General features: G+C 58.8%; 9 protein-coding genes across 28 annotated transcripts; 5 read left to right on the top strand and 4 right to left on the bottom strand.

Moving 5' to 3' along the window:
* Nucleotides 1–4,874: 4,874 nt before the first annotated feature.
* Nucleotides 4,875–22,577, top strand: SAPCD2 (suppressor APC domain containing 2). Its single transcript, XM_054084427.1, has 6 exons — nt 4,875–5,280; nt 12,734–12,867; nt 17,045–17,191; nt 17,299–17,400; nt 17,915–18,028; nt 18,428–22,577. The coding sequence occupies exons 1-6, from the start codon at nt 4,920–4,922 to the stop codon at nt 18,554–18,556; spliced, it is 987 nt and encodes a 328-aa protein (XP_053940402.1). The 5' UTR covers nt 4,875–4,919; the 3' UTR covers nt 18,557–22,577.
* An 18,958-nt stretch (nt 22,578–41,535) lies between these two features.
* Nucleotides 41,536–51,509, top strand: ENTPD2 (ectonucleoside triphosphate diphosphohydrolase 2). Its single transcript, XM_054084380.1, has 9 exons — nt 41,536–41,731; nt 46,309–46,426; nt 47,116–47,266; nt 47,917–48,076; nt 48,177–48,404; nt 48,809–49,075; nt 49,302–49,421; nt 49,693–49,827; nt 50,363–51,509. Exons 1-9 carry the CDS (start codon nt 41,621–41,623, stop codon nt 50,561–50,563), a joined length of 1,491 nt encoding a protein of 496 aa, XP_053940355.1. The 5' UTR covers nt 41,536–41,620; the 3' UTR covers nt 50,564–51,509.
* TMEM141 (transmembrane protein 141) lies at nt 49,837–55,347 on the bottom strand. 5 transcript variants are annotated; one of them, XM_054084389.1, is made up of 5 exons: nt 55,274–55,338; nt 53,833–53,899; nt 53,669–53,752; nt 53,363–53,494; nt 49,837–50,156 (listed from the first exon to the last, which is right to left on the bottom strand). In XM_054084389.1, exons 1-5 carry the CDS (start codon nt 55,325–55,327, stop codon nt 50,116–50,118), a joined length of 378 nt encoding a protein of 125 aa, XP_053940364.1. In that variant the 5' UTR covers nt 55,328–55,338; the 3' UTR covers nt 49,837–50,115. The 5 variants fall into 5 exon arrangements, with proteins under 5 accessions (XP_053940364.1, XP_053940362.1, XP_053940360.1 ...); XM_054084387.1 differs by lacking the exon at nt 49,837–50,156 and adding an exon at nt 52,671–52,799; XM_054084385.1 differs by lacking the exon at nt 49,837–50,156 and adding an exon at nt 52,809–53,079.
* PAXX (PAXX non-homologous end joining factor) lies at nt 55,291–59,471 on the top strand. 4 transcript variants are annotated; one of them, XM_054084383.1, is made up of 7 exons: nt 55,291–55,426; nt 55,528–55,585; nt 56,912–56,946; nt 57,017–57,207; nt 58,265–58,339; nt 58,779–58,872; nt 58,987–59,471. In XM_054084383.1, the coding sequence occupies exons 1-7, from the start codon at nt 55,326–55,328 to the stop codon at nt 59,024–59,026; spliced, it is 594 nt and encodes a 197-aa protein (XP_053940358.1). In that variant the 5' UTR covers nt 55,291–55,325; the 3' UTR covers nt 59,027–59,471. The 4 variants fall into 4 exon arrangements, with proteins under 4 accessions (XP_053940358.1, XP_053940359.1, XP_053940357.1 ...); XM_054084384.1 differs by having other exon boundaries at nt 58,268–58,339; nt 58,987–59,459; XM_054084382.1 differs by lacking the exons at nt 58,779–58,872; nt 58,987–59,471 and having other exon boundaries at nt 58,268–58,738.
* Nucleotides 59,472–60,268: 797 nt separating this feature from the next.
* On the bottom strand, nt 60,269–61,695 carry LOC128854127 (cryptochrome-1-like). The gene is given in 5 exon segments (XM_054084569.1): nt 60,269–60,914; nt 60,996–61,133; nt 61,209–61,371; nt 61,479–61,568; nt 61,655–61,695. Coding segments are annotated over 5 exon segments (537 nt in total). The 3' UTR covers nt 60,269–60,809.
* Nucleotides 61,696–62,935: 1,240 nt separating this feature from the next.
* TIRAP (TIR domain containing adaptor protein) lies at nt 62,936–66,237 on the top strand. 8 transcript variants are annotated; one of them, XM_054084164.1, is made up of 8 exons: nt 62,936–63,014; nt 63,093–63,155; nt 63,687–63,830; nt 64,303–64,421; nt 64,664–64,718; nt 65,014–65,158; nt 65,252–65,619; nt 65,776–66,237. In XM_054084164.1, the coding sequence occupies exons 5-8, from the start codon at nt 64,712–64,714 to the stop codon at nt 65,817–65,819; spliced, it is 564 nt and encodes a 187-aa protein (XP_053940139.1). In that variant the 5' UTR covers nt 62,936–63,014; nt 63,093–63,155; nt 63,687–63,830; nt 64,303–64,421; nt 64,664–64,711; the 3' UTR covers nt 65,820–66,237. The 8 variants fall into 8 exon arrangements, with proteins under 8 accessions (XP_053940139.1, XP_053940137.1, XP_053940131.1 ...); XM_054084162.1 differs by having other exon boundaries at nt 64,303–64,370; nt 65,014–65,619; XM_054084156.1 differs by having other exon boundaries at nt 65,014–65,619.
* A 12,549-nt stretch (nt 66,238–78,786) lies between these two features.
* CLIC3 (chloride intracellular channel 3) lies at nt 78,787–85,850 on the bottom strand. The gene is made up of 6 exons (XM_054083974.1): nt 85,669–85,850; nt 84,932–85,041; nt 84,428–84,553; nt 84,221–84,327; nt 83,744–83,919; nt 78,787–83,010 (listed from the first exon to the last, which is right to left on the bottom strand). The coding sequence occupies exons 1-6, from the start codon at nt 85,780–85,782 to the stop codon at nt 82,849–82,851; spliced, it is 795 nt and encodes a 264-aa protein (XP_053939949.1). The 5' UTR covers nt 85,783–85,850; the 3' UTR covers nt 78,787–82,848.
* Nucleotides 85,851–86,066: 216 nt separating this feature from the next.
* On the bottom strand, nt 86,067–126,567 carry ABCA2 (ATP binding cassette subfamily A member 2). 5 transcript variants are annotated; one of them, XM_054083968.1, is made up of 49 exons: nt 126,413–126,567; nt 116,461–116,554; nt 114,216–114,327; nt 113,647–113,813; nt 113,319–113,446; nt 112,383–112,487; nt 111,771–111,956; nt 111,442–111,660; nt 110,245–110,576; nt 109,822–109,981; nt 109,431–109,559; nt 108,172–108,339; nt 107,809–107,905; nt 107,293–107,466; nt 107,104–107,206; nt 106,356–106,470; nt 105,829–106,019; nt 105,447–105,597; nt 104,948–105,152; nt 103,941–104,105; nt 103,495–103,675; nt 102,990–103,202; nt 102,496–102,692; nt 102,230–102,412; nt 101,615–101,799; nt 101,400–101,520; nt 100,843–101,133; nt 99,578–99,790; nt 99,311–99,413; nt 98,598–98,926; nt 97,856–98,069; nt 97,604–97,709; nt 97,405–97,516; nt 96,960–97,020; nt 96,535–96,709; nt 96,343–96,458; nt 95,966–96,113; nt 95,605–95,728; nt 94,543–94,675; nt 94,232–94,349; nt 93,920–94,098; nt 93,467–93,608; nt 92,986–93,120; nt 92,608–92,711; nt 92,276–92,368; nt 90,420–90,522; nt 90,144–90,281; nt 89,715–89,921; nt 86,067–88,477 (listed from the first exon to the last, which is right to left on the bottom strand). In XM_054083968.1, exons 1-49 carry the CDS (start codon nt 126,476–126,478, stop codon nt 88,442–88,444), a joined length of 7,527 nt encoding a protein of 2,508 aa, XP_053939943.1. In that variant the 5' UTR covers nt 126,479–126,567; the 3' UTR covers nt 86,067–88,441. The 5 variants fall into 5 exon arrangements, with proteins under 5 accessions (XP_053939943.1, XP_053939945.1, XP_053939944.1 ...); XM_054083970.1 differs by having other exon boundaries at nt 100,924–101,133; XM_054083969.1 differs by having other exon boundaries at nt 111,771–111,953.
* Nucleotides 126,568–131,065: 4,498 nt separating this feature from the next.
* FUT7 (fucosyltransferase 7) lies at nt 131,066–134,508 on the top strand. 2 transcript variants are annotated; one of them, XM_054084190.1, is made up of 2 exons: nt 131,066–131,424; nt 133,118–134,508. In XM_054084190.1, exons 1-2 carry the CDS (start codon nt 131,188–131,190, stop codon nt 134,258–134,260), a joined length of 1,380 nt encoding a protein of 459 aa, XP_053940165.1. In that variant the 5' UTR covers nt 131,066–131,187; the 3' UTR covers nt 134,261–134,508. The 2 variants fall into 2 exon arrangements, with proteins under 2 accessions (XP_053940165.1, XP_009558990.2); XM_009560695.2 differs by having other exon boundaries at nt 131,322–131,424; nt 133,173–134,508.
* Nucleotides 134,509–134,789: the final 281 nt, after the last annotated feature.

Here is a 134,789-nt window from a genome sequence, read left to right as displayed (position 1 = left end):
GAAATTTTCTTCTGTAAAGCAATGAAAACACCTGAATCAGATATACCAGAAAGGACAACCCAAGAGAGCAGGAAGGAAGCACAAAGGCAACACAGACATGAAGGTGGGATGGGAAAACTTTCATTAAAATAGGCGCTAGCACCCCAAAGCAGACGGAAAATGCTGCTCCATCATTTGGTATGTAACCAGGAGGGAGAAAACTGATTATTTTTAGGGCCTGGCTTCAGTCTGCAGCTTCCTCGGAAGGGGAGGAGAAGAAGCCGGTGCTCTCTGGACCCTAGGGAATGTCAGGATGATGCACCGGGGGGGGGGGGGGGTGTTAGGTTGGACATTAGGAGAAGGTTCTTCCCCCAGAAGGTAGTGGAGAGCTGGAACAGATCCCAGGGAAGCAGTCATGGCACCAAGCCTGACAATATTCCAGCAGCATTTGGCCAAGGCACTCAGCCCCATGGTGTGAATGTTGGGGTGTCCTGTGCAGGGACAGGAGTTGGACTGGATCCTTGTGAGTGCCTTTCAACCCAGGACACTTTACAACTCTATGATACAAGTACGCACCAATGTGTTCCCCAAAGAAATGCTGCTTTACAGTCATTCCCAGAAAAATAGGGAAAGCTGGGTAGTTTGTGGCTGTGGCAGGACTGTTCTGCCTGCTGCCAGTAGCTGCTCCTGCTCTCACTGCAGTGACACCTGGCTCTGGGAACAGATCAGAGCAGCGGCCTGATGGATTCTGACCAGAGGCCTCGCAGCATCCATCACACTTTCAGTGAGGCCCCAGACCACTCTCTATATTTAAACTCCTTGTGCTGAGACCCCATCAGCCGGAGGGGTGACTGGACACCATGGGCAGCTGATTCCTACCAGCACGAATTCCCAGTCTGTATGCTGACGGACGGCACAGAGTGAGCAAGCAAAAGCACCACCACCCCAGAACCCACCCCCTGCCCCTTCTCCCAGCCTGTGGACTGCCAGGCTTCCTGCTCATCGGCCTTCCAAGGGCAAAAACAGTCTGGATGAAAGAAAAGGGACTTTGTGGGAAGCGCCCAGCCGCCTCCAAAGCAAACAGAGCGTGTCCTCAAGAAGCCTCCTCAAGAGGCCCTGTCAGCAGCAAGAAGGAAAACACGATGGCGTCTCAGAACTGGGAAGATCAGACAAAAGAGCCCTGCGCTGAAGAAAAATCTGCTGTATCTCTCCACCACACTCCCTCTTTACCCCCCGGATTCCTGGGATGGATGGATTTCTGGATGTACATGTTGGCACCCTGATCAAAGCGATTCTCTGTACCTGCTCAGCTTTGGGGCTGAAAGAAGGGATTAACACCAGTTGCACTGAGCCCACAGACGTGTGGCTGGATTCCCACCAAACCTTGCTCTCCTGCAGGAGAACACAGCAGCAGAGGCTCACAGAATCTGCTTGGACATGGTCATCAGGAGACAACTTCGTGGCTGCAGCCACTCTGTCCTCCGCAGAGTCAAGCTTCACAGCTACGTGCTGCTGAGGTCTGAGGATGGACAGTGCCACGGAGGAAAGTGCCCCAGCCCCCTCCACCAGCACCCTTTTCCCCTAGGGGTCTGCTGGGCTTGGGTGCAGCTGCTGAGGCCTCTACTCCCAAGGATGGCCACACTAGGTGGTGGGACATGCTGGGTGATAGGACATGCTGGGTGGTAGGACAAATTGGGTAGTGGGAGATGCTGGATCGTGGGACATACTGCCTTCCTGTGTCTCACTGCCTTCCACCAGCCTTCCAGGGGACACTCCATGCCCTCCCCAGAGAGGGGTACTGGAGCCTCAGGTGCTACCAGACCAGGACTGTGACGTCCCTGCCAGTGCCTGCAGGCCGGCAGTGAGGGAGGGCTGGGCTGGGTTTGAACAGCAGAGGTGAGTTATTAGGGTGTTTATACTAAAAAAAACAGGAGATGGCTCTGTCAGAGGAGCTTGGGCTGGCCCCAATATAACAAAACTGAAATGATCTGAGGGCTGGAACACCTCCCATAGGAGGACAGGCTGAGAGAGTTGGGGTTCTTCAGCAAGGAGAAGAGAAGGCTCTGGGGAGACCTTAGAGCAGCTTCCAGTACTGAAAGGGGCTCCAGGAAAGCTGAGGAGGGTCTCTTGATCAGGAAGTGCAGGGACAGGGAGAATGAGAAGATTGAGATGAGATCTTGGGGAGAAATGTTTTGCTGTGAGAGTGGGGAGGCCCTGGCCCAGGCTGCCCAGAGCAGTGGTGGCTGCCCCATCCCTGGAGGGGTTCCAGGACAGGTTGGATGGGGCTTGGAGCAACCTGATCCAGTGGGTGGAACTGGGTGGACCATGAAGTCCCTTCCAATCCAAGCCATTCCATGATTCTATGATCCTATGAGTAGACCCCCGGCACCTGTCTGCTCCTGCCCGGCTCTTCCCTAGGCTGGAGCCAGCTCTGCTGGTGGAGCTGGAGCCAAGCTTTTGTCTGTGAGGTGGCTTTCGCAGGGTGCATGCATGAGGCTGGTCACGGCCTCTCCAACAGCCCTGGATGGGGCTTTGACAACCTGATCAAGTTAAAGATGTCCTGGTTCCTGCAGGGGGTTGGACTGGATGACCTGTAAAGGTCCCTGCTGACGGGAACCATTCTGTGATTCTATGATAAATAATTCAGTGAGAAGAAAAACAAAACCAAACTAAATGCGAAAAAGACTTTTCCAAGTATTTCCAAAATCTCCCTGACCTCATCTACCTGGACACATCAAGGATGCGACCATCAGCCTGGCTGACACAGCCTCTTGAGGGCACTTTGGTACAGAAGGCACAGAGAGAGCAGAGCCACTCTGAGCAGTTGCATCCCAGCTCCCTGTGGCCAGAGCAGAAAGTTCCACATGGAGGAGGGAGAGTATTTTCGCTGGAACACTAGACACTGTCTTTGCCAGGAACTGTTTCTGGTATCTCCACATTGCTTTCTTGGTGTGATAGACCTGCCAGGCAGGGAAATTGGCCAAGAGACATCAAGGTCATCTTGAATTCCCCGTTATTCTTGGCTGTTCCAGCAATCCCAGATATGTGGTCGTAACCTAGGCAGTAACTCGTTTTCCTGCAGATTCAGCCTTTGCTGAGCAGAACAGGCCATGTGCTAATGCTATAAGAGCTGAGCAGTAAGTTTATGAGGTATATAATCCAAATCCCGTTTTCCTCACTTTTGTCAATACTCATGTATTTTTTTCTGTTTTCTTTGTGTCTGTGGTTCCTTTGGGCCCTGCTGCCCAGTGGCCACTGGTGCCACACCAGTCACAGCACCGGGATGCCCAGGTTCAAATCCTGCTGTAAGCACTCGCTTTACCCACAGCACCAGACAAGTCAAGCACAGAGGACCTCTCTGTGGCAATGCAAAAGAGTCATACATCCCACTCTTGTGGGGATGCAGCTGAGATAAGAAGCTGGACTGATGCTTCTTGGCTGCTATTGCAAAGGTGGCAACGAGAACAAACACCACATTTGGGGTTTTTTTTTGGTTCCTGTTCACTAAGAGGTCCTATCACCACAAGCCTTTATGAATAGCCCCTCTACAGATTTCTTGCAGGCCCCCTTCAGGTACTGGAATCATAGAATCATAGAATCACCAGGTTGGAAAGGACCCACTGGATCATCGAGTCCAACCATTCCTAACACTCCCTTAAACCATGTCCCTAAGCACTTCATCAACCCATTCCTTAAACACCTCCAGGGAGGTCGCTATAAGATCTCCTTGGAGCCTTCTCTTCTCCAGGCTGAACAAGCCCAACTCTCTCAGCCTGTCCTTGTAGGGAAGGTGCTCCAGCCCTCTGATTATCTTTGTAGCCTCCTCTGGACCTGTTCTAACAGTTTCATCTCCTTCTTATGTTGAGGATTCCAGAACTGGACACACTATTCCAGATGAGGTCTCACAAGAGAGGAATAGAGGGGCAGAATCACATCCTTTGACCTGCTGGCCACGCTGCTTTTGATGCAGCCCAGGACACGGTTGGCCCTCTGGGCTGCAAGTGCACATTGCCAGCTCATGTCGAGCTTCTCACCCCAGCACCCCAAATTCCTCCTCTGCAGGGCTGCTCTTAATCACACCATCTCCCATCCTGCATTGAAACCATGGATTGCCCTGACCCAGGTGTAGGACCTCGCACTTGGCCTTGTTGAACCTCATGAGGCTCTCCCAGTCCCACTTCTCCAGTCTGTCCAGGGCCCTCTGGATGACATCCCATTCCTCTGATTTGCGCTGGGGGATCATTGCAGAATGCCCTGAGCTGGAAGGGACCCACAAGGATCATCGAGTCCAACTCCTGTCTCTGCACAGGACACCCCAACACTCACACCATGGGGCTGAGCGCCTTGGCCAAATGCTGCTGGAATACTGTCAGGCTTAGTGCCGTGACTGCTGCCCTGGGAGCTGCTCCAGTGCTCCACCGCCCTCTGGGAGAAGAACTTCTCTAAACAGCAGGGATGCGAGGGATGGAGGGTGGTGCGATGAAGCAGGAGATCTCTCCGGGATGGGGCGGGGGTGGTTCTGTGGCTCAACACGACCCCCGATCCACTCGGTCCCGTCCCACCTTCCTCCATCCCCCGCATCCCGGGCCCCGCCGGCAACTCAAACTGGCGTCTCCCTGCTCTGCCATTGGCCAGCAGCCCTGCGCACCGCCAGCCAATGGGAGCGCGGTCCCCGCCACCAGCCAATGGGAGCGCGCGGGACCCCCAGATTCTACCTAATAGGAGCCCTCGGGCTGCGCGCTGACAGCCAATGCGCGCGCGAGGGCTCCCTGCCAGCAACCAATGGGATCGCGCAGGCTCCTCGCCGGCAGCCAATGGGATCGCGCAGACTGCCCAAGCAGCCAATGGGCTCGCGCAGGCTCCCCCGTCGGCAGCCAATGGGATCGCGGGGCCGGCGCGGGCAGCAGCGCTCGGGAGCGGCGCCGGCCCCGCTGTGCGCGATGGCCCCGGAGCGCGGGGAGCGGGCGCTGCCCGCCGGCACCGAGGGGCTGCCCCGCGCGTTCCTGCAGAGCCTGCGCACGCTGTTCGACATCCTGGATGACCGGCAGCGGGGCTACGTGCACTTGCGGGAGATCGAGTCGCGCTGGCGCGGCGCGGAGGCGCGGGAGCTGCCTGCAGGGGTGATGGCGGGGTTGCGGCGGGCGGCGCCGCCCAGCGGGTTCCTCACCTTCGAGCGCTTCGTGCTGGGGCTGCGCGCGGCCCTGCCCGAGGCCCCCGCCGACAGCGCCCGCCGCGGCGCCGAGCGGCCCCCGAGCCCCCGCGGGGCCGGGCAGAGGGGACCGGGGCAGCCCCGCGGCGGAGGTGAGCGGAGGGGGGTAGTTCGCGGGGTTCTTGGGGATGCGGGGGTCCCGGGGATACAGGGATCCCGGGATGCGGGGGTACCCGGGGATGCGGGGATCCCGAGATGCGGGGGTCCTTGGTTGCAGGGATCCCTGGGAATGATGCGGGGATCCCGGAATGCGAGGGTCCCCGGGTTTGCGGGGGTCCCAGGATGCGGGGGTCCCCGGGGATGATGCAGAGTCCTTGGATGCAGGGATCCCCGGGAACACGGGGATCCCGGGATACGGGGATCCCGAAGGGTGGGCGGTCCCCGGGGATGCGGGGCTCCTAGGATGTGGGGATCCCGGCATGCGGGGGTCCTTGGGGATGCGGAGATCCCCGGGTTGCAGGCAGTCCCTGGGATGCGGCGATCCCGGATGGTGGGCGGTCCCGGGAGGCGGGGGTCCATGGATGCAGGGATCCCGGGATGCAGGGGTTCCCAGGGGGGCGGGGATCCCAGGATGCGGAGCTCCCGGAGGGTGGGGGGTCCCAGGATGCGGAAATCCCGGGGATGTGGGGGCCCCAGGGTGCGGGGATGCCGGCAGTCCCCGGAGTTGCAGAGGTCCTAGGATGCAGGGATGCCGGGTTGCCGGCGGTTGCCGGTGATGTGGGGATCCCAACATGCAGGGATCCTGGGGATGTGGGGGTCCCAGGATGCAGGGATCCCTGGGGATGCGGGTGGCTCGGTGGCTGAAGGCTGGGGTGCAGCAGGGCGGTGGGGGACCCTGCGGTCGCTCGTCTCCCCCATTCTCTGCCCCGGGCCGGAGCCAGCAGCGAGCTCCTCTCGCAAGGCTGGTGGGAAACTCTTTAAAAGCAACTGCTGGTTTGGTTGTGGCTTTGGGGGGCAAAACTGGGGCAAACTGGGATGGCAGCCGGGTATGTGCTCCCCTTCGCATCCCTGCTGGTGTGCGAGCGGGTCTGTTTATAGCCGTGACAGAAGGAATTAAGGGCTTTGCTGTGACATGTCCAGGAGTGTCACTGGTGGAGGTGACCTTCCCCGGGGTGGGTGATGCTGCTGCTCCGCTTGGGAGTTACCAGGTCCTGGGGTCTCCCAAGAGCCTCATGGCTTCCCTGGAGCGAGCGCCGCAGTCCCAGAGCAGCCCTGCACTTGGGTGGCTCCATGCGGAGAGGCCTCTCAGAAACGCTTGGGTCACGATTTAATCCATGTTTCGGGAAAAAAAAAAATCAGCAAAAACCAATCCAACTTTTTTAGTTGGATAATTCCAACATTACAAATGGTATTTACAATAATAAGTGATTAAGCGAAAACAAAATGGGAGGGAGGCATCAGGGAGCTGCACTTTGCTGTCACCAAGCACTGTTACAGTGGTGGGACCAGGGCTCTGCCGAGCTCTCCGATGGGTCCCTAGTGACTCTGCCCTCCCTCGGTACCAGGGGTCCCGCTGCAGGCTCTGTGGGGCCCTGCTCCTGTGGCTTGCTGCTCTTCATAGAATCACCAGGTTGGGATTCTATCACCAGGTTGGGAAGGGATCCACTGGGTCATCAAGTCCAACCATTCCCAACACTCCCTAAACCATGCCCCTCAGCACCTCGTCCACCCGTCCATTAAACACCTCTAAGGGAAGGTGATTCAACCCCCTCCCTGGGCAGCCTCTGCCAGTGCCCAATGACCCTTTCCGTGAAAAATTTTTTCCTGATGTCCAGCCTGAACCTCCCCTGACGGAGCTTCAGGCCATTCCCCCTTGTCCTGTCCCCTGTCACTTGGGAGAAGAGCCCAGCTCCCTCCTCTCCACAACCTCCTTTCAGGTAGTTGTAGAGAGCAATAAGGTCTCCCCTCAGCCTCCTCTTCTCCAGGCTAAACAACCCCAGCTCTCTCAGGCGCTTCTCATAAGACTTGTTCTCCAGCCCCCTCACCAGCTTCGTTGCTCTTCTCTGGACACACTCCAGAGCCTCAACATCCTTCTTGTGGTGAGGGGCCCAGAACTGAACACAGTACTCGAGGTGCAGCTTCACCAGTGCCGAGTACAGAGGGAGAATAACCTCCCTAGACCTGCTGGTCACACCGTTTCTGATACAAGCCAAGATGCCATTGGCCTTCTTGGCCACCTGGGCACACTGCTGGCTCATGTTCAGTCGGCTGTCGACCATTACCCCCAGGCCCTTCTCCTCCGTGCAGCTCTCCAGCCACTCTTCCCCCAGTCTGTAGCACTGCATAGGGTTGTTGTGCCCCAAGTGCAGGACCCGGCATTTGGCCTTGTTAAACCTCATGCCATTGGCCTCAGCCCAGCGGTCCAGCCTGTTCAGATCCCTTTGCAGAGCCTCCCTAACCTTGATCAGATCCATGCTTCCACCCAGCTTAGTGTCATCTGCAAACTTGCTAAGGGTGCACTCAATGCCTTCATCCAGGTCATTGATAAAGACATTGAACAGGCCTGGACCCAGTACCGAGCCCTGGGAACCCCACTTGTAACTGGCCTTCTCTTGGGAAGGGAGAGGCTGTTTCATAGAATCGTAGAATGGTTTGAGTTGAAAGGGACCTTAGAGATCATCTAATTCCAACCCCCTGCCATGGGCAGAGACACCTCCCACTGCATCAGGCTGCTCAAGGCTCCATCCGACCTGGCCTTGAACACCTCCAGGGATGGGGCAGCCACCACTGCTCTGGGCAACTTGTTCCAGGGCCTCACCACCCTCCCTGTAAAGAAATACCTCCTTATGTCTAGTCTAAATCTGCCCCTTCCCAATTTATAGCCATTGGCATCTTTTATTCATTGCTAGTCAGCAGGAGATATTACAAGGGAACCAGGCTTCTGGACTTAATCTGGTGTAGGTAATAATTCTTTGTCTGGGTTTGTGAAGTGCTTGGCTATCAGAGCTGGTGTTTGCTCTTGCAATGTTTGAGCGTGCTGACTTCCTCTGCCTTGGGAAAGTTGCCTGGGCTGGTTTCCCTTCCCACCCGCTCCCTCTCAGTCCCTTCTGCTGGGTGGAGAAGGAACTTTAACCGTGGCTGAAGTTCCCTGCTTTCCATTTCGCCTCCAGACTCCTCACTATAGCCTCATCCAGGGGACTATCACTGAGCAGGCTGGTTCTTCTAGCACCAAGAGTGTAAATCTGGAAAAACCTGAAAAAAATCTTGCTTGGTAAATAAACAACGACTTGAAAGCTCTGCCCTGGAAAGGAACAAGCAGAGACTACAGCAGCTTTCTGGTTGTTAAGAATCTTTTAATTATAGGCTGATGTTACATTGGTTGTTCAGCCTTGAGAGGAGAAAGCTGCGGGGAGACCTTAGAGCAGCTTCCAGTGCTGAAAGGGGTCCAGGAAAGCTGGGGAGGAGCTTTTTAACAAGGCCTGTTGTGACAGAACAAGGAGTAATGGTTTTAAACTAAGAGAGGAGAGATTTAGACTGGATTTAAGGAAGAAATTTTTTACAACGAGGGTGGGGAGGCTCTGGCCCAGGTTGCCCAGAGCAGTGGTGGCTGCCCCATCCCTGGAGGTGTTCGAGGCCAGGTTGGATGTGGCTCTGAGGAACCTGATCTGGTTAAAGATGTCCCTGCTCCTGCAGGGGCGTTGGACTGGATGACCTGTAAAGGTCCCTTCCAACCCAAGGCGTTCTCTGATGCCCTTAGCCTACGGGCAGGGTTAGTGCCACAGCCCTCACTGCTGGCTTCCTGCTGTGCAGGGCCCCATTCTGGCAAGGGGCCTGGATTTCAGGTTGATTCAGCAGCTTAATGAACGTTATAACTCAAAGTTCTTGCATCTCTTTTAGCTCCAGATCCTGCACAGCTGCCCTGTGCCTCATTTTTACCATGGAGGTTTTCCTGGGATGAGCTTGAAAGGGTGGATGTTCTGCTCAAGTGGCCAGGAGGGAAGTGGACATCACTGGGGTGGAATGCAGCTCTTCCTTGCTGCAGAGAAATTTTGCTGGGTGCTGAGAACTGCCCATGGATCCAGGAAGCCATCTCCACTAATATTGTATTGTTTGGGCTCAAGGCTGCTCTGAGCCTCCAGCTGCACGAGGCAGCTTCTGTAAGAACCTGACCAGGTGTAGTGAGATGGTCTATTGGTGCTCATCAACCCCAAAGAGTCTGAGTCTCCCTGTCTGGATTCTGGGGGAAGGGGTTGCTCATAGGAGGCCACCGTGTTGAGAAGAGCAATGAAGCTGGTGAAGGGGCTGGAGAACAAGTCCTATGAGGAGTGGCTGAGGGAACTGGGGTTGTTTAGGCTGAGAAGAGGAGGCTGTCACTGTCTACAACTGCCTGAAAGGAGGTTGTAGAGAGGTGGGTGTTGGTCTCTTCTCCCAAGTGACAGGAGATAGGATGAGAGGGTGTGGCCTCAAGTTGCACTAGGGCAGGTTCAAATTGGACTTCAGGAAAAAATCCTTCACCGAAGGGTTCTGGGGCACTGGCAGAGGCTGCCCAGGGAGGTGGTGGAGTCCCTGTCCCTGGAAGTATTTAAAAGGCAGGCAGATGAGGTGCTTAGGGATCTGATTTAGTAGTGGACTGGTACAGTTGGACTTGATGGTCTCAAAGGTCCTTTTCAGGCTAGTGATTCTATCATTCTACGACTGATTCTATGCTCTCTGGTCCAGATGGCCTCTGCACATGTCAGAGGCGATTTGGATGGGAATCTTGCCACAATGGCAGAAGTTGAGGCCAGATGATCCTCCTGGCACATACAGGGGTGGAGTGAGTCAGTTAGATGGCGATTCTGCCCCTTCTTCCCTGCTAACCGCATTAGCATATGGGCAGAGGTGCTTCTGAAGAAGTCAGCTTCCAGCTTCTTGGAAGATCTCGGCAGCCCAGCAATGCTGGGCAGCCCGGGAGCTGCTGCTGGGTGCCAGGCACAGCATCTGCCAGGCACAAGGATTGTGAGGCTGATACTGGAGAGGTCACTGGGCAGGGAAGTCACCATGAAGGCTTCCCTACCACTGGCGACTTGCAGGGCCTGAGTATCTCGCTGGTGAGGACTTTACCCTTGGGTTTCTCCTGTGAGCTGGGACCTTCAGCTGGGACCTGAAGAAGTTAAAACACAGAGCAGAAAGTGCCTTCCGCAGGAGGTCTTTGGGTGTCCTGGGCACTGCCTTCTGTCCAGCATAGTGCTACCTTGGCTGCTGGAGCTGCTTGGCTCTAGCAGCTGCCTGGAGGGCTGGTGGCCCTGGCCAGGAGGAGGGATGGCTTTCTAGGTAGCTGTTGTTGTTGGGAACATTGCCAAGGACAGGTACATAAATGTGTAAAAAGGCCATGAGGTGTCCGCTCCATTCTGAGTGCTTGCTTGGTCTGCTGGACCCTTGCCCTCCAGGGACAGAGGGACTCTGGGAAGGAGAAGTCATGGCAGGGAGCTGTTCCACAACTTCCCAAGCAAGATGTGCTCCCAGTCTACTCGGAGAACATATGGATAATTGCACTGATCTTGCTGTGTTCCTCACAGATAGGTGTGAGTGTCTGAAAGCAAAGGCAGCTGACAGAATGGATGGACAGGTGATATCAAAGACTAGGTGTTTATTGATGTGCTGAAAGCCTGCCTGCACTGCAGCCACTGCTGGTAGGAGAAGCAGGATGCCATAATGGATAAGAAGGAAGATTTTCCCATGCCATGGTGACCTCTTTCCCTAATGACACGAAGTGACAGGCTCAAGGAGGGGCTTGTGCAGTGTTGCCCGCTGCCCCCAGAGCCTGCTCCCAGCTCCCGTCGCTGAACCCGGTGCAAACGTGGCAGCACAGGCAGCCCCAGTGTGGTGCCGCTATCCCAGATCTTGTTGCCGTCAAGATGAAGGGTGTCTCCTGTGGCCTCAGCTCCCCTCTCCTGCCCCGTATCCATTCCATATCTCTTGCATTGTGTCTGTGTGCTTGGCTGAGGAGACTTGTGGAGCAGTAGGCAGTGATGTGCTGGCCCGGGTGATGCTATGCCCTGCCTGCTCAGCAGGGAATGTGCCAGACCTGTGCCAGCCACCTGGGACATACATGGAGAGTGGTGTCAAGGAAAAGTTTTCCCCAGCTGCCTCTCTGTCTGCCTTTTCTGTGTACTTCTGCGCTGCTTCTCTTTGAAAGCCACGTTGGGAAAGCAAGTCTGGAGGAGAGCTGTAGAGGGCAGGGTGATCTGCAGCCGTGAGGAGAGCACAGGACAGGATCTGCTGGGGACTCAGCGGGAGACTGGGGCAGGAAAGGAGGTGTGGTAGGAGGGCTGCCCGGGCACGTCGGGGAGGGTGCTGGCTGCAACCCTGGCTGCCCCAACACTGCGTTCGGGGTGGCAGGGAGGTGCTCTGCCAGCTTGGCCGTGGCCGCAGGGCTACATTTCTGGCAAGTTTGCTGAGCACTTCGTGCTGCCTTTATTGCAGGTGCCCAGTCAATACCTGCTCTGCCGTACAGGCAGCCCAGGTGGGAGGTGTCTGAGCCAGCCTCAAACCTGCCAGAATGAACTCAGTCTGCAAAAATAGGTTGGGCATGGATTTGCACCGGCGTTGTGTTTGTAGTAGATCTGTCCTTTGCAAAATAGGATAGAATCATGGAATCGTTTGGATTAGAAAGAACCTCAAAGCCCATCCAGTTCCATCCCCCTGCCATGGGCAGGGACACCTCCCACTGGATCTGGTTGCTCAAAGCCCCATCCAACCTGGCCTTGAACACCTCCAGGGATGGGGCAGCCACCACTGCTATGGGCAACCTGGGCCAGGGCCTCCTCACCCTCTCAGGAAAACATTTCTTCCCAAGATCTCATCTCAATCTCCCCTCTTTCAGCTGAAAATCATTCTCCCTCATGCTATCCCTGCACTCCCTGATCAAGAACACCCCCCGCCCAGCTTTCCTGGAGCCCCTTTCAGCACTGGAAGCTGCTCTAAGTTCTCCCCAGAGCCTTCTCTTCTCCAGGCTGAAGAACCCCAACTCTCTCAGCCTTGTACAGGAGGTGTTCCAGCCCTCGCATCGTCTCTGTGGCCCCCTCTGGACTCGCTCCAACAGCTCCATGTCCTACCTGTTCTGATGTTGGGATTTTAATAAAATTGTGGACAACTTACAGCCTGATGAGCAATGTCGTCAGACCACAGAGGGATCTGGGGGACATACGTGTCTGCTTGCAAGTCTGTCACCAAGCAGGACCTGTCTTGGGAAGGAGTAAAAATCCTGGCAAAGCCTGTGTCACCTGGGTAGAAGCCAGAGGTCCCTTGAGGACAGGATGAGCGTTTAATTAATTGATGGTTTAATTGCCTGTGCCAGGACTGAAACAGCATTGCCTGGAAGCTGCCTGCTTTTTGTAGAAGGTGACACTAAGGTCTGTTCCCAGCCTGGTGTATCCAAGGAAGTGGTTGCTGAAGTCTGCCCTGTCCTACGGAGATGTGAGCAGGCACGTGGGCTGGGGCTTTGCTCTGCTGCTCCCTGCCATGTCTCTTTGCAAGACCACGCTGCAGAGAGTCCAACAGCAATGGTCTTGGGGAGGTTTTTGTTGCAAGCACCTGTTGGCCCAATGCTTTCCTGTGTTCCAGGTGGTGATGCTAAGGCTGCTGGCCAATCCCAGGGAGATGGTAGCCACCCAGGGGCTGGGGACACTCGAAGGCATCAGAGGGGACGTGCGGAACACCGGAGGCACACCATCACCAATGGCGTGGACTTCAGTGTGGTAAGGGGCTCCAGCAAAGGGGCCTGTGGTCTCTGGGGGAGGGGGAATTCCAGGAGTCCCTCACTGCTGCCTCCAGGTCTTTCTGGGCTGTGGCTCCCCACTGCCCACCCTGCAGCTGTGGGGTGTTTGGCAGATCCTGATGTTTTGGATATAAAGCTCTGTTGGTGTATGCAGAGGTCCTGCCGTTACTTCTGAGGCACTTTCTGTCCCAAAATGGTGCTGGACAGGGAGGAAGCATGTGTTCCCCTGCCTGCCCATGGACTGGGCTCAGCCTGCAGAGCCTGTGTGTGACTGCATGGCTGCCTTCCTCATGGGCAAGACCTTGGGCAGGGAAAGGCAAACATGTAGGTGCAGGAACAGGTGGCTGTCTGGACCTTTCAAGCACAGGTCAGGTCAAGTCCAGTCTGCACTGGTGAGCAGTAGCGCTGGGCTGTGTCCCTTGCCAGATGTTCTCTGTAGCTCGAGGCTCAGACATGTTGGTCCTTCTGGCTCCTGAGACACTTTCTGCCAGTAATACGGAGAAATCAGCATTGGATTTGGCCGAGCACCCCACGATGGAGGGAACAGCTCCCCTCTCCATCCCTGAGTAGAGAGACTTAGATCAGATTGCCGGGATGTAGGGATCTCTGCTGCTCCCAAGTGGGATGGAGGAGCTGCCTGGGCATGTTGCCCACAAGCTTAAGTTGTATTTTCCTGGGAAGAGAGCCAGGACTCGGCCTGCAGGAAGAGCGATTGGTGGGCTGAGCTCCAGATGGTGTCAGAGGTGCTGCCGAGACTGCAACTGTCACCTCTGCACTTCCGCTCCTCACACCCTGTCACCTGGCTTCCCAAGCCCAGCTGGGCTGACCAGTGGCTCGGGCAGCATCGATTGCAGCCTAGCGCTGGCCTCGGAGGACATAGTCATAGAATCATAGAATGGTTCAAGTTGGAAGCAACCTCAAAGCTCATCTTGTTCCACCCCCCTGCCATGGGCAGGGACACCTCCCACTGGACCTGGTTGCTCCAAGCCCTGTCCAACCTGGCCTTGAACACCTCCAGGGATGGGGCAGCCACCACTGCTCTGGGCAACCAGGGCCAGAGCCTCCCCACCCTCATAGTAACAAATTTCTTCCTAAAATGTAATCTCAATCTCCCCTTTTTGTCTTAACATAACATGCTTTGACACCTGGCCTGGGGTGGGAGAGTTGTGCTCACCTGGTTTGCTGGGCTTGCAGCCATGCAGGGGGTTGGAGTGCTTCAGGACTGAGGTGGGCCCTGCTGAGCAGTGCTGGCAAGGAGGATGGGGAGGGTCTCTGGTTCTCAGGGTTTTGGTGTCTGTGGGTTGCTGGTTGGGAAGATCCCTCCTTTCCCGGTGGGGCTTTTCGCTGTGCTTGCAGGCCAGGCTGGAGCCCAGCACTGCTGTGAGCGCAAAGTATTCCTGGTACTGGCAAGGATGGGCTGGTGACCAGGGTGCCTTGCCAAGAGCTGGGGTTGTGTTGCCCTTGCCTCTCTTTCCCCAAGCTGTTGTGGTGGCAGTGGGAGGGAGCTACGCTGCCTTTCTTCCCCCCTCCCTTGGTACCTGAGTGCTGCACTGCCTTTTGTGAGCCCCTTCCTCCAGAGCAGGGCTGTCTGTCCCTGTCCTGCAGGTGAGAAGCCTCCCCTGGCACCCCAGCAGGAGCCTTTGGGCACTAATCCCACTTCTGAGCCTAAAGAGAGAGTTGGAGAAGGTTTGAGTCCAGCAAGGGCCAAATCCCTGTGCAGGATGGAGCTGTTGCCTCCCCTGTAAGGCGCAGAGACCAGGCACTTGCTGTGATTGGGCTGATTTGCTAAAGCCCAGGGGGTGGAGGTCTGATATCCATCCTGCACCCCAGGGTGTGCTAGGATGGGTTCATCCTGGGCAGCGAAACAGAGGTGAGGGGACTGCAGCACAGCTCCAGGACCTTTCGTGCCACCAGAGCTGAAGTCCCCTCAGCTGGTGTTTTTCAGCCAGTCCATCATCGATCGCCCTGATTTCCCCGTGGCCACAGGGCGTAGTTGGGATGAGATCTTCTGGGAGAGGCTCAGTGCTTTCATTTGCATGCAGCCCAGGGCACGGCACTGTCCCGTCCCTTTCTATCCTGGGTAGTGCAGACTTCTGTCCTTCTCCTGCCCCAGAAGCTCTCTCTAACCTAGAGCTTCCTGTCCTTAGCGAGATGTCGCCTGTCCCCACACCCAGCAGAGACAGTAATGTCTCACTCCTCTGTGGGATGCTACCTCTTCCTCCTGTCACCGTGCTGGCCAGCAAGGCTGGTGAGAGCAGGGCAAGCCAGACGGTCGCGGGGTGCAGTCCGAGCTGGGTGGGGGTCTTTGCCACCTACAACACCTTCTTCATCCCCCTCAGCAACAGCCTGCATAGCACCAAGGCTCTGCGCTTCTTCCTCTGGGTATGTCCTCTTCGGTCTGTCTGTATGTGCATGGAGGTGGGGGGTTCTTGTGTTGCAAACAGTGTTTCCAGGAGCAGTGGGAGCAAGAGCAGCCCTGGTGTAAAGGGGGGGATGGCTGGAAGGCATTGGGGCTGGTAGTGGGGATGGGGAAGTGCTGGTGGCCTTAAGTGTATGGTGTATGGTCTCTTGGTGTATGGTCTCGCTTGTCCCCAGGGATGAAGATCTGTTCAAGGTCACTTCTGAGATTAATCCTCCCTGTCCAGATGCTCTCCAAAGCAGCGGGAGAGGTTCTGGAGAATCCAGCAGCTTCTGAGTGATCAAGTCTGGGTGATCTGAGGGCTGGAGCATCTCTGCTCTAAGGACAGTCTGAGAGAGTTGGGGTTGTTCTTCCTGGAGAAGAGAAGGCTGCAGGGAGACCTCAGAGCAGCTTCCAGTGCTGAAAGGGGCTCCAGGAAAGCCGGAGAGGGGCTCTTGATCAGGGAGTGCAGGGACAGGATGAGGGTGAACTGTTTTAAATTGGAAGGGAGAAGATGTAGATTAGATGTTAGGGAGAAATTCTTCACAATGAGGGTGGGGAGGCTCTGGCCCAGGTTGCCCAGAGCAGTGGTGGCTGCCCCATCCCTGGAGGTGTTCAAGGCCAGGTTGGATGGGGCTTGGAGCAACCGGATTCAGTGGGAGGTGTTCCTGCCTGTGGCAGGGGGTGAAACTGGATGGGCTTTGAGGTCCCTTCCAACCCAAACCATTCTGTGATTTTATGGAAGTGCCGCTGGTGCCTGGAGGTGTCTCTCTTGGAGCGCAGGCGGTTTTGTGGCAGAGAAGGTAGAGGCAGTGAGGCAGGCAGCTCCATGTGCTCTTGGTGTGGAGATGGGGCAGGAGCTTGGGGGAGCTGATGACATGGCTCTGGAGAAGAGAAGCAGGAGCTCTGGGCTCGCTGGGTGAGGGCTGATGAAAGAGTCGCTGCACTGGTCACTATATTCCCCAGGGTTGTCCCCTCTTCTCTCACCACCTCTGTGGTCACTCATGGCAGTGCAGTGCCGAGGGGCTGCAGGAGAAGGTGGCAGCCAGGTAGGGGTCCCCATGTCCCCTGGGTCACCAACTGCTGCTCCAGCCCCGCGCACACTGGAGGGGCCAAGCTGCCTGCCCTGCCGCAGCTGAGCCACAGCCCGGGGTCCCACTCTCCTGGTCACAGGGGGGCAGGAGCCCTGGGCACCCTTGTAGCTGTGCTTCAGGCGCATAAATGTCCCCAGCTCCCTCTCCAGGTGCTCGAGTCTAAAAGATTGGCAGAAACACTCAGCAGAAAGGTACACTGTGCTCTGCTCGGCTTGGGGTGCCTTGGGGATAAAATAGTGTGGGAAGCAGCAGGCAGGTTTTCCCTTGGCTTCCACTTGCCTGTTCAGCTTGGCTGCTTGCTGAAAGCTGTGTGTGTTTGTGCTGCTGGCTGGCACTAGCAGCCTTGGGGGACTCGGGGGGTAGCTGCAGGCCCTGTTCTTGCTGCATTCCTGGGCAAATATAAGGCAGATAAACCCCCTTCTGGAGTGGGGAGCAGGAGGGTGGAGGTGGCTGGACTGTTTTTCACCAGCTTTGATTCTTCTCCCAAGCTGGAGAACTCTTCCCCCAAAGCAGCAACAGGCAGCAACCATCATCCCACTCATGCAAAGATGGGCCGAGAGCCCTGCCCATATCCCTATCCCTCTGTGTCTTGTGAAGAAACCACAAGGGGCTTGACCAGGCTTTGGTGGGATGGGCATGGCATCTTTGCACGTTCTGTCCTGCAGCTGAAGCACATGAAGGAGCTGGAACAGGAGAAGGATTTCCTGCTGCAGGGTCTGGAGCTGGTAGAGCGCGCCCGGGAGTGGTACCACCAGCACATCCAGCTCATGCAGGAACGCCAGAGGCTTCTAGGGAAGAACAAAACCAGTGCTGTGAGTTTGAGGCTTGTTCTTGGGGTGCCCATCTGCTTGGTAGGGTCTGGGGGTGCACTGGGGCTTTGGAGCCAGCCCCAGCGCCTCTTCTTCCTCTCCAATCACAGGAGTTCCTTCCTGAGGGCAGCCAGAGCCACCTGGGGTGCCTGGTCCCCAAGCTGCAGGAGGTGAACCGCTCCCTGGGTGACCTCCTTTCCACTGTCGGCAAGGTAAGAGTGGCAGATGAGCTGCTTGTAGTTGTTTGCGTGAGCTTTGGACGCACACTGTTCCCCACCTTGTGCTGCTGGCTGGGCTGACATCGGAGCTGCCAGAGTTTCCTTAGGCTCTAGGAAGATGACTTAGCCCCGTGGGCAAGATTGGGGATGGCCAAGAGGACAGCACAGCTGGTCCCCAGCTGGTCTGAAGGATGCTCAAATGTTTGGGGGACTAAAGGAGCTCTCCAAAAAGGTGTAGCTGTTGTCATCCTGCTGAGGTGCCGAGTCAGCCCTCTCAGAGCTGGCTGTCCTGGGCACACTGGCAGGATCTGGGCACACGGGTGGGCCTATTTCCCACCTCTGCCTGCCTTGCTGAATGCCCTACTGTGTGCTGGGACTTAATCCTGTACTGGGCTTCTCTGAGTTGCCCGTGTACCACGGAAACAGCTTCTGGCCTTGGAGAATTGCTGGGGAGGGCCACCAGGAAGGATGCTCTCCATGTCATGCCTTCCCTTCATCTTCTCTGCAGCCAGCAAACCCCTCCTCAGCTCTGAGCAGGCCGGTCGCCACGACGTCCCCAGCCTCATCAGGCTCCCAACAAGCCATCAACATGCTGAAGGAGCAAAACCGGCTCCTCACCAAGGTGAGTGAGGGTATGGGGGAAGGAGATGCACCTGGGGGGGGGGGATTGGGCCAGGGAAGGAATACGAGGCAGTGGAGAGTGTTCCTTCCACTTGGCCATCCTTGGCCATCCCAGAGAAGGATGTGTGGGCTGTGCCTGGAGACCCTCTGTCATTCAGCTGTGTCTAGCTGTTTGCTGGGTAAGGGTCCGTGGGCAGGGATAAGAAATTCCTGCCAGAGGGAGGAGACTGTGGCGAATGCAGATAATGGGAGGGTGCAGACACTGCGGCTGGGCTCTGCGAGCTGGGCTGCTGGGAGAGGGGCACCCACCCTGCCAGGGCTGGGCTCGCTGCTGGGGTTCACATCCCAGCACCTGCAGCACAGCAATTGTGTCGGCGTTTCCCTCCTCTGTCCTGTGCAGGAGGTGAGCGACAAGAGTGAACGCATCACCCAGCTGGAGCAGGAGAAATCTGCTCTAATCAAGCAGCTCTTTGAGGCTCGTGCCCGCAATAACCATGAAACAAGCCAGCTGGACTCCACTTTCATCTAGCACTCTGCTCTACATCGTTGAGCTTCCCGGGGCTCTAATGGGACTCTTGCCCAGAACCCACCGCACCCATTGCTCCAGATGTTGTATCTTGAGGTCTGGAGCTGCCAGTGGCATCACTGCAGGAGGAAGCTGGGAAGGTGTTTCGCTGACCCTACCTGGGGAGCACCCTTGCACTGCTCTCTGCTGGGCTTTCCAGCCGTGCTGCTCTCAAGCTGCTCTTTTTCTATTTCAAAAGACTGCAGGGATTAAAGCCCCAGTCCCCATGATCCCTGGTGTGCCGGGGAAGCAGCTGCTGCCCCTACTGCTCGGGCAGAGGGAGCTGCCGTGCCCATGGGCCTGACTTAGGCTGAAGTTTGGCTGCTCTTGGAAAAAGTAATGCATCTTCAACGCTCTGGGCAAGCCTCGCCTTTGCATGGTGGCTTGGCCCCTGCTTGTCCTGCTGTTGGAAGACAAGATTGAAAATCCAGTGGGATATGTCTGGCCCCGCTCTGCTGCCTGAGTTCTGCCTGATGATGAGGCTATACTGGGCCAGCACAGTGCCCAAGCTGGTGCTCCTCCTGGCGTAATCCCTCCTCCCAGTCTGCGGTAGAGATGCCATAGTCACTGTTTACATGTCTGCAGGCTCCAGTAGTTAATGAGCCATAGACCCAGACGAGGTCGCCCGTACTTCTGAGCTGCTCTTTCAGGCTGTGTGCGGATGGAGGCAGACACTTCTGGTTTATATTTTTTGGTGACAGGTTTATATTTTTTTAACAATGACTTTAAAAGCAGAGGTGCTGTCTTACAGCGCAAGAACGCTGGCACAAGCCTGGTTTCACAGAGGGGCTTTAGGACAAGGGTTTGTATTTACTGCACGTGGGTGACTGAGCAGAGGCTAATGGGCTTTTTCATTTGCACATCTCCAAGTGGAGAACTGGCAGCTTTGCCTGTCCTGGTGGTGGGTGCTGTCTTCCAGGCGTGACAGCCTGAGTGTGAGCTGTACCCCTCTCCTGGTCTCCTGGGGTGGTGGTCCAAATGTGAGTCACGTTAGATCGGTGCATCTCCGGATACCTCCTGCCCACCCAGCTCGGTGATGCCACCTGAGCTGACCAAAGTCTTCCCCTGTGGCTTAGTACTAGGGATTTATGGTACTTTTAGAGGAGATCTTTGCGACACTCCCCCACCCCGCCATGTAGCAGAGGCCTGGCCCTCCATATATCCAAGACCAGGACCTTTCTCTCCAGCATTGATTCAAGCTCTGACTTCCCTGACGCAATGCTATGGCACAAAGCACTGAGCTGGGCAGAAGGTGCATGGTCTGCCCTGCCCTGGGCACCATGCAGACGAGTTCCTTTCTCACTACTGTTCTAATCTGTCCCATCCAGCTCCTCTCTGAGATGGATCTTGACCTGAATCTCACTGAAAGGCATGAATCCTTGTGCCTGCCCTCATGTCTGCTGCGCTGTGGGTGTCAGCAGGGTGCCAGGGTGGGAGAGGAGGAGCGAGGCCATGGCTAGCCCTGTCCCCTGTCTGCAGGAGTAAGGTGTTAGTTGTCCTCTGGGCATTGGTGCCCACCGCTGGTGTCCAGTGCCTGTTTTGCCTGAGGTTTAATTCAAAGTGACCGTCTTTATGAGGAGGGTCTGTAGGGGTAATAAAGTGGGGTGAACTATTTATCCTTGTGTCTCTCTGCCTAAATCTGCCCGTCTACTGCTGTGAGCTTTGGAGTGCCTGTCTGTCCTCTCCCATGGCGTGTGGTGGGAGCTGAGGCTGCACATTGACGGCTTAAGCACAAGGAGCCCAGGGCATCTGCTCCGGGCTGTGTTCCCATGCCCTTTCCTGTCCCTCCTGGGCTTCCCTGTGCTCTGTGCTGGGGACCTCCAATCTCTCCTGGCTGCTGTGGGAAGGGGTCATGAAGCCACCAGCACCCGTTGTAGTGCTTGTAGCTTCATCTGGCAGCTCCTCCAGAAGCTGTGCTGGGGACTCCTACTCCTCAGGCCATGCTGGTGCCGTTCACAACTTCTTATTTCTTTCCAAGCTCCCTCTCTCGGAGCTGGCCCCGAGGAGGCCGTTGGGAATCTGATGCTCTGCAGTCGCTCCTTGCTGGAGGGGACCTGGCTGGCCCAGTACCTGCGGCACATCCTGCTGTGGCACATCTTGCTGTGACACCTGCTCGGGGTGAGCCCAGGGCTCCACGGCAGCCAGAGGCACCTTCCTTGGGCCCCCAGTGCCCTGCAGAGCCCACCAGGGCTGAGCTGCCCGTGCCACCCCTGCCAGGACAGGGACTGCAGCCAAGTCCCCCGCAGCTGGGAGAGAGATCTTTGCTGCGGCCTCTTTTAAGTGGTGTGAGAGCAACCACGCGTCCCGGACAGGGCCAGGGGGGAGCAGCCGATAATTGCCCTCAGTTCCCATTTCATGTCTTTGCTTGGATGCAAAGCCTGTGAGAGCTTTCAAAGGACAGAGAGGATCATTGTCCCTGCTCTGTGCAGAGCCAGGGCAGCTCTCCTCGTGGTCCAGGGCACTGTCCTGGCCGTGGGCTGGCAGGGCTGGCCCTGGGCTCCCTTCCCGTGGGGCTGCTGGCCTTGTCCTGGCTGCACTGCTTCTGGGTCCCACTCGTGCCTGACCGTCTTTGGTCTGGGCTGTGTCCACTCAGGCACCATGAACACTGGGGCTGTCACCTCTGTAGTGATGCTCCGGGAGCCACCAGACCTGGAATGGTAGCCACTGAAATGATGTGCTGGGTGACATGGGTGGATATCTTCCCTTCTCTTCAGCCTCTGCACCTGCTAGAGCTGGGTTTGCACAGATCTGTGAACCTGCTGCTGGGGCTCTGGTCACATCTGGAAACTGTTGCATGAAGTCTGCAGTGGGAATAACTGGAGATGCTCCTTCCAACGCACCTCAGAGCAGCACCTCCACGCTCAAGGTGTTAAACCCAGGTGCAGCACCATGTAGTCCGCACTCATCTCACCAGGCATTGACTGCAGTGCCAGGAAGAGAGCATGTGGGAGTCCCTGCTGCTGGAGCCTTGTGATGGAGGGACTGGTACTGGGAGCAGAGCGTGTTTGGCCCTCGTCTGAGCTCAGCACTGAGACGTGCCCTGCCCTCAAGCTGCCGCAGGGGATGCAGGATCTCATCCTCTGTGTCCTCAGCCATGTGGTTTGGGAAAGATCCAGTCAGCCAGGTCTATTTGTAGTTTCCCTCTCTTCTCCTGCCCAGCTCCATGCCCTTCTCACGCCCTTGGAAGCTGGGCTGCGTGCCCAGCTACCCCCTGACAGAAGGGCCACTCTCCCGGCAGAGCAATTATCCCAAATGCCAGCAGGAACAGATGCATCTTGGGGCCCAGCCTGTACGTTTTGTGCTTTTTTATTTTCTTCCCTGCCACACGGTCAGAATCTGCTCTGGCCACTGCAGGTCCGTGCTGCCCCGAGCAGTTTGCAGCAGCTCCAGCACCCAGCACACTGTCAGCAAACACGCTCTGCACCCACTTGCTTGCTCTTGCCCGTGCAAATCCAGGGGAGAAGAACTGAGGATCTGAAGACCTGGAGAAGCCCCCAGGGCCTGAAGCTGAGCCTCACCAGGACAGGGAGCTGGGCCATGCAGGGATGTCTTGGCTAAGGAGGTGCTTTGCCCATCCCAGAACTGAGAGCTGGTACTGGGCACCTCTTGCTCATCCCCTGGTGCGCTCATCAGGTGGTCTCCTGCCCCAGTCCATCCCCCCACCTTGTGGTCGCAGCCCTGCCTGTAACCCAGGCTCCAGCTCACCAGTGCTTTTCTCCTCTTGCCAGAGATAAAACTGGCTGTGCCTTAGCAGCATTACCTGGCGCGTGCTCCATGCTCTCCGTTCCTCCTCCCTGGCAGCGGCCACAGGAGAGTTTTGGTTCCCACTGACACTTGAGGCACAGTGAAGCACATATGTGCACCCAAGTGGCAGCGGACAGGGTCTGTCCTACCCTCTGCAGCCCTGGGTGAGCCTCTGCTGCAGCATCCCAGCTCATTCCCAGGCGGACACCAGGGCCGCAGCTGTGCCAGGGGCCCCCAACATCTCCATCATGGATGGAATCGAGCACGGCATCCTGGCTCAGCTCCGGTGTCCTGCCAGGGCCCTGCTAGGGCTGTTGTCACCCTGCGGCCGTGACCCTAGCCTGGCGTGGGTGCTCCCTGCTGCCGGCACAGCCAATGGAGCGTCTTCCAAGGCAGGACTGATTGGAGCCAGATGCTCCCTTGCGGGGAGACCTGGTGTGATGGGAAGGGGTGGGGCTCCCAAAATTCCTGATTTGCTCTGCAGCTGCACGCCTTGGGGACTGGGACTTTCCTCCCTCTGACCTAAGGAGGCAGCTGTGCGTGGCGGATCTCCACTGTGTTCCCGCGCTCTCGGAGCAGAGCAGGGGCTGGGCTTTGTTGCTGTGAGGGTGGTGTGAGGTTGCCCAGAGCGGTGGTGGCTGCCCCATCCCTGGAGGTGTTCAAGGCCAGGTTGGATAGGGCTTGGAGCCCCTGATCCAGTGGGAGGTGTCCCTGGCCATGGCAGGAGTATGAAACTGGATGGGCTTTGAGGTCCCTTCCAACCTGAACTATTCCATGATTCTGTGATAAAGGCACTGGGCAGCTCTCAAAACACAACAGCTTTTCCACCCCTTCTGAAGATGAACGGCTCCCATCCAGAGCTGGCCAAACTGTGAAAGAAAGGATTTTTGTCCTATTGGCTAAATAAAGAAACCCGGACATTGCCTCAGCCCCCAAGGTTTTGTTTACCCCAAAATAAAAGTAGTTTGTGTTGTTTTAGGTTCAGTTCAGGCTGTTTTAGCACACTGGCCTTTTTCCTTCTGCTGTCTTTACGGCCAGTTGCAAGGGAAAAGCCGGGTCTAAGTTGCACGTGGGGAGGTGTTACTCCTGGCATGAGCTCTGCCATGCAGAAAGCATCCACTTCCTTGAGATCCTTCAAAAATCTTCATTAGATCTTAAAATCATAGAGTCACCAGGTTGGAAAGGACCCACTGGATCATCGAGTCCAACCATTCCTAACACTCCCTTAAACCATGTCCCTAAGCACTTCATCCACCCATTCCTTAAACACCTCCGGGAAGGTGACTCGACCCCCTCCCTGGGCAGCTGTTCCAGTGCCCGATGACTCTTTCTGTGAAGAATTTTTTTCCTGATGTCCAGCCTGAACCTCCCCTGGCGGAGCTTCAGGCTATTCCCTCTTGTCCTGTCCCCTGTCACTTGGGAGAAGAGGCCAGCTCCCTCCTCTCCACAACCTCCTTTCAGGCAGTTGTAGAGAGTAATAAGGTCTCCCCTCAGCCTCCTCTTCTCCAGGCTAAACAACCCCAGCTCTCTCAGCCGCTCCTCATAAGACTTGTTCTCCAGCCCCCTCACCAGCTTCGTTGCTCTTCTCTGGACACGCTCCAGAGCCTCAACATCCTTCTTGTGGTGAGGGGCCCAGAACTGAACACAGGATTCAAGGTGTGGTCTCACCAGTGCTGAGTACAGAGGGAGAATAACCTCTCAGGACCTGCTGGTCACACCGTTTCTGATACAAGCCAAGATGCCATTGGACTTCCAAAATTCTTCCAAATGCTCCGTTAGTCTCCAGGCTGAAACTCTGCAGAGGAGGCATGGAATGTCCCCCTGTGCCAGGCCCAGAGCTGTGCCAGGGCCTGCATTCAGCATCCCGACCCCTGTGAAGGACGAGCCCTGGGTAGCTTGGAGAGAGCTCTGCTCTACGCGCTAGGGAGAGAATAACCACATAGTAGAACGACTTCAGCGTTGCACATTTGGTGTGGATGGCTTAGGAAGAGAACAAATTGGGCCTTTGAGAGGCACTCTTGGGGCCAGAGAGACCTTGCAGGGGGATCGGGACCAACTGGAGAGCTGGGCAACCATCAGCTGCATGGGGCTGAACAGGGGCAAGTGCCAGGTTTTGCTCTTGGGGTGTGGCACCCCTGGATTCACCCAGCCTGGGCAGTGCGAGGCTGGAGAGCAGCTCTGCAGGAAGGGATGGGGGTTCCGTTTGACCACAAGTTAACCATGAGCCAGCAGGTGCCAGGCAGCCAAGAGGGCAACCGCATCCTGGGGTGCATCCAGCACTGCATCGCCAGCTGGGGAAGGGAGGGGATTGTCCCTCTCTGCTCTGCACTGGGGCGGCCCCACCTTGAGCACAGGGGGCAGTTCTAGGGCCACAGGATAAACAGGGTCTCAAGCTCCTGGAGAGCTTCCAGAGGAGGGCACGGAGCTGGTGAAGGGTCTAGAGCAGAAGCGTGTGAGGAGCAGCTGAAGTCCTTTGATCTCTTCAGCCTGGAGGAGACTGAGGAGAGACCTCATCGTGCTCTGCAGCTTCCTCACAAGGAGGAGGAGCAGGTGCTGAGCTCCTCTCTCTAATGACCAATGACAGGACCCCAGGGAATGGCAGGAAGATGCACCAGGGGAGAGTTAGGTTGGACATTTGGAGAAGGTTCTTCTCCAAGAAGGTGATGGAGCACTGGAGCAGCTCCCAGGGCAGCAGTCACGGCACCAAGCCTGACGATATTCCAGCAGCATTTGGCTAAGGTGCTCAGCCCCATGGTGTGAGTGTTGGGGTGTCCTGTGCAGGGACAGGAGTTGGGCTGGATCATCCTTGTGGGTCCCTTCCAACTCAGGCCATTCTGGGATTCTGTGACATCCTGGTGCCAACGTTCCTGCACAGACACCAGGGCATTCTCCCCAGTGGCCCCAAGGCTGTCAGTGCTGGGGCCGTTGCCCCACTCCAGGCTGCCTGGCTTGTACCACAGGGGGAGGTGAGCGCAGCACCCCAGCTTCATCCGTAGCATCCCTGTGACCGGGATTGCTGTCTGGTAGGGTTCTTTATGGGTGCTGCAGGGGCAGCTGCACCCTCGCAGCGTTCCATGGGCACCTGGATGTGTCAGCTTTCATTTTGCTTTTCTAATCAAAATCCTCAGGGGAGTTTCCAGCCCAGTCACTCTTCACATTTCCCTCGAATGAGTAAGTTGTTGCGCTGCTGCCATCTCCTAGAAAGTCATAAATCTCCCCGGTCCTTCTAAAATCCGGAAATTAGGGAGAAAAGAAAGAAAGAAACAAACAAAACCCAACAAAACCAGCTGTTGTCAGCATTCCTTTTAGGAAAAGATGATTATTGCTTTCAGGGTCCTCAGCCTCCATTCCATAGCTGTGAAAACCTCAATATTGCAAAACCTTATGTGGTTAAGGAGAAAAGCGAAACCGTTGGGGCCGTTATGGCTGTGAGGCTGGGAGCGACTCACCCAGTGAGAGCTGACGCTGGGAGGAATGCTCCGGCTGCTTCCAGTCCCCGGAGACGGCTGTGCCTGTGGAGTCTGAGTGGGGATACAACTCTCACCACGGCTGCTCCATGTCCTGGGGACAGAGGGAACACCAAGCCCATGCTGCTCTGCATCCCATCTCCGTTTCTTGTGGCTTTTCCAGGGATTCCCACGATTTCCCTGGAGCCATGAGTCACTTTTCCTCCCCTGCCCCCCAGCGGGATCTGGGGCTCCCCCTGCTCACAGGGCATTTGCATGGCACGTGTTTGGGATGTGGGGCTGCAGGACAGGATCTGTTCTCCGAGGTGCCCTGCCTGGGTCTCCAACCCCCTGGGCCCCTCCTGCCCTCCGGCAAACCCTGCTGGCGTCCAGGTCCCGCTGCTGTGTCTGAGACGCCCAGAGGTGCTCACTGCCACGGTGATGCCATCGCCCCAGCGGCAGGGCTGGCAGGTGGCTTTCCCTGTCCCCTCGTGTGTGATGTCGAACTGTGACACTGCTGCAACTCCAGAGCTACACGGACACTCCGGTGCAACCCAGGAGTGTGCTGAGGACCCCCAGGGCAGCCGGGGAGCTGCCAGAGGCTGATGCCAAGACCAGCATGCATGGCACTGCTTGAGTGGGTGCCCAGGCACCGCTGGGAACCCCCTGCCATGGGCACACACACGGGCACAGCAACACCTGTGTGTGTATATGCTCGTGCTGAGCCAGACTGTCCTGGGGTGATGTACACCGTGTCCCTGCTCACGTCATGTCCCTGCTCATACCATGTCTATGCTCACGCCATGTCAAAGCTCATACCGTGTCCGTGCTCACACCGTGTCTGTGCTCACACCGTGTCCGTGCTCACACCGTGTCTGTGCTCACACCGTGTCCGTGCTCACACCGTGTCTGTGCTCACACCGTGTCCCCGCTCACGCCATGTCCGTGCTCACACTGTGTCCCTGCTCACACCATGTTCCTGCTCACACCATGTCCGTGCTCACACCATGTTCCTGCTCACACCATGTCCGTGCTCACACCGTGTCCCTGCTCATGCCGTGTCCCTGCTCACACTGTATCCATGCTCACACCATGTCCCTGCTCACACCATGTCAAAGCTCACACCGTGTCTGTGCTCACACTGTGTCCGTGCTCACGTGTTCGTGCTCACACTGTGTCTGCTCACACTGTGTCTGTGCACACCGTGTCTGTGCCTACACCGTATCCCTGCTCACACCGTCCCTGCTCACGCTATGTCCCTGCTCACACCATGTCTGCTCACACTGTGTGTCTGCTCACACCATGTCCATGCTCACACTTGTTCATGCTCACACTGTCTGCTCACACCGTGTCTGTGCTCACACCATGTCCATGCTCAAGCCATATCCCTGCTCACACCGTGTCCATGCTCTCACCGTGTCCCTGCTCACACCATGTCTGTGCTCACAGTGTCAATGTTCACACCATATCCATGCTCACACCATGTCCCTGCTCATGCCATGTCCGTGCTCACACCGTGTCCCTGCTCACACCATGTCCGTGCTCACACTGTATCCATGCTCACACTGTGCCCCTGCTCACACTGTGTCCCTGCTCACGCCATCTCCCTGCTCACACTGTATCCATGCTCACACCATGTCCCTGCTCACATCATGTCCCTGCTCACACCATGCCTGCTCTCACACCATGTCCGTGCTCACACGGTGTCTGCTCACACCGTCCCTGCTCACACCACGCCAATCTGTACTCCTGGCACTGCTCGCTGAGCTGCCTGCTCCCCCCACCCCTCTCCTGGCTCCCCAGCCAGGTGAAGAGGAAGGAGCCCCTCGGCTCACCTCTGCTGGGGCTCACCATCCTCCACTGCAGCCCTGCCAGGCACCCCACTTCCACCCACGTACCCCGCAAGCGCCCAGGCACCCGTTCAAGTGTCAAAGCACCCAGCTGCATGAGCACTGTCCATGCCATGCGTTGAACACGCGCTGCGAGGCTGCTGCAGGCATCTTGTCCTTCAGGAGCCTGGGAAAACCAGACTGGGTATAAAATTAGCTGGAGCTTTTATTGCCGAGGTTTTATTTTTAAATGCAATGGAAAATACATCGCTGGAGTGAGAATCCGAGAGGACCGGGCCAGCCTGCGGGATGATGGTGGACCTGTGTCTCATGGTAAATGTCCCAATCGCCTCCAGGTGGGATGTAAGGTGGGAGCTGGCTGTGAGGTGCACTCAGTGGGGCAGCAAGGAGAACACAGGGCTGATCCTGCTCCCATGAGGCAGCCAGGATCCACTGTGAGGAGCAGGGGAGGACGAGGGGCAGCAGCAGTGAAGGAGCCCTACCTGACGGCATCACAGTGACCACACATTCCCTGAGAAACTGGTGGGAAGAGACCTCTCTGTCTGAGCAGAATGGGACCCTATGGCCAGAGAATGTAGACGTGGGGATCTGGAGATTCAGGATTTTCCTGGAGAGGCTGAAGAGGGGCAGAGCCACCAGCTCTTCCAGTGCACGAGGGTGGTAAAGGAGGTGAGAGCCAGGTTCAACCCAGCCTGGAACAGGCAGCTCCCCATCTGCGGTGGAGGACTGAATTGTTGAGGGGTGGCGCTGGTGCTGGAAGTTTGCTTGCACCCGAAGAAAGATTTTTTTTTTTGACAAATTCAAGATCTACCAAAGGGTGTAAATTCAGAGAAACCAGGAAATCACATCTGGCACAGGAAATCCCCTGAGCTGAAAATAGCAGAAGACTGGGAGAGGCCTCAAGGGAAGCATCATATGTGCTTACTGTCATCTCTCTCATCCCTGAACACCACTGGATGGCAAGAGGGGATGATGAGGACACCACAGCCGTGTCACTGCTGCCTGCTCCCAGGCTGATTTGCTCGGAGCGGTGTGTGGGAGCCATAGATGCAGCTGGACCTTGGAATGTTTGGGTTTTTTAAATGGGTGAAGCTTGCATGTGTAAAGATCTCACTTGAGAGCTCAAACCCACTGCCAAGGGCCTAAGCGAGTGCTTGAGTCTTCACCACGAGCTGCCTGGTGACTCCCAGGGGACCCAAGTCTTTCCAGACGCTGGAAACGTGGCCCCTTGCATGGCCACCCACTGTCAGCCACAGAACCCGGTGTTCATCATAGAATCATAACGTAGAATGATATCAGTCAGAAGAGACCTTAAAGCCCATCCAGTTCCACACTCCTGCAACCTCCCACTGGATCAGGGGCTTCATGCCCCATCCAGCCTGGCCTGGAACCCCTCCAGGGATGGGGCAGCCACCACTGCTCTGGGCAACCTGGGCCAGGGCCTCCCCACCCTCACAGGAAAGCATTTCTGCCTAAGATGTCATCTCAGTCTCTCCTCTTTCAGCTGAAAACCATTCCCCTCATCCTACCCCTCCATTCCCTGATCCAGAGCCCCTCCCCAGCTTTCCTGGAGCCCCTTTCAGTACTGGAAGCTGCTCTAAGGTCTCCCCACAGCCTTCTCTTCTCCAGGCTGAACAACCCCAACTCTCAGCCTCTCCTCATACAGGAGGTTCTCCAGCCCTTGGATCATCTTCGTGGCCTCCTCTGGACATGCTCCAACAGTTCCAAATCCTCCTTGTACTGGGGATTCCAGAACTGGACGCAGGGCTCCAGGTAGGTTCTCTTCCCACTCTGAGCCACCCTCCCGCTCCTGCAGGTGCAGCAGCCCTGGCAGGGTGACAAAAAAAACCTGCGTTGCATCTGCAGCCTGGGACAGGGCTCAGGGTCCGCATGGTGGACTCGTGTGCCCCTGGCTGGCACCGGCCAGGACGCGGCAGCTGCTCGGCAGCTCTGCTCGGCCCTGGGTTGTGGGAGTCCTGCTGTGGTCGGGTACCCATGTCACCACGGGAGAACTGAAAGTGCCGATCCTGGGGCTCACTTCCCAGGAGAGGCACATGTGGGATGTCAGAAAGGGAAGCTGAATCATTTAGCAAGGCGCAGACGAATCTCCCTACATGTCAAGGTGGGGACAGGACGCGGGTAGGCTTCCTGGCAGCAGTATGGCTCTCAGATCAGCGCTCAGAGGCCAGGCAGGCTCCGGCTGTGGGACAGCAGAGCTGAGGGCTGGGAGTGGATCTCTGCTCCACCGTGGACCTCCACGAGCTGGAGGGGGATCTCTGCTCCACCATGGCCCTCCGTGGGCTGCAGGAGGACAGCATGGGCTGCACCACAGCTGCAGGGGAATCTGCTGCAGCGTGCGGAGGGCCTCTTGCTGCTCCTTCTTTGCTGACCTGGGGGTATCCAGGGCTGTTTCTATCACATATTGTCACTCCTCTTTCCTAGCTGCTTTGCGGTGGTTTTTTATCCTTTATTTCATGCTTTATCACAGAGGAACCACCCATCTTTGCTGATGGGCCCAGCTTCCAGGAACGCTGGATCCATCTTATAGCTAGCTGGGTCCAGTGTGGGGGCAGCTCCTGGTGTCTTCATACAGAAGCCATCCCTGCAGCCCCCAGTTGCCAAAACCTTGACAAAAGCAGTCCCAAGGACACAAAATCTCTCTGGCAGGAAGAGGACCAGGCTGGAGCAGAACAGGGATATGCTGAGAGTGTCGCTTATTCACACCCAGCAGCTTCTCCCACTCCTGAACTGGTTTGAGCTCTGCTGAAGATTCACCAACCCAGGCAGCATCTGCGGCACCTGGCACAGGGCGTGTCTTGGGAGCTGGACCTCGCTGGCTGCTCCTTGGAAAAGAGACACGGACTGCTGGCGGCTGCTTGCATCTCTGCCAGTCTTCACATTCACGCAAAATGTTATTTTTCTGCACAGAGAGTTTCATTTCAGCCCTGCCCAGGGACTTCAGGCTTAAAAAATCCTTCCAGCACAGAAAGATTTCCCTCCCAGCAGGACAGCAACTGCCTGCAGCCCCCGCCAGCAGCACGGGAAGCGGTGATTGCTCTTCCAAGCCATAAGATAACAAAATGCAGCTGGAGCTGGAAAATGGCACTCCGTGATTTCATCCAAGTCACCTGCTGAAACCTGAGAGCAGAAATGAACTTGGAGGGGGGGCAAGCATTCTTCCCATGCTCTTTCTGGGCACAGCCCCATGGGAACAGAGGAGCACCTGGAGGTTGCATTGTCAGCTTCCCTCCCATGAACCTGGGTGGGTATTGCTTTTGCCTTTGTCCCAGTTACACAGCACAAACCGTCTTCAAAGGACAGGGTGGTGGCTTTGAGTGAAGCATCAGCAGCCCTGAAGGCCTCAGAGATCATCCCAGGACGAGCTGTTCTCCATCTCCCTTCTCCTGCTGGTGACTCCATCACCTCCACAAACTGCTTCAGCCTCAGGGATAGAGGCTGAGCTGGTGCCACCCCAGGTGTGGGTCCTGCTTGCTCCCAGCCTGCAGCACGTAACCGCCTTGGCAGAACTTCATTTCTTCAAAAGGCTTTGAAGACGGGACCCCACACTGAGGCTGAGCCCCCGCTGCTGGCCGGGATGCTCGCAGAGCCAAGCGAGATGCTGCACCGTGGAGTCAGTGCTTAGGATGTGGGACGGTCCCTGAGTGCTTCCTGCTGAAGCAACTCGATTTTCATCACTTAGAGGTTTGCTCTGAGCCAGCCGACCTTCCTGAAGTGGCCAAAGAAGACCCATACAGATGTCTTGGTTTGGGGCAGGAACCCTGCGGTGCATTTGAAGGTGTCCGTCTGCATCTCAAGAGACCCCTGTGCATCCTCAGGAGTATCCAGCTGCTTGTAAATCCTGTAGTTTTACAGCATTCGGAGGAAGTGAATGAGGCTCTTAAGGGGTTTTTAAGAGCTTCACAGAACATGATTTTATTTTGGGGGTTTTCAAGCCTGGAGAAGAGAAGGCTCTGGGGACACCTTAGGACAGCTTCCAGTATTCAATTTTTCCAGGAAAGCTAGGGAGGAGCTTTTGGTCGGAGATTGTAGCTGGTGGCACCCCACGGTGAGCACAGAAGTTCCAGTTCTCCCTGAAAGAGGCACAAAAGTTGAGTTTTGCAGTTATGTTTGAAAACTAACAATTGTAGCTGCGAAAATCTCTGTGGCTCACAAATCTTATTGTTTTTAATTTCAGGATTTTGGATTGTCTGACTCTCGTTTTTCAGTCACTTGAGAAAAAACCCTAAAGAGAGATGAGAGAGTGGGGGGCAACCCAGAGTTCAGCAGGAAGGCTCCCATGAAAGGCCCCAGTGTGGGTAATGGTAGTGAAGCAGAAGGGTTAAATATGGGAAAAGTAGATTTAATAAAGTGATTAAAACTGGTTGATTCCCTGGCCTGGGTATGGATGGGTCCAACAGCCTGAGCTCAGGAACCGGTGACTTCGTGGTGGCTCTGCAAAGCTCATCCCTGCTCCCTGGGCGGCACTGGTTTTGCCTGAAGGAGAGGAGCTCAGCTGCTGGAAGGCTGCGGAGAGGCAGATGCTGAGCGAGCATCCCCAGGAAAGCAAACTCCAGCAGGATTTGCCCAAAGTGGGAGCTGCCCACAGCTGGGAGAGACCTTCTACCCAGTGCCCAGGTGTCCGTGGGTTTGAGATGGGACCCTGCAGGGCCTGGGCAGCAGGGGCAGGTGGGGCTGGAGGCAGCCACCAGGGGCTGGGGAGGGTTGTGGGAGAGGACTGGCTCACTTGGCTGAGCCTTGGCCAAAGGGTCACAGCCCCCACTCTCCTGCCAGTGTGCTGCAGCCGTCCCTTTGCTGCCATCCCTGCAAACAGGTCCTTGCAGCCAGCCAGGTGCCACCTCGTGCTGCCCTCTCTGCTGTGCTGGTGGGGAAGAAAGGCTGTCCTGTGTGTGCCATCATCTGTCCTGCCTGTGCCATCATCTGCCTGTGCCATCATCTGCCTGTGCCATCATCTGCCTGTGCCACCGCTTGTCCTGCCTGTGCCGTGATGCTGGCATTGCTCTGCTGGAGACAAGGGGTCCCACTTCTCGGATCAGGGGCAGTTTGAGGCAGGAATAAGGGCAGCCCATAATCTCCCCCTTTAGAAAGGATCCACGATCCTCTGTCCGCTGCCAAGGACTCGGAGCCCTGGGAGGGTGTCCAGAATGGTTTGCCAAAGGCACTCGGAGCTGGGCCTCGGTGCCACTGTGCAGTGCAGCACGTTTTTGGCTAAGTCAACAGTTTGACAGTGGGAAAGCCTTATCCTAGAAAAAAAAGGTGGTCTCCCAGTCTCAGGACCAGCACAGGTGCCTTTGAGTCATCTTCTGCTTTTAGGGGCTGCGTGCTGGAAGCCCACCAGGCAGGGAAGGACCTGGCTGCCCAGGCACCGGGTTGGTGGAGAGAGGATGGGAAAAAGCCATTTAGACTAAGGCTGGGAAGAGAAAGTGCATCACGCCAGAGTGCGCCCGGGTGCTCAGGCAGAGGAAAGAGCTCTCCAGAGATTTCTTGTTGCACTTTGGGATGAGGAAAGGGCTGGAAACATGTCCGCAGGGGCAGGAGGCTGTAACCATCGACCAAAAGAAACTGTGTTATTGGGGTGAGGAGCAGCATTACTGATACTGTGCGAACCTCACAGAGTTCAACAAGGCCAAGGGCAAGGTCCTGCACCTGGGTGGAGGCAGTCCCAAACACAAACACAAGCTGGGCGGAGAATGGGTTGGAAGCAGCCCTGAGGAGAAGGACTTGAGATGCTGGAGGAAGAGAAGCTCAACGTGAACTCACAGCGCAGATACCAGCTGTGTCCTGGGCTGCATCCAAAGCAGTGGGACCAACAGGGTCAGGGAGGGGATTCTGATCCTCTGCTCTGCTCTGGGCAGACCCCACCTGAAGCCCTGTGTTCAGTTCTGGAGTCCTCAGCACAGGGAGGACATGGAGCTGTTGGAGCGAGTCCAGAGGAGGCCACGGAGATGATCTGAGGGCTGGAGCATCTTCTGTATAAGGACAGGCTGAGAGAGTTGGGGTTGTTCAGCCTGGAGAAGAGAAGACTGTGGGGAGACCTTAGAGCAGCTTCCAGTACTGAAAGGGGCTGCAGGAAAGCTGGGGAGGGGCTCTGGGTCAGGGAGTGCAGGGAGAGGGTGAGGGGCAACAGTTTTAAGATGAGAAGGGAGATGAGATCTTAGGAAGAAATGTTTTGCTGTGAGGGTGGGGAGGCCCTGGCCCAGGTTGCCCAGAGCAGTGGTGGCTGCCCCATCCCTGGAGGGGTTCAAGGCCAGGTTGGATGGAGGTTTGAGCAACCTGATCCAGTGGGAGGTGTCCCTGCCCATGGCAGGGGGGTGGAACTGGATGGGATTTGAGGTCCGTTCCAACCCAAACCATTCCATGATTCTATGGTTCTATGATTCTATGATCATTTCATGCTCCTTAGTCTTTGCCAGGCATTGTCCGTCTGGGGTGGCCAGGACAGGTGCCTGCTCTTCCCCAGGACATGGCTGAATTCCTGGTGAGCAGCCAGAGCTGCCTGCACAGTGTGGGCAGTGGTCATCCATGACTTCTCCGGACAAGAAAGGAGAAACAGTTCCTATTTGGACCTTCAAAGGGTGAAATCCCTCACGCAACCACATTGAGTGTAGATAATTGGGGAATAAGAGACCACTTGAGGTCAGAAAGTGGTGTTGGTTTTGGAAGAAAGCGTATTTTAGTGCTTGCCACTGCCCTGGGTGGAGGCAGCATGGCCACAGGTACCTCGTGCTCTCCCCTCTCACCCTGCTGTATGTCCTGCTGCTCATGGGGGGACATTCATAGTGGCCTCATTGTCCTGCTCCCCTCCAGACCTCAGAAAATGGAGCAGCAGCCCTGGAAACGAATTGTCCACAACAGCATTGTTCCCATCCCCTCAGGTGCTCTGGGGGACACAGCAGGGATGGCCTGAGGGTTTTGGCATCCCAGAGAGAGTCCGTCCTTGCTGCAGCTCCATGTGAGGGTGTGGTGGTTGCCAGGGGTCTCCTGGCACATGAGTGTCCTGCTCCAAGAGCCAGGGCACAGTCAGACTCTGCATCACCGTGGGGCTGGTGATCGTGGTGGTGGTGAGCCAAGATAGTTCAAAATATGGTTGGAGGCTTCGGATACCATTGGACAGTTTTAAGACAATGGACAATTGGTTGCCCGCTTTATTCCAGCCGAAAACAATTTCCTCCTCAGTCCTGGTGGCTCTGTCCCACTGCCACCAGTCCCTTCCCTCCTGCTGGGGATGGGGATCAGCCCAATGGGCACCGCCACCCGTGTGAGTCTGTGCGTGGTGCTCCCCTTCCTTCCTGACGTGTTTCTCTCCTGCCTGCAGACCCCATTCCACAGCTTTAGGGAAAGGTCAGCCCATGGAAGCTGCCTGGAGCCAGTGGGATGCGATCCCAGTGCCAGGGCTCCCCATGCCAGCGCACCCTTGCCCCAGGGCCATGGAGCGGGGGGAGGACACTCTGCCAGCAGTTCCCGTATCCCACATGGGGATCTGCAGCCTTGGGGAAGCCCTGCAGGCAGGGAAGGACAAGTTTGGTGGGGAGCAGAGCTGCTGGGATGGGATGCTGCTGGCCCACAGTGGCTCCTCACTGCAGTGCCTGCCCTGTGCCCAGATACCTCCCTGGCACCTGCTCTGGTGTGAGAGGACTCCGGGAAAAGCTGCTGGGAGAAACCTGGCGGTGGTTCCAGAAAAGCTGCCTATTTCCTGGCTGCTTTGGTGCTGGGGCAGGAGGGAGCAGATCCCTGCCTGTGGGAACCCCTGGGCTGGCATCGCAGAGAAGGTGCCCTGGGAAACAGGAAAGGTTTTAGAAATACGGCAAGAATGGAGACTTATGCTTGGTTTGATCTTCCTTCCAGGCAAGCATCTTTGTCAGGAGAGGGATTATAGCCTTGGATACCCTGGGGTCCTTCAGTGCCCGTAGGAGGACAAGCTCTGGGCTTGAAGCCAAGGCTCAAGCGCATCAAGGAGCTCCCACCCGCCGGGTGCAGAGCAGAGCCACTGGCCCCGCAGGAGCTGCCCGCAGTCACGCTCGGGGTTCTCGCACCCCCTTATTTTTCCCCTCTACCAACAGAAACACCGGCTGGATTTGCAGCCTCGTTGCCCCCAGGCTCAAAAGCCCCAGATGCCTGCAGGCCCGTGCTGTGGGCTCGCTCGGTGCTGGGGTCAGTGTGGGCACCCCGAGCTGTTCCCAACAAGCACCCTCTCCCCTGCCAGCCCTGCCCGGCTCTCGCCGTGGCCGTGACATCGTGCAGGTGGGGACGTGGGTGAGCACAGCCTGGGCAGAACCATCGTTCTGGCTTCAGCTGCACAAACTGCTGGGCTGAGGGATGCACCCCCAGGCTGCCGGGAGGGTTTTCCCGTACCCCATGCAATTCTGAGACTCCTCTGTGCAAGGCAACAAGACACTGAGCCAAGGATCAGCCCCAGCGGTGTGGGAAACACGAAAGGCCAAGTGCTTTTGTCGGTGCAGGACTCAGCCTGCCTGGAGGCTCCTGAAGAAGGGGGCTCTGGGCTTGTGGGGTGGCCGTCCTGCACTGTGCCCTCTGACAAACACACCCGATTTCTCAGCCGAGTCCCCAGGGCTGGGTCAGTCCAGGTCCTGACTCCAGGGAGAGCCGCAGAGCTCATCCAGGCTGTGCGTGGCCCCAGGGACTGGGAGCAGTTATAGCCCCTCTCCCCGGCTGTGGGTCTGGTGCTGCTCCCAGGCAGGACTGAGATCGGGATTGGGGTTAGGATTGGGATTGAGAGCTGGGCTGGTGCATTGCGCCTCCCATGGATGTGGCCCTGTGAGCAGTCGCAGCCCAGTCCGTGACCCAGGACCAAATCCCTGCCCTCCTCCCATGTGGTACTTGAGAGGTGCCCATGAGGAAGAATGGGGCTGTGCTCCTGCTGCGGACGCCTTCACAGCCTCACACCACCTTGAATGTACTGCTGGTTGCCACAAGGACTGTGCTGTTCTCCAACCAGCTCCTCTGCCTGCCTGCTGTTCCTTGCCCTGAGCGTCTCTGAAGAGTAACCACGGCACCCACTGCCCTCCTGCACTACCTCGGGGGCAGATCAGGACCACCTTGCGTTCCCACCAGGGCTGCAATCAGTGTTTTACTCCAGCAGCTCTTGAGTGCATTGTGGGACAGCTTGTGCATTGCTCATGGTTGGCTCATGCTGGTGGCTCATCCTAATTCTGGGATTATGAAATGCTCCTGGAGGCATCTCCTCTGCACTTGCTGTTGGACAAGGCGCTTGCAGATGGGAGCAGAAAACACTATCCCTAATCCCTCCCTTTGGATCTCAGCCCATTGCGGAGACTCCAGGCTCGTTCTGTTCTTCCTGTTAATTCCCAAGCACGTATGGAGCTGCGGCGCCGCCCGCCACTGTTCCCAGATGTGCCGCCCACCAGATGTGCTTCATGTTTTAATGAAGACATTGAGAAGCGCTAAACCCCACCATCGGCAACCCCCGCCCTCCATCCCGATCCCCCTCTCCCAGCACCGGCCAGTGAGCCCCTTCTCTTGCCCAAGTTTCTCCACTAACCCCTCGCCCAGGTGCCCCCACGTCAGACACTTGTGTTGGCAGACATGGATTAGAAAAACCTCTCTCCTCCCTCTGGCAGAGCAGACGTCCTGCACTGCTGGGTGATGAATGCACTCCCCACCTTCTCACCTTTGTTCCCCACCTGCCACTTTGTCCCCAGTGAATAGTTCACCCGTGAGTCCCCGGGGTGGGGACAGGCTTTGTGTCTGGATTGCCACCAGGACCTGTCTTCCCTGGGAAGCCTGTGCCCACGCCTCTCCTCGGAGGGGGGAGGAGAGCCTTGGCTCCTCCGCACTGTTGAGCTGAAATCAGAGTCCATGCCAGCTGCAGGTGATGTAGAAATACACGCCAGGAGACGCGGACGCCCCAGGAGCTGCTGCCACCTCCTCCCACAGCTCTACCTGGGGCCACGCACTCAGTGCTTGATCGGGTATAGAGTAACTGCACCAGAGTGGGGGGAGTTGGGGTTCCGAATGGGGACCCCTATGCCTGTGCCACCCGCCCCCTCCTCTGGGCCCCTCACCGTGCCACACCTCACAGGTACGGCTGCTCCTTCGCTGCCTCAGCCCTGGAACAGTACTGGAACAGCTGCCCAGGGAGGTGGTCGAGTCCCCTTCCCTGGAGGTGTTTAAGGAACGGGTGGATGAAGTGCTTAGGGACATGGTTTAGGGACTGTTGGGAATGGTTGGACTCGATGATCCAATGGGTCCTTTCCAACCTTGTGATTCTGTGATTCTGTGAATGGAGGTGACACCCCATGCCCAGGCTCCAAGTGTGCAAAATTGGCATTAAACCATGAGGAACTTCTTGCTGCCTCCCGGCACCCTCTGGCCCAGTGTCTGGTTGACGCTGTGGTTATTTCAGGTAATTTCTCACGCAGAAGGTCTCTGTCCCTCCTGCTACCAAAGCAACCTCCCTAAATTTCACCCTGTGCCGCTATCCTTGGGGATGCTCGAAGCAGGATGAAGGGATAGTGCGCAGCCCTGCAGAGAACGACTTGGGGACACCCGTGGAGGAAAAATTGGACAGGAGCTGGTAATCAGTGGACGTGGCACTGGGGCCATGAGGATAGTGGGATGTCCCCAGTGGGACAGCCTTCCTGGCAGCTGGAGCGCATGGCCCTGAAACCTGGCATTGTTCTTCCTCCAACCTTGCCTATCTGTACAACACGGAGACAACGAGGAGCGTGAGGGTGTAGGGAGGCAGCAGAGTGTCAGGGTGGAAGGGCGGCAGGACAACCAGGCTGGACTGGGCTGACTCCCTGCTCAGCTACTTGTGCGTTGAACCTTCTTGTTCATGCAGATCCTGTGCTTCACGACCTAGAGTTCTGCAAAGGTGACCTCTGTGCCAGCCTTGCTTTGCTGGTGTCCGAAATCCACATGTCCCTGGTTTCCTCAGACAAACAAGACTGCGCTTACTTTCTCATGGCATTAGGGGATTCCCTTCGTCTTCTGTCATGGAGAAAGCCCTTCCTGCCCCTTGCTTCCCTTTCCCCACTGAATTCATTTGTGCCTGGAGGTGTCCGAGGCCAGGTTGGATGGGGCCTGGAGCAACCTGATCCAGCAGGAGGTGTCCCTGCTCATGGCAGGGTGTTGGAACTGGATGGGCTTTAAGGTCTCTTCCAATCCAAACCATTCCATGATTCTATGATTCTATGATAATTTCATACTCCTCAGTTCTTGTCAGGCATTGCCCAGCTGGGTCGGCCAGGACAGGTGCATGCTCCACCCTGGGATGTGTTTGGGTTCCTGGTGAGCAGCTAGAGCTGCCTGCACAGTGTGGGCAGTGGTGCTGCCACCTTTCCCTGCCCTGTTCTCCTCACTGGTGGTACCTCCTGCAAAGAGGACACAAGAAGAAAGGGCAGCTTGCAGGAGGCTCCCCTTGCTGGGGCCGCAGCGGCCAGCACGTGACCCTGGCCAGGCTGAGCTCAGGACAGCAGGGTCAGTGTGTGACCCTGAACACACCACCGCTGAGGGACTTCTCTGGCCATACGTGGGTTAGTAGGGCAGTTGTTTCTCCTTGCGTTGCTGGGAGCATTTCCAGCCTAGTGTGCCCCAGTTCTTGGTGCCCCCCTGTTAGCACTGGATGTTGGCTCTCCTGGGACACCAGTGAACAGCCAGGGCAGAGCACAGGCTCCCTTGGACCTCCGCTCAATGCCACCTCCCCCTTGGGGTCAGGCTGAGGGTGGCAAACGCAACTCCATGAAGAGAAGGAGGAACAGCAGATCCTCTTAGGGGGAAGTGATGCAACCCCCTGCTCCGTGGTGGAGGGGGATGGATGCTCCATGACACATACGGGCAACCTGGGAACAAGGTGGCCAAGTCTGTGTGAGACCAAGGTATGGAAGATACATCTCCACTCAGATCCCAGGAGGATCCCACCACACCAAAATTGCCTGCCAGAAAGGGACTTGTTCCAAATCCCCAAAACCCAAAAGAAGGATGAGGAGCAAAGGGCTACTCCTGCCCCACCAGGGCTATTCCGGCCCCATCTCTGCTCACTACCATTCAGAAAAGAGATTTTTGGTTCCTTTTTTTTGTCTCTGAAGACCTCTTCTCATTGCTTGTACAGGCTAAAAGAGAAACAAGAGGCTTGGCAACTATTAAGAAAGGAATTAATTGCAATCCAGAAGAAATCTTTCTGCTTATGTGTTAATCCCTGATGTGGTTGCACCTGAGAGGATTGCAGATGTGTGCTCAGAAATACTGGATGGGGGAGGAGGCAGCAAGAAGAGTCAGGAATAGGCAGGCATTTCCCCATGGAAACTTCAGAAGAACCTTGAAGTCAGCAGTGATGCAGGAAGGCAGTGAAAGTGATGCTCTGAAAAGTCTCAGAGACCAGACTCTGGTCTGCTGTGGGATCAGCAGCAGCCGCAAAGGGAATGTTTTTTTCACATCAATCAATATATGAATGTCTTGGAGATGGTTGGCACAGGTTTTCCAGAGGTGAAACTAACTGAGGCAAGGAGGTGGATACACCTGCAAACCCTCACAGCCTGAAGAGAGCAAAGAAGCGCTTCTCCGCTGCGCTGGGCTCCGGCCAAATAAGCTTCATGCTGTGCCTCTCTTTAGCCGTTTTCTTCCCCAGTCACTGCTTTGGGGGACAAAATTGGAGCTCATTCCAGAAGCCCTGAGCTGGGCCCTGCTGCATGCAGGGCAGTGGGCAGCAGCAGGACAAGGGGCTTGCTTGCTTGCTCCTTATTCTAAACCCTTCAGCAGTGGGGGAGGCTTCAAGAAGTCGAGGTGTGACCCCACAGCCTTCAACGCAGCCGGGCTGGGAGCTGCAGCCTCCGGCAGCCTCCTCTCCTTGGTGATATCTCCTTGTTTATTATTGTGTTCGCTGTTTTATCCCAACTGTGTAAGTAAGATCACAATGTCCTTCTGAGAGCCAGGGCCGGAACTTCCTTGGCTCGCTGCTCCATATAGAAACACACCACATTAATCACTTGTGACCATATTAAACCAATCCAATAAACAGCTGGCCTCCTCAGGGCTGTCACAAACCCCTTGTGATGATTAAAAGCAGTCCTACACTCGTAGTTGTTAATCATGGTGAGGCATGTTCTCATTCTTGGAGCTTTTCTGTTGCTTCAGGGTTCTCAGCTCCCACCAAAACCATCTCTGGACTGAGCCCCGGGACAAGGGCTATGTCTGGGGGGGTTGAGTTCTGGATCAAGGATAAAGCTTGGTGCGGGTAGAAGACGGGACTGATCCCAGGCACAGAGGCTGTGCCCAGGGAGGAGGAACAAGGTGGAGCTGAGCTCTGAGGCCATGTGCAGGGTGCAAGGCAGGACAAGGCTGATCCCAGGGTAGATGTGATGCCTGGGTGGGAGATGGGGCTGATCCTGGGAGAGGGGTGATACTCGGGGCAGGAGAGGGGGTGATCCTGGGACAGGGGCGATGCCTGGGCGGGAGATGGGGCTGATCCCGGGAGATGCTCAGGGTGGGAGATGGGTCTGATCCCGGGAGAGGGGCGATGCTCGGGGTGGGAGATGAGGCTGATCCCAGGATGGGTGATGCTCAGGGTGGGAGATGGGGCTGATCCCGGGATGGGTGATGCTCGGGGTGGGAGATGGGGCTGATCCCGGGATGGATGATGCTCGAGGTGGGAGATGGGGCTGATCCCGGGATGGATGATGCTCGAGGTGGGAGATGGGGCTGATCCCGGGATGGATGATGCTCGGGGTGGGAGATGGGGCTGATCCCGGGAGAGGGGCGATGCTCGGGGTGGGAGATGGGGCTGATCCTGGGATGGGCGATGCTCGGGGTGGGAGATGGGGCTGATCCCGGGACAGGGGCCAGGGCAGCCCCGGTGTCCCGCCCGGGTGGGCCGGGGCGGCGGTGACTCAGCCGGGAGAGGCGGGCGAGGAGGAGGAGGAGGAGGAGGCGGGGGAGGAGGAGCAGCAGCCGCAGGAGCCGCCGCCGCCGCGGAGCCGCTCACCTGCCCCGCCATGGCCCGCCGGGTGGCCGCGGTGCTGCTGCTGCTCGCCCTCGGCTGCCTCCTGGGCATCCTCCTGCTCGGGCTCGGCTCCGGGGACGCTCGGGGCCCGCCCGGCTTCAAGGTGAGCGGGGGACGGGACGGCAGCACCGGGAGGGCGATGGGGAGATGCCGGGGATGCTGCCCTGGCCGGGAGCGGCTCTGGCATCCCGGGGATCCTCGGTGGCACCGGCGGCTGCGGGGGATCCTCAACCCGAGGAACCCTCTGCGCCCCCCGAAGAACCGCGGTGCCGTGCCCGGGGCCCCCCGGCAGCTCAGAAATGCGCTTCCCTAGGGAAACGAGCTGCTTTTTTTCCCTTTTTCATTGTAAATTCAGATGCTGAAAGAATTTCCCGACCGATTTCTCATTGGCCAAGTCCCCCAGCTGACTCCTTTGCAGCCCGAGTCTTTTGTTTTAAAGAAGGCTTAACGTTTTTGGTAACAGGCAGAGCTATTCCAAGCGGAGCGGAGTATTCCGAGTTCCCGCAAATGGTTCGTCCAAACCCCCTCCCCCTTTTTTTCACCCCAAGCAATGTCCTTGGAAACTTTCTGAGCCAGCCTGGCTGCCAGATGTGCTGCCTTCTCTCCTAGTTTAGCAGATGTAAAGAAGAAGAGGTTGAGAAACGAGGTCTCTCAGCCAAGACGACACTCGCTGCTGTTAATGCAACTAGCAATGATTAAGTCCTTCCCTGTTACACCTTTCTTTGCCATGTGCTGGGGCATCTCGAGCACTGCCCGTAGCTGATTTAAAAACAGATTTTGTCTCTTTTGACATAGGGGATTTAGATGCATCCATGCTGAGAGCCCCATATGCACCACTTGGCTCAGCCTGGGAAGCAGGCAGTCTGCAGTTTGGGGCTGAGCATCCCCAAACACTGCCACGGGTCCTGGCCCTGCTCCAAGAGAGGCTGTAATGCCCAGACTGTGGATCTTGCACCATTCCAGGATGTGCCAAGTGCATACGAGGTCTGGCACAGTGTGTGCGGTGAGGGGCTGCCCACCGGAGCTCGGCACTGGGGTCACAGCAGAGCCTGTTCCTGTGGGGCTGGTGCCAGGCGGGCACCAAGGGGTTTGCTTTTGCACAAAGCTCAGGGGTCATTTGGGGATGCAAAGCTTGTTCTTAGTGTAACTCAGCCCAGAATGTGCAGACATGACTTAGCAAAGGTCAGTCCTGCTGTGGGGACCCGGGTCATGCTCTACCCACACTCCTGGGCAAGACACGGTTCTTGCCGGCCCAGTCCAGCTCAGCAGCTGGGTGATGGCACTGCTCACCACTGCGGTCTGGCTCCACGTCTTCCCTTTCCAGCTCCTTTGTTTGGAATACGACCCTAAAAATACCCCACATCAGTTCTCTTGCTGCCAGAGGGACTGGCACCCAGGAACGGGGTGTTCCCCTTCCCTCACAGGTCTGCAGCAGGGCTTACGGCACCACTGCCTGATGTCTTTGAGCTGTTGCCTTCTTTTGAGAACCCTTTTTTTCCCTTCTTTTGGCACATCTCCTTGCTGGCCGTTACAGAGCCTGCTGGGCTCTTCCCCTGCCAGCCATCCCGGGGTGCAACGGGAAGGAAACCCATCAGAACCCACCATGCACATAGAGGCCCCTCAGGTCTTGCCACCCTCGAGGGAGGTGGGATGTTGTGGGGCTGGGCTGAGCACCCCTGTGCCGTGGGGCTGCCCGGAGAGCCTGGAGCCCCAGGCACACTCACGGGGCACGGTGGGGGCTGCAGCAAGCTGGGCAGTTCTGTGTGCCCCTCTGCCTCATCCCCTGGGCTGTGGGGAGAGCCATGCACTCATCAGGAGAGTTGAGCCCTGCTCCTCTGTCTTCGTTGCCCTCTGGCCTTTGGGGACCTCCCTGTCCTCTGCAGGGACTTCAGGACGGAGCAGCCTTGGCGCAGCTGGGCTGAGCGATGCTGCGTCGGAGGAGTCCGGGGCCACGGGTGACCTGGGAGGCAGTGGGGCTGGGGATGGCATGGGGACACTGTCCTGGTGTGGGGCCACGCCGCGGAACCCTCTGTCCCCCAGACCTGTGGCATCACCAGGGTCTGCACAGGGGGTCCCATGGTTAGAAAATTCTATCATCCTTGTGCCACCAGGAGATTCTGGGAGTGGGAATCTTGCAATGGGCTGGAGCTGGGGCCACACGCGAGCGAGGCCCTGCCAAGCCCTGGGGTGCCGGCAGCCAAGCATGCCAGGGGGGATGAGAGGGATGATGGGAGCCAGGCACTGGCATGGGAGTGTGCCAGGGCATCCTTGTGTCCCTGCAGCTTTCCTTTAGAGCCCAGTCCTTGGCAGGCACAGTGCACCTTGGCTGGAACAGCCGAGGGCAGTGCGGATGCTGCAAAGCACTGATGAGACGGGCTTTTGGCCGTGTTTCTGTCTCCCAGAGCTGCCTGGCTGCAGCGCCCCTGCAGAGGACCTGCCTCTGCCCCCCATGCAGCTGCACTCCCGCAGCGCGGTGCCGGCCTCAGCACGCATGGCAGCTCGCTCTGGGGGGCACACAGTGGCTCTGATGCCCGGGCACAGGGGCTGGGACAGGAGATGGGACAGGAGATAGAGCAGAGGCTGAGACAGAGCCGGCACCATCACAGCACCGCTGTGGGTGACCCAACCTCCAATCCCTATGTGGGTGCTGGAGATGTGTGTGCACCCCCAGGAGGAGGGAATGGGACCTCTCCTTCATCCCTGGGGACTTTCTTGGCCATCCAGGTCTGCCTCAGCCCCTTCATGCTTGTGCCTGTGCACTTGGCTTCCACCCTGCTCGCTGCCACCAGTGCCATGGGAAGGACGGCTTCTCCGCAGTGACAGGCTGGGGTGCAAAACTCTGTGCCCCTCAGGAGAGAGGCAGAAGGGGCTGTCATGGGGCTGTGGAGGCTCCTCTCATGCGAGGCAGCCAGGGAGCAAGCCATGGCATTAGCGGCTGGCTGGGTGCCGGGCACTCCCTGCAGCGGCAGCAGCCTCCGCTCTGCAGTGGTTCATGTTGCCGCATGTCATTACCTCGGCCAGCCCGAGCTGCTGCCTTCGCTGCTGGGGCCAGGCCACAGCTGGGCAGGGCATCCCATGGACTGTTCCTTGCCCCCAGGTCTTGGAGCTGCTGCCCATCTTTGCCACCCCACACCCGAGAGCGATGGGCATCTGGGTCTGAGACGAGAGACGCCCACCCTGACCCACAGGAACCGGCAGCAAAGGGCACTGCGATGTGCCTGCAGCCCTGCCACAGCGCTGTCACTGTCACCCCAGACATGACACCTCCCAATGGAGCTCACACTGGGTGCAGGGTTGCTGCTGCCTCGGTTTCCCTGGGCTTGAGCCAGCGGCGTGGCTGCCACAGGTTTACACCCCCACATGGGTGCACGCTTGCGCGCATGCCCATGCACACCTGCCGAAATGCACACCTGCACAGACACACGCAACGTTGGTGACACAACTGTGCACATCTACACCCACCCCTGCACACCATGTGCACCCCCCACCTAAAGCACACATGGATGTCCGTGCACAAACCCCTCCTCGTGCACACCTGCAGCCACACACCCCACGTGCACTGAGGGACGAGAAGCTCACCGTGAGCTGGCAATGTGCACTCGCAGCCCAGAAACCAACCGTGCCCTGGGCTGCATCCAGAGCAGTGGGACCAGCAGGGAGGGAGGGGATTCTGCCCCTCTGCTCCTCTCTCATGAGACCTGAAGCTCTGCATTCAGTTCTGGAGTCCTCAGCACAGCAAGAACATGGAGCTGTTCAAGCGAGTCCAGAGGAGGCCATGGAGATGATCCGTGGGCTGGAGCACCTCCCGTACGAGGACAGGCTGAGAGAGTTGGGGTTGTTCAGCCTGGAGAAGCGTGTGGGGAGACCTTAGAGCAGCTTCCAGTGCTGAAAGGGGCTCCAGGGAATCTGGGGAGGGGCTCTTGGGACTGGATGAGCTTAGAGGTCTTTTCCAGCCTCAATGATTCCATGAGTCTTAAGTGGTTTCACCTCAGAGATGCTTGGCTCTTTTCTCCCCCAGGAGTCACTCTCCTCTCTGGCAGCAAAGCAGTGGCACAGAGGGGCCCAGTGTGGGCAGCCCGAGGGGGGGGCAGAAGGGTCCGACCCGGGGGGGACACAAACAGCATGGAATGGCCCCTCCCTGGGAGCAGGGGAACCTTGGCTGGCAGGAGGGAGCGGGGTTATTTATAGCCAGAGAATGGCCAAGCCATACAAGGGCAGGAGGGACGAGGTGCCTGGCTGCCCTTCTTTGGCGAGCTGCATCCCAAGGGGCTGCTCGCAGGTACCCCCCCGGCCCCAGGGACCCCAGCACAGATGGGAGCAAGCAGGGTAGGGGGCAGGGAGAGCCTCCTGGTCTGTCTTCAAGGAGACAAAGGGGTCCCCATGTCCCAAAAGCCAGAGTCCCTGGGCTGTGCCAAGCAGTGCCCAGTGTCCCTGGCTGGGGATGGCACCAGCTCCCCGTTGCTTCCTGGGCTCAGCTCCACACAGGAGGAGATGTAAGCGAGCCCATGTCCACACTGGGCTGAACCGCGCTCGCCTCTGCCAGATGAAGCTCCTGAGGGCACTGGCAGGGCCAGGATGAGACCGGCTGAGGGTCTTTGAGCCTCAGTGCCTTCCCTCAGGATGGGCTGGGGCACGTACGGGGTCTCCTGCTTCACCCTGACCCGCTGCCTCCCCTCACAGTACGGCATCGTGCTGGACGCCGGGTCCTCCCACACAGCCATGTTTGTCTACAAGTGGCCAGCGGACAAGGAGAACGACACCGGAGTGGTCAGCGAGAACAGCATGTGTGATGTGGAGGGTAAGGGCCGGTGGCAGGGTCTGTCTCATCTCCCGCGGGCAGGGCACTGCGATGGTTCAAACAGCCGTGCTGCACTCAGCTGTCTCCCTGGGCAGCGAGGGGTTACAAAGGGTCTGCCTCTGCTCCCCAAGCTCCCCCATCTCCTCCCAAGGGCTGCAGCCATGTGTGCTCATGGTTTATCTTTTCCTGGCATGCATTGAAACACCCGAACAATTAAGCTCCCTGCTATTCCCTGCTATAGAATTTCTTCACCTTGAGAGTGGTGAGGCCCTGGCCCAGGTTGCCCAGGGAAGCTGTGGCTGCCCCATCCCTGGAGGTGTCCAAGGCCAGGTTGGATGGGGCCTTGGGCAGCCTGAGCCAGTGGGATGTCCCTGCCTACAGCAGGGGGGTTGGAACTGGATGATCTTTAAGGTCCCTTCCAACCGAAACTATTCTATGATTCTATCCCAGTGAGGAGCAAGGGATGGGTTTTCACTCTTTGTTTAAACAACCTTTCCCTGGCAATCAGCTGGCGGGGGATGCAGCGTGGGTAGGGAGATGTGGCTGGGCTCTGGATGGCTCCATGCCCACAGAAACCCGCAGCACCTACCTTAGGAACAGCCTGGGAGGGGCAAAGCTGCCCACTGAGCATCTTTTCACCAAGCATCTTCCCATCGCCTGCAGGGAGAAATGCTGTTTCCTCTCCACAGGTCCTGGCATCTCCAGCTACAGCTCCAACCCTCCGGCTGCCGGGATGAGCTTGGTGCACTGCCTGGACCAGGCTCTGAAGGATGTGCCCAAGGAGAAGCACATGGGCACCCCACTCTACCTGGGCGCCACGGCTGGCATGCGCCTGCTCAAGTGAGTGCTTGCTCTGGCCACGCCAGCTGCCTGGCCTCAAACGGTACCCGGGGGACCCTGCTGTGACACCCTGCCATCTTGCCACCCATGCCAGGGGTGGAGATGGTGAAGGACATCTGCAATGTCCCTCCTTTGCCAGGTGAAGCTCTTAACCCTCCCAGCTGCCTAGCTCCAGAGGTGCTGCTGCTTTCCAGAGCCGGCGATGCTCTGCACGGCACAGCCAGCACTTCTCTGGCTGAACAGGGGCTGGTGTGGGGCCAGCACCGGGGTAACCCACTCAGCCCTTTTGGCTAGCCAGAAAGAAAGCCTCCCTGCACCCATTGCCAGCTTGATGAGCTGCAGTGAGAATGATTCTCCCCTGAACACCACACAGAGGAGGGAGCTGTGACCCCCCTTGCCAGCCAGCCATGGAGCACAGCTCAGGAGGAGGGAGAACATCTTCATCCCTGCCACCCGCCTCCTTCTTTAGCAGAGACAAGGAGAATTAGCTGCAGAATTTTGGGGGACAGCCCTACAAGTACCCAGGCGAGGACCCTCCCGCCCCATGTGCTGCCCTGGGGCCGGGCCCCACAGGCTCTGCAGGCAGCAGGGGCTCTGTTTGTGGCACCCTGGAGCAGCCCTGCCACTCTGCCCTCTTGCCTGGCCCACAGCATCACCAACCCGCAGGCTTCGGACGCCGTCCTCAGCGCCGTGGCGGCCACGCTGAAGTCATACCCCTTTGATTTCCGGGGGGCAAAGATCCTGTCAGGGGAAGAGGAAGGGGTCTTCGGCTGGGTCACTGCAAACTACCTCATGGAGAACTTCATCAAGGTGGGCAGAGGACTGCGGCACCGGCCAGGGATGGCTGTGATGGCCAGGCTGTCCCACAGCTCATCACAGCCTTACATCTGCTCTTGTCTTCCTTGCTCAGCGTGGGTGGCTCGGGGAATGGATCCAGCCCCAGAGGAAGACCCTGGGGGCCATGGACTTTGGGGGCGCTTCCACACAGATCACCTTTGAAACCAGGGACATCATCGAAGACCCCAGAAATGAGGTGATGCTGAAGCTGTACGGCCAGGCGTACAAAGTGTACACCCACAGCTTCCTCTGCTATGGAAGGGACCAGGTTCTCAAGAGGCTGCTCTCGAAGCTCCTCCAGGTAACCAGCTCGACAGGGATGCTGGCTGTTGTTGCCCCACGGTTGCTCCCTCCCCTTAGTGTTTACACAGGTGGGTGTCCCAGCCCTGGCTCCAGGACCCGCGGCCGCACACCTTTCCCAGCCACTCCCTGGGTCTTGTCCCCAGCCCTCTCCCACGGTCCTGGAGCTCACCGCCATCCCCTCTGTGAGGTGTTGCACGCCTCGCCCGGAGCAAAGACATCCCAAGTAACTTCAAGACACTCGTGGCAACTTATAGCTGTGGTTCCCACTGCCCCAGCCCCTCCGCGTCTCCTCAGCAGGGAAGGGGAGGCAGGCAGGCAGCGGTGCTGGCGCTGCCATGTAGCACCAGGACAGCCAGAGCCACAGCGTGGCTCATGCATCCCATGATCATGCATCTCTGGCAGGCTGAGAACTACCAAGCCACTGTCGCCAATCCCTGCTGGCCCACGGGCTACCGCAAGAGCCTGTCACTGAGCAGCGTCTACGACAGCCCCTGCACAGAGGAGGAGAGGCCCAGCCTTGCTCTCGACACCACCATCACCGTGACCGGCACCGGGAACGGGACCCTCTGTGCTCTGCTTGTCAGCAAGCTCTTCAACTTCACCACCTGCTCCTTCTCCCGCTGCTCCTTTGGTGGTGTTTTCCAGCCAGAGGTTTCAGGAAACTTCATTGTAAGTCCTGGCATGAAGCAGGGTGGTGGCCTGGCTGCTGGGGGGGCACACGTCCCCGGCCCCCCGGCATCACACAGTGGCAAAGCCAGACCTATGGCTCTGCAGGGGCCATCACTTGTGCCCAACACTCTGGGCAGAGGGGCTGTTTGTGATGAGAGGGTGGCAGAAAGATGTCCTTCCAGCTGCCTTCCAGCCCGTCCCACAGCTGCCTCCTTGCCTCCACTAGGCCTTCTCTGCCTTCTTCTACACGGTTGACTTCATCCGGACAGTGATGGGGAGACCCGTGCACTTGCCCAGTGACCTGATGGATGCTGCCAAGACCATCTGTGCCACCAGCTGGAATGAGGTGGGCTCCTCGGGCGTGGTGGAGAGGAGAGGGCTGCTTCATGTGGGGCATCACCTGGGTGCTGAGAGCTCAGGGGGTTGGGTGTCCTGGTACTCATGAAGTAGGGGGATGGTGGGTGATGGTCCCCATGTCAGACCAGGAGAGGCTCAGGTGGGTATGACCAGCACCTTGGCCAGCCAGATGCAACCACCCAGAACTTCAGGCCACAGAAACAAAGCATGGACCTTTTGGCTTGACCTATTTTCTTCATCCCTCCATGCATCCCACCCAGTTGCTCCAGAAAGCCCCTAAGCTGGAGAAGAGACTGCCGGATTACTGCCCAGTCAGCATGTTTGTTTATTTGCTCACCACTAAAGGCTACAACTTCAACAACTATTCCTTCCCGAACATCGCTTTCCAGAAGAAGGTAGGTTAAAATCAGAGCACATACTCATGCCATGGTATCTGTTTGGGCCCTGCAGGAGAGAGGAACCCACACCCAAGAACGAGCCATGCAATGTGAGGGAAGATCTCAGGGAAAAGGGGCAGAATGGGACTCCAAGTTTTTGGGTGGATCTTCTGGGAGATAGGGAAAAAAAAAAAATGAGCTGAGCTGCCTGTAGGGTTTGGTCACGGAGACAGGTCCTCCAGACATTCCTTGGCCCTCAAGACACCAGCCATCTCAAACAACTCTTGGCCCAGGTTTGTTGGGAAGTTATCTCAGGGCAGGATCCCACCTTTGCCAAGCGTGCTCACCTGCACAAGCCATGGGATTGGCAGTGAGCTCGGGACTGGCACGAGCAGCCAAAATCGTGCTCCCATCAGATAAGCCCAGCTCAGAACATGGTGGTCACTGCTTTGAACCTGGACTGGCTGGACCCGTGGGCCACTGAGGGCTCAGGGTGCTGTGGACTCCTCCATTGGGTTGACATAGAGGTGGCCATCCCGTGCTGTTTCCACAGGCAGGAGAAACCTCCATCGGCTGGGCCCTAGGTTACATGCTGAACCTCACCAACATGATCCCGGCAGAGAAGCCCTCTTCCCACAAGAGCATCGTGTATAACTACTGGGTCATCCTCCTCCTGCTCTTTGTGCTCACCACCCTAACATCTCTGGTGACTGCCGTCTGCCTGCTCCGGCGCAGCAAGTCCAGCGCAATCTAACAGCAGGGACAGGGTGGGCCTTGCCTGCAGGACTCAGCACCACCCTTCCTGCTGGAGTCAAACACTTGGGATGCGGCAAGTGCTCAGACGTCCTCCTCCAGTACCTGGCACTGCCTGTCCCACAGGGAAAGCTGTGCCTTTTTGCCCTCCCTTTGCTTTCAAGCTGCAGACAGTGGGGGACAGAAGAGGACAGCTGGCCTTGCAGGAGAACGCTGAAGGGTTTCCCAGTACTACTCAGGGATGGACGCTCAAACAGGCTTGGGATTTGGACTGGGACATCTTTCTGCAACCAGGCTGGGGCTGGACGGGCCAGTAAGTCCAGACAACAGCAGGATTTATTCTCACATGCATGGAGGGCTGGGTAGTACTACTTATGCCAGTCCTTACAGCTGACCTCTCTAGCCTGTCCCTGGAACATCAGCCCTGCTCCTCGGGGAGCTCTGGGCATCACCCGGAGCCCAAGCTGCCTTTTTTTCCAACACAGAAACACCACTGACCTTCCTGAGGGCCAGATCTTGGCCTGGGCTTTCACCAGCCTCAGCACAGGGTCTCTGGGTAGGGGCTTAGCAACAACCAGACATGGGGAGCAGGCAGCTTCCCGGGTCCCGCTTCAGCCACCAGGCATAGTGCCTTCCCCATTCCTGTGGTTCCTAAGCCAGACTCGCCTTTGCCACAGCCAGAGCCTCCTCCATCCCCTGGTGGTGGCACAAAAAGCCCGTGTGGCTCCCTGGCACGTAGCTGTGCCAGTGCAGAGGTGATGGGCTCGCTCCGGGAGCGGGGCTTTGTGCTGCTTTAGGATTTGAGCCCTGCATCGCCCCACGCCAGGCAGCCAGGAGGATGCGCCTTCATTTCCAACTGAGTAAGAACAGGGACACGCAAACATGCAGAAGGTTTGGGTTTGTCTGGTTGGGTTTTTTTATAATCAGAAATAAATCTTTGTAACCACTCCTGTGGCTCTTTGGCTTTTGATCAGCACCGGGCTGATCAACTGTTGCTGTAAAGCCACCTATAGGGTCTGCTCAGACACAGCGTGGGTCAGGCTCTGCCTGAAGGTCTCAATCCCTTGCAGTCTGCTGAGACACTATCATGGCTTCAAATGCTCTACTAGCCTGAAGAACTCTCCAGGATGGACCAAGGTGGGCTCGAAACCTCACTCCAGACTCAGGCCCACCTGGAGGTGGAAGAGTTTCAACCAGCCACGGTTGCAAAGTTGCGGTTTCCCAAGCGGTAGAGGTCCAGTCACCACAAAGGCGCGAGCAGGCAGTGCTCACACTGAATGCCCGGGGCATTCACTGCTGCGCCCACAGCCACAGTCTCCACAAAAGGCAAACACGTAGGGAGCCTCTGCTCCCAGAGGACTGGGAGTGGTACCCAAGCAGAGCAGGAGAGCAGCCCGCAGGGCTGGCTGTTTGTTCATGCAGTCGCTGCCACCTCACAGCCACCACAGCAGCTGCCCCGGGCCAGTCCCGACTCATCAAGCCTTGCCCCTGCAGCCACTTTGCTTTTAGCTGTTCCATTGGCAGCTCCAAATTATTCCGGTTCAGATGACATTCTGAGCCCCCAGACCCAGTTTCTTCCCTGGGCCTCTCATCTCCTCCCTCCTGTGATGAGGCTCAGGGACTGTCCCCACGGAAGGAGGCATTCCTGGCCTCTCAAACTGAAACACCGCTGCTCTGCTCTAAGAAAGCAGCTCGCTTCCAGACCTGGGCTGGGTTTCCCCTTCTAAGAAACTCAGCTGCAGGTGAAGCAGAGCTGGGTATCCACCAAGAGCAGCCAGTTTGTCCATGAGTCCCAGTGCTGCGTCCTCAGGGGACCAGAGCTCCCTCCTACACCATCTACCGCAGGGGCTGCCTGAGGGTGACACACACCATCCACACCCCAGCTCTGCCTGTCCCACCGCCCGCCTTTGCTTCATCCACAACAAGCGCTTTCAGCTCTCGGCTTTTATTGTGCCCCACACATGTGATGCTCAGAGGCCACCCAGGAGTCAGCAGCCCCTATGGTGCCTTCATCAGGCTCAATGTGGGATCAACTCCTCCGAGCTCCCTGGCAGCACTCCAGAGCCCAGCCGGCTCGCGGGCAGCACTGGCACAGGCAGGCAGGGCAGGCAGGAGGGGTGAAGCAGGACATGGGCACGGGGCGCTATGCTCTGCTGGCTACTCCACCACATCCCCATACTTGTTCCTCCGCACCGGCTGTGCCTCGCTCGCTCTCTCCTCCAGGCTGGGCAGATTCTCTGCAGCGGAAAGAACAAGCTCCCTGGATATCCGACTATCCTGGTGCATTTGCCAAGGGCAGCCAGAGAACCGCAGAGCCCTGCTGAAGTGTTTAAAGCCCTCCAGCCAGGCTCAGCTTTGGGAACTCACGGTGCCTGGGAAGCACCCAGCAGTGCTGTCCTAGTGCCCACCCAGAGCAGCTGTGGTGGGGAGGGATTGACCGCCTCCCTCCATCTTCCACCCTTTTCCTCCTCTTCCAGCAAACAAGCCCTTTATGCCGGCTCTCATGAATCCACAAGGCTGGCAGGGCAACAGGCAGAAGTTGCGTCCTCATCCTGTTTTGTCAGCCCTGCTCCAGTCCCTGCAGTGCAGGAGATGGGCCTGGAGCACACAGGGACGTGGGAGCCATGAATCCGGCTACCCGAGCACTGCTGCCACCCCATCATAAGGGCTGCCAGTGCCAGACTTGCACAAGGGCTTTGGAAATGACACAGTCACCAGCTTAATGAGTAGACAGGAACAGCAAATTTTTGCAGCAGGGAAGAACCTGGCAGGAGAAGCCCAGGGAGAGATGTGAACGTACCTGTGGGCTTAGACATGCTCTCAGCCACAGCAAGGTCCTGTGGGGACTTGCCTGTCTCCAGGTAAATCCAGAAGTCAGAGCATTTCTGTGTCTCAGCTCTAGTTACTACATAGCTGGCGAGGGACCCTGCAGCTGAAGAGACAGAGATGCTCCAGAGAGCGCCGGCAGCAAGGGCATCGCTAAGGGCAGTGGCAGGTAAAGCACCTGCCAGCTTCTGAGCTACTACCATTGGGGTGCAGGGATGTGCCAGGGGCCAGAGGAGAATCCCCTGGCTAGGGACACGCGGCCGCTCTGCCTGGCACTCACCGGCGGCCAGCAGCAGGCTCCACTGCGGGCTGGCAGGCAGCCGCCTCCTCACCAGCTGCACCGCGGCAAAGGCGGCTCCACTGCCTGCTCCAACATGGGGTGGGCACTGTTACTGGCCTGGGCCCCCCGCTGCCCCGAGAGAGCCGGGGAGCCCCACGACCAACCTGCCAGGAAGGCGCCGATGCCCTTCATGAAGGCGTGGGACTGGCAGGCTGCGTACTGCTGCAGCGCCTGCGGGACTCGCTCAGTGTGGGGTCCTGGGCCCAGCCTCATCTCCAGCCCCAAACCCCAGCCCTGGCCCCCGATCCCAGCTCCTGCCCCAGCCCCAATCCCAGCTCCAGTCCAGCCCCCAAGCCAAGCCAAGCCAAGCCAAGGCCCTGCTCCTGCCCCTGCCCCAGACTAAAGGCTCAGCTCCTGTCTCTGCCGCAGCCCACAGCACTCAGCCCCTGCCCCTTTGCCCCAGCCCCTGCCCCAGTTCTGCCCTGAGATCCTGCCTCTGCCCCAGCTCCAGCCCGGACCCCAACCCAACCCAAGCCCCTGCCCTTGCTTCTGCCCCTGTCCCCTGCCCTTGTTCCAGCCCCTGCCCCTGTTCCTGTCCCTGTCTCCTGTCCTGCTGCAGCTCCTTGTCCCAGCCCCTGCCCCTGTCCCAGCCCGTCCCTGTCCCAGCTCCAGTCCCGACCCCTCCCCAGTCCAATCCAACACAGCCCCATCCCCTGTCCCCTGCCCCCAAGCCCCTGTCCCTGTCCCCAGCCCCCTCTCTCTGCCCCCTAATCCTGTTCCCTTTTCCAGCCCCGACCCCAGTCCAATCCAACACAGCCCCTGTCCCAGTCCCAGCCCCTGTCCCAGCCCCTTGTCCCAGATCCTGTCCCAGCCCGTCCCAGTCCCAGTCCCAGTCCCGACCCCTTCCCACTCCAATCCAACACAGTCCCTGCCCCTGTTCTCTGTCCCCCGTCCCAGCCCCGACTCCTTCCCCAGTTCAATCCAACACAGCCCCTGTCCCCAGCCCCAGCACCCTGTCCCTTGTCCTTGTCCCAGCCCCTGTCCAGACCCCTGCCCCCGTCCCCTGTCCCAGCCCGTCCCTGTCCCAGCTCCAGTCCCGAGCCCTCCCCAGTCCAATCCAACACAGCCCCTGCCCCATCCCCTGTCCCCCATCCCCTGTCTCCAGCCCCCTCCCCCTGCCCCCTATCCCTGTCCCCTTTTCCAGCCCCTGTCCCAGTCCCAGCCCCGACCCCTTCCCACTCCAATCCAACACAGCCCCTGTCCCAGTCCCAGCCCCCTGCCCCGTCCCCGTCCCTTGTCACAGCCCATCCCTGTCCCAAACCGTCCCTGTCCCAGTCCCGACCCCTCCCCACTCCAACACAGTCCCTGTTCCCCGTCCCAGCCCCTGTCCCTGTCCCCTATCCCTGTCCCCTTTTCCAGCCCCTGTCCCAGCCCCGACCCCTCCCCCCGTCCAATCCAACACACCCCCCTGTCCCTATCCCAGCCCCCTGTCCCACCCCCCTGGCCCTGTCCCATCCCCCTGTCGCACCCCCTGTCCCTGTCCCACCCCCCTTGTCCCAGCCCCGTTGCCCCCGCCCCGTCCCGGTCCCGGTGCCCCGGGCGCACGGGGTGTTTGGCGGCCACACTCTCCTCCACGCGCCGCAGCCCCAGGTTCACCATGGCCGCTCCGCCCGCCCCGCCCGTTCCGGGGCCGTTCCGAGTGCTGCGGGCCGGGCCGGGCCGGTTCCTGTGCTACGGCCGAGCCGGGGGCGCCGTGCGGTGAGGGGAGGGGGAGCGGAGAGTGGTGGGTGCAGGGGGGATGCGGGGTGCGGGGTGCGGGGGGTGCGGGGTCGCTCCCGCCCTGACCGCTGCCCCCGCAGCGTCACCGACGGCAGCGACGTCTGGAGCGGCGGCCCCGAGAATAGCGCCTCCGCCTGCGTGAGCACCGGGACCGGGGCGGACGGGGGTGTTGGGGATGCTGGGATAACGGGGTGCTGGGGGACAAGGGGGGCAGGAGGTGCTGGGGGACGGGGTGCTGGGAGGATTGAGGGGCAGGGGGTGCTGGGAGACGGGGGATGTTGGGGGCAGGAGGGGAGAGTGTTGGGAATCAGGGACTGCTGTGGGTATTGGGGGGGCAGGAACTGCTGGGGGACTGAGAGAGGCCGGGGGTGCTGAGGGCCAGGGGATGCGGGAAAGGGGGTGCTGGATGTGCTGGAGGACGGGGAGTGTTGGGGGTCAGGGGGTGCTGGAGGTGCTGGGGGACGGGGAGTGTTGGGAATCAGGGGGTGCTGGGGGACAGGGAGTGTTGGGAATCAGGGGGTGCTGGAGGTGCTGGGGGACGGGGAGTGTTGGGGGTCAGGGGGTGCTGGAGGTGCTGGAGGACGGGGAGTGTTGGGGGTCAGGGGGTGCTGGGGGACGGGAGTGTTGGGGGTCAGGGGGTGCTGGAGGTGCTGGGGGACGGGGAGTGTTGGGAATCAGGGGGTGCTGGAGGTGCTGGGGGACGGGGAGTGTTGGGGGTCAGGGGGTGCTGGAGGTGCTGGGGGACGGGGAGTGTTGGGGGTCAGGGGGTGCTGGAGGTGCTGGAGGACGGGGAGTGTTGGGGCTCAGGGGGTGCTGGAGGTGCTGGGGGATGGGGAGTGTTTGGGGTCAGGGGGTGCTGGAGGTGCTGGGGGACTGGGGGTGTTGGGGCTCAGGGGGTGCTGGAGGTGCTGGAGGATGAGGGGTGTTGGGGGTTGGGGGTGCTGGAGGTGCTGGGGGACTGGGGGTGTTGGGGCTCAGGGGGTGCTGGAGGTGCTGGAGGATGAGGGGTGTTGGGGGTCAGGGGGTGCTGGAGGTGCTGGAGGACGAGGGGTGTTGGGGGTCAGGGGGTGCTGGAGGTGCTGGAGGACGGGGAGTGTTGGGGGTCAGGGGGTGCTGGGGGACGGGGAGTGTTGGGGCTCAGGGGTTGCTGGAGGTGCTGGAGGTGCTGGAGGACGAGGGGTGTTGGGGGTCAGGAGGTGCTGGAGGTGCTGGAGGACGGGGAGTGTTGGGGGTCAGGGGGTGCTGGAGGTGCTGAGGATGGCGGGGCTGGGGGGCTCGGGTGCTCGAGGTAAGGGGGGCAGCGACGTTGGGGGAGGGCAGGGAGCTGGAGTGGTGGGGCAGGGACAGGGAGCAGGGGCATTGGGGCAGGGGCATTGGGGCAGGGGCATTGGGGCAGGGGCCAGGGCGGTGGTGCTCGGGCACGGGCCGGGTCTTACCGTCCCATCCGTGCCACTCTCCCCACAGCGGTGCCCGCCAGAGGAGCACAGTGCGAAGCTGAGGTGGGTGCGGTGGCAGCGGGGAGCCAACCCTTCTGCCCAGGACGCTGCTCAGCCCTGGCTCCCCACGCAGGGAGGCGTTGGGCTGCGGGGCCGTCTCACTGAGCCTGGACGAGGGGTCCATCACGCTGCGGCTGCTGGAGGAGGCCTCTTGCGTGTCCCTGAATCTTCTGAAGCTGCCCGCTGCCGAGGCGAGGAGCCAGCTCCAGGAGCTGTTTTTCGACATGGCAGGATGTATCGAGAGCCTGGAGAGACGCATGGAAGGTCTGTATGGGATTTGGAAGTGGGGAAGGGCAGGCAGCTCCCTGCCAGCTTCATGGCATCGTCTCCTCCACCCCAGAGGTGGGGAGAAGGTTAAGGGATGGATTGTCCAGCTCTGCTCTGCACTGGAGCGGCCCCACCTGGAGCACAGGGGGCAGTTCTAGGGCCACAGGATAAAAAACATCTCAAGCTCCTGGAAAGCATCCAGAGGAGGGCATGGAGTTGGTGAAAAGTTTAGAGGGGAAGCGTGTGAGGGGTGGCTGAAGTCCCTTCTTCTCTTCAGCCTGAAGAAGAGGAGACTAGGGGAGACCTCATTGTGCTCTGCAGCCTCCTCACAAGGGGAGGAGGAGGAACAGGCACTGAGGTCTTCTCTTTGGACCCAAGGGAGTGGCAGGAAGATGCACCAGGGAAGGGTTAGGTTAGGTTGGACGTTAGGAGAAAGTTCTTCCCCAGAGGGTGTTGGAGCACTAGAGCAGCTCCCAGGGCAGCAGTGACGGCACCAAGCCTGACAGTTTTCCAGCAGCATTTGGCCAAGGCCCTCAGCCTCACAAGTGTGAATGTTGGGGTGTCCTGTGCAGGGACAGGAGTTGGACTCAATGATCTTTGTGGGTCCCTTCCTACTCAGGACATTCTAGTATTCTATGAAGCCTGTGTGTACCTTGCCCCAGGTGGTTTCCCCTCACTGATCCCAGGTGGACTGGCCAGGAGGGCTGGGCAGCAGAGTTCCTGCCTTCTTTTTCCTCTCTGGGCTGTCCAGTTCCCAAAGCTGGCCAGGGTCTGCACGTGACCACCTCTGGCAGAAGAGACCCTGCAGTGTTGTGTCTCTGTGCAGGAACACAGCCTTGTCCTCATGGCCAGATGTGTGGGAGTCACCTTACTGAGGTCTCTGTTTTGGGGGTTTAGGAGGATCTCGGGGCAGCAGCAGCCTGGTTGGGAGTGCTAGGAGGAGAACATGGCTTGGTTTGGCTGGGGAGGGAACAGAGCTTGCTGGGGAGGTGTGGGGTGGTGGTAATGCCTTGGAGTGTGCTGTCACAAACTCTGGCTCTGGTTCCTGTCCCAGCAGTGCTGCAGACCGCAGTGTCTCCCTGCAGCCCTGAGAAGAACGGGGCCTGGAGCCAGCAGCTTTTCCTGCCAGGTAAGCAACTGCCGGGGGCACTTCCCGGGCTCCCGCTGTTGATTTGCTTTCTCTTTTCTAGGAGGCTGCTGGTCTTGTGTCCGTATGCTCTCCGGGGCACTCGGAGTCCCCTTGGCTGTGGCTGCTGTCAGCCGCCTCACTGTTGCGGTGCCCTTCCCAGTGCAGAAGGGGCCAGGGCTGAGCGCAGTGGCTCTCGGGGTGTCTGGGATGCGCTGTGCTCAGGTTGGGTGCCGGGCATCGCCAGGCAGGTTGCTCGCTAGCCTCCAGGAGGTCAGGCTCTCTGCTCCTATGGGAGAGGAGACCAGGCTGGGCTTCTCCTCACCCATCATGGGTGCTGGGCTACTGGAGGCTCACCCTGGACACGGTGGGGCTTGCAGAGCTGCCAGAGCCACTGCTGACCTTTTGCTATCCCCACCCTGCCCGTCCCTGCCTGAGGCAGACCCCAGCCCCAGGAAGAGCAAGGGGGCTGGCTCAGCTTTGCCAGCCAAGAGGAAGATCCCGGGGGAGTCTCTCATTAACCCTGGCTTCAAGAGGTAAGTGCTGCTCCCAGGGCTGGGGCATGGCTGTGCAAAGATCCAGTGAACTCTGCTCTGGAGCTGCGTGGCAGCAGCACTTTGAGCTGTGATGCTCCCTCTGTCTCCTTCTAGCAAGAAGGCACCGTCTGGAGTAGACTTTGAGGACTCCTGACCTCTGCTGTCCCGTCCTGGAGCTTTGTCACCACCTGTGTGGCTGCTGGAGGAGGTTTCATTGTGCCCTGGGGCTGCGAAGCCCCTCTCACCCACAGAGGTGGATGTGGCGAGCGAGACCAGAGAGCAGAGCCAGCGTCTGGCAGGCCTGAGCGGGCAGCAGATCCTCCGCTAACACGGTGGCAGCACCTTTGGAGGGGACAGAAGGGGCAGCGGTGACAGAAGTGGTGGCTTTTTTTCCTTGCATCTCTTCCTTCCTGGCAGAGGCCACCTCTCTACCTCACATGCCATGAATTGGTGGGGTTTTTAAAGAACTTTTATATCGCTATGTTATGAAAAGATGGGCTGCGCTTAACTTATTGCTAATAAAGCTGGTTTAAGCCAGCTGGTCTCTGGGGACCGGGACAGTACGGATTTCTGGATCCATTCTGCCTTTTCCTTGCTTAGGAACCCTGTGGCCCATTTCAACTGAACCTGGAGGCTTGGGAGCTCAGAAGAGTTTAGTTCCCTGCCAGCTTTGTGCCAGTGGGCTTTCCCTTGGGAAAAAGGGAAAAATCCGCCGTTCCCCTGTGACTGCTGAGCAGCTGTGGCCATAAAACTGAGCTGTGTTCACACCGCAGGGGAAGGGAGAGGTCGTGCAGCGTTGTACCTGGTTAGGGCTGCGTGGAAGGAGATGCCTGGCGCCGAGGGGCCAGCACAGAGCTGTGCGCAGCGGGAGAGATGAAAGAAAACTGGAAACAGTGCAAATGTGACTTTCTCTGCCATTTTCTGGGCTTGGCATGTTCATGCACAGAATCACAGAATCGTTAGGGTTGGAAAAGACCTCATCCGGTCCAACCATCAGCCCAACCCCATCGTGCTGACTGAACACTGTCCCCAAGTGCCACAGCCACACGATTTTTGAAACCCTCCAGGGATGGACACCCCGCCACTGCCCTGGGCAGCCTCTGCCAGACCTCCACCGCTCTTGCAGTAGAGACATTTCTCCTGATATCCAATCTAAATCTCCCCTGTTGTTTCCTCTCGTCCTATCACTTATTCCTTGGGAGAAGAGACCAGCACCCCCCTCTCTACAGTTAATTACCTATTAATTACCCTACTCTCTCTAATAATATGATAGCTGAGGCCAGGGTGGAGGTCAGTCCATGGGTGTTGGGACTCAGGTGTGTGGTGCAGTGTTTGCCTCTGGGCCTGGTCTGGGAGCTCCAAGGGTTTCCAGGTGGGGCTGACTCACACGGGCAGTGACTTGCCATCCTTTGGGGCATGTCTTTGGTGGGGAGTTGGGTGTTGGGGTGGCAACAAGCAGCAAAGTCATCAATCCCAGGGCAGGAGAGTGGAAGGGATTTATTAATAGGTCAGAATGGGAGAAGCAATGTTTGGGTGTCTCCATGGGGCTCAGCACTGCTCAGTATTGGGCTTTTCCCTTCATGACCTTCCTGCCTGGTGCCTGGAGGAGAGGAAGGCAGCCAGAAGGGAGCTGGGCTGCTGGGGGCGCTGGGTGCCCCTCGGAGGATTCAGTACCTCTGGGCATGGGCTGACTTCATGCGCCCCAGGTTCCTCACTGCCCTGTGCTCCACAAAGGACTGGGGACAGTGAGTGTCCATCGGGCAGCCTGCCCGCTCCTCCATGGCCCATGGCACCTTGGGGCTCGTAGGTATACTCAGTGGGGAAATCCTTCAGAACTGGAAGGTATTTCCTTTGGGGAGGGGTCAAAACCACCTCCCCATCCCACGTGGCTCTGGGTTCTATACCTACTGAATGCACACCCTGTCCTGGTCTCTCTTCTAGCCAAAGGCGATGGGTGAGTTGATGTGGGAATCCTGACAGCCACAGCCGGTTGCTGGTTGGTTGAGAGACCAGTCCATGTCCAGCAGGAGCTCCTCAAAAACCTGCAGGGCACCACAGTGGCATGGGGATGGGATCCCCAAGAACACGATAGGTGCCAGTGGATGTTGGGGGTATCTCCCAACCTTCAGCCCTTCCTCCCGGGAGATGCAGAGGTCCCTGCAGGTGAGGAAGCAAGTGATGGTGTGCCAAGCAAGGTGGATCCAGCCCTCGGCATGCAGCTGGGTCAGGATGGCGTTCATGAAGGCATAGTCTGTCCAGCCCTGGTGCAGGGTGCTGGGGTTAGGGGGTGTTATTGGGGGGTCAAAGCACTCGGGGCTTTTCCCTGAGGGAAATACCTATCTCTAGGCGCAGCGGTGCTGGGGGTTGTCCCAGCCCACCTGCAGGCAGATGGGATTGCTGGCCATCTGACCAAAACTGCGGGTGCTGGCAGCAGCAGTGTAGAAAAACTCCCTCCAGACGAGCTGCCTGTAGGGAGATGGGGGTCCAGGAGTGCTCCCACTGCTGGCAAAGGCTGTATCAGCCACTCTGGCTGTGTTGGCTGCATCTCCAGCCTTTCTGCCAGGTCCCTCTGGCTCTCCCTCTGCCCCACCCCCAAAAAAAGCCACCTCACCCCCTGGTAGACCTCATCCAGCCACCACCAGAAGGTGCAGATGGACAGACAGCCAAGTTTGAGGTAGAGAGGCTGAAGCTGGCTCCTGGATCACCTCCATACTGTACCAGGCTGCAAGTTTGGCCACAGCAGCATTGCACTGGCAGGCGAAGGGTTCAGTGTCCACCTTGCCGGTCAACCTGGTAGGTGTCCACCTTGAAGGTGTCAACCATGTCATCTGCCCAGTACAGAAGAGATGGGGAACCTCCTTGGGGCAGCTCTGCACCACGAACAGCCCGTTGACAGCTGGGTGGGCACAGAGAACCCCAGGACTGCCCTGCAACCTGCGTCCTGCAGGGCATCGAGCAACATCCACTGAGCTGAGGGGTCGGGGATGAAGTACACGATGGGAGATGATGTGATTGAGAACAGCCCTGCAGAGAAGATCCTGGGGGTGCTGGTCGGTGAGAAGCTTGACATGAGCCGGCAAGGTGCACTCACAGCCCAGAAAGCCAACCATATCCAGGGCTGCATCAAAAGAAGCGTGGCCAGCAGGGTGAGGGAGGGGATTCTGCCCCTCTGTTCCTCTCTTGTGAGACCTCATCTGGAATAGTGTGTCCAGTTCTGGAATCCTCAAAGTAAGGATATGAAGCTGTTGGAGTGGGTCCAGAAGAGGCTACAAAGATGATCCAAGGGCTGGAGTACCTCCCACAGGAGGACAGGCTGAGAGAGTTGGGGTTGTTCAGCCTGGAGAAGACTCCAAGGAGATCTTAGAGCGACCTTCCAGTACCTGAAGGGGCTACAGGAAAGCTGGAGAGGGGCTGTTCATAAAGGCTTGTGGTGATGGGACGAGGGGGAACGGGTACAAACTGGAGAGGGGCAGATTTAGACTGGACATTAGGAAGAATTTCTTCACCATGAGAGTGGTGAGACACTGGAACAGGTTGCCAAGGGAGGTTGTTGCTGCCCCATCCCTGGAGGTGTCCAAGGCCAGTTGGGATGGCTGTGGTGCAGCCTCAGAGCTGGTGGGGTCCAGGGGGGCTGGGAAAGAGACACGGGGGAGATTCTGGCGGGGGGGAAACAGCTTTCTTCGGTAAAATTAACAGAGCCACCGGTGCGGGGCTGGGAAAGCGGGGAGGGAAACGGAGCCCCAGGGGGGACAGCGGGGGTGGCGGTGACACCGGGGGGATGTCAGAGGGAGCTCCGGGGAGGGAGGGGACAGCAGGGGTGGCGGATTGGGGGGGACGGGACAGGGAGAGGGGAGCCCCGGGAGGGGCGGATGGAGCGGCTGTGGCAGCGGGGAGGGAGGTGACACCGGGGGGGCGGTGGGGGAGAGGGAAGGGGGAGCCCCTGGGGGACAGCGGGGGTGGCGGATGCGGGGAGGCACCGGGAGGGCCGTGACAGCGGGGAGGGAGGTGACACGGGGCGGATGGGGGAGCCCCGGGGGGGGCGGGGAAAGCGGCAGTGGCGGATGTGGGAGGGAGCCCTGGGGAGGGAGGTGACAGCGGATGTGGGGGAGCCGCGGGGTGCGGGTGCCCTGGCAGCTCAGCTGGTGGGTGCTCGGGGTGGGGAGCAGCCCCCCCGAACCCCCCCGGGACCCCGCCGCAGCCACCTCTGCTTTCCCTCCCAGGAGATCCCGGCCGGTCCCCCCCGCCGAGTGCCCTCCCTGCCCGGGACCGGCTCCCGCGCCCAGGTAGGCACCTCCGAGCCCCCCTGAATTCCCCCAAATCCCCCCGAGCCCTCTCCCGAGCCCCCCCGAGTCCCCCCGACACCCCCTATTTCCCCGATTCCCCCCGAGCCCCCTCAGCGCTCACTGTCACCGAGCGCGGGTCCCACCGGGTGAGGGAGGGGGAAGAGCCTCGGTGAAACTTGGAACGGCAGAACCGTGGATGGTTTGGATCGGAAAGGACTTCAAAGCCCATCCAGTTCCACCCCTGCCATGGGCAGGGACACCTCCCACTGGATCAGGGGCTCCAAGCCCCATCCAACCTGGCCTGGAACCCCCCCAGGGATGGGGCAGCCACCACTGCTCTGGGCAGCCTGGGCCAGGGCCTCCCCACCCTCACAGCAAAGCATTTCTGCGTAAGGTCTCATCTCAATCTCCCCTCTTTTTGCTTAAAACCATTGCCCCTTGTCCTCTCACTGCATCAAGAGCCCCTCCCCAGCTTTCTTGAAGCCCCTTTCAGGACTGGAAGGTTTCCCTGGAGCCCTCTCCCCTCCCCAGGCTGAACAACCCCAGCTCTCAGCCTGTCCTCCTGTGAGAGTTTCTCCAGCCCTCGGATCATCTCCGTGGCCTCCTCTGGACTCACTCCAACAGCTCCATGTCCTTCCTGTGCTGAGGACACCAGAACTGGACGCAGGGCTCCAGGTGGGGTCTCACCAGAGGAGAGCAGAGGGGCAAAATCCCCTCCCTCACCATGCTGGTCCCAGGATCAGCCCAGGACATGGTTGGCTTTGTAGGCTGTGAGCACACATTGTTGGCTTATGCTGAGCTTCTCATCCACCAGCACCCCAAGTTCTTCTTAGGGCTGCTCTCAATCCATTCTTGGGGTGTTTTATTTCAGAAGGGCTGATTCAGGCAGTGAGAAATGGCAGCCACAGTTGGGGCTCATCTCCCACCGTGCTGCTGCTGCTGGGCACCCGCAGGGAGCGTCGGGGCACCTCACACCCTGCCTGGAGCTCGATGCCGAGGCGTGGGCACGGCCGAGGCTGGTGAAGGATGGGCAGGGATGCGGGGGCAGGCATCACTGAGCACACGTGGGTCTGGGTATCACCCAAGCCAGGTTTGGTTTGCCAGCTGCTGGTTGGTTCCCACTGATCCCTGCTTCTCCCCTCCACAGGATCCTTACCCCATCAACGGGAATGAGGGGGTTTCTTGCCTGCCAGCTCTCAGCCTCAGTCCCTGCAGGTGCGTTTCTCCAGCGGAGGGAGATGGTAAAAGGCAGTAAAGTGCCAGCAGGTGAGTGGGCTGCTCAAGCCGCTGCTTCCAGCCCTGTATGAGGTAGAAACACTCCTTCCCAGCAAATTTTGGGGAGATGGATGCCGAAAACTCTGCTGATGGTGATTTTGGGGCTGCAGGCAAGCACCCCAGAGCTGTGTGTCCCTGGAATAAATCCCACCAAGACTCTGGGGCTGAGACCTTCTGCAGGGCAGTTGCAACTCTCCTAATTTTATTTTTTTATCCCTTTTTCCTTCTGACAGGAGAGATTCCACATCAGCAATCAGCGGCTGAGCTGTGTGCTCCCCACTATGGCTGGTGAGTCTGGGCTGGGTTTGTGCCAGGGGAGAGAAACCCTCCAGCTCTGTCCACTCCCCACTAAAACAGGAGGGTGCCCACAGGCCACTCCTGGGATGCAACAGCACCTGAGTGTTGGTGACAGCCGAGGTTTTAGGGGCTGGGGTGGGTTTTGGTGGGTCATGGTGAGTTCCCACCCAGCTGTTCCCATCTGGAGATGTCCTGCTGGGCTAGTGGTGCCACGCAAGTCACTTGGGAAGCCCAGGGAGGTGCTGACCCCCGCTGAGACCTCACTGTGATCCCTTTGACTTTGCAGGCTGGTTTAGGCGGCTCCTACACAAGTCCAAGTCCAGCTCAGCAGAGAGCAGCCTCAACAGCAGCCGGTCTTCATCCTCACCTTCATCCTCACCTTCCTCATCCTCTGCTGAGAACTGCAGCTCCACCAGCATGAGCCTGGTGAGGTCGGTTCACCTCTCTTCCACCTTGGTGTCAGATATCAACGCTTCGGGCAGTGCACGGTGGGCCAAGAGCTATGACGTCTGTATCTGCCACAGCGAGGTGGACCTGGAGCTGGTGGAGGAGCTGGTGTCCTACTTGGAGGGTCAGCCTGAAAGCTTCCGTTGCTTCCTTCAGCTGCGGGACGCGGCACCGGGAAGTGCGGTGGTGACGGAGCTCTGTGACGCTGTCCAAAACAGCCACTGCTGGGTGATGCTCATCACTCCCAGCTTCCTCCAGGACCCATGGTGCAAGTACCAGATGCACCAGGCATTGGCCGAAGCTCCGATGGCCAACGGGCGCACCATCCCGGTGCTGAAGGACGTGGATCGGAAGGATTATCCCAGGGAGCTGCGAAACCTCTACTATATCTACATGGCGCTGAAGGAGAACAGCTTCAGGCAGATCAGAGACACCATCATGCGCTGTGAGTACGGCGAAGGATGGTGGTGAAACGTCGCTCTGGTGAGGTAGAGGTGTGAGAAGGGTAGAGGTGTGAGAAGGGTAGAGATGTGAGAAGTATTTAAATAGTTGCTTTCCAGATGAAGCGGTTGCTAACAGGGCTCATCCACTGCCTCCACAGACCTCCAGGAGCTGTGCCGGAACTCCACGAGCAGGACTGACTAGAGTCGGGAGCAGGCACAGGCGGCCCGGCGGGTGTTCTGGAGCTGCCACTGATGGATCAGGATGCGGCCACGTCCCGCTGGACCTCGGGGCTGCAGATGAGCTGCCTAGACCAGAGCTGGGAGCCAAAGCCAGGGAGGTCCCAACCCCTGTGCAGCCTGCTGCTTCCTGGGAATGCTGCCAGGATCCCCCAGAACCCCTCGATGGTGATGAGGACTGGGATGGGGACACCCTGAGGTCTCCGCTGCTCAGCATGCACTGAGCTCCTGTGTGGGAGGCTTCCAGGGGACTTTGTGGCTTCCCAGCTCCCCTGGAGCCCCGGGGAACCGTGGGAGTAGTGGGAGAGGCGCTGGCTGTGCCGGGCCTTGTGGAGCTGTGGAAAGGCAGAGATTTAAAATGTTGGGGTGTTTTATCCCTCAGTTTGTTGGTGTCTGTGTGGTGGAGGGGGTGGGAAGGAGCCCCGGGGGGTTGTGACCCTGGGGGGGTGACCCCAGCAGGAGGGGGCTACCCCGATGTGGGGTTGGTGAGCCCTGCCTGGAGAGTGTGTGTGACCCCCTGGGGTGGGTGGGAAGGAGCCCCCAAGGCTTGTGACCCCAGGGGGGTTGTCGAGCCCTGCCCAGGGTTGTCGGAGGGACATGACTGTGCCCTTGGTGGGAAGGGGTTGCCTGGAGGGGCAAGGAGGCAGTGGGGGCAGGGGGTGACTCTCTGGGGGAGGGAAAAGCCGGGGGGGGGCTGTCCCATACCCCAAGGGGGCTGGGGGCAGGTGGGGGGGCTGAGCCCTGCCTCAGGGACGGGCAACAGCAGTGGGAGGGAGTGACTCTGGTGGGGTTGCTGGAGCCCAAAGAGGAGGGGACGGGTGGTCTGTGGGGGCCCGTGCAAGGGGGGAGTGAATGGGCTTTAAGGTCTCTCATGCAGAGGTGAAGCCAGGGGAGGGTGCTGGGTCAGTTCAGTCCTTTGGAGAGGCTGGAAGAGCTGAGGTTGTTCATCCTGCAGAAGAGAAGGCTGTGGGGAGAACTTAGAGCAGTTTCCAGCACTGAAAGGGGCTCCAGGGAAGCTGGGGAGGGACTTTACACTGGGGCATGAAGTGACAGAATGAGTGGGAATGGCTCCCGCAGCCTTCTCTTCTCCAGGCTGAACAACCCCAACTCTCTCAGCCTCTCCTCCAGCCCTCGGATCATCTCCGTGGCCTCCTCTGGACTCGCTCCAGCAGATCCGTGTCCTTCCTGTGCTGAGGACTCCAGAGTTGGACACAGGGCTCCAGGTCAGGTCTCACCAGAGCGGAACAGAGGGGCAGAATCCCCTTCCTGGCTCTGCTGGTCCCACTGCTCTGGATGCAGCCGAGGACACATTGGTTTCTGGGCTGCGAGCACACTTTACTGGCTGATGTGGAGCTTCTCATCCTCCGGCACCTCAAGTCCTTCTCAGGGCTGCTCCCAATCCATTCTCCACCCAGCCTGGGTTTGTGCTTGGTACTGCCCCAACTCGGGTGCAGGACCTTGCACTTGACCGTGATGAACTCCATAAGGTTCACACAGCCCCACCTCTCCAGCCTGTCCAGGTCCCTCTGGATTCATCCCTTCTCTTCAGTGTGTCGACCGTGTCATACAGCTTGGTGTCACTGGCAAATTTGTTGGGGGTGCCCTCAATTCCACTCTCTGTGTCTGCTACAAAGATGTTAAACAACACTGGTCCCAGTACCGACCCCTGCAGAATGCCGCTCGTCACTGGCCAGCACTTGGACATTAAGCTGTTGACCGCAACTCTTTGAGTGTGACCAACTGACTCAGCCAATTCCTTATCCGCTGAGTGACGGAGACCAGCTCACAGGGACGCCTTGAAGAGACAGACGGACTACCGCTCTGGTGGCAAGTAGCAACATTTTATTCTCCAAACGGAGTTTTTATACTCTTCTGGTTCCTCTTTGAATAATGATTACATGCTTCTAGTTGAGATAACATCATACTTGCATGCACTATTTACATACTTTATTACTATTCTTGTCGTGAGAAAGCAGGCTCTATAAGTTCTACAAGCAAGGGTCTACGTGTCTGGCCAGAGTTCACATAACATCCTTAACTAAATCTGCAGGTGTTCCTGGAGTGTATACATTTAGCTTGGGCCCTGGAATGGGGAGAAACCCATTATATTGCCAAGAACCTCTGTGTCCACATCCTCCCTTCCAGGAGGAGCAGCTTTTAATCTCAGCACAGTTTTCTGTTATCGACCCTTTCAGGCCCCACAGAACACTGCTCTCAAGGTTTCTGGCTTCATCATTCTGCTTTTGACCCTTTCAGGCCCTCAGAATGTATAATGGTTCTCCTCATTTCACCCTTTCTTCTTTTTTTAAATTGAAAACGGAATCGGCTTATCTTTAATGTGTTCCAATTTCATTTTTCTCATGTCCACGACTATTTGTCGAAACTGTTTTATGATAAGCCTCAAGATGTATGGACAGACAAGTAGTCCCAAAAGAATTACAATAGCAATTATTATTAAGCCATAAATCCCTTGTTTAAAAGATTCGAAAGATGGAGATAACTCACTGACATAGGCAGCTGTTTGAATACTGGTGGTCAAGGAAATAGAAGCCACTGTTGTTACAGTAATAGCAGCGATTAGGGCCGCAATTCCCGCTATTATTAGCCCAATCATTCTCTTATGCCGATACATTAGTGGCTGCGTCGCTTATTCTGATATTTCCGATCCTCTATCAGCGTACCAATTTTGTGATAAATTGACAGGCAAGTATACATAATTAGGTTGTTTTACCAATAAAAAGGAATCACTAGTACTGTTTATACAATTAGAGGTTTGACAGTTGGTACAATTAACTGTATCGTTAACAATGATCAACATTCCGCTTAAGAACCCATAAGGTTCTGGAACACAAGCCCGCATATAGAATTCAGTGACATTTTGTGTTTCTTCCATTGCCCATACTGATCCCATTTGGATCCATGAGATGTTCAGGTTTTTTTTGCTTTAATTTTTCCCAAGGCAGCAACAGCCTTCCATAAGCTGGAATAGAATGTTCAATTATTTTTTGTCCATATTCCGGAGACTAGATTTATTGGCCGTGATCGCCTATCAATCATGTTCCAGTCACACAGGGACATATTAGAACATGTTGTTTCATTGGCATAACATGTTCTCCAAGATGGTGCAAAGTCCATCCTTGGAGGAGATATACTTCGGCATGGGGAAATATGCGGTGGGGGTGTTCCAGGACCCTTGTTTCCATTCTTAAGATTCGGATAATAAAAATCTAAGGCCCAATGAATTCCTGCTGACACATTAGTGTCCCAGTCATGTTGGATAATCACTTCCTCACATGATGATTTGGTACGATGGATTTGAAAACACATTGGATTGCCATCTAACCTTCCAGAAAAGTTAAAACTTGCTGAAAAGATCACAATATGTTTATCAGAATATTGTCCCATAAACATAGTCTGATTATTATATACGGGAATATCTGTCGGTTCTTCCCATGTAACTGGATGGATAACAGGAGGGTTGGGAACAAATGCCCAATATGTTTCTGCCTTACATCCGCGTTGTAACAGCCATAGGGTGCTCAGCAACATTGCTAACAATCGAATCCCCGTCTCCCAGTCTCTACTCAACGACAGCCTCTGCATTCGTCGCCGTAGTTTCCCCATTCTTGTTTTTGGCATGTCGGATGCACCTTTCCGGAATCCACCGTGGTGAAGTTTTGTCTGTAGGAAAAACACAAACATACCCTCTGCCCCAGATCAGTACCGGATCAGGACCATGCATTTTTCCATCCATTGGGTCTTTCCAGCATACCTCAGGCTTAGTATTAATTTTATGATTCCATTGTCTGTCAGCAGCAGATTGACCATCTTTGTCCAATGTTAAAAAATTGAGGACGAATAGGGCATGTGATAATAAAGAATACGGGGTATCCTTTACCCCCCATGTCCCCCTTTTTATTTTATTAATTTGAGTTTTCAAAAGATGATTATACTTTTCAACAATTCCTTGTCCTTGTGGATTATATGGAATACCTGTCTTGTGTTGGATAGAAAATTGCTGACAAAAGGTTCTGAATCCTTGACTGGTGTAGGCAGGGCCATTATTAGTTTTAATCGTTTTTGGGATTCCCAGGACACTAAAACAATGGAGCAAATGAGTGCATACATGTGATAATTTTTCTCCCGATAAGGCAGATGCTACAGAAAAACGTGAAAAAGTATCTATGGTGACATGAACATATGAAAGTTTTCCAAAGGCTGGAATATGAGTGACATCCATTTGCCATAGGTCATTAGGTAATAAGCCCCTAGGGTTGATACCATATTGAGGGGCAGGTAATAATGGAGCACAGGAAGGACAACTCTTAACTATTGCCCATGCTTGTTCTCGAGTAATACTGCACATTTTCCTTAGGGTACGAGCTGGGACATGATGCAACTCATGTAAGTGTGTGGCTTTGGAGATGTTAAATACTTGTGGTTTCGTTAAATTATCAGCTGCTTGATTACCTTGTGCCATAGGACCAGGCAGGTTAGAATGACTGCGAATTTGTCCTACAAAAACGGGATAGTTTCTTTGAAACAACAGAGACTGTATAAGACTCAAATGCTGTTGGATAAAAGTCACTTTAGAATTTATAACTGGAACTGTTTCAAGCAGATATAAAGCTTGCACAATGTACAAGCTATCTGTGATGACATTCAAAGGCTGAGTGTATTTTAATAAGGGTTGATAGACGGCATATAGCTCAGCCATTTGTGCAGATACATCTTGTAATATCCAAACATAGTCATTTGGGGGTGCTGGTAATACAGCACAGCCGTTGGAAGAGCCATCAGTATACACAGTCAAGGCATTTTTTAAGGGTGCTTGTTTTACTATAGTCGGGAAAACAATAGTATGATACGTAGCAAAACTAAGCAATTTATCCATTGGATATTTGTTAGAAAGTTCTCCTGGAAAATTTGCAAGGGATAAGGCAAACTCATCCACTGTGTTAAGCAACCACGTAATTTGATCAGGTTTATAAGGCAAAATAATTTTAGCAGGTTCTTTTCCAAGATGAGTTATACTCAATTTTCGTCCCTGCTGTACACAATCTGCAATTTTATGAGGGTATGATTTCAAGGTTGTACTTTGGCTATGGCGACCATGAATCCAACAAAGAATTCCATTTTGATACAAAACTCCAGTGGGGGACAATTTAGTGGGGAGAACAAGCAAATTCCAAGGTTTAGCTAAATCGGCATAATTTAATCTTGCATTTGTCATAGCATTTTCTACCTTTGTTAAAGCTTGTGAAGCTTCTTTTGTTAAATTCCTAGGGGAACTAGGATCAGGATCCCCTTCCAATATTTTGAATAAGGGACTAAGGTCCGAAGTAGTGAGCTTCAGAAATGGTCTTATCTAATTAATGTCACCTAGAAGTTTCTGAAAATCATTTAAAGTTGTTAAATGCTGCACTGAGAGAATGATTTTCTGTGGAGTAAAATACTTAGGATATAATTGAAACCCTGGGTATTTAAAAGGAAAGGTTCGTTGTACCTTGTCTTGGGCTATTTTTAACCCGTGTCGCTCTAGTTGCTGCTCTACATGAGAAAAGGCCATCACTAGTGTATCTATTGATTCAGCAGCTAATAAAATGTCATCCATATAGTGGATACAGATCAAGGAAGGGAAACAAATTCTGGTTTGTTTAAGACTTGCATCTGCATATTTTTGACACAATGTAGGACTGTCAGCCATACCTCGGGGCAATACTTTCCATTGATATCGATCCATTGGTTCACTAAAATTGACAGAAGGGACACTGAAGGCAAATCTTTGACAATCATGAGGCTCTAGCAATATGGTATAAAAACAATCTTTAAGATCAATTATTATTTTTTGATAATCAGCTGGGATTGCCACAGGACTAGGTAACCTGGGTTGCAAAGCTCCCATTGGGTGCTTAGTTTTATTTACTGCACGAAGGTCCTGCAATAATCTCCATTTTCCTGTTTTCTTCTTTACTACAAATATAGGAGAATTCCATGGTGAAGTGGAAGGTTCAATATGTCCTAGAGAAAGCTGTTCCTGGACCAATTCTTTTGCTGCTAGTAATTTTTCTTTCGGCAATGGCCATTGGTCCACCCATACTGGTTCATCAGATTTCCAATTAATTCTATCTGCATACAGGGTTGGAGTATTAGCATCCATTTGTAGAATAACCCAGCCCGGTACGATCCTTCTTTTGTGGTACCGTTATTGGTTCTGAGGGGCCGGTCGAAGTTTTTCCAAGCCCTGTTCCAGGCAAATATTTTTGATTACACATCATATTAGAAACCTGGGGGCTAGGGCTATATAAGTATGCTCTCATCTGTGTTAAAATGTCTGTCCCCCATAAATTTACTGGCAATTGTGGCAAAACATATGGCTGAATGGTGCCCTGGTGTCCCTCCTCATCCTCCCAACTTAAAATTTGAACACTCTGCTTTGGAGCATTAGCAAATCCAATACCCTGCAAATGAGTGGCAGAAGACTGCAGTGGCCAATTAGGTGGCCATTCCCTTTGTGAAATTACTGAAACATCTGCCCCAGTATCGAGCAACCCCTGGAATATTTGCCCTTGTATGGTTAATGAAAGTTTAGGACGTTCAGGACCAATGGGCTGAACAAAAAGTACATCAGAGGAGCCAAATGCAGATGTTTCTCTTTTTCTCCCTGTTACTTGCCCTAGTGAGGTTACGAATTTCAAAAGTAACAATTGAGCAATTTTTGTTCCTTCAGGGAAATTAAAGATACAAGTTCCAGTATACATCATAACTTTAATTTCCCCTTCATAATCAGGGTCAATTAGTCTGGGTGGAACTCTTAAACCTTTCGTAGTTAACCCACTCCTCCCCATTATTATTCCACAAATCCCATCTGGTAAAGGTCCATATATTCCAGTGGATATTGCCTGAATCCCCATTTCTGGTGTTAATATGATGTGGGAGGAGGTACAGAGGTCCAATCCGGCACTATTGTTGGTTGCTCTGATAAGGGATGATATGGTGCGTTTACCTGAATCGGGAAGGTCCCCTGTATTTTCTCTGGGGCCCTTCTGACCGTTTCCCGAGCAACTCATTATGCTTCTTGTTATAGCATTTCCATTTTTATCCCTTTTCGAATGACATTCATTTGCCCAATGTTTTCCTCTTTGGCATTTAGGACAGGGTCCTGGTTCTTTTAGTTTGGACACTTGATATGGCCCTTGATTTTGCTTACAATTTTTAGCTAAATGTCCCATTCGTCCACAAGCATAACAACTGCCTGGGGGCCCTACGACTCGGGGCTTTTGGCCATTTTTCAGTACTGCCATCGCTTGCTCAATTGTTAATCCCTTTAATGCAGCTGCTAATGTTACTCCCTGTACATAACTTGGACCTATATCTGCACATAATTTAACATAATCGTTAAGTGTGGCACGTCCTTTCCATGGCCGCAAAGTGGCTTGGCAAACTGAGTTCGCATTTTCAAAGGCAAGTTCTCGTACCAAAATTAAAGCGGCATCAGAATCTTCTATTAATTTGGAGGAAACTTGTAGTAACCTAGCAACAAAATCTTGATATGGCTCATCTGGACCTTGTTTAATTTTTGACAATTCTTCCTTATGAGTTCCAGACTTAGGAAGCTTTCTCCAAGCTACCAGTCCTGACTGTCGGATCATATCATATGCCTGAGGTTGAAAATTTAATTGGTGATGTAATCCTGCAAAATTTCCCTCTCCCACGAGCATATCATATGTAATTCCTAATTGCCGGGATTCTAAAGTTTGTGCTCTGAAAACACATTGTTCGGAGAATTCTGATGACCACAAAAGATATTCTCCTCCACTCAATACAGCTTTAGCTAAACTTTTCCAATCGGCAGGTGGAAGTGTGCGCGCTGAGATAGTTTCTAATATAGTTACTGTAAATGGTGCAGTGGGTCCATATTGTGCACTAGCAACTTTTAGTTCTTTCAATTGTTTAAAAGGGATAGGTTCATAATCATTGAAAAGCCCCCCTGCCGGGTTTTGTCGCTGAACTACTGGATATACATAAGGTTGGAAGCCTTCCATTACTTCACCCACCTCCCTAGCCTTCCTCAACGCCAGCTGCATTGGAGATTGTTGAAAAATTAAATCTTCAGGACCTGGCGGAGGTGGCCACCTACCATCTCGAAATGCAGGTAGCACTACGGGCAGCTGTTCCGATACACACGTTTGAGTGCCAACCTCTGTTTTTACTAAACATACAAGATCATTACCCTGATCCTGATGGTAATGTGCAGCTTGATCCTCCAATTCGTCCCAATCCTCAGGGGTTAATTCATCCCCCTTAGCATCATTAGTTTTATTTTTCGAGTCTAAAGTCATTCCTTCCAATTTAAGTTGCTCATAATTTGGCGGATGGGGAGTGGAAAGATGATCTAAAGATTTTGAGCGAGGGAGAGAGGGATATAAACGTTTTATGGAAGGACGGGTTTCCCGATCCCATTTTTCATCTCCTGTATCCCCCCGTAAACACTCCTTGACCAAAGACCATAAAGTAAAAGCATCAATTGGAACTTTCTCAGGACCATGAACCGCATAATACCCTTGTAATCGATCCCCAACCTTATTCCAAGTCTGTAAATTAATAGTCCCATCATTGGGAAACCAAGGACACACTTCTTGTATAAAATCTAAAAAATGATCAATTTGTTTCCTAGTTACTTTAACTCCTCTGGCACACAGCAATGACTTAAGCATACTAGCAATTATTTTTCGTTCTGTACTTAATGCTATTCCCATCTCTTATCACGTCTGCTCTATAATACACTATTCCTTACCTTCGGACTCTGACAAACCGCGGCTGTTGAAGGCAAGCGACGTCCTGTCCTTTAGCAGCCGAGATTCCCGGGTTTCGGCACCAAATGACGGAGACCAGCTCACAGGGACACCTTGAAGAGACAGACGGACTACCGCTCTGGTGGCAAGTAGCAACATTTTATTCTCCAAACGGAGTTTTTATACTCTCTGGTTCCTCTTTGAATAATGATTACATGCTTCTAGTTGAGATAACATCGTACTTGTATGCACTGTTTACATACTTTATTACTATTCTTGTCGTGAGAAAGCAGCTCTATAAGTTCTTCAAGCAAGGGTCTACGTGTCTGGCCTGAGTTCACATAACATCCTTAACTAAATCTGCAGGTGTTCCTGGAGTGTGTACATTTAGCTTGGGCCCTGGAATGGGGAGAAACCCATTATATTGCCAAGAACCTCTGTGTCCGCATCCTCCCTTCCAGGAGGAGCAGCTTTTGATCTCAGCACAGTGTTCTGTTATTGACCCTTTCAGGCCCTACAGAACACTGCTCTCAAGGTTTCTGGCTTCATCATTCTGCTTTTGACCCTTTCAGGCCCTCAGAATGTATAATGGTTCTCCTCAGCTGAGTGGTTTATTTGTTAAATCCATCTCTCTCCAATTTAGAGACAAGGGTGTTGTGCGGGACAGTATGGAATGCTTTGCACAAGGCCGGGTAGATGATGTCAGTTATGCTTCTCTTATCTGTCAGCCCATCGTAGAAGGCCACCAAATTCCTCAGGCACAATTTACCCTTAGTTTTGCAGGAACATCATGCAGTGATGCATCTGCACTTCCCAGCCCTCTCCATGTCATCACTGTGCCTCAAATTGGCCTTTTGAGCTGAGCCATGGCCCAAGCAGGGAGTTGACGTGAGGAATGCAGCTCCAAAACCTAGAAGCAAAGGAGAAAATTGCTGTAAGGCTGCAGGCAGTGCCAGGGGTTGGGAGAAATCCTGGAATGTGGAGTGATGGTGTGGAGACTGAACAGATCCATCTCGGTGTTGGCTGCAGGGTGAGAGAGAGATGCAGGGGTTTGTCTCTGAGCGCTGCAGGTTTGCTCCTGGTTAAGGTGGTACTGTTGGAGAGATGGTGCAGAGGTCAGGCTTGGGCACTGAGTGATTCCTCTGAAAATCCCAGGTCACAGCGTCACCTGGAAGAGAAATTCACTCTGGGGGTTTCACAGCATCCTGGGTGGCCAAAGCTCCATGCTCAGCCTCTACCTTTCCAAAGGTGAGATAAATCTCCCTTTCCAAAGGTGAGGGATCACATCTGCAGGTGCCTCCCAACATGGGTTGTGTTGACGGTGTGTGGAGCTGCCTCTAGGTGCCTCTGCATGTTCAAAGGGTATTTTCCAATGCTGCCTTTGTGATCTGGAGTCTCCAGGGGGCTCCTCATTCAGCTGGAGTTTTGGGATAGCTTGGCCATAGTTCCCCACATCCTCGTTTAAATGAGTCAGATGCTGTTCCCTCAGCGGAGTTAAGCTCATGCCGTGATTCTGTGACGGGTCCCATGCAATCACCAGTGGTGAAAGAGCCTGTGAGGCTCGCCTGGGTGATTTGTTTTTGTGGTGAAGGCAGAGAAAGGGAGGCCAGAAGCAGCATGTTACCTGAGCAAACGAGTCCCCTCTGTCCCGGGAAGAGGAATTTCACTCTGCTCCTGCTTAAAGATGAGAATTTTTTAGGGCTGGGAGAACACTGGTATAGGGCACGTGAAAACGGCGCCGATCAGAAGGGGAACTTCATCCATGTCTTGCTTGGCTCATGGGTTTTCCTGGCCACCAGGAGAGAAGTCAAGGCTAAAATGGGAAATAACACGTGGAAAACAGCTTAATAATGGTCAGCGTTTGTCTGAAGGGTGACCCAAAGCACCCGTTCAGGAAAAGGGAATGTGTGAGCATGTTAGTGAGGAGGAGCGGTGTCCGAGAGCCTGGCCCTCTGATCGGAACCACGCTGCTCCTGCCAACACTCATTTTAAGGCCAGTTGCCAAATGTTACCTAGATTTAGGAAGCAGCTTAAGCCTGGCAGTGTGAGATGCCAGTGAGGGAAATCCCACCTCTGGGACTCTGCCTTGCCAGGAGAGCAAAGGGAGGGGTTTATAGCAGGGAAAGGCTTTTCTTGCTGCCAAAGGCTTGACTGCAAAAGTGCAGGGACAGGAGTTGGACTCAGTGATCTTTGTGGGTCCCTTCCAAATCAGGACATTCTGGGATTCTATGATACATGCGGAAGAGCAGGTTGTGCAACCCTGGGGACGGATAAATGGATGGGAGGTGTGGGATTGTGGGGTGCTACTCAGCCCCCCTGACCCTGCAAAAGAATTTTTCAAACTGTTCAAGCAACATGTTCCCCAATAACATTCAGCTCCTGGTGGTGCTTATGCCCTTCTAGCCAGGACAGCTTGATGTTTCCAGCCAAAAGCAGCCTCCTCTTGCCTGGCTGCTGAGGAACATTGAGTTTCAAAGCATCAGAGCTCTGCCGGCATGATTCCTGGGCTCTCATCAGTCCTTCAAGGAGTCTTTACTCACAGTGCTCGGCTCATCCCTGTGCTGCAGGATGAAGCTTCTTAAAAACATCTAAAAAGGAGCACATTGGGACACACTGCGGCTCCATTTCTCCAGCATGGTGTAGCAAAGTTGTGGGAGAAATTGGAGAGTGTGGAGAGAAATTTTTGGACTTCAGTAAAGACTTTGACACAGTTTCTCACAGCATTCTGCTTCGGAAACTGTCAGCCTCTGGCCTGGACAGGCGCACACTGTCCTGGGTTGGAAACTGGTTGGATGGCCGGGCCCAGAGAGTGGTGGTCAATGGAGTTAACTCCAGCTGGAGGCCAGTCACAAGTGGGGTTCCCCAGGGCTCAGTACTGGGTCCAGCCCTGTTCAATGTCTTTATCAATGACCTGGATGAAGGCATTGAGTGCACCTTCAGCAAGTTTGCACTTTAAGCTGGGTGGAAGCGTGGATCTGATCGAGGGTAGGGAGGCTCTGCAAAGGGATCTGAACAGGCTGGACTGCTGGGCCGAGACCAATGGGATGAGGTTTAACAAGGCCAAATGCCGGGTCCTGCACTTGGGGCACAACAACCCTATGCAGCGCTACAGACTGGGGGAAGAGTGGCTGGAGAGCTGCATGGAAGAGAAGGACCTGGGGGTAATAGTTGACAGCGACTGAACATGAGCCAGCAGTGTGCCCAGGTGGCCAAGAAGGCCAATGGCATCTTGGCTTGTATCAGAAACGGTGTGACCAGCAGGTCCAGGGAGGTTATTCTCCCTCTGTACTCAGCACTGGTGAGACCGCACCTTGAATGCTGTGTTCATTTCTGGTCCCCTCACCACAAGAAGGATGTTGAGGCTCTGGAGCGTGTCCAGAGAAGAGCAACAAAGCTGGTGAGGGGCTGGAGAACAAGTCTTACGAGGAGCGGCTGAGAGAGCTGGGGGTGTTTAGCCTGGAGAAGAGGAGGCTGAGGGAAGATCTTATTGCTCTCTACAACTACCTGAAAGGAGGTTGTGGAGAAGAGGGAGCTGGGCTCTTCTCCCAAGTGACAGGGGACAGGACAAGGGGGAATGGCCTGAAGCTCCACCAGTGGAGGTTCAGGCTGGACATCAGGAAAAATTTTTCACGGAAAGGGTCATCGGGCACTGGAACAGCTGCCCAGGGAGGGGGTTGAGTCGCCTTCCCTGGAGGTGTTTAAGGAACGGGTGGATGAAGTGCTGAGGGACATGGTTTAAGGAGTGTTAGGAATGGTTGGACTCGATGATCCAGTGGGTCCTTTCCAACCTGGTGATTCTGTGATTCTATGAAATGATTCAGTAATGCAGGAAGCAACACGCATCCCTGCCTTCCTGGGCTCAAAGCGTGCCTGCTGTCAGGCAGCAAGGACCTGGAGAAACACGCACGAGCTGTCCTGGGAAGGCTGGTTCATCTCCCAGCGTTTCCACGCTCTCCCTGCCTGTGAAGCTCACTTAGGGAGGAAAACTTTGCATTTCCACTGAAACAAAAGGCTGGAGCCTGGAGCTGTGGGAGCTGGAGGGTGGTGGATGGAGTAGGAGCAGGAGGACTGCTCTAGGGCAAGGTGGGAGGGGTTGCCCTGCTTTGTTCTGGATTTTTTTGGATTGGATACTTGCAGATTTCCCCTTTGCAGAGGCTGTTGCCATTGGAGCCCACCAAGTCCTTGGTCCCCGGGTGAGAACATGGGGGCAGCTGTAGCAAAAGGCCCTGGCAGTGTGTGGCTTGCAGTGGCGTGTGCTGGCCTCGGAGAGCAGGACCTCTTGAAGCTTTGTCCATTCCTTGTGTGCTTAGATTTTGCTCCGTAACAGCCCCAGTGCCAGAGGCAAAGACATAGTTGTACCATGTTGGGTTAAAATCCGCCGTTCCCCTGTGACTGCTGAGCAGCTGTGGCCATAAAACTGAGCTGTGTTCACACCGCAGGGGAAGGGAGAGGTCGTGCAGCGTTGTACCTGGTTAGGGCTGCGTGGAAGGAGATGCCTGGCGCTGGGGGGCCAGCACAGAGCTGTGCGTAGCAGGAGAGAGGAAAGAAAACTGGGAAGAGTGCAAATGTGACTTTCTCTGCCATTTTCTGGGCTTGGCACATTCTTGCACAGAATCACAGAATTGTTAGGGTTGGAAAAGACCTCTAAACTCATCCAGTCCAGCCGTCAGCCCAACCCCATTGTGCTGACTGAACACTGTCCCCAAGTGCCACAGCCACACAGTTTTTAAACCCTCCAGGGATGGACACCCCACCACTGCCCTGGGCAGCCTCTGCCAGGGCTTCAGCACTCTTGCAGTAAAGAAATTTCTCCTAATATCAAATCTAAACCTCCCCTGTCACAACTTGAGGCCATTTCCTCTCGTCCTATCACTTGTTCCTTGGGAGCCCAGCACCTACCTCACCACAACCTCCTTTCCCGGAGCTGCAGAGAGCGATAAGGTCTCACCTCAGCCTCCTCCAGGCTGAACAGCCCCAGGGCCCCCACACAGGGAGGAGGAGGAGCAGGCACTGAGCTCTTCTCTTTGGACCCAAGGGAATGGCAGGAACATGCACCAGGGGAGGGTTAGGTTGGACATTAGGAGAAGGTTCTTCCCCAGAGGGCGGTGGAGCACTGGAGCAGCTCCCAGGGCAGCAGTCACGGCACCAAGCCTGACAATTTTCCAGCAGCATTTGGCCAAGGCGTTCAACCCCATGGTGTGAGTGTTGGGGTGTCCTGTGCAGGGACAGGAGTCGGACTCGATGATCCTTGTGAGTCCCTTCCAACTCAGGACATTCTGGGGTTCTATGATACATGCGGAAGAGCAGGTTGTACAACCCTGGAGACGGACAGATGGGTGGGAGATGCGGGATTGCGGGATGCCTGCTGTTCAGCCCCCCTGACCCTGGCACTCTCATGGAAGGGTGTCCTGGTGGCAGGCAACACAGCGCACAGCCAGAACTAATGCTTTGAGGGCCACCAGCATCCCTGGCAGTGTTGCCCCCATCACCACCGAGTAGCCCTCAAAGGGAGGCTCAGCTGGAATAGAGTGGCTGCTCATTAGCCCAAACCTGCCCCAGGTGTAATTAGGGTAATGAGACAGCCATGTGCAAGCTGTGCAGGAGAGGCGTGAGTGTGGCAGGCAGCAGGCACCCCCAGTGCAAGGACCAGAAAAGCCCAGAAAGGTGGAGAGAAGTGAGAGCCTGTGCCTGTTCACTCTGAAACCTACTGACAGCTCCTCACGCTCAACTCTTCAGCTCCACCAGGATGCAAACATCACCCTTCTTCACTCAAACTCTGCTCTGCCCACATGAAGCAGTGTCCCCCACCCACCTTGCTTGGTGCCTGCACCTCGGAGGAGTGCCCGGCCATCCTGTGGTTGACAGCCAGGATGTGGAAAGCACAGATCACCAGGTCCAGCCCCCCAGACACCGGTCACAGTGGATCTTGATGTCACCAGCAGCCATTTGCCAGGGAATGGGCACACGCCAGGCACCTCTCTTGGCTTGGCGCTGCTGCACCATGAAGCCAGTGAAGTTGCCAGTGTCTTGTGTCCGTCACTCCAGCTGCACCCGTGCTGTGTACCCACGTGTATCACAGCTCGCTGATGGTGATGGGGGGGGGCTGGGTACCCCAGCAGGATGGGCTCTCCCAATACCCCCTTGCAAATCCAACCCGGGGACCCCCAGCCCTCCCAGGACTCACGTTCCATGTGGAGGCTGATGGGGAGGCTGGCAGTGCCCACAGCATTGGCCGTGGTGCCCCAGCAAATCCCGTTGTCCCCTGGCCACTCAGCATCCTCAACGGTGAGGTTGACCCACGTTTCTCCCCGCTCCAGCCAGCACTTGGCCAGCCCTGGTGCCATCTCCTGCTCCTTGGGGTAGTACCAAGCCATGGCGCCACCAAGACTGGCACCGCTGCCGGCACTCCAACTGCACCTCACTGCTCTCCAGCACCACACCTCGCTCCTCTCCGCCTCCAGCTCGGGGACTTCTGTGTGGTGAGAAGGGGGCACAGAGCCAGCAGGGACATGTGACCTCACCATGGCACGGTGACACGTGGAGGGCATCCAGGGACAGATCTGTCTCACCCAGCTGGAGGTGGCATTTGGTGCTGGAGCAGGTGGGCGGCCATGCGAACAAGACCCAAGACACCCATGCTGCTATCAGTGCTCGGCACTGGGACCCCACTGTCCCAGCAGCTCACCGTGACTGGCAACGAGACAGTGGTGACATGGGGACCCTTAACCACTGGGATGTCCCCACAGAGAGGCTACAGCCCTCCCTAAGGCATCCTCTCACTGGTAAGAAACCAGGTTGTGAAGCCTCCTTATAGAGGATGTGCCATGGTGGTTGTGAACATCACATGCAGGGATGCGTGGTGGGCATGGAGGCACCATGGTACCAAAGTGCATGTTCCCCTCAGACACACCGTGATGGGCTGGTGGCTGTGGAGGTGCCACGGTGTTGGTGGCCATGGACACACTATAGCAGCATGGTGCTTGGTGGCCATGTGTGTGCCACATGTGTGGTGGCCACAGACATACAGCAAGGTGCATGGTGGCCATGGACATACTTTGGTGTCCTGGCACATGGTGGCCATAAATATACCATGGTGAACTGTGGACATACCACCCTGGCAATTCGGATGGTGGCCATGGATACATCATGGTGGCAGCACACTTGTTAGCCATGGCCATACCATGGGGGCATCATGGTGGCAGGGTGAATGGTCATCACACATGCACCATGGTGGCAAGATGCTTGGAGGCCATGGACAGGTCATGGTGGCATCTCCAGCCCTGAGGATATCCCCACAGCTGGTGTCCAAGGCCCCCACCTTGGTGAAGCTGCCAGAGACTCAGCCCCACCTTCTCATGAGGTTGGGGCTCCTGGAGGGAATCACCATTCCCCAAAATTCAGGGGCTGCACAAGACTGGGTTTGAGGGGGTAAGGGGGCTCTACCAGAGGGAAATGCTGCTCCCAGCCTTCAGCAGGATGTCTCTCCAAGGAGGCAGCTGCCTTTATTCTACTTCCAAGGTTGGAGCCTCCCCAGCCCTTGGGAAAGCTGGGAGCACAGGGTCAGCCTTCGCTGGGTACTGGGAGAGGACTGGGAGGCTGGTACGAAGTCTTGTAAGAGAAGAGAGCTGCTGGCGCCGGTCACACCAGACTCGCACTTGTCTCGCTTGCAAAGCCTTTATTGCTTTCCAGGAACTCTGATCCATGGCTTGGCCCTGCCCCGCGTCACCCCAGCCCTCACCCAAAGCTGCTCCTGAGAGCTCTTGAACGGTGGGTTAGCGGGGGACGGCGCCCCTGTTCCCCACCCTGGTGCGATGTGGGCTGCACTGCATCCCGCACCCCAGCATCCCCCGGCACTGGTCCAGGGCTCTGCCGCCGGCGCGGCTGCCCTGGCACAGCCCTGCCTGGGGTCACTCGCTGGAGGCTGTGCCCTGCGGGAGGGGACAGTGCCCGGGGCCTCCCTGTCCCCATCCTGGTGCCAGAGGGACTGCAGGGTGGGTCGAGGGGGTCTTGGCCAGGCAGGAGGGTGGCACGAGAGGCGAGAAGGCACTTGTGGGCTCAGGGTGATGCCAATTGCTGGTGCTTGGGGCATTTGGGTGCCAGGGCACAGCCGCCTCTCTCTGCCCTCCCGAGCCAGTGCAGGCAGAGCTGGGGGGGCAGGACTGGGGTGGGCACTGGCTGCTGCCCGACCCTGCGCCCACCTCACTGTGGCGACCGCACCACGGAGCGATAGGCTTGTATGATCTCCTCGTTGTTGGGGCAGGTGTATTTGAACTCCTTGGTTTCGCTGGCGCTGTTGAGGTAACGCCACACGCCCCGCAGGTCCTTGGGGATCCCAAAGCGACGGTAGTGCTGGCACACAACCTGCGGGCAGGCACGGGGTGAGACTGTGCCCAGCCCTGAGTGTCTCTGGTGTGCCAGACCCCCGCGGCCAAGTGGTGGGATTCATGGAAACTAGCCAGGAATGGGGGCAGGCAGTGAGGGGACATCCCTGGCTTTGCATGAGATTGGGGATGGCACCGGGATGAGGAGGGAAGCAAGATCTGGGGGTGGCACTGGGATGCGGAGGGGAGCGAGGTCTGGGGGTGGCACTGGGATGCGGAGGGGAGCGAGGTCTGGGGGTGTCACTGGGATGAGGAGGGAAGCAAGATCTGGGGGTGGCACTGGGATGCAGAGGGGAGTGAGTTCTGGGGGTGGCACTGGGATGAGGAGGGGAGTGAGGTCTGGGGTGGCACTGGGATGAGGAGGGGAGTGAGGTCTGGGGTGGCACTGGGATGAGGAGGGGAGCGAGGTCTGGGGGTGGTACTGGGATGCAGAGGGGAGCGAGATCTGGGGATGGCACTGGGATGCAGAGGGGAGCGAGGTCTGGGGGTGGCACTGGGATGCAGAGGGGAGCGAGGTCTGGGGGTGGCACTGGGATGCAGAGGGGAGCGAGGTCTAGGGGATGGCGCCGTGCTGGGGAGGAGTACCAGGGGACACTGGGCAGAGAGGTTGGCCAAGGAACAGAGGGCATCCAGGGGAGGTGTGAGCATGAGGCTGGCAGCATGGAGAAGCCAGGGAAAGGCGAAGGGCATGGTGCCAGGCCGGCTGTGTTCACCTGCACGATGTTGAGCTTGGGCAGCAGGTTGCAGTCGGCCAAAGTGAGCTGGTCCCTGTCGAGGAAGCGGCGCCGGGAGGTGCGGAGCTGGGGGTCCTGGGCCAGCTCATACTCCAGGGGGGCACTCAGGTACTCGTCCAGCTTCAGCAGGGCCCGCAGCAGGCTCCGCTGCAGCGCTGTGGGGCGGAAGGCAGCGCCATGGGGTCAGCACATGGCCCCACTGTGGGCACGGGGCCACGGCGCTGCCATGGTTCTGTGCCCACTTCTCCTGCACGGGGCTGGCACTGCCCTCCCAGGGGAGCCTGACACGGCCATGCGGGGCTGGCACTGCCCTCCCAGGGCATCACCATGCGGGGCAGCATGGGGAGAGACAGGGCACGGCGGGATCTGGCTGGGAGAGCTCGAGGTGCTCTGGCTGGGCTTTGGGTGTTGGCACCTGAGAGGTGGCATGGAGCATCCCCCTCCCCATCTCCTCACCCTCGTCCTGGGCAGGCACGGGGTTCTTGATGAAGGTGGAGAACTTGTGGAAGATGTCGTTCCCAGCCAGGCTTGACTCCCTGTACTGCGGGACCAGGCTGGGGAACCTGTGGGGAGGTGGGCACAGCTGGAGCAGGAGGCTGGCAGGCTGGGGTGCTGCCTGCCCACCCCTCTTTGCCCCATCTCAGGGCGATGGTGGTCACTAACGTGGGAGGGCCCAGCTTGTCCTCCAGGAAGTCCTCGATGGTGACGGTGTCAGTCTTGGGTTCGCCGTTGTAGAGAAGAACGGGCAGCTGGGCACCTGGTGCGAAGTCCTTCAGCACGTCCAGCGCCCTGCGGGAGGTGGGGGTGGACACTGGTGCCCAGCAGTGCTCAGGGCTCTGCAGGACATGGCACCCGCGCTTATCATAGAATCTCTAGGTTGGAGAGGACCTTTGAGATCATCAAGCCCAACCATCGCTGTCCACTAGTAAATCATATCCCTAAGCACTGTCCAGTTGTATCTGTGTGTGCAGTGTCCGGGGCAAAGGGATGAAGGGGTGTCCCAGCAAAATGCCCACCCACCTCCCTCGGGCAGCAGCGTGGGGGAATACAAAGGCTCCATGGGTCCCTCCCTTCATGTCCTTTCCCGAGGTGCCGGAGACCCTCATCCCCATAGGGCACTTTCCCAGCCCCAGAGCCGGCAGCGCCTTGGTGAGGGGCACCACTCACCTCTTCATGTCCACAGTGGTGAGGGTGAAGGGCACCCCTTTGAGCAGCAGCACCATGAAGAGCCGCTGGCAGAAGGGGCAGTGCCCCACACTCTCTCCATCCTCGCTCGCCTGCAGGCAGAGAGGGGAGCTCAGCTGCCCCTTTGCTCCGGCACAGCCCCCGCAGCTGAGGGGTGGCGGTGGCAGGGTGCGTGCCACCGCCCCGGCCAAGCCCGGGCTGGTGAGCAGTGCCAGCAGCCGTGGCACCCGCTATTGCCGGGCAGGGTGCCAGCCCCGGCCCCTGCTGCTGCTGGGGCCCCTGCACCCCACCCAGAGCAGCCAGCGTGGCACAGCGGGTGCTGACCTGGCACCCCGGGGAGCAGGGACCCCAGTGCTGAGGGGGCAGCGGCTGCAGTGGCACTGGGGCAGCGGCCAGGGGCTGTGCCACAGGGAGGTGATGGCGATGCAGCTGACACCCTGTGCAGCTGGACAAACTGCCTTGGCCGGGCAGCAGCTGGGAAGAGCCCCGCAGGTGTGGGTGGGTGGATGGTGCTGTGGCCGGGCTGCTGGCAGAGGCCGTGGTTTGAGGGGATCAACCCACAGCAGCACCCCACGCCGAGCCCCCGTGCCCGCAGCACCATCCTGTGCCCTGGGGAAGAGCCCCAGCTGCGCAGGACGCCGGAGCCGCAGTGATGCCAGGGCTGTCTGCCAGAGGTGCCCATGGCCCTGGGGCATCCCAGGCACCCGTCACCCCCTCACCTTGATGAAGAGCTGGATTTGGGGTTTCTCGGCCATGCTGGGTCGCGGCTGCCCGCAGAGTGGTGGCTGTGGCATGAATGTCGTGGCGGAGCCGCGGCCCCTCCCAGCCCACATTCCTCCCTGGGGTGCACCCGCTGCCACCCACGCCTGGCCCCACGGCACAGTGGGGACGCCCAGTCATGGGGCCACGGCCACCGCTGCCAGCGCCACTCCCGCCAGCCCCCGCCTGGGTGCCCTGCGGAGCCTCGTGCCCCCAGCCAGCCCCACCACCCACTCGGTGCCAGGATGCCAAGTGTGGGCACAGAGCCCCACATTGTGACCCCCGCGGGCTCCCCATGAACCCCCATCCCCGGCACTGCCGCACACGAACAAGCACTCAGCCTCGCCGCCTCCAGTTATTATTTTTTATTTAAAATGATCATTATTTTCACATTTCATCTTTTTGTTGGTGTTTCTTTTGCTAGCAATGTACAGGCTCCTCCAGGCGTCCCCACCCCTCGGGGTGCCCCGTGCGTGGCACCGGCACCGTGCCCACAGCTGGTGGCCAAGGGCGTGCAGAGGGAGGTGAGGAGGGAAACAGGGATGGACTCAACGAAGCAAACAGTGTTAAGGCAGAGGCCACCCCTGCCCAGGGGTGATGCCCTCCCGCTCATCCCGCCGCCCACCCCGCAGTGCCCTTGGCAGGACTGGGCAAACCCCAGCCCGGACAGGTCACCGCGGCCACCCAGGGACACCACAGCCACCCCTGCGGGACATAAAAGCATCTCCATGAAAAGCCATGGGGCACAGGGGGGGTGGCAGAGCAGCGGGGGGTGCAGCTCAGCAGATGGGAGTGCAGGGGTGCTCCTTGCCCAGGGTTCAGGTCCCACCTGGAGCCCCGAGCAAGTAGCACTCACCTGGCATTGCCTGGCAAGTGGCAGCGGGCAAGGACAAAGCCCCGGCCAGTGCACAGAGTGTGGCGCTGTGCCCACCCCGGGGTGCCACCACCGAACCGGGGACCCCAAGATGACAGGGTCCCCTCTCTCCCTGGGGGCAAAGGGCCAGCCCCGAGTTGGTGTGTCCCCCAGCACCCACCCAGGCAGCAAAGCGTGCCCAGCAAGGGCTCCAGGTGGGCTGCCCACCCCGTCACCCCTGCCCCCAGGAGCAGCCAGTGCCAGTATGCCGTTAAAAAAAATATGGTCTGAAAAATCTGAAAATAGAGCTCATCTCCCCCAACGTTTCCCCTGTTGAAAATACTGTATTTCATATCACAATCCCTAGCGCGGCATACGGGGCTGGCGAGCCCGGGGGGCACGGGGACAGCGGGGGGGACAGCCGCCTCTGGGGTCTGCCCCACTCCTTGGCCCCAATCCACCTCCCCCTGGGGTGCTGCCCCACAGCAGCAAGTTGGGGGGCTGGCACTGCCTGCTTGGGGCATCCAGGGGGGCAGAGAGGGCAGCGGGGCCCATGGGGCAGCCCAGACCTGGGCACCGGCGGGGTGCGTGGTCGGGGTCAGAATCACAGGTGCTGCCATCACCCCATCGCTGGGCACGGCTGTGGGTCAAAGAGCTGGGCTGTGCTGACGGGGTGCTGGGAACAACCCCAACGGGTGACAGGACCCTCTGCAGAAAGGAGGGGTACTGCAGGCCGAGGGGTGCCCGCTCCAGCCACACCGCCACGCTCCATCGTCCCCTTCCCACCACCTCAGGAACCTCTGCCAGGCTGTACCAGTGCCCAGCCAGGCTGTCCTGTCCTCGTACCTCAAGTCCACCCCACTCCCAGCTTTGAAAGCCACTTGGGGGAAAGCAACCCCTTGCCCAGTGCCACCAGTGCCCCAACAAGAACCCAGTGCAGGCAGCTCCCGTACTGGGCCAGATGCTGAGCAGTAAGTGCCAGGGCAAGGAGGAAAAGGAGGGGACAGAGCTGAAAGGTGGCAGAGCTGCAGTGCTGCCCAGTGTTGGGGACGTGGGCAGCGAGGGCTGGCAGGAGGCAGGGTGAGGGGCGCTGGGAGGGGTGGGTGCGGGCAGAGGGGAGAAATGGCTGGTGCCAGCATGTGAAATACCCTGTGAAATACCCCTCTGCCCCACCGCCTGCCCCTCGGCTTGGGCACGGCTGCCGGCCCTGGGGACGGTGCCAAGGGCCCAGCACGCACCTGGCAGGGACACGGTGGCCGAAGCCCCTGGCTGGCAGCAGCGTGGAGGCAGCCGGTGACATCCCCGGCAGTGACAAATCAATCATGGGTGAAGCACCGGAGCTCTCACCCTGCGGCCCCGCAGCCCACACCCCTCACAGTGCCAAGGGCAAGCGCCAGTCCAGGGGTGATGGGCACAAGGTAAAAGCAGCCTCCTCCCTCCAGCCCCACCAGGGCCAGGCGTGGGGTGGTGCCGGTGCTGGGGGGCATCCCCACAGCCGAGGTCCCCAGGGCGGGTGCAACACAGGTGTCCAAGCAAAGGCACCACTCACAGGCCTTCCCACCACAAAACGTGCGGGACTGGCAGCACTGGAGCCCAGCCGCGTCCTTCTCCTCGCAGTCTCTGTCCATTGGCACACGCTGGCGGGGCGAGCTGGCCAAGGACGTGGCCTCACCCCATGTGGTGACACTGCCCCGCAGCCGAAGGGAACAGCGGCCACCCGGCAGGCGGTGGCTCACCAGGTCCGTCCAGGCTGGCGTCGCGCCGCCGTGTCCTCCCTGGCACGTGCCTCCAGCCGCGGCAGCTCCGCTCGACGGGGCAAAGGGAGGGGAGAGGCCAAAAGGGGTCGGTGGCTCCACAGCTGTGCGGCTGCCCCCGGGCTCTCAGCACAGCGTGTCTGTGTTGAAGGAGAGCTGAGCCTGCGGGCAGGGAGACAGGCAGGGCTCAGGGCTGGGGCTGCACACGGGCTGTCCGCTCTGCCCAGCACACCCAGCGCCTCACAGGCAGCTCCCAGTAGCACGGGAATGGGGGACGGGAGCAGGGATTTGGTCCTGGGTCACGGACTGGGCTGCGACTGCTCACAGGGCCACATCCATGGGAGGCGCAGTGCACCAGCCCAGCTCTCAATCCCAATCCTAACCCCAATCCCGATCTCAGTCCTGCCTGGGAGCAGCACCAGACCCACAGCCGGGGAGAGGGGCTATAACTGCTCCCAGTCCCCGGGGCCACGCACAGCCTGGATGAGCTCTGCGGCTCTCCCTGGAGTCAGGACCTGGACTGCCCCAGCCCTGGGGACTCGGCTGAGAAATCGGGTGTGTTTGTCAGAGGGCACAGTGCAGGACGGCCACCCCACAAGCCCAGAGCCCCCTTCTTCAGGAGCCTCCAGGCAGGCTGAGTCCTGCACCAACAAAAGCACTTGGCCTTTCGTGTTTCCCACACCGCTGGGGCTGATCCTTGGCTCAGTGTCTTGTTGCCTTGCACAGAGGAGTCTCAGAATTGCATGGGGTACGGGAAAACCCTCCCGGCAGCCTGGGGGTGCATCCCTCAGCCCAGCAGTTTGTGCAGCTGAAGCCAGAACGATGGTTCTGCCCAGGCTGTGCTCACCCACGTCCCCACCTGCACGATGTCACGGCCACGGCGAGAGCCGGGCAGGGCTGGCAGGAGAGAGGGCGCTTGTTGGGAACAGCTCGGGGTGCCCACACTGACCCCAGCACCGAGCGAGCCCACAGCACGGGCCTGCAGGCATCTGGGGCTTTTGAGCCTGGGGGCAACGAGGCTGCAAATCCAGCCAGTGTTTCTGTTGGTAGAGGAGAAAAATAAGGGGGTGCGAGAACCCCGAGCGTGACTGCGGGCAGCTCCTGCGGGGCCAGTGGCTCTGCTCTGCACCCGGCGGGTGGGAGCTCCTTGATGCGCTTGAGCCTTGGCTTCAAGCCCAGTGCCTCCTACGGGCACTGAAGGACCCCAGGGTATCCAAGGCTATAATCCCTCTCCTGACATGGCTCTAACCCCTCTGGCCTGGGCATGGGGAGCAGCGTCCCCCTTCCCAAGTGCCTGCTCTGCTCCAATCGCCAGCTCCACCGTGGCCCCTTCCCTGCAGCTGGTGCATGTCGTGGCAGGGACATAGCTGGACCCCTAGATCTGAGGACAACCTCCTACCCTCTCCTCCTCGAAGCTGATGAGGCCCTCGTCGTCCGTCTCCAGGTCCTCCTGCTCCTCCACCACCAGGGCCCGCAGCTCGGTGGGGGCTGCGCGGGGGCGCAGCAGGCTCAGCACACGTTCCAGGGGCGACTGCAGGGCGCAGCTGGGGCTCGTCTCCTGCTGCTCTAGGTTGTCGCTTTGCTTCTTGGCAAAATTCACAAACACCTTGCAGGGAAGAGGCCGGAGCCTGTGAGAGACCCTCGCCAGCACCTCCACCTCCTCCCCTGCTATGCGCATCCCTGGAGCTGAACCCTAGCGCATCCCACTGGGCTGCGGCCACCCCCATGTCCCTGTCCCCATCCTAAATGTGGCTTCTGTGAGGCACTTTGGCACAGCCACCCTCCCTGGGGACAAGCATCCAGCCACCCGCGCCATCCCCAGCCTCACGTTGTCCAGTGTGGTCTGGCTCACGGAGTAGTCTTCGATGCCCAACACGTCCACCACCTGCTCCATCTTGCTGAAAACCTGCGCCAGCGAGATCTGGTCCGACTTCAGCTGGTACTGGACCTTGGTGTGGTGCCGCTCCTGCAGGGGACATGGAAGTAACACCTCCGTCCCAGCACTGCTCCCGTCACCCCACAGAGGGTCCCACAGAGGTGTCCCCTGGGGGATGAAGGCTGCTTGCACTCTGAGGGTATGCTGCTGCCACCTCTGGGAGCTCACCTTGAGGACGGCCTCGGGGAAGTTTCGGTTGAAGAACCTCACCACCTCCTTGACGTTGAGGCTGGACTTTGTGCGCACTGTGATCATGTAGCCATCTCCAAACCTGCACAGGGACAAGGGACCCTGTTGAGGACCTGTCCCCCGGCCTGCACCTCTGTGGAGGACTGACCCCATGGAATCATGGAATGGTTTGGGTCAGAAGGGATTTCAAAGCCCATTTAGTTCCAAACGCTGCCATGGGCAGGGACACGTCACACTGGATCAGGGGCTCCAAGCCCCATCCAACCTGGCCTCAAACACCTCCAGGGATGGGGCAGCCACCACTGCCCTGGACAACCTGGGCCAGGGCCTCCCCATCCTCACAGGAAAACGTTTCTTACTAAGATCTCATCTCATCTCATCTCATCTCAGTCTCCACTCTTTCAGATGAAAATCGTTCCCCTCATCCAGTCCCTGCACTCCCTGATCCAGAGCCCCTCCCCAGCTTTCCTGGAGCCCCTTTCAGCACTGGAAGCTGCTCTAAGGTCTCCCCACAGCCTTCTCTTCTCCAGGCTGAACAATCCCAACTCTCAGCCTGTCCTCGTACAGGAGCTTCTCCAGCCCTTGGATCATCTCCATGGCCTCCTCTGGACTCGCTCCAACAGCTCCATGTCCCTCCTGAGCTCATCCGCCAGAACCCCAAGTGATAGAATCATGGAATGATTTTGGTTGGAAAAGACCTTTGAGATTATTGTGTCCAACTGTCAACCCAGCCCTGCTAAACCTGCCCCTAGACCATGTCCCCAGGTACATCTACTTGTATTTTAAACCCCTCCAGGGATGGGGACTCAACCATCTCCCTGGGCAGCCTCTGCCAATGCTTGACAACTGTTTCAGTAAAGAATTTTCCCGTAATATCCAAACTAAATCTCGCATGATGCACCTTGAGGCCATTTCTCCTTGCCCTATCAGCAGCTCCCAGGGAGAAGACCAACACCCACCTCGCTACAACCTCCTTTCAGGCAGGTGCAGACAGCGATGAGGTCTCCCCTCAGCCTCCTCTTCTCTAGGCTAAACAGACCCAGGGCTCTCAACTGCCCCTCACAACCCCTGTTCTCCAGCCCCTTCCCCAGCTCCGTTCCCTTCTCCAGATGCCCTTCAGCCCCTCAATGTCCTTCTTGTAGTGAGGGACACAAAACTGATCCCAGGATTTGAGGTGCGGTCTCACCAGCGCTGAGCGCAGGGAGACGATCCCTTTCCTGCTCCTGCTGGCCACACCATGGCTGATCCAAGCCAAGATGCCACTGGCCTTCTTGGCCACCTGGGCCACTGCTGGCTCATGTTCAGCCACTGTCGACCAGTACCCCCAGGGCCTTCTCCTCCAGGCAGCTTTCCTGCCTCCCTTCCCCAGGTCTGGAGCTGCACAGGGTTGTTGTGACCCAAGTGCAGGGCCTGGCACTTGGCCCTGCTGAACCTCATGCAATTGGCCTTGGCCCATGGATCCAGCCTGTCCAGGTCCCTCTAGAGCCTTCCCGCCCTCAGGCAGATCAACACTCCCACCCACCTTAGTATCATCTGCAAAATGGCTGAGGGTGCACTCAATTCCTTCAACCATGTTATTGATAGAGATATTAAACCAAACTGGTCCCATCTGGGCTGCTCTCCATCTGGACTGCTCTCCATCTGGACTGCTCACCAGCAGCTGCTGTGCCCACCAGGACACTACCAGGACCCTCAAACAAGCCCGTCCCCTTGTCCACTCTCCAAAGCAGCGCCCACATGAAGGGCTGACATCTTGCCATGGGTGCCAGGCTGTCACCCTGCCACTCCCCATCCCACAGCACACACGGGGTGCTGGTCCCCCACCAGGCTCTTACCGGTTCTTCAGGTGCTGGATGCTGCCAAGACACTTGAGCCGCCCGTTCACCATGATGGCCAGGCGGGTGCAGAGCGCCTCACACTCCTCCATGCTGGGGAGACAGGGTGGCATGGGGACACTACCAGGCAGGTAGTCAAGCACCCCAGGCCATCACCTGGGTGCCGCAGCCCCACCACCACGGATGAAGAAGGCAACCCAGTGTTCCAGATTCCCTCTGCTCCCCGTGTCCCTGACAAGCGCCATCCCTGTGAGCCCAAAGAGCCCCCTCCCACCCATTCAGCACCCCAATGGCCCGAAGCATCATTGGTGCAGCCAGAAGCCCCCTGAGACCTGTGGGATGTGAGCACCACGGAGCGACCTGTTTTGAGGACATCTAGGATGAGGTTCCAGAGGAAACGCCGTGCCTTGGGGTCCATCCCCGTAGTGGGCTCATCCTGTGGGACCAACAGCATCCTCAGACACACCAGTGCCCGGGGGAACCCTGCCAGCCCCTCCCTGTCCTAAGTCCTGCTCAGGACACCATCCCACTCCCCAGGACAGAGCTGAGGGCAGACAGCTCTCACCCACAGTCATTTCTCCACCCTAGCGTGGTGCCAGCCCCAGGGACACAGGGAGGGGAAGGAAGACCCCAAGGCAGGGTGATGGACCCTAGGACACAGGGAGGGGAAGGAAGACCCCAAGGAAAGGGTGATGGACCCTGGGACACACCAGGAAGATGAAGGCTGGGTATCCAATCAGCGCAATGGCTGTGGACAGCTTCCTCTTGTTGCCTCCGCTGTAGGTGCTGGCGGGCTTGTTGGCATACTTGGTCAGCTCCAGCTTCTTCAGTGCCCATTTGACCACCTGCAAGGTGTGGGGGATGGCTGTCACCCTGCCACGGCCACGGGACTGGCAGAGCTGGCAGCGAGCAGCACGCAAGCGGCTGGGCTCCATTGCGCAGGCCAGCTGCCTGGGGGATAAGTGATGTCCCAGTGCAGGGAACCCCATGGCAGCCCCTGGCACAGCCACAAACATGGGTGGAGACCTGCGATGGCGTGTGCCCAGCCCTGGCACTCTATGCGGGTGCACCACTGGGGCGGCACTGCCATGAGGGTTGCAGCACTGGTCCCCACCGGTGTGCAGTGAGGTGCCATTCCCATGGCACAGCACCAGCCCACGGGCACTGGCAGTTGCCCACCGCGAGCCCTACCCGCTCCTCGTCCTTCCAGGGGATGCCACGCAGACGTGTGTAGAGCTCCAGGTGCTCCTGGGCCGTCAGCTCATCGAAGAGCGCATCAAACTGGGGGCAGTAGCCCAAGCTTTGCTGGACCTGCAGGAGCTCCTTCAGGATGCTGCAGGAGAGGATGGAGTGGCCATGGGGAAAAGGAATCGCTTTTTGGGAGCACTCATTGCTCCCTCCTCTTTCACGCACCTTTACACTAAAGCATTTCCTACCAGGGAATCCACAACAGGCAGCCCTGGCCAAGAGCTGGTGTCGCTTGCCACCCCCAGGGCAGCGCAGCCCAACAGGACACTGAGAAGGGCCCCGTGGAGCCACACGAGCAGACTCACACTGCGCCACCCCAGGAGAAGCCCAGCAGACCCTGTTCCACCCCAGGACATCAGGCAGTGCCCACACGTCCCACCCAGCCTGTGCCCTGACCTGTGCCCGTTAACAAAGGCCTCTCCGCCTGTGGTGCTCTCGTCGCCCGTCAGCATCTTGAAGGTGGTTGTCTTGCCCGCGCCGTTGACGCCCAGCAGCCCAAAGCACTCCCCGGGCCGCACCCCCACACACAGCCGGTCCACGGCCAGGATGCGCCCAATCTTGCGGGACTTGTACACCTGGTGGGGCAGAGGACAGGGTCTCAGCCCACCAGAAGACACTGGGACCCCTGTCTTGACCCCAAGCCTCAGACGGGACGGTTCTCAGGTGTCTCTGTGCTGCCCAGGTGCTGCATCTGCCCCGCTGTTGCACCTTGGTGAGGTTTTCAATCTTCAGCATGTCGTTGTCGGCATCGCCGCGCAGGACACGGTGTCGCTCATTGGCCACATCGATGTCATCCTCGATGGGTTTGGTGGAGACGGGCAGCCGCCTGCAGGAGGGCGCATGGGGCCCGGTGGGGATGCGAGCACAGGAGCTGCCTGCCCGCATCCCTGCCTGAGACGCCCAGCTCCACGGCTCACACGAACCCGAGGAACAGCCTTGAGCGAACGGGTGCCACCAGCAGAGCTTCTCCCCGCGGGCAGCCCCTGCCAGCCCACCCTCCGCTGCCCGGCTACACTCACTGGGGCTTCCGGAAGAAGTTGTACTGGCACATGATGGTGATGAAGAAGCCAACGAAACCTTCGATTGTCATGGCAACCAGCCCTCGCGTCACGATGTCCCATTCAAAGGGCGATTTCATCTTATCAAACTGCCCTGAGTGGGAGAAGAAGAAAGAGAAGCTGGGGACACCTTCCCATGGGGACAACGCCACCATACATCTTGAGTTGGCTGGTGACAATGACACCGTCCTCCTCCCACGTCCTGGGCTGGCACTGCTCACAAGGCTTCCCATTCACAGCTGCTGTCAAAATCATCTTGCAATTTTTCACCCTCAGCAGGGTGTCAACACAACTGAGGGTGGGCACTGGATGGATTTGTCAGCTCCTGCCCCAAAATTGCCCCTCATGATGCCAGCAGCACCTGGGCTGCACATGGGAGCTGCCTGAAAAGCAGGAAGGAGCAGGGGTTGTTTGAGGCCAAGCAGAAGCTGCGAGGAGACAGGGCTCATTTTGGCCAGGCAGCACAGCCCTGCAAGAAGATCCCGTTTGGGAAGAACGAGCCCTTGCTGGCCTCATCCCTCTTATCACAGCACCAATCCAGAATGGCCCCCACCACATCATGGTCCCATCACAGCCACACCATGGACCCACCACAGCCCCACCATGGACCCACCGTGGCCCATTCCACAGTCCCACCACAGCATCGCTACAGCCCCACCACGGCCCACCCACAGGTCCACCATGGCCTCACCACAGCCCCACCACGGCCCCACTGCTGGCAACCTGCAATGGTAGCAGAAACACACAACCCTGCCAGGGCTCACAACCTCCTCTCCCCACGGGGCCGCTACTTGAAGTGGTCCAAGGAATCACTTCCAGCACCACCGGCATGCTGCCACAGCTGACCCTCACCCGTGCCTCTTCCTGCACCTCAGTCCAGTTCACACCCCCCAGCTTTTTGCTCCACATTGTTCTGGGCCTCAGGAAGCCCCACAGGGATGTTGGAGGAGAAGTGTCAGCACTGTGGTCACCCCCAGCCCCAGAGACCCTGGAGCAAGGGAAGGAGGGAACGAGAGGCCTTACCGATCTTGGCATAGTATTCGTTGATGTACTCGTTGTAGGCCATCTCCATCAAGCCATGGCCCAGGTTGTAGTTAGGGAATACGAGGAAGCAGCTCTTCAGGTAGCTGTTCACCACCTTCAGATCCTGTGGGGACAGGCAGAGAGGACATAATGATCAGAAACAGCCTTGAGGACCACGAGTGCATGGTAGGATCAGGATCCCTACCAAGATACAGCCTGGTCAGGTCTCACAGCTGACCCTGCTGCGAGCAGAACTTTGGAGCAGAGAGTTCCTGACGTCCCTCCTAGCCTGAGCTGCCCCACATCCCAGTGGCAGCTTCTTCCTTCCTGGTGGCCCCAGACAGATCTAAGAACCTCATACCTTGTCATGCTCAAAGAGCTGCAGCAGGAACGTGGCGACAGTGGCTGTGATGCCGATGAAGAGGTTGATGACGATGAGAAAAACGTAGGCGGAGCTGGGCACCTCAAACCAGAAGGAGGCAGGGTACATGATGGGGGTGATGGACCAGCTGGGAAGGTGAGCAGCAGGAGCGCACGTTAGCGTGGCAGGAGAGGAACCAGGCAGCATCAACCATCAAGCCTTGGGATCTCCCAGCCCCATCCTATCTGGGCTCTGCCCCCCAGCCCTTGCAGTCCAACAGCTCCAGGAGCTGCAGAACATCACTCTGGTGGGCAGCCCCAAGGCCAGATCCTGCAGAGAGCCACAGCGCATCCCAAGTGCCCCTCCAAGTAACGTACCCGTAGAGCAGGAAGAGGGAGAGGACGGCGGGGAAATTGGTGGGTGAGGTGTACGCTGGGAGGTCGAACACGAACAGGATGATGATGCAGCACGTGGCCGGCACCAGGTAGTTCAGCTGGAGAAGACAAACTTGTGACCCACCCGCACGCTGGCCCTGGGGGCTTTGCCAGTGGTGCCACACGCTTGCTCACCATGTCCCACACGTAGTTGGCCAACCAGTAGATGACAGGATCACAGCCACTCACAAACTGCAGGTGCTTGGCCTTAGTGGCCTTTTCGGCCACCAGGAACACCACAAAGCTGGCTGGCACGAAGGACATGGCCACAATGATGAAGATGGCAATCACCACGTCTGTGCCTTGCAGGCTGCACAGGGAGCAAGGAAGAGAGCAGGGGCCGTGTCACCCCCTCAGCTGCCCAGGGAAGGGCCACTCGTCCCAGCGTGGGACAGTCGCTGTGCACAGGATGGGGCATTGCAGAGGAACCACCAGGTCACCACCCCTGGTCCCCCACCACGCAGCCTGCAGGGCAGGAGCCTCAGTGTTTCCCTGCAAACCCCACTGAGGAGCTCCCACCCCACCAGCTGCCCTCCCGCAAACCTGCTCCCCCGACCTACAGGTAATCCAGGGACAGGCTGGCACTCGTCTTGTTCATGGGGTGGTTGGTGACTGTGATGCCTGCAGGAAGGGCCAAGAAGAAACAAAGAAGCATGAAAGATGGCTCAGGATAGAAAATCTTGCCTGCGGTCTGCCCGGTGTTGGCTGTCAGCGGGAAGATGAGTTTCTTCCCTGCGGCTCGTCAGGAGCTCAGCCATCTGAAGCAACCAGGCACCCCCTCGCTGGCTGGCAGAGAGCATCCTTGGACACAGAGCAAGCTCAGGTGCCTTCAGGCAGCCCTGTGGGACATTCTGCCCCAGCCCAGATCTCATAACCAAGGTGTACAACCCTCCCTGCTTCAGCTTGCTTGGTGCAAGCGGGATATTGCCTTTTAGAGCCCAGTTGGACCATGCCTTAAAGCTCTTCCTGATGTGCTTCTGCCCTTAAACACCTCCAGGTCCTCACCATAGGCAGCAGGGTTGCCTTTACTCTTGGGCAAGTTGGCTCTCAGGATGGCATTGTTGAGCGCGTTGAGGTATGTGGGCATGCTGTGGTAGCCCTTGTTGTTGTAGAAGACCTGGAGGTGCAGAGGAGTGTCAGGAGATGTCAAGAGAGTTCGACCCGTGGCGGATGGGATGGGAGGGTGGACACATTGCCATCCTACCTGGGCCGTTCTCCGGACGGCGATCTTGCGCACCGTGGCAGGAGCCCTGGCTCCGAAGGAAGCTGGGATGGATTTCTGGACGTTGCCAAAAGTGAGTGCCCCGTACCTGTGGGACACGGCACCTCAGCTGCAACCACTGTCCTCTGCCTCGGGGAGCAGGGCCGTGTTCGAGCACGCTTCTTACTCCCAGCAGCCCTGGGCAGGTGGCCCCGAGCCCCCAGCCCCACCAGCCCCTCCCAGCCTCCCTCTTGCCTGTGCAGGCGGAAGCGGTCCGAGGTGTAGAGCAAATACTCAGAGACGTTGCGCCCTGTGATGTCAGCCAGAATGTCCCCTGTCACCACCTTCATCTGCGGGGGGTGGCCCCCCACGCCGCTGGGGCAGGAGAAACCGGTCCCCTGCATGGAGCACGTGCACCTGATGGGCTCATGGACGACGCGGGGCAGGGCGGGTGCTGAGGTTACAGTCTCTGAGGAGTGGAGAGGGCAGCTTACAGCCAGGCTCCCACCCACCCCAGTTGCCTGGGACAACGAGTGGGTGGCAGGGGCTCTACCATGGGGACACCCTGCCCCACCGGTGTCAGCTTCTGCTGGGCCAGTCTGGTCTACAAGGGGGCTTGTGTGTCCCGGGGACCCAGGGACCAAGAAATGCACGTGGGGAAGAGCTTTGAGGGACTGAAAGAGTTCAGAGAGGGGCAGGAAGCGTGGCTGGAGAAGGCAATGGCTGGGGACCATCACCCAGCGAGAGCGATGCAAGGCTGGCCACAGGGCTCTCGATGGTGGCACCATCCCATGAGCTCCACCAGCACTGCTGGGGTTGAACACAGAGTGGTGCTCCAGGGCCAGCACCAGCTCTGAAGTGTTCTGCTCCAGCCAGGCCAAACTGGTGGACGCTTCCAGAGGCCCCCAGAGCCGCTTCTGCGGGGAAGGCATTTCATCCCTCTGCTGGACATGAATCCCAGACCCCGACAGGCTGAAGCACCAAGCGCAGGTGATACCTTTGATCGCAGAGGAGAAGGCTGTGGAGTTCCAGGCACGGAGCAGGTCCTCATCCACCGAGACAGGGTAGTCGGACGGAGCTGGCGATGGAGGCGGCGGGACAAAGTTGGAGAGTGGCAGGCCCTGGGTGAAGGAGTCGATGCACATGGCGTCAAAGTACTTGGCTGCCAGCATCTTGGATTCGTTGCTGTTGAGGTTGAGAGTCTGCATGGGCTGGTCCAGCGTGTTGTTGAAGGGTGTCTTCAGCACGCAGGTGGCCCCCACGCCAGAGGGCAGGTGGAAGGTGTTCACCAGCTGCTGGGGGCTGGCATCAGGAGACAGCCGGATGCTGTGGAGAGAGGCGCAGGTGAGGCAGAGTAAGGAGCAGGAGACACGGGTCTCACCACCTTGGCCATCTTCTGCTGAGACCTCCCCATGGCCTTGGCATGAATCATGTGGCGCACGGCTGAATGGGCACACACAGCCCGGGCCCAGCACAAGCGGAGCTGCCGATCGCAGCGTCACGGCTGGCACCTCTCCACTGACACTGTGGGGAGGATGGAGGCTGCTTGGACAAGGGGATGTGGCACCAGCCAGGCTCTGCCCCAGGCCCGGGCTGGCCCTGGCACCAGCCCCGCTGCCAGCTGCCTGCCCTGCTGCCCCCACTGCAGTCCCAAGGATGGACACGGGGATGGGGACAGGACACCGGACACTAACGAGCAGTGGCTCTCACCGGTACTCACGCCGCTCCTCGTTGGCATACGGAATGAAGTTGCCCTTGGGCTGGGTGTAGTTGTGGTACTGTGATGGTGAGAGGATGAGGGGTGGTAGGTCACCTGTGGGGCAAGGACAGGAACCTGCTTGCACCTGCAGGACCCCCGCAGCGCCCACAAGCCTTGTCCTCCTCATTCCCCCAGACAGTGTCCCCAGCAGCCGCGCTGTGGCAGGCAGGAGGGGCCACCAGCAGCCGTTAGCGGGTGGGTGGGTGGCTCACACACACCTATCTCAGGCACTGAGAGCGCCACCGTCATGGCCACGCAGACGAAGAAGGCGGGCAGGAGGATCTGCGAGAAGAGCGCCTTGGTGTTGCGCTTGGCACAGTGGAAGCGTTTAACGATAAGCCCGTGGAACTGGCGCAGCTTCAGCCATGAGCCCTCCAGCTTGAAGCTCCCCTGCCCAGCCAGGTCACTGTCCTCTGCCTCCACCTCTTGCTCTGGTAGGGGAGAAGGATGTCAGCCCCCCAGTACAGCTGCTCCCATGCACCCCTTGGTCCCAGGGAGCTAAGCTGGGCACTGAGCCAGGCTGATGGCCACCAAGCCATGGTAGGACTCGACTCTGATGTCCACTGAGCCATGGTGCCCAACCCTGATAGACATCAAGCCATGGCAAGACCGCGGTGTGAAGCGAGGCAGCTGGCTAGGATGTTCCTCTTGGCCGCAAATGGGAAATTCAGACAACCGTTTTAAGAAAACAACCCAAATTGGTGCCTTTTGGCAGCTCCCCCCCCCGCAGTTTTCCCATCAGCTTTCCCAGCTGGCGAGGGGTCAGCACAGTCATGAACCGGAGACATGACATGGGTGAGGGACCCAGCAAGGCACAGGGCTGGCGCTCAGGGAGCTCTGCCGTGGTGCATCCTTGGCTTCGCTCCCAACATTTGGAGCAGCCCCAGTGCAGCCTGGGGCATCCCTGGATCAATCCCAGTCAGATTCACTGGGATAACCCAGAACACGATTTGTGAGCAGAACAGCAGCCTCGTGCCTGCATCCTCCACCCTCCAGCAATCCCAGCGCCCGGGCAAGGAGAGCCCTGAGCCCGGGGATGGGTACAGAGGGCAAAGCTGCCAGCTGATAGGACTCCATGCCCAAGGGCCAAGAGGACACAACCCAGGGCAGTGCTGGCGCGAGGAGCGAGCGCGTTAGTGGGGTAAGTCTGCAGGGTGGCATCGCGGGGTCCGAGGGAGGCAGAGGGCAGAGCCAACACTGGCTCCACCTGCGTCCACCAGCTCCGAGTCTCAGCGTGGGACTCCCACCCACACGCTACCAGTTTGGGGGTGCAAACTGGTGGAAGCGCCCATTCCCAGCCCTCCCACCCCAGCTGTGGGCTCTGGCCAGTGGGTGCATCACCAGCTCCCCGCAGGGGATTCATCCTCGGCACATTCTCCTGCCCAGGGGTAGGGGCGGACGCTGCCCCTGCCCGGCCACCCGCCATGTCCTGGCTGAGCTCCTGCCCTGGCCCTGCCACTTCCCGGGCACCGGCGGCACCAACCTTGCAGACTGATGTTATCGGGATCCTGCCGGTTATCGAACAGGGGCGCATAATCCCCAAAGAACTCGGAATAAGCCCCACCTTCGTCACCCCGCACGGAGCCCACCGAGGAGGCCGAGCGCAGGGATGCCTGCGACTGCGCCAGCTTGGAGCAGGTCACCAGGTTGCTGAGCTCCACTTCAGGCTTCTCCGGCACCGTCGCTTCCGCCAGGGGCTCCCCGTTGGCCTCAGGCTTTGGGCCCAGCTCAGGGGCTGGCGGCCTCAGGGTGTCCTTCTTGGATTCCTTCATGTCTGGAAGGAGAAGCAGGGTTACCACCAGCCCTGCCACCCTTCCCTGCAGTGTGGTATGGAGTGCGGATGGATTTGCTCTGCAGTTCCCCAGAGGAGCAGAGGTTGCTGCCCTTGGTCAGCATGGGCTCTGCTGGAGACCTCTCCTCACCTTGGGACAGGAGACTCTCGCAGCCACATGCAAGGGCAGAGGAGCCACCCAGCCCACGCAAAGGCACCCAGCCCCTCACCAGCCCCAGCAGCACCACGTGCCCCCCTGCTGCCCATACCCACGTCACTGTTCTCCAGAGACTGGTCTTCCTCAGACACCTTCAGGAAGACCTCCTCCAGCGTGGTGTCCATCAGCCCGAAACTGGTGAGGTCCAGCTCCTCCAGGCTCTGCTCCAAGTGCTGTAGAGGCAAAGTGCTGTGTGAGGAGGGCAGGAGGTGCCCACAGCGTCGCAGGACCACCTGCCTGCCCACCCTGCCAAGCTCCCGTGGGTACCTGGAAGAGCCTCTCAAAGCAGCCCTTCTTGACAGCCTCACTGGGCAGGATGTAGGAGAGTTCGGTGTTGGTGTCTGAGATGAGGAGGCAGGAGGCCACGTATTTCTTGATGAACTGGGAGACACGGGGCTCAGAGCAAGGGCTGATGGAGGAGTGGGCTGGAGGGCTGTGCGGCTGGCCTGGGTCTGCAGCAGAGGGGCAGCACCCATCAGTCACTTCTCCCCAGCCTCCCACCAGGACCCACCATGTCCACAGAACAGCCCAGCACTGCTGGGACTCCTCCAGCCTCCATCACGAGCTGCTGGAGGTTCCCTGGCTCCCCATGACTGGCCTGCGGACGCTGCTTAGCACCATGGCCCATGCTGGATGTCTTAGGGGCAGCCCATAGGCTGGACAGAACCAGCACCTGGAGACAAATGCCACTGTGCAGGGCCTAAGCTGGGAACCAGATGGGAGAAACCAAGGCTGAGCTATGCCACCTCCTACAGCCCTACCCCATATCCCTCCATGTGGCCTAAGGAGCACTTGGGTTTTGACCTCTCACTTCTTTCCCGGGCTGCCGAAGGGCTGGTCCCATCTACTCCTCTAAACACAAGGTCCTGCTGCCCCCCAGACCTGTGCCGTTCCTGGTATCCGACTGCTTCTTCACCACCGTCAGCTTGTAGCCATCGCCGTACGTGCTCTTGAGGAAGAGTGGAGAGCCGCAGCACTTGAGCTTGCCATGGGAGATGATGGCAATGCGGTCGCCCAGTAGGTCAGCCTCATCCATGTGATGAGTGGAGAGCAGGATGGTCCTCCCTGGCAGTGGCAGAGAGTCTCAGCAGCAGCCAGAGCCACTGCCGCCAGAGGAGCAGCACTGAGCTCTTCCCACCTCCCCTCACCTGGCTTGTACTTGAGGATCAGGTCCCAGATGGCTCTGCGTGCGTACGGGTCCACGCCAGCCGTGGGCTCATCCAAGATCACGGCCCGTGACCCGCCCACAAACGCGATGGCCACTGACAGCTTCCTCTTCATGCCCCCCGAGAGGGTCTGCACCAGGGAGTGGCGTTTGTTGGAGAGCTCCAGGTCCTCAATCATCCTGGGGACAGGGGAGAGGCACCAGTTACACTGGAGGGGCTGGAATGGCACCTGGTGCCTTTGGGGAGCATGATGCCTCTTCTCCACCAATAGCTCCCAGCCACTGGGACAGCCCAGATGCACCCAGGCTACAGAAGCATCTGCTGCTGGCTTCCACAGCCTGATGCCCTCAAGCTCTGGAGAACACTTGGGAGCTGCTCCAGGGGAGATCTCTGCTTCCACATCACCCACCACAGCAGGAAGGGGACCCACTCATGCAAAAGGCATGGATGAGACAAAAGGAGCTGGAGGTGCCTACTTGTCCATCTCCTTACGGATCTCCTCCTCTGCCATGCTCTTGAGCTGTGAGTAGAACCAGAGGTGCTCCTCCACCGTCAGCCTGTCGAAGAGCACGTTGTGCTGAGGACACATGCCCAGATTCTTCCGGATCTCATCCATCTCTGTCCGGATATCATGGCCATAGATGGTAGCAGAGCCCGAGGTTGGAGGGAACAAGCCGGTGAGGATTGACCTGTATGGGTGGAGAAAGGCAACAATGTGAGGAACCTTGTATTCCTCCATCTGGTCGCAAGTCCCAACCACCACCTCCAGGAGCATCTGCTGAGCCCTGGGCAGAGCAACGGCAGTGTAGGGCCATGAGCCCACGGCCTGTCCCTGTTTTGTGCCACCCCTACAACCACACTGCTGCCCCTGGGCATGGCACCAGCTGCCCCGGGGCCCTGCAGGGACATCACACAGCACCTTCCCACCCACTGCAGCTGGCCAGAAGGACACAGCCCACACCCGCCCTGACAGGCACTCACATGGTGGTGGTTTTGCCTGCGCCGTTGTGCCCCAGGAAGGACACCACCTGGTTCTCGTAAAGGTTGAGGCTAAGCTTGTTCAGCGCCAGCTTCTTGTCCGTCTTGTAGACCTTGGTGAGTTTGTCGATGCAGACGACCAAGGGGAGGTGGGTCGGCTCCTCCTCGATGCCCCGCGTCTCCTCTGCCAACGAAAGTGGGATAGTGAGGAGCTGAGGGGCGGCGGGGCGGCCGTGCTCCCCAGCAAATGAACCTCCCCGCCTCCACCCCGTAGGACCGCGCTGGCTCCAGGCCCCTTCTTCTCCGCTTCTGCCACCTTGTCCCCTCCCACACCCTGGACAGGCAATAGCACCTGCCCGAGCATCCTGCCCTGCCACGGGGGACACACGGGGACCACGCAGGATGCTGCTGAGCCAGGGCCACCCCTTGCCACCACTGTCCGCCCTCACCCAGTCGCCGGCTCTCCATCGCACAGGCCTGATCCTCCTCCATGATGCTGAGGCGGGTGGTGCGGGACCAGGGCCACGTCCACTCCCAGGTCTCCACTCGCCCGTTGCCCAGCCAGTAGGACTTCTGGAGAGGGAAGTACCAGGGCCGCGGCAAACCAAACATCCCTGCAAGCACAACCCCTCCGGAGTCAGCCACGATCCCACACCCGTGTCTGTGCAGAAGGTGGCTGAGGGCTGGGGCAGAGCTCGGCACGGGTACAGCCATGGGCAGTGCTTGGAGGTCTCCCTGGCAGGGACACCACTGCAGGGCGATGGCAGCAAGGGACAATAGCTGCAATGTGATGGCTGCAAGCACCCTGCCCAGCCAGGCTCAGGGAAACGCTGCTGGTTTGTGTAAGGAAGCAAAGTCCTTCGCATTTTGGGTTGGGCCTGGCTTCAGTTTTACTGGGAAAGCAAAGGAAGCTGGTGAGACTCCTCCCCAAGCAGGAGTGTTTCAGCTGTGGACATCTTGCTTTGCTCCAGCTGGCCGGTGCACTGAGGCATAGAATCCTACAATCATGGAATGGTTTGGGTTGGAAGGGACCTCAAAGCCCATCCAGTTCCATCCCCCTGCCATGGAACCTCCCACTGGATCAGGTTGCCCCAAGCCCCATCCAACCTGGCCTTGAACACCTCTAGGGATGGGGCAGCCACCACTGCTCTGGGCAACCTGGGCCAGGGCCTCCCCACCCTCACAGCAAAACATTTCTCCCCAAGATCTCATCTTCATCTCCCCTCTTTCAGCTTAAACATGCAATGGAAGATCTCCAGGGGTCCTGCTGGTGTCTCCAGTGGGTCATGCCGTGTGGGCAGGTGTCCCCAGCTGGACACATGCAGGGGACCCCGAAGACACATTGTGCCAAACCCCATCCTGTCAGGGCTGAGCACCACTAGGAACCAGCAGCATCCTCAGCAAGGAGGCTCCCATAAGACCAGAGGTGTCATCACGCCCCACTGCCCACACGTACCCGGGTGTACGGCCTCAATGTACCATGTGAGCACCCCGTACACCACAGCATCCACGATCAGCATCATCATGGACAGCAAGAGGTTAAAGTCATCTCCTTCCACGGGCGACTGGCTGAAGGTGTGCCACTGGATGCCCACACCAGCCACCTCGTACAGTGCAAAGTACTTGGAGCCCAGACCAAAGGCCGTGGTGGACATGAGGGACTGCAGAGAGGCAGAGGAAAGGGGATGTTAGCAGGACGACAGGTCAGCTCCAGAGGAACAGGTTGGGGTGAATTCCTACCCGGTGCTGCCCCACTCAGCCCCATGGAGATGCTTCCTGCCAGGGGAAGCACCAAACCTTCTGAGGATGCCTCTACAGCACCATGAGAAGTTGATTCATACAGTCAGAAGTTTGCCCAGGTCTTGGTGACAGCTTGGTGGCCTTTGCAAATGGCTATGGGGTGTCTGGGGCAAACCTAGGGCCAAGAACCTCCCCAGCAGCCACAGCCAACTCACCGCAATGCACTTCTCAAAGGCCGTGATCTTGTCATGCGCCACCTCCTCCCGGATGGCCACGTACATGTAGGGCACGTAGCTGAGGAAATAGATGATGCCACCGCAGGCAGAGGCCAATTTGGCCTTGGAGTAGAGCACTGACACCAGGAAGCTGCAGGGAGGACAGCATGACCTCAGATCCTACCCCAGCACAGCCTCCCGTAAACCATCTGATTTTGGTGGTGTTGAGGTAATAAATTTGCCCCCAAATTAGCTGGCTGGGGGCACTTGTTCTCCTCCACCAGCCCCTGCACACAGAGCTGGCAGCACCTTCACTCCATGGTACAAGAACCCTGGCACTGTCCATGCCACCTCACCCCACGGAGCAGACCCAGCAGCTCACCAGAACATGATGGTGGCCACTGCGTAGATGGCGAGGAAGAGCCAGATGATGAGGACATCACTGTGCATCAACACCTTGCCGTACTTCAGGATGGCAGTGAGTGCCGTGACTGAGATGGAGAGCTGGACGAAGCCAGTGATGAACCAAGCCACCCAATGCACCGCATTGTTCAAGCCCATCATCTTCATCACCTGCAAGACCAAAACTGCTCAGTGGGGCTGTCCCCTGCCTGGTGCATCCCTGCTGCCTCACGCGCTGGAGCTGGGAGAGCAACAGGCAGCACTGAGGGGTTCCTGGGGGCTGCTGGGAGCAGGCAGAACCAGCACCCTGCGCCAGGGTGCCAACAGGCTCATCTGCCTCCAGCGTTGGGCAGGGCTTATGCCAGGGACACCTGGATGGACCTGCCCAGCGATGGATTTCGCCCAACCAAGCTCACACGCCTCGGATATGCAGGGAAGGTGCCCACTGCAGAACTGAGTGCTCAGAGATGCCAGCTCCTGTCCAGGGATCTCTCCCACCATCCCCACCTCTTTCAGGCGATGCTCCTTCTCGGTCACAATGTGCTGGATCATCATGGCCACCGAGTAGACCCAGGAGATCACCATGCACAGGGGCATCATGTGCTCAATGACGAAGAGGAAGCTGGTGGGGTAGAGGATGAGAGAGGAGAGCTGGATGGCGGCACCACTGCAGAGACCAGGGGTGACCCTGGGGCGCAGAGCAGCGGAGGGTCCCTCCCACCAGCCATGGACAACCAGCCCTCCGGTCAAGCACCTTCATAGTGCCCTGGAAGAGTTTCTCCAATAAGCCTGTAGGACAATCTAGGGTCCTGGCTGCAGGACCTGGCAGGCAGCATCCGTGGGCTTGGCCTGGTGCCCTGCCCACCCCTGTGTGGACGGGACTCTATCCAACTGTCCTAGAGGCTCTGGGACTTCTCCAGGTGCTTCCTCCAGACCACTATGGTCAATAACCACCAGCACGGACCCATGTGCCGTCCATTTACCACACTTCTCTTGTTCTCCCCAAGTTGTTCAGCCTCTAAGACACTTTAGAGCCATAAGTTCCTCACTTCAGTTGCAAAGCGGGCACAAAACCTTTCCCCTGCTTGCCTAGCCTGGTGGTCCAAGAAACAGGGCTGAACTGGTTACTAATCACTCCCAATGTAACAAACCTCTCCCAGGCCCCCAGACTTGTCCTCTTTTCCCAGCTGAAGTGTCCTGGCCTGCAAAGGGGAAGAGGGAAGTCCCTGCCCTTGCCCACCATGCCATTACTCACTCGTCCCGAGTATAACATGGGTAGGGGAACATCTGCACATAGTTGCCGGGCTCCACCACATCATGGCCAACAAAGGTGTTGATGAGGGCACGCTCCATCATGTCTGGGGAAGAGGAGAGGCCGAGCTGAGCGGGCAGCACGGGCAGGGTCTGGGGACATTTGCAGCTGTGGCAGGGAGGTGGCACTCACCCTGGATCCAGACAAAGCCATAGAGGAAGTAGAAGCGGCCACCGGTGTTGGGGCCCGGCCGCCAATACGCCCGCCGGATCTCGTTAGTCTTCTCTGTGAAGCTGGAGTTCTGCCGGATCTTGTACATGACATGGGGGGGCAGCGAGCCGTCCCTGTTGGTCTGGAAGATGACGCCTGTAGGCAGCGGGAGAGGCAAGGAGCCCGCTGGCATCACGGGAGATGGCCAGATCTGCCAGCCCACGGGCAGGGACACTGAGCGGGCAACGCATCCCAGCAAGTGTTGCCATGCATGGGGAGGGTGGGCATGGCCCCTCACAGGAGTAAGGGGAGGGCCCTGTGCCCAGCAGGGCTCAGCCAGGGGCAGAGAATGGGAACTGCAAGATGCTCGGTCCGCTCAACCACCCAAGACGTGCACCAAGGGAGCCACATCCCAAAGCCAGTGGCTCAAGCACAGGGCATGGCTGGAGGACAAGGCTTAAGAGACCCCTGCGAAGGGGCTGGTTCCCCAGGACATACTGGCAAAGACGGTGACATTGTCCTGGTAGGCTTGGTTCAGTGTGTAGTTGACGATGCTCTCCTCATCTGGGAAGCCTTTGAAGATGTCCACACTGACCTAGTGGGAAGGGAAGGCTGGTGAGACCCCACTGCCCCTAACGATGGATCTGGCACGTGGACCCTGCACAATGGTTGATGAGCACTTTCGCTGTTGACACCTACCTCAAAGCTCCTGACACTGCAGAAGCCACTCCAGGGCTTCCGTCTTATGGCCTCCTTAGGAGGTCTGAGCAGACCTGTTGCCTCTTTAGCCCCACAGAACGTGGCTGTGGGCAGTGGGTGCCACTCCAGCACCTGTGTTCCCACAGGTGGGCACAAACTCACCTTGGCCATGAAGTGGACCCAGCCACAGGCAGCATTGTCGATGGTGTCCAGCTGCTGGAGCAGGACACTGGCGTTGGGCAGGGAAAAATTGCCACTGAGGAAGTTGTGGAGAACATCGTTGTCAGAGACATTCAGGATCTCTGGGTGCTTGTGGAGGTCGGCAGTGATCTGGGACAGAGAGGGAAAAATCACTGAATCCTAGAATGTCCTGAGTTGGAAGGGACCCACAAAGATCATCGAGTCCAACTCCTGTCCCTGCACAGGACACCCCAACATTCACACCATGGGACTGAGGGCCTTGGCCAAATGCTGCTGGAAAATTGTCAGGCTTAGTGCCATGACTGCTGCCCTGGGAGCTGCTCCAGTGCTCCACCGCCCTCTGGGAGAAGAACCTTCTCCTTATGTCCAACCTAAGCCTTCCCTGGTGCATCTTCCTGCCATTCCCTTGGGTCCTGTCATTGGTCACCAGAGCTCAGCACCTGCTCCTCCTCTTCCCTTTGTGAGGAAGCTGCAGAGCTCTCCAGGCTGAAGAGACCAAGGGACTTCAGCTGCTCCTCACACGCTTCTGCTCTAGACCCTTCACCAGCTCCGTGCCCTCCTCTGGATGCTCTCCAGGAGCTTGAGACCCTGTTTATCCTGTGGCTCCAGAACTGCACCCAGTGCTCAAGGTAGGGCTGCCCCAGTGCAGAGCAGAGTGGGACAATCCCCTCCCTTCCCCAGCTGGCGATGCCGTGCTGGATGCACCCCCGGACATGGTTCCCTTCTTGGCTGCCCAGTGTCTGCTGGCTCATGGTCAAACCACAGTCATTAAACCCTCCAGTCCTGCATCCAGGTCATTCATGAAGACATTAAAGAGCACTGGCCCTGACATGGATCCCTGAGGAACACCTTTAGGGACTGGTCCCCAGCCTGATCGGACCCTCCATGCCCTGTGACCCTTGGAGCCTGACCATCAGCCAATTGCTCACCCACTGCACTGTGCATTTATCCACATCAAAAAGTTGTGCTACGTCCTGCCTCTCAGCCCCCTCTCCTCCCCACAGACACAGACAGGACCCAATGCTCCTCCCAAGGATGGAGGAACAGCATCTGCTCTGCATAAGGAACCACCCTGGTCCTCGCAAGAGCAGGATTGGCACCCAGGAGCACCTGAGAGCTTCACATGAAGAAGCTACAAGGTGCCTGGGGGCAGGACACCCCCTTCCCAGCCCCAGGGCAGTGAAGCCCAGGCAGGCTTGGTTCTCAGCGCACTGTGCTACCTGCTGGAGCCATCGGATGCGCCGCTGCAGCCTGCCCTCCTCCAGGTACGCACGGATCTCGGGGGAGATGTTCAACCACGCCTTGGCGTAGTGAGTGACGTTGCCCACAAAAGCAAAGGTCTCATTGGCCTGTGGGGAAGGAAGACCACACAGTGGGAAGTTGCAGAGCCTCCCTGCTCTCTGGGATGGCCAGCAGCCATGGAGGCATCTGCCCACCTCCCAGCAGGCATTCTACCTCAACAAGGGCCAGGACAGCCGCCTGCTTCTGCCAGTGCTGGCCCCTTCCTCCCTGCTCAGCCCTGGCCTCTCCGAGCCCATGTGGGCTAGGAGGTCCAGTGCGGAGGGGCTGCTGGGAGACGAAGGTCAGGGGTCCCAGCCTCTGCACCCTCACCTTCAGGATGACTTTGTCCACTTCAGTGCCCACAGGCGCGTACAGGATTTTGGGGTTGCTGGTCATCAGATGCACGAGGAGGCCCAGGTTCCGCTGCTCCTTGCTGGTGAAGCCCAGTGAGCTCATGTTGCCTTGCTTCAGCGCCTCGGGCTCAATCGTCCTGCAAAGAGGGTTCAGGCTGTCGACTCTGCCCCAGTTTCCAGCCCTGCCCAGCAAGGGATTTCCCACCAGCTCCCATTTCAGGCAGAGCTGCCCAGCACGCCGAGCTTCCCCCAGAGGCCACACAAGGCTGCAGGGCAGCATCCATCTCCATCACATCAAGGGATGACCGGGGACCTCGACTGAGGCAGGGTGGGCTCCCACCTCCCTGTCCCGACCAGAGAGCATCTGGATCTGGCATGCTCTGTCCCTGGGGGCTCCTACCGGTTGTTGCCGCAGAGGATGGGCTGCAGCCCGGCCCAGAGCTGCACGAACGCTGAGAATTGCCCCTGCGGGTTGTCGCTGCCGGCTGGGCCCCCTGCGCCACCCTCCTCCTCCGCCGTGGCGTTACCGGCAGTGGTGTTGGTGCCAGCCCAGCCGGTGCTGTTGGCAGTGGGTGACGGGGCCTTGCTAGCACAGGCTCCCCTGGGCAGCAGCTTGGCCAGCGCCGAGAGGATGTCCATGTCACGGAGAACCTTCTCCATCTCCACCAGGTCCTCCAGGAGGGCGCGGAGGCGATGCTGGGCAGCTGTGCTGTTCACCTCGTCCAGCTTCAACTGTGAGGACGAGCAGGCAAAGAGTCACCAGTGGTGGGGTGACAGGGCCCCTCGCCAGCAGGAGGGGACTAAGGGGACCCCCAAGGCATTGTCTGCTTTCTTGGTTACAATGTTGGAGCTGTGTCGAACTGGGGCTCAATGCCATGCATTTGTGGCTATCATGCACCAGGAGTGCAGGCAAACGCTGCCAGGGTCTGGCTGGGGGACAGGAGATGTCCCTTAGGCAGGGTGGTCCTCTGTGACCACAGGGACATGGCAGACTCGGGTGAGACAAGGAGGGGACCTCAGAGCCAGCCTCGAGGAGCTGTGCCACCAGGGACATTGCCAGTCCAGGGGTGAGGACCCTGCAGGAATATGCTTGGAGGATGCTGGGGACACCCAGCTCCACCTGATGGGCAGCGCCCAAGCAGGTGCCAGAAGGGAGGAAACAGAATCATTGAACGGTTTGAGTTGGAAGGGACCTTAAAGATCACCTAATTCCAACCTCCCTGCCATTGGCAGGGAGGAACCCGTGGCAGCACCTGCCATTGGCAGGGACACTTCTCACTGGATCAAGCTGTTCAAGGCCCCATCTAACCTGGCCTTGAACACCTCCATGAAGTGTTCATCATCTGGGGTCCCACCATGGGGCTGGGTTAGGGGTCCTATGAGGAGTACAGGGGTGATCAGAGAATCACAGAATCAGGGAATGGTTTGGATTGGAAGGGACCTCAAAGCCCATCCTTTTCCACTCCCCTGCCGTGGGCAGGGACACCTCCCACTGGATCAGGGGGCTAAAAGCCCCAGGAGGGGCCGAGCCACGTAACAGAACCCCCCAGTCCCCACACGCCTTGTGAGAAGGAAAGCCTTGCAGGGCTGCGCTCACCTTGCTGACAATCCTGGGGGTGTCGAGCTGGTCTCGGAGCTCGTCTGCCAGCTGGGCGAAGCGCTCACGGCGGGCGGCCCCGCTGCCGTTGCAGGTGAGTGCCCGGTACGCCTGCAGCAGCGGCTGCTGCGCAGGGGCCACGCGCAGGAGGTGCCGCAGCATCGCTGAGCTCTGCTCACATGTCAGCTGCTCCAGCACCGGCCCGGTGAAGAGGATGCCCTGCGGGGCAGGGAGCTGTGGGCAGCAGCCCCAGGCATGGGGCACAGCAACGGTGCCCACCTGGAAGCGCGGCTGCCCGCATGCCCCAGTCTGCCCCGCGAGGCACTCACCTCCATCTCGGTGAGGAGGGCCTGGGGGCTGTCGGAAGCGGCGGGTGCTGCGGCGGCACTGGCGAGGCCCAGGGCCTGGGAGAGCAGGCGCAGCAGGGCTGGCCGGCGCGGGGCTGCCATGGGGTCCCGCAGCGCCCGGTGCACCAGCCCTTCCCGCAGGCTCCTCCAGCCGCTTGGGAAGCTCTGCTGCAAGAGGGGCAGCGGGGGTGGCTGCTGCTGCAGGGGCTCCCAAGGGATCTTGCTGTGCCCGCCGCACAGCAGCCACACCCATGGTGTCCGCAGGGAGGGATGGGGGCAGCATGGGTCTCCTGCATCCCGGCCGGAGGAGGGAACAATCTCCCCCCTTCCCTCCCCAGCCACCATCCAGGCGGTGCCACCGCCCACTGCAATGGGAAACCGAGGCACAGGCACAGGGGGTGTCAAAGCACCGCAGGAACCCGTGGCAGCACCAGGATGGGACCTTGCTGCTGCTCTGGCCACCCAACAGCATCCCACCACATCCCTTCTGCTGGCACGGACACCCCCAGCTCGCCCTGTGGTGGGACACGGGGAAGGGACGCAGAGGATGAGCTCTGTCCCACCTTGTGCCTTGCACAGAGCACCGCTCCTTACCTCCAGCTGCAGCATCTTCTCACTACGGCCAAAACCATCCCACAGGTCTCGCTCGTGGGCCTCGTCAGGCCCCAAAGGAAAGGAACCGAAAAACAGCCGGTACACCTGCACCAGGGACAAAAGCAGGGCTGCTGGGCACAGTGGGAACAGAGGTACCACCTGCCCAGCCGTGCCCCAGCACCAGGAGCATAGGGCAGCAGGGCAGGATGAGTCCTGGCTGGCGTCTGCTGACTCCCACCCCGTGGGGTCTGGTGGTCAGGGCTCAGTCTGGGTCAGGATGTACCCATTCTCAGGAGCAATGTGGACCCTGCAAAGCCCAGCCCTGCGGCACTGTGCTGGCACCCATCTCCTGCCAGCCAGCACCCACCTTCTGTGGGTCAGCACCCACCTCCCGTGGGTCGGCACCCACCTCCCACAGGCTGGCACCCACCTGCTGTGGGTCATCTCCCACTGGTCATCTCCCACCTCCTGCAGATCACCTCCCACCTCTCGCAGATCATCTCCCACCTCCTGTGGGCTAGCATCCACTTCCCACAGGCCAGCATACACCTCCCGAAGATCATCTCCCACCTCCTGCAGGTCCCACGGGCCGGCACCCATCTCCCACAGGCCGGCACCCAACTCCCACAGGCCGGCACCCAACTCCCACGGGCCGGCACCCATCTCCCACGGGCCGGCACCCAACTCCCACGGGCCGGCACCCAACTCCCACGGGCCGGCACCCATCTCCCACGGGCCGGCACCCATCTCCCACGGGCCGGCACCCAACTCCCACGGGCCGGCACCCATCTCCCACGGGCCGGCACCCAACTCCCACGGGCCGGCACTCATCTCCCACGGGCCGGCACCCATCTCCCACGGGCCGGCACCCAACTCCCACGGGCCGGCACCCACCACCCACGGGCCGGCACCCATCTCCCACGGGCCGGCACCCACCTCCCGCAAGTCAACGCTGGAGCCCAGGAGCAGCTCAGCAGTGCTGTTGGGGAGGGACAGGTTCTGCGTCAGGAAGCGGTGCAGCTCCCCCCGGTCCTTGGCCGCCCATGCCAGCGTGAAGCCGGATCCTGGCAAGGAGCAGAGGGCTCAGCCACCAGCGCTGGGGCCACGGCACAGCCCCGCGCGAGGATGCTTCACGGCCGACCTGCCCGGCACACAGCCATGCAGGGGCACTGCCAGACGCCGTCACATCGCTGGGCGTGTGGCGGGTGGGCACCTCCATCCCTGTGGGCGCAGGCAGCAGGAGGGCAGGTTAGTCACTGTCTACCTGCTCGGCTGCTGAAGTGGGTCTCCATGGGGCTGGGCTCGCTGGTGCTGAGTGCCTCCAGGCGCCGGCGCAGCGACTCCAGCTCCTCCTCCAGCCCTGGGTGCTGTGGGTCGAAGAGGCTGCTCTGCTCCACCGCTTCGCTGAGGTGCTCCAGGAGCTGTGTCACCCTGTGAGAGCCCAGCACCACTGCAGCTTCAGGGGCAGGGACAGATGGATGGGAACACCCTCCGCAGAGCCCCGGGCAGGATAAGCCCCTCTGGTGCATGGGAAAGCAGCGCTGCCTGCCACGGGGCACCACTGCCCCAGGAGCTGCCCTGCGCACCAAATCCACCATGCCAGGGGCACAGAGTCCCTAAGCCTCCAGGTGTCCCCAGGGGACACCCCCATCCTCCTCCCGGCACCAGGGAGCCCATGGGCTGAGCTGTCCCCTGCACCCCAGGGACACAGCACTCAGCAGTCAAGCACTTTGGGGATGAAGGCTGGTGCCTGTTCCCAGTAGGGCAGTGTGAGCGTGGAAAGGGGCACGGTGTGCGTGGGAGGGGGATGTGTGCAGCGAGGGCAGGACTCACGTGGAGTTGGAGTACTGCAGGAAACCAAACTCATCGCGCTGGCCGTCGGGGCAGAGGGACTGCATGATGGGCAGAATCCCGGCTGAGGTGAGCGGTGCCGCCGTGTAGAAAGCTGGAGCCAGCGGGAGAGCGCAGAGAGGCCAGGGGAGGTGCGGGCAGGGAGGAAGGAGAGGCAGGGGAGGCAGAGGCCACCAGAGAGACAGACACTCAGTTCAGAACAACACGCGCGGGGCCCTGCGAGCCCGGCAGGAGGCTGGCGGCCACGGGCAGATGTCTGCGGCTTTCCCACCAAGGCTGTCCCAGCTAGCGGCCCCTCAGGGCTGTGGGTACCTCCGGCCACCCTGGCCCCTGCCCGCTCCGCACTGGGTAACGGGTCCTTCCCACTCCAGCATGATGCCAGCTCCTGCCGCGTGCCCCCAGGATGGCCGCCAACCTCCCCCAGCCTCTCGGCCCTCTTGTTAGTAACCTCCGAGGCCCCATCAGCTCTCTGGAGGAAGAGGAGGAAGAATAGACAGGGAAAACAGAGTTGTCACCCACAGCTCCTGGAGCCCCAGACTCCCCCCAGCCCAGCTGCCCCGACGCGGTTGCTGGAGGTGGAAATGGAGACACGGCAGGCGGGGAGATGGAAGAGATGAGGAGCAGCAAGGGGTGGCAAACCTTCTCCCCCTCTGCCGGCGCTGAGCCATCGTCCCTGTCAGGATGGCCCCTTCCCCAGGGCAGGGTGAGCCCAGGAGGGCACTGCCCGAAGGGACCAAAGGTGGAAACCGGGCAGCGCTGGGCAGGGACCCTGCTCTTGCCAGCCCGGCCGGCAGCCCCGGGGTTAGGTCAGTCAGTGCTGTTAGCACGGCCGCGGCAGGCAGGGCTTGGTGAAGATGGCCTTCTGGCAGGGACAAGGGACAGCCCAGGACAGACCGGGAGGGGCCAGCAGCCTGCTAGGTGACAAAGCCAGTGCATGGGTAGCATCTTGCAGGCCTCCAGGCTCCTAGTAGTGCTACATCCTGTCTCATCCCAGCAGCAAGAGGCCAGGACACGGACCCAGAGGTGGTGTAGGGGTGGGAGACATGTCCAGCCCCTTGGGCACCAGCTCAGGTTGGGGCACCGGCAAGACTGCGTGACCATAGGCCACCATATGGGTGCCAGCATCCAGTAAGGTCTGTGTGAGGAGGAAAGGGTAGGACAAGGCCAGGAGAGCCCTCCACAACACAGGGTGCGGGCGACATCGCCACTGGCAGCCCCAGCGCCTGGGGAACTCGTGGGGACACCACTATGGGCTCGTCCTGCCTGGGCAACCACCAAGGAGGACCAGCAGACGCCACGCTGTGCTGCCCAAGCCCATCTTCACCAGCCACAGAGGAAGGCAACAGGGTTACAGAGGAGTTGATTAGGCCAGAGTGTGCTGATCCAAACCAGGCTCTTTCTCCCCCAAATCTGTAGCCGGCACAGGCAGGGGAAGGGAAGGAGGCGCCCACCCATCCCACCAACTTACAGACTGGCGCATGCAGTAGAGGCATGGAGGGCAGGCGGGCAGGGGAGATGGTGAGAAAGAAAAAGAAAACGTGAGCAAAAGAAAAAACAAACCAAAAAAACACAAAACACAGAGGGCACATCAGTGCCAGGGCAGGAATCAGGGCAGCACCCGCTGCTGCCAGCAGCCGGATCCGCGCTCGAAGCTGGGCTCTCCATCACCAGCACGCACTGAAACACATGCTCAGAGCATCGTTACGTCAGGCACTGTAGCCACTGCCGCCTCCCAGCATTCCCCCGCTGGCCCCACCAGCAGGGCGTCAAGATGCTCTGGCTGCACATCTCCAGGATCCCCAGCTCTGGTCCCATCCATTTGTCACCTTGCCAGGGACTTGGAGCCCCTCCACAGACCAGCATGGATCTCCACACAGCGCACCATCCCCTCCAGCGCCACAAGTAGCTGGAGAGCCCTTCCCAGCACTGCCCTGGCTGCTCCTTGAGCGCTCAGGGGTCCATGGCTGTCCCAGCACTATCCAGCTCTGCCTTCCCTATTCCCCCATTGCCACGCCTAGGGGAGCTCCCCCAGCTGCGACCCACACTGACTCTCCAGCCCCCCTGTCTGCCCCACAAGACCTCAGCTGCAGCCCTTGCCCACTGCTGTGTTCCCCAAAAGGCCCCCTGGGTCCCCCCCCAACCTGTCCCCAGGGTGCTGGAGCAGCTCTCCAGAGCCTTGGGGTGCCCCAAAGGGCGGATTCGCTGCCACCACCCCACTGGCACTCACCTTCCTTCACAGGGATGGTCGGCTTCTTCTGCCGCAGCCCCAGCAGAATGAAGAAGAGCACCAGAGGGATGAAGATCTCAAAGGCCAGCACCCACTGGGGATGACACAAAGCAGAGGGATCATGACACTAGAGGACAGGACCCGGTGGAGGAATGTGTGCAGGATGGGGCCCCCAGAGCACGGGTGCAGTGCAGTACCATGCCCATGTCTTGAAGGCAGCTGGAGACACCATCACAGCTCAGCCAGAGGCAAACAGGTCCCTGGGCATCCCAGGATCTCCTGCTCCATCCTGCCCCGGGCACCTCAGAACAGAAGAGGGCACCACAGAAGGGATAGGTAGGAAGAAATTCTTCACAATGAGGTTGGGGAGGCCCTGGCCCAGGTTGCCCAGAGCAGTGGTGGCTGCCCCATCCCTGGAGGTGTTCAAGGCCAGGTTGGATGGGCCTTGGAGCCCCTGATCCAGTGGGAGGTGTCCCTGCCCATGGCAGGGGGGTGGGACTGGATGGGCTTTGAGGTCCCTTCCAAACCAAACCATTCCATGATTCTGGGATTCTATGATCCCTACTCCAACAATGCAAAGAGGATGCTGGGGCCCAATGGGCCACCGTGACTGGGACTGCCTGGGGGAGATGTCCCCAGTTCTTATGGCCAGCAAAGAGCCACAGGCATCCATCCTGGCACCGCCCTCGCATCCAGAGTGATGACCCCCTGCCACTGTGCCACTGCTGGGTCCCACCCGTGGGGCCACACAGGGACAGACCCCAGCGCCATGGGGCAAAGTTTGGTTCAGCCAGGCGCTGGTCCTGGCTCCAGGTGCAATGGGGGGGTCCTGACACCCCCGCTGTGCTCTCCCATAAGGATGCATGGAATTTTCACCAGTGGCATATGGTAAATCACGGCAAATCTCCAGGCATCTCTGAACCCAATAACACGGGTGGCGCAGGCTGGGCTCCGTGCCCAGAGGCCATGAGGATGGGCAGCAGTGCCTTCAGCTACCAGCAGGAACAGGCATGCAGCACGCTGCCAGCGCAGCTGCTGCTGGTTTGCACCAGGAGCACCCAGACCACGTCACAGCCATGTTTCCCTCACTGCTGAGTGGAGAAGAACTGCTGCAGGTGGGGAAACTGAGGCATAGCTTGAGGTGAGCCCAGCTCAGTTCAGGGCTGGGTCAGACACCAGACTGGCACTGAGACCCTGGAGCTCACTGCCACCACGGGCAGGGTTGGATCCAGCTCTGCTCGCAGTACCCAGGCACCGGAGGAGCATGCCAGCGGGGTGGGAGGAGAGGGCTGGAACATGGCAGGGGCTGCAGGGAAGGACACAGGCAACAGCAGGTGAGAGCCAGGCCCTCCTGTCCCCAACAGCATCACCTCCACGCTGGCCTCACCCAGGCGCTGCTGAAAAGCCCCACAGCCCAGTTGCCAGTGGTGAGCAGAGGGACCCCACAGCACGTGGCCACAGCACCCCCAAGGGCACCGTGGCTGGCAGGGTGTGGGATCCGCTCGGCTGCACCCATGGGTGCCCCCAGCGCTGCCCTCCCCGGCCCCGAGCTGCTGGTTTTGGGGGAGGCAGAAACCGGAGAAGGCAGGCAGCGGGGGACAGAAACAGGGGACACCCCAGGAGAGGCGCCAGAGTGGGGCATCCCCATCTTTCCAGCACCACTGGTCCCTGGCAGGGTCCCTGCTGCCATCAGGGACAAGGGACACCCCAACTCACTCTGTCCGCCTGGCTCCTGCCCCCACCTCCCTGCCTGTTTACCCGGCACACAATTGAGCCTCTGTGCCCAGGCGCCTGGGACCGTCCCTCCACGCCCATGCCACGCTGTACCAGGCTCCCTGGGGACCGCCGGGTCCTTGGTGGCGACAGCAGGGCCCTGCTTGTTGTTATTTATCTTTTTAAAGCCAGTCATTGACATTCTGCTCATCCCTTTCCCCACATCCCGGCAGCAGGGCAGGCTGTCCCCCCACAGCCATGGTGATGGGTAGGCGTGATGGCCACGACCAACCCTTGGGAACCCAGGGCTGCCCCACATCCATTGTGGGGCAGAGGCACTGCCCTGTTAGGGGTGGGCAGGGATGCTGTCCCGAGGGAGCCTCCATTCCCTAGGAGGGGAACCCAATGCTGGCACAGCCTGGAGATGGTGGGGGCCCTGCCTGAGGGTGCAGGACACTGGGGACATCCGTGTCTATCTACTGGAGGGCAGGAGGGCTGTGCAGGGGCACCTGGCCAGGCTGGATCCATGGGCTGAGGCCAGTCGTATGAGGTTCAACAAGGCCAAGTGTCAAATCCTGCCCTTGGGTCACAACAACCCCAGTGCAGCGCTCCAGGCTTGGAGAAGAGCAGCTGGAGAGTTGCCGGGTGGAAAAGGATCTGGGGTTGCTGGTCAACAAAGGCTGAACGTGAGCCAGCAGTGGCCCAGGGGGCCAAGAAAGCCACCAGCATCTTGGCTTGGATCAGCCATGGTGTGGCCAGCAAGAGCAGGAAAGGGATCGTCCCCCTGCACTCGGCACTGGTGAGGCCGCACCTCGAATCCTGGGATCAGTTTTGGGTCCCTCACTATACGGATGCTGAAGGGCTGGAGCACGTCAGGAGAAGGGAACGGAGCTGGTGAAGGGTCTGGAGCCCAGGAGTTCTGGGAGCAGCTGAGGGACTTGGGGCTGTTTAGTCTGGAGAAGAGGAGGCTGAGGGGAGACCTCATCACTCTCTGCAGCTCCTGGAAAGGAGGTTGTAGTGAGGTGGGTGCTGGGCTCTGCTCCCAGCTAACAAGAGATAGGATGAGAGGAAACTGCTTCAAGTTGCACCTGGGGAGGTTTAGATTGGGTATTAGGAGAAATTTGTTTACTACAAGAGTGGTGAAGCTCTGGCAGAGGCTGCCCAGGGCGGTGGCAGAGTCTCCATCCCTGGAACGGTTCAAAAACAATGTGGCCACGGCACCTGGGAATGTGGTTTAGTCGGCACCGTAGGGCTGAGCTGACAGTTGGACTGGGTGAGCTTAAAGGTCTTTTCCAACCTCAATGATTCTGTTATTCTATGATTTTGGGATTGTGTGAGGATGCAAGGAAAGGAAAGGCCGTGATCTGGGCACCTCAGAAGGAAATGCTGGGAGGAGGAAAGGGACAAGGAGGAAAGGGACAAGGAGGGGAGAAGGGTAGGTGCCAGGCAGCAGCACGGCCTGTGCCATCCTCTCACCCACTCCCTTCCTCGCTCCTCCCTCCGCGAGGGTGCTCACATACATTCTGAGGGTGCAGGTCCAGCACTCCGCATGGGATACAGGTCCCAGGGGCACTTGTGCCCAGCTGATGGTGGCTGGGGGAGTGTGGGGCACTCCTGGGAAGTGGCAGAGCTGAGGGATCCCCCCGGCACACGTCCATGCCATCCTGCTGGAGAGGCGAGCAGGATGAGGCCATGGGCACTGCCTGTGTCTGTGTGAGCGCTGGGTGCAACGCCTGCCACCACCGCAGACAGCCCGGCATACGTGTGCCTGCTAGGATCAGCTTTGCCACCAGCTGGACGCACGGATAGGGGATCCTGATTGATTTTCCTAGCAAGGGGGCCAGAGGTTGGTGGGTGCTGCTGGCAGGGTGCTGGCCCCAGGCAAGCGGCTCCCTGGCAGGGCACCTGGCCAGCAACGACGCCTGTGTCCACCCTCTGCCATGTCAGTGGATGGGAGCAGGGGGCTGCAGGGAGGCAGCAGCGCACACAGGGGACGCGCAGCTCCCACGCTGCCAGGCCAAAGGCACCGACAAACCCACGGGATGCAGCAAGAGGAACCAGCCCAGCCTCACGTAGCCATCCCACTGCGCCCATCCTCCGGCCGGCACAAGAGGCAGCTGGGAGACACGCTGCGAGCATGGCAGGACAACTCCACCAGCATTGTCAGACCACGGCAGCGCGTGTGCTTCAGTGGCTGAGCCAGGTGCTCTCCACACGGCAGCCAAGACAAGCAGAGGCAGCTCTCTATGTCTATCACCACCACCCAGAGGTCTGCTCCACCTCTCCTGCCCTCTCCCAGAAAAGTCCCGGAGGCTGCAACCATTGTCTCCAGCCAGCACGGCGTGGCAGGAGGACAGGCAGGGGCTGGGAGCACCTGCCCAGAGAACCTTGAGCTGGCAACCCCAGGGATGCTGCTACAACCCAAACCTGCTCCACCAGCCTCACCTCTCTGTGGCAGGGGATCTGCCAGCCCTGACGCAGGTGAAGCAGCACCGTGCAGAGCCCAGGGACAGCCTGGCCTCCAAAGCCACTGTCCTGTACCACCCAGGGGCCAGGGCAGGGTCTGCCCGAGCAAAGCCAGAGAAGGAAGAGCTGCTGCCTGCTCCCTGCCAGCCTCTCCGGCAGGTCCCGGCACGACTCATGGAGCCAGCGGCCACCAGAGCACCAAGGGATGCTGCTCAGCTCCTGCAGAATCAACACCTCAACTTTTTCAACAGAATTTTAAGGCTGGCAAAACTATGTTAAACTTTTAGATGTCTCCAGACTTTAATTGTCATTAAATAATCACTTCCTCGCCCAAAGCTGGGAAACACAGACAGGTGAAGCGCAGTTGCTGGAAACTGAGCACTGGAGCTATGAGTGAGCATGGGCAGACCACGAGGCCGAGCCAAGCCCTTGCCCAGGCCAACCCTGTCCCCAGCACAACAGGGACCTGACCAGACACTGCTGACAGTCACCGCTCAGCTGGGCACCCCCCAGGTCTCCCCAAGGTCTTTTCCCACCCCCCACCATGGGGCTGCCATCACTGCTGCCTCTGCTCACGCTTTTGCTCAGTGCTCACTGTGCCCGTTCTCTCTTGTCCCACTGTCACCAGCCCCCAGCAAGGACACATCCCCACCCCTCACACCCTGCAGTGTGGCAACCAGGGCACGGCCTGGAGATGCAGCTCAGGGAAGCTGGAGGAGAAAGAAATCCCCACTGGAGTTTGCCAACACTTCTTCTGAGGCTGGTCCCACCAAAACTGGGAACTCACGGCAAGCAAAGCCCGCTTGTCCCCTGTGCCAGCCCCATGGTGCTGTGCCAGCTGGGCATCAGGAAGGTGCTGGCTGCCCTGCAGCTCCCCTAGCCCGGGCAGGGAGCAAAGCACAGCCCTGGAGGCTCAGTGGCCCACGGCCACCTGCCCTCTGGGCCACCTGTGGCCACCAATTGTTCTGCAAACAGGAGCCTCCATGGCCACCAATTGTTCTGCAAACAGGAGCCTCCATGGCCACCAATTGTTCTGCAAACAGGAGCCTCCATGGCCACCAATTGTTCTGCAAACAGGAGCCTCCGTGGCCACCCTGTGAGCAGAGATTCACGGGGACGTTGCCCAGCACTGCCTTACCAGCACCACTGTGCCAAACCTGGGCATCCCCACCACCGCCCCGCGCCACCTGCAAACAGCAAGGGGGCAAAGAGCACCTGATCGATTCCTGCTGCCGGATCTGGCCTCAGCCCTAGCCAGCGCTGGCAGCAGGACCTGGCAGTGCCTCTGCAGGAACAGGGACACTGAGTCACAGCACAGACCCCCTTAGCCAGGGGAGTCCCCCAGTGCCCCAGATTTTAGCCTTTCTTATTTTGGAGGTATAAGGATCCCCCCCAACTCTGCTCCCACTGGCCAGAGAGGGAGGAGCAGACCTGCCAGGACAACTCTACACGGTGGGAGCTTCCTAGCTCTTGGCCAAGGAGCAGCAGACAAGTTCTGCACAGCGCAAGGCAGTCATGCTGTGCCAGGTTCTCCCTTGTCCCATGCCATCCTCCCGCCACAGGTGCCCCACCAACATGCCAAGACACCGAAGCGGCACCCAGAGCCTCAGCTTCTGCTCGAGTTCATCCAAAAGAGCCCAAACCACCAACACTTCCCGAGAGCCAACCAAAACCCAGCGTCGCGCTTCCACTACCAGCACCACAGACCTGGCAGTGCCAGCTGCAGACACCATCCTGTCCCAAGCATGCAGGCAGAGGCACAGAGAAGGCGTCTGAACTGCACCTGCAGTGACTTTTGAGAGATCACCTGTTCATTTTACATCCAACATAGGTTTAAACCAGCTACTGAAAGTCATGGTGGAGTCCGCACCTTCGGATATCCACAGCTGAGCTCACCCCACATCCCAGCAAAGCCAAGGTGACAGGCACAGCCTGCATCGCCCAGAGCTGCCACCAACACCCAGAGCACTGCCCGACCTCTGGCACCCTCAGCCCCGGCTTCCCTCCACCGAGGGCCACTGACACAGGTCTGCTCAGACACCCTCCCCCCAGGGCTCCTGCCTGAAGTTCTGCCCTGGGAAGAATCAAAGCACCGCCAGACCCCAGGGCAGCCCCTATGACCGCTCAGCCACGCTGGGCAGAGTCCGATGCTCCCACGGGCTGGGCATGGGACCTTACAGAGGCACCTGGGGACAGCCCTTGCTAGGCTGCAGGCAAGCTCTCCTGATGACAAAGGTTGTTAAGGAAGAGGGTGACATGTGGCACTGTGCGTCAGGAGTTCACCCCTCACTCTGCTCCGAAGGCCACTGGTCACACAGCCTCACTGCACCCACCACCGCTGCAGCCTCAACCAGAGCCTCACCTCTGTCCCCAAACCCTGCTGTGCCCTGAGCAGTTCCTGGGGCCAGGGATCACGGGGACCCCCCTAGGGCCACCAGCACTCAGAGGCAGCACAGGGGATGGGCTCCTGCTCTCCCAAGTCCCAGCCCAGCACCCTCAGCCACACATGAGCTGTTGGCTTCCCATCCCATGGCACCGGGGATGCTGCTCTGCACGTTGCCAGGAGGAAAGGGCTCCATCGAGAGCATCTACACCAGGGCAGCAGCTCACAAGACAGTGTTGGGCCAGTGGGCACACACACCACATGTCCTCTGCAAGACCAGGAGAAGCCCACCAACCACCCCCTCGGGCCCATGAGGTGACCCCCCAGCAGGAGGAAGGGGGTTGTGCTTCTCCCTCCCCGCTCCAATCCCCCAGCCTCTGCCTGCCAGAGCAGGATCAGCCCAGCAGGAAACATGACAGGCTGAGAGTTTGGGTTATTCATCCTGGAGAAGGCTCTGGGGAGACCTTAGAGCAGCTTCCAGTACCGAAAGGAGCTCCAGGAAAGCTGGAAAGGGGCTCTGGATCAGGGAGTGCAGAGAGAGGACAAGCAGGAACAGTTTTGAGCCGAAAGAGAGGAGACTGAGATGAGAACTTAGGAAGAAACATTTTGCTGTGAGGGTGGGGAGGCCCTGGCCCAGGTTGCCCAGAGCAGTGGTGGCTGCCCCATCCCTGGAAGGGTTCCAGGCCAGGTTGGATGGGGCTTGGAGCCCCTGATCCATGGGAGGTATCCTTGCCTATGGCAGGGGATGGAACTGGATGGGCTTTGAGGTTCCTTCCATGATTCTATGGATCCCATTCCATGATTCTATGATACGGGGTTGGTTTTGCTCAGGGGAGGATCCAGCTCCAGATTCCAGGGCTGGGCTCTGGCACGGGGCCTGGCTCTACCCTGGCTGGCACCAGCAGATCTGCTCTCGAGCTGCTCGGAGAGGGCAGCGCTGGGCAGGATGATGTCCCCTGCGCAGACAGGAGCACAAGGTGTCTGTATGGCTTTGCACACAGCAGGAGCACAAGGAAGTAGGGGACAGGTACGGGGCACACCCTCAGGGCGTGCCTGTCCCAGAGGCTGCACAGAATCCACCTCTGCCCCTGTGGCTCCGGGAGCAGCTCCTGTCCCAGCACACAGGGATGCTCCACACGCCCCATCCCCAGGCAGCATCGCTGGGTGGGCAAGGAGGTGCAGGTGCCTCCCCTGCCACCCTGTTGGCAGCAAGCAGGACACTCCAGTGATGGCCCTCACACTTGGGGTGATCAGGTCTGGGCTCCTCCTCCAGCTTCCCACACTGCACACCCACACTGCCATGGCGAAGGGAGTAACAGCTCCCCGAAAGATAAGCACACCCCAGTCTGTGACCCCTCAGCCACGGCGGCCGGGCAGTTGCCCATGGGATGGAGGATGGATGGCGGAGCAGGAGGGAGCTTTGCCCCAGTGCTTGTAGCCGTCAGCCCCCGGTGCTGCCCCCGGACACCCCAGCAGCAGGGACAATGCCCTGGGAGGTGCAGCTGGTGGGTCTGACCAGCCTGACGCTGCGGCGCAGGGCCACGGCAGCGGGTATCACGGTGTAGCTGTGCCAGCTGGCTCACCTGCACCGGGCACCCCTCGTCGTGCCCAAACTGGGGGAAGGAGCAGGGATGACTCAGCCAAAGATCATCACCCCCTCGCCCGGGCTGGGGGCACCGGGGCTGCCATTGCAAGGCCTGAGCACAGGCCCCCCCCTCAGCCATACATATAGATGGTACTGGGATGCAGGAGGGCCTGGTGATGCTCTGGGCTGCCGGCAAGGAAAAGCAGGCAGGATCAGGCCTGCAGGATATTTGGGAGGGGGAAGAGGAGGGAGCATTGCCAGCTCAGGAGCAGCAGCTCCTACCCTCCCCCACCCTCTATAAATAACTGGCTCCCCGGGCGCCCCGCACCCATCCCTGCCTGCACCCCCGCGCCCAGGGTCCCTGCGGGGCAGGATCCCACCGGGCAGCGCTGCGGGGAGGATGGCAGGGACACCAGCTGGGACCCACGGGGAAAGAGTTACTCTGCCCCCCTGGTAGGGAGCAGCCCCCCGGCATCCCCTCAGCCTCCCCGGGATCCCCTCAGTAGGGAGCAGCCCCCCAGGATCCCCGGTGCCCCCCCTGGCAAGGAGCAGCCCCCCAGGATCCCCAGTGCCCCCCTCCCTCCCGCAGAGGGGCAGCTCTGCCCCACAGCTCATTGGGAGCCCAGGAGAGATCGGAGTGGGGGCACGGACAGGGCATGGGGAGAGGGGGCTCCCCGGGACGTGGGGGCACCTGTGGCTGCCCAGAAAGGGGTCCAAGGGGGGCAGAGGCTGGGGATTGGGGTCAGGGTCCCCCCACATCGCCTGGGTCCGCAACCCCTGCTGCCCCGCACAGAATCGCCCCCCACCAGGGATGCGGGGGGACACGCACACCCTGGGCTCTCCGAGGGGGATGCAGCTCCCTCCTCCCCGGGATACACACCCACCCCCGGGGATGCAGGACCGCCCCCCCCGCGGGATGCAGGGGTCGTACACACACACACCCACATCGGGGATGCAGGGACACACGCAGCCCCCGCCACACCGGGATGCAAACCCTCCCCCGGGATGCAGGACACCCTCCCCAGGATGCAGGACACACACACACACGAGGGGGAGATGAAGGGCCCCCCGGGATGCAGGGGACACCGGCACGGGGGGGGATGCAGGGCCCCCCGGGATGCGGGGGGACACGGGCACGGGGGGGGATGCAGGGCCCCCCGGGATGCAGGGGGACACGGGCACGGGGGGGGATGCAGGGCCCCCCGGGATGCAGGGGGACACGGGCACGGGGGGGGATGCAGGGCCCCCCGGGATGCAGGGGGACACGGACACGGGGGGGGATGCAGGGCCCCCCGGGATGCAGGGGGACACGGGGGGATGCAGGGGGATACGGACATGGTGGCAGGGGGATGCAGGGCCCCCCAGGATGCCGGGACACGGACACGGGGGGATGCAGGGCCCCCACGGGATGCAGGGACCCACACACAGGGAGAAGATACAGGGCCCCCCGGGGATGGAGGGGGGGACGGACACGGTGGCGGGGGATGCAGGGCCCCCCGGGATGCAGGGGGGAACGGAGGCACACAGACATAGAGGGGGATGCAGGGAGACACACACACACACGGGAGGTGTGATGCATGGCCTCCCGGCATGCAGAGACACACGGACACATACACGGGGGGGGGGGGGGGGGGGATGCAGGGCCCCCGGGATGCAGAGACGGACACAAACACACATCGGGGGATGCAGGGACACACGCACATCCCGGGGGATGCAGGGCCCCCGGGATGCAGAGACGGGGGGGGGGGGCACATATACACACCCCCCGGGGGATGCAGGGACACCCCAGGACTCCCCCCGCTCACCGGGCTGCGCCGCTTCAGCGTGACGTTCTTCCAGAGCAGGAGGTGGAGCTGGTGCAGGAACCCCATGGCCGCGGCCGCTGCCCCGCACTCACCCGCCGCGCTCCGCCATCCCCCGGCCTTTGTCCGCGCAGGCACCGCCGCCCGCCCCGCCCGCTGCGCAGCGCCCGCCGCCCGCCCCTTAAAGGGACCGCCTCGGTACCGGCCGCGAGGGCGGCTCCGGCCGCTCCGCTCCTCCCCGCACCTCCCCGCACCCGCACCCGCACCCGCACCCGCACCCGCACCCGCCGCGCGCTCGCGGGGGCGTCGTGTCCGAACGCGCTCTTGGAGCAGCGCCGCCTGCACCGAGCTGTGCCGCGGCCCCGCTGCGACCCCGGGGCGGGGAAGGATGCCCTCAGCAGCGCCTAGAGCTGAACCAGGCCATCTCTCTCCTCCCTTTCCTCCCTTTCCTCCCTTTCCTCCCTTTCCTCCCTTTCCTCCCTTTCCTCCCTTTCCTCCCTTTCCTCCCTTTCCTCCCTCTCTAGCTTCCTTCCTTTCCTTCCTCCCCGACTTCCTTCCAAATTCCTTCCTCCCCAGACTTCCTTCCTCCCTCCCCAGACTGTCTTTCTCCCCAACTTCCTTCCTTCCTCCCTACTTCCTTCCTAAATTACTTACTTCCTCCATAACGTCCTTTCTTCCTTTCTAACTTCCTTCCTTCCTCCCTCCCTAACTTTCTTCCTCCCTCCCTTCCTTCCTGCCTTACTGCCTCCCTCCTCTCTCCCTGCCTCTTTCCATTCCCCTGGTTCTTTTCCCGACTCCTTCCTCCTCCCTCCCAGCCTCTTTCCATTCCCCTGGTTCTTTTCCCGACTCCTTCCTCCTCCCTCCCAGCCTCTTTCCATTCTCCTGGTTCTTTTCCCGACTCCCGCTCTCCAAAGCCACCTCTCCTCTCCCCAGCTCCCTGTAACCATCTCCATGCCCCCACACTGCTCCCAGGGCCAAGAGCAGCTGGAGCGGTGCAGGACTCCTTCGGCTGCTCCAGCCCACCGCAGGTTTTCGGGGGGCGGCTCTGTGGCAGCTGCCCAGGCACCCACAAAAGCTGTCCTTGTGCTTCCACAAAGCGCTGTTATTCAATAACTTCACGGGCGAGGCGGGGGCTGCGGGGCCGCCGTGGGGCAGAGGCACCGGTGCTCAGCTCCGTGCCCAGCCAGGGCGGCGATTCCCGAGGGGCTGCGGGGTGGGCAGCGGGGAGTGGAGACAGGTGGGGGGCACCAGTGCCTTTCCAGCAGTGCTAGCCTGGGAATGCTGCGCCAGGATGAGCCCGAGGGCTACTGGCTTTGAAACACCGGAGAGATGTGGTGTCAAGGTGAGCTGGGCTATGGGGGTTCAGCCAACAGGTTCTCCAGGATCTGGCTCCAGGAGCGGCTCTTTGTTGGTCCCTGGGGAAGGAGGGATGCATGCACCCTTGGCTTCTCCCCAGGGATTGCACGTGGATTGTCCCCAGCCCACATTAGGAACACCGTAAACCCCCTGCCCTGCAGCAGAGTGGGTCCCAGCTCGGAGGGGCGCAGCAGCTGCTCGTGGGCTCAGGGTCTCCTGCCTCTCTCCCTCCTGCTGCCCCAGAGTGGGTCCTGCTGAGCTTTGCAGCTCCTCTGCTGCTCAGCATGACTACAGAACTGCTTGAGGGGCCAGCAAGAGGCCAGCAGCGTGCCGTGGGGCAGCACAGCCCCAAGGACCCACGGACACATCTCCATGGACTTGGGAGCATCTCGCAGGGGATCTCCCAACGGGATCGCCGAGCTCCTCCATCTGTGAGGGGTCATCTGCAGAGGGCAGCACCCACCCACCCAAAGCTCCCTGCTCTGTGCTGGTGGCTCTGGTGTTGCCTATGGGTTACCTACCAGGTTGTCCTGTGCAGGAGGAGTTGGACTCAACGATCCTTGTGGGTCTCTTCCAACTCAGGACATTCTAGGCTTCTACCCATGGTGCAGCATGGGTGCTGCAGGCTTCTGCCCCACACGTCTGGGCAGAGCTGGCCCTGGGTATCAGCCTGGCTTTGAGATTTCAGCATCTGCTTCCATGTCCCCATGCCGCAGCATCAGGCTGTCCGGACCCACCGGCTGCATCTCCCAGGGCATTGTCCCTGCTGCTGGGGTGTCCTGGGGCAGCACTGGGAGTTGGCGGCTACAAGCGCTGGGGCAAAGCTCCCTCCTGCTCCGCCATCCATCCTGCATCCCCTTGGCAACTGCCTGGCTGCCGTGGCTGGGGGGTCACAGACTGAGGTACGCACACCTTTTGGGGACCCATTTCTCCCTGTCCTGTGGCAGTGTGGGTGTGCAGTGCAGGAAGTTGGAGGAGGAGGATGGCGAGGAGCCCAGCCCTGGTCACCCCCATGTGTGAGGACGGTCACAGGAGTGCCCTGCTTGCTGCCAGCAGAATGGCAGGGGAGGCACCAGCACCCCCTTGCCCACCCAGTGATGCTGCCTGGGGATGGGGCATGTGGTGCCTCCAGCTCCTGCTGTTGCACCCCTGCGCCATGGTGTCGGGATGCCCGGACCCACCAGCTGCATCTCCCAGGGCGTTTTCCCTGCTCCTGGGGTGTCCTGGGGCGGCACCGGGGGGGTGACAGCTACAAGCACTGGGGCAAAGCTCCCTCCTGCTCTGCCATCCATCCTGCATCCCTTGTGGAACTCCTGGGGCTGGGGCTGTCCTCTGCAGCGGGGAACAGCCCTGGTCCCCCTGGCCGTGGGTGGCAGTGGGGACAACGCTGGCAGCTCTGTGTGCCGAGCAGCTGGCACCGCTCCGGCTGCTCTTGGCCTTGGGAGCAGTGCCCTGCGGGCTCGGCAGCGCCTGTATCTGTGTTCTCGATCGCGCAGGAGGAGAAAGGCAGAAAGAGAGTGAGAATATATAACAGGAAACAGGGGACAGCTGAGGAGGAAAAAACACCCAGCCCAGCCTTGCAGTTGGCCTCAAGGGCTCCCAGGGTGGCACTGAAACCGCAGAGCTCTATTGTACCCCACTGTGGTGGCACAGCCGCTGCCCACCCCTCGCCCCGCTGTTGCCAGCCGTGCTCCCAGCATCGAGGCAGCTGTCAGGAGCGAGAGTGCAGTGGGTGGCACAGATCCCAGGGATGCTTGAGCAGCCCAAGGAGCCCCCGGGAGAGGTTTGGGACCCCAGGTCTGTGTGTGCCCCTGCCAGGTCCAGGGGCAGCGTGCATGCCTCAGGGCTCCTCTGTCTGCCTCAGTTTCCCCAGCTCTCCTTCCCTGCCAGGGCTTTGGGGGAGATGTGGTGCTCGGACAGCGATGCCAGCAGAGGATGCAGCTGGGTGCGTGGCCAGGCTGGGGCAGGGGCAGGTCCCTGCCTGGATGCAGCAGGAAGCTCTCCATGCGGACATAGCCGAGGTGCATGTGCTTGCTTTCCCTCTTGGTAGAAGCATCCTGGCCAGGGCAGGTGCCCAGGGCTTGGCAGCACCCAGGAGCTGCTGGTGTCACTTTAGCTGATGGTTTCAAGATGAGTCAGTGGAGCCAGAGTCAGGCTGGCATCCTGTTTTCAACCACGCTGCAGGCGGGAGGCACCTCGGGGAGGGTGAGAGCAGGGCCCTGCCTGCACCCATCCCAGCGCACAAAGGGCATTTGAAAGCTCGGCACATGTTCCCGGGTGAGGAGCTGGCTCCTTCCCAGCACCCACCAAGAGGGAATCACCTGTGGCCCTGGGTGGCAGCACCAGGCTGAGCCTCTGGGGCTGATCCCCCTCTCCATCCTCACCAGCGCTGCCATGGGAGGCAGCAAACACCAAGGAAGTGTATGATTCCAGTCCAGGCTGAAGAAGCATCTTTCTCTTTGGCTGTTCCTGGAGGATTTCAGAGGGAGTTGTGTGTGCCAGGAGCACGCAGCCGGACCCGGCAGTCCTGCTTTTGGGAATAGTAGTACTAATAATGATGATGTTAATGATGATAATGTTAACGAGGTTAACGATGATAATGATGTATGTTGTTATCTCAGCAAAAGTGTGTTTGTGGGGTGTGCTTTAGTGGGCAGCTTTCCTCCCGGCATGGCCAGGGCTCCAGCAGGGAAACCAGGGATGGGCACCTTGGAAAACTACAGCCCGGGCAGGGCATGAGGGCTCTGGGTGGCAGCTGGCACCGGAGAGGCGCTTGGCAGAAAGGAGCCACGATTTGGTCCTGGTGTCAAACCTGCACCTTGGAACCCCTTTAGGGAACTGAAATCCCACGTGGGGCCACACACACACCTTCTTCAAGGAGCCACAGCCTGGCTGGAAGTGGTGGGGGAAGCACACGGGGATGGGGTAGGATGCGCAGGCACAGAGCGGTGGGCAACACCTGCGCCCGGAGACTTCTTTAGGCATTGCTATAGGGCAGCGCCTGCCATGGGGCATGCACTGGGCAAGAGCATCCCACCTAGGCACAGAGCACGTTAGCACTACTAGCACAGCCGACTGCAGCACCCAGCCATGGGGCAGCCATGGGGCAACGCACCCACCATGGGCACCACCCATCTGTGGGGTGAGGGCTCAGCCACGCAGCTCCTCCCCATGGGACAACCACGTTGCCATGGGGCAACCACGCAGCCACGGGGCACGCATCTTGCCATGAGGTGTGCACCCAGCCACGGGCACCTCCTCGGACAGGGTACACGCGTGAGCTGTGCACCTACCAAGTCACAGGGTGTCCACCTGGCCATGGGGTACCCACTGCTGTGGGGCACCCACCCCCAGGGCACGCACCCACCCCCAGGGCACGTACCCAGCTGTGGGGCACCCACCCTGCGGGGACACACCTGGCCATGGGGCACCCACCCCCCAGGGCACACACCCTGCCGTGGGTCGCGTGGCTGCCGGCACGGCACAGGGGAAGTGCTGGGAGCGGGCTGTGCCAGCTGCTGTGCGAGCAGGAAGGACCCACTGTGGGGCCAGGACGAAGCAAAACCGCAGAAAAAAGGAAGCGCTCGAGTGCCCCAGCCCAGCGCCGGCGGCTGCCCGGGCAGACGCACACCAGCATCCTGCACACCGGCCTTTCCTGGGTAAGTCTGAGCTCAGCACCACCATCCAGTGCAGGGAGAGGGGCTGAGAAATGGGTCATCTCCTGGCACTGCCAGAGTGAGGGGCCCTTCCAAAGCATCCTCTAACCAGGGGCAGCATGCCTGCTGCGGGAAAGGGTGGGCAGAGCGAGCCAGAGCACCAGTGCCGCTGCGTGCAGTGTGGGAAGCTGGGCAAACCTTCCCAGCCCTCCCTGCTTCGGATGCCCGAGTTCCGCTGCAGCCTAAACTTAGCTCGGATATTTTAGCGGGACACACAAGGTGGGCCAAGGCAGGGAAGGGATTTTTCATAGCAAAACTGTAGATGGTTGGCGTGGGAAAGCAGGGCACGGCTTCCCTGGAGGGTTTGAAGTCACCGAGGAACCGGCACAGCCCTGGCAGGGTTTGGGCAGTTAATGTGTTTCAGGTTACCTGGAAGGGAAAGCAGCTTTGGTGCTGAGCTCTGTCCCTGGGACAGGCACCCCTGGGTGGGCTCGAGCTGGCGGCCCATCCCCAGCCCAGCCAAACATCCCTATCACCATCCACAGCTGCTCTCTGCTCCCACCAGTGCCACCAGCACCAGTTAAAGCGCAGCACCGCTGGCAGAGGCAGGTGGGCACTGTGGCGGGGACAGCACCTCATGGTCTGGATTCCCATGTGCCTGCAGCTGAGCGCCCCAGCGGCAGCCCCGGGTGTCCCCTGCCTGCACGGCTTTCCCCGTGGGGCACTGCCATCTGGCACCCCCAAAATACAGGATGAGTGTTAGGGGCACTGAGGCTGCGAGCTCCCAGCCTGCTATAGCGTCCTGTGCCCTTGGTGGCCAGGGGGAGCACCCCAAGCACAGGGAGAGCACCCCCAGACTGGAGAGAGCACCCTGAGCCCAGAGAGAGCACCCTGAGCCCAAGGAGAGTACCCTGAGCCCAGAGAGAGCACCCTGAGCCCAGAGAGAGCACCCTGAGCCCAAGGAGAGCACCCTGAGCACAGAGAGAGCACGCTGAGCCCAAGGGGAGCACCCTGGGTCCAGGAAGAACACCCTGAGGCCAAGGGGATCACCCTGAGCCCAGGGAGAGCACCCAGAGCCTGGGGAGACCCGTGCCATCACCGCAGTAGGGTGCTTGGGTAAGGAGGCATTTCTTGGGCAAGACATTCCGGTCCAGCCCTGAATGGGGTTCCAGACTTTCCAGTCACTCCCAGGGACACCCTAGTTCACAGCTGGAGCCCCACTGGAGCTGCTCAGGCAGGATCCAGGGGGTTGCCCTCGCCCTTTGGTATGTGGCCCCATCCTGCACATCCTCAGGCACCTTTCTTGGAGCTTGGCTGCAGCAAGGCTGGCTGCATCCCAGGCTCAGCATGCCCTGAGCAGAGCAAGAAGAGTGGCTGGGACCACAGCTGTTTGTCAGGTGGGGAAACTGAGGCACGGAGCAAGCACCCATCCCTTGTGTGTGCCATGGGGAGTGGTGCCAGGCGGTTGGGGCAGTGGGGACGGGTTGTTGCTGCCCATCAGCTCTGCACTCCCCCTTGGCCAGCATCCCTGCTTGCCCTGGAGATACGGACACTAGGGATCGGGGGGAGGTGACACAAAAGTCATCATGGGTGCACAGAGGACCCTTGGGGTGCTGGAAGCTGGTGGAGGGACCAGGAGTTACATTGGGATCCGGGTTTCATGGAGAAGTCCTTTCTCCATCTTCTCTGGTGCCAGCATCTCCTCTGGCAAGCTGAGCTGATGGCCCTCGGTGGCCTCTCCTCTCTCCCAGGCGTTGGTTCTGTCACCAGGGAAGGTCACAACCATTCCAGCGGCATGACCCGGGCTCTGCTGCTGCCATGGCTGCTGTGCGGCCGACCCAGCGTGAAGGCAGTGGTCACTGCTGGGTTGTTTGCAACCACCCTCTGGAACCTGAAGGGCTTCCTCCACTGCTTCAAGGTCTTCAGAGAAGCCCCCAAACAGACAGAGCCACTGGTGGTCCTGGTGTGGGAATGGCCCTCAAAGCAGGTCCCCAACCTCAGCGGGGATGTTTGCCGTGAGCTGTACGGCATCGCAGGCTGCCGGCTCACTGTGGAGCGGCAGCTCCTGGGCAGGGCAAATGTGGTGGTGTTCCCACACACCAGCCTCCGGCCCGGCAAGGACAATCTCCCCACGAAGAGGCCACCAGGGCAGAGCTGGGTATGGGTCTCCCTGGAGTCCCCATCCAACACTAAAGCTCTAGCGAGATGGAACCAGACTTTCAACTGGGTGATGACCTACAGACAGGACTCGGACATCTTCATCCCCTATGGCAAGCTTGTGCCCAACCAGTCAGCCACTGTGAACATCCCCACCAAGACCAGCTTGGTGTCCTGGGTTGTCAGCAACTACCACAGGACTCAGAAAAGAGCCCAAGTCTACAAAAACCTCTCCAGGTACCTCCACGTGAACATCTATGGGAAAGCAAACAAAAAGCCGCTTTGCAACGACTGCCTCTTGCCAACAACGTCCAAGTCCAAGTTCTACTTGGCCTTCGAGAACTCCATCCACCAGGACTACATAACCGAAAAGCTCTGGAGGAACTCGCTGATGGCTGGCACCGTGCCCGTGGTGCTGGGCCCTCCCCGGGCCAACTACGAGCAGTTTGTTCCTGCAGACTCCTTCATTCACGTTGATGACTTTGGCTCCCTGGCAGAGCTGGCCACCTTCCTGAAGACCATGAATTCCAGCCGCTACCGGCAGTTCTTCGCCTGGCAGGAGAGGTTCAGCGTGAAGCTCTATGATGACTGGAGGGAGAGGATCTGCACCATCTGCACCGCCTACCCCAGCCTGCCCCGCGACCGTGTCTATCCTGACCTGCAGAGCTGGTTCAACGCCTAATGTGGGGCTGGTTTGTGCTAGACCACATCTGGGCAGAGGACATCGGAGGGGGTGAAGTGTGGGGCAGCCTCCTACAGACCAGGACATGGGGCAGGAAGGGGTGCGGGATCTCCAACCTCTCCTCCCAGCCTGGCTGTTGCCACACTGGGATCTTAAGCAACTTGGTGTGACCCAATTTGTTGCAAAACGGGACCGATCGCCCTCAGACCCCACAGACCAAACTTGGCAGGACTGGAGGGACCTTTGGAAATAAATGACACCCTGCTGCAGGGGCTCTGCCTGTGGTGTGGTGCTGGCAGGGGGGGCTCAGGGCTCCCCAGCCTTCCGCTGCAGTCGCTCCATGCCCCCCAGCACCTTCTGCAGAGCAGTGGATGCCGGTGGCAGAAGCTCTGTGGTGGCAGAGGCTCTGTGGTGACCTGGCTGGCATTGAGGAGCCATGCTCAGGGCATCCGGGGGGGGTGCTCAGCACCTGCAGCAGGAACATCAAACACAGCTGCTGCTCTGCTGCTTCCCGGCAGTGCCCACATCC

The sequence above is a fragment of the Cuculus canorus genome, chromosome 19 (assembly GCF_017976375.1).
Source record: "Cuculus canorus isolate bCucCan1 chromosome 19, bCucCan1.pri, whole genome shotgun sequence".
Classification (NCBI taxonomy): domain Eukaryota; kingdom Metazoa; phylum Chordata; class Aves; order Cuculiformes; family Cuculidae; genus Cuculus; species Cuculus canorus.
This window is presented reverse-complemented; position numbering and strand designations above follow the sequence as displayed.

Bases quoted from the DNA above. Each gene is read 5' to 3' on its own strand.
- TMEM141 (XM_054084385.1), bottom strand. From the start codon at position 55,327: ATGGTGAACCTGGGGCTGCGGCGCGTGGAGGAGAGTGTGGCCGCCAAA. The intron at 53,900-55,273 runs GTGCGCCCGGGG...CGAGTCCCGCAG, and splicing joins GTGTGGCCGCCAAACACCCC to GCGCTGCAGCAGTACGCAGC. The intron at 53,753-53,832 runs GTTGGTCGTGGG...ATGTTGGAGCAG, and splicing joins CATCGGCGCCTTCCTGGCAG to GCAGTGGAGCCGCCTTTGCC.
- ABCA2 (XM_054083968.1), bottom strand. From the start codon at position 126,478: ATGGGGTTCCTGCACCAGCTCCACCTCCTGCTCTGGAAGAACGTCACG. The intron at 105,598-105,828 runs GTGAGCTGCTGG...TCCTCCCTGCAG, and splicing joins GTGGCCACCATCATGTTCTG to CTTCCTGGTGTCAGTGCTCT. The intron at 97,710-97,855 runs GCAAGAGGGAGG...CGTGTCCCACAG, and splicing joins GACCGCTTCCGCCTGCACAG to GTACGGGGCACTCACTTTTG.
- SAPCD2 (XM_054084427.1), top strand. From the start codon at position 4,920: ATGGCCCCGGAGCGCGGGGAGCGGGCGCTGCCCGCCGGCACCGAGGGG. The intron at 17,192-17,298 runs GTGAGTTTGAGG...CTCCAATCACAG, and splicing joins GGAAGAACAAAACCAGTGCT to GAGTTCCTTCCTGAGGGCAG. The intron at 17,401-17,914 runs GTAAGAGTGGCA...TCTTCTCTGCAG, and splicing joins TCCTTTCCACTGTCGGCAAG to CCAGCAAACCCCTCCTCAGC.
- ENTPD2 (XM_054084380.1), top strand. From the start codon at position 41,621: ATGGCCCGCCGGGTGGCCGCGGTGCTGCTGCTGCTCGCCCTCGGCTGC. The intron at 49,076-49,301 runs GTAAGTCCTGGC...TGCCTCCACTAG, and splicing joins AGGTTTCAGGAAACTTCATT to GCCTTCTCTGCCTTCTTCTA. The intron at 49,422-49,692 runs GTGGGCTCCTCG...CATCCCACCCAG, and splicing joins GTGCCACCAGCTGGAATGAG to TTGCTCCAGAAAGCCCCTAA.
- CLIC3 (XM_054083974.1), bottom strand. From the start codon at position 85,782: ATGTGGGCTGGGAGGGGCCGCGGCTCCGCCACGACATTCATGCCACAG. The intron at 84,554-84,931 runs GTGAGTGGTGCC...CACCTCCCGCAG, and splicing joins ACCACTGTGGACATGAAGAG to GGCGCTGGACGTGCTGAAGG. The intron at 83,920-84,220 runs GTGAGGAGATGG...TCCGCCCCACAG, and splicing joins CGTGCCTGCCCAGGACGAGG to CGCTGCAGCGGAGCCTGCTG.
- PAXX (XM_054084381.1), top strand. From the start codon at position 55,326: ATGGCCGCTCCGCCCGCCCCGCCCGTTCCGGGGCCGTTCCGAGTGCTG. The intron at 55,586-56,911 runs GTGAGCACCGGG...CTCTCCCCACAG, and splicing joins AGAATAGCGCCTCCGCCTGC to CGGTGCCCGCCAGAGGAGCA. The intron at 56,947-57,016 runs GTGGGTGCGGTG...CTCCCCACGCAG, and splicing joins GAGCACAGTGCGAAGCTGAG to GGAGGCGTTGGGCTGCGGGG.
- FUT7 (XM_054084190.1), top strand. From the start codon at position 131,188: ATGGGGCACCCACCCCCCAGGGCACACACCCTGCCGTGGGTCGCGTGG. The intron at 131,425-133,117 runs GTAAGTCTGAGC...CTCTGGTGCCAG, and splicing joins TGCACACCGGCCTTTCCTGG to CATCTCCTCTGGCAAGCTGA.
- TIRAP (XM_054084163.1), top strand. The intron at 65,620-65,775 runs GTGAGTACGGCG...CTGCCTCCACAG, and splicing joins CAGAGACACCATCATGCGCT to ACCTCCAGGAGCTGTGCCGG.